General features: G+C 40.3%; 7 protein-coding genes and 7 long non-coding RNA genes across 29 annotated transcripts in view; 3 read left to right on the top strand and 11 right to left on the bottom strand.

Annotated features, from left to right (window-relative positions):
• Positions 1-10,024, bottom strand: part of LOC111267983 (uncharacterized) — a 49,213-nt gene extending 39,189 nt beyond the window's left edge. Inside the window, exon 1 of the long non-coding RNA XR_002684938.2 lies at positions 9,705-10,024. This is a non-coding gene — a long non-coding RNA (uncharacterized LOC111267983). The remainder of the gene's footprint in view (positions 1-9,704) is intronic.
• Positions 10,025-11,060: 1,036 nt separating this feature from the next.
• Positions 11,061-12,407, bottom strand: LOC111267985 (uncharacterized). The gene is made up of 3 exons (XR_002684940.2): positions 12,095-12,407; positions 11,466-11,586; positions 11,061-11,151 (listed from the first exon to the last, which is right to left on the bottom strand). It is a non-coding gene; the product is annotated as an uncharacterized LOC111267985 (long non-coding RNA).
• Positions 12,408-13,114: 707 nt separating this feature from the next.
• Positions 13,115-21,988, bottom strand: LOC111267982 (glutathione S-transferase 1-1). Its single transcript, XM_086971521.1, has 5 exons — positions 21,842-21,988; positions 21,200-21,319; positions 20,246-20,326; positions 15,616-15,749; positions 13,115-14,569 (listed from the first exon to the last, which is right to left on the bottom strand). Exons 1-5 carry the CDS (start codon positions 21,986-21,988, stop codon positions 14,419-14,421), a joined length of 633 nt encoding a protein of 210 aa, XP_086827647.1. The 3' UTR covers positions 13,115-14,418.
• LOC147752454 (uncharacterized) lies at positions 18,761-19,855 on the bottom strand. Its single transcript, XR_015314027.1, has 3 exons — positions 19,489-19,855; positions 19,107-19,215; positions 18,761-18,838 (listed from the first exon to the last, which is right to left on the bottom strand). It is a non-coding gene; the product is annotated as an uncharacterized LOC147752454 (long non-coding RNA).
• Positions 21,989-27,850: 5,862 nt separating the features above from the next.
• LOC147752455 (uncharacterized) lies at positions 27,851-30,472 on the bottom strand. Its single transcript, XR_015314030.1, has 2 exons — positions 30,141-30,472; positions 27,851-28,202 (listed from the first exon to the last, which is right to left on the bottom strand). It is a non-coding gene; the product is annotated as an uncharacterized LOC147752455 (long non-coding RNA).
• An 8,490-nt stretch (positions 30,473-38,962) lies between these two features.
• Positions 38,963-50,973, bottom strand: LOC111267988 (uncharacterized). 4 transcript variants are annotated; one of them, XM_022846628.2, is made up of 9 exons: positions 50,752-50,973; positions 46,363-46,432; positions 46,072-46,206; positions 43,768-43,892; positions 43,408-43,480; positions 42,579-42,874; positions 41,845-42,117; positions 41,383-41,594; positions 38,963-41,153 (listed from the first exon to the last, which is right to left on the bottom strand). In XM_022846628.2, exons 3-9 carry the CDS (start codon positions 46,199-46,201, stop codon positions 40,892-40,894), a joined length of 1,371 nt encoding a protein of 456 aa, XP_022702363.1. In that variant the 5' UTR covers positions 46,202-46,206; positions 46,363-46,432; positions 50,752-50,973; the 3' UTR covers positions 38,963-40,891. The 4 variants fall into 4 exon arrangements, with proteins under 4 accessions (XP_022702363.1, XP_022702364.1, XP_022702365.1 ...); XM_022846629.2 differs by lacking the exon at positions 46,363-46,432; XM_022846630.2 differs by having other exon boundaries at positions 43,768-43,880; positions 46,072-46,432.
• Positions 48,097-50,550, bottom strand: Pus10 (Pseudouridine synthase 10). Its single transcript, XM_086971522.1, has one exon. It carries the CDS (start codon positions 49,868-49,870, stop codon positions 48,365-48,367), a length of 1,506 nt encoding a protein of 501 aa, XP_086827648.1. The 5' UTR covers positions 49,871-50,550; the 3' UTR covers positions 48,097-48,364.
• Positions 50,974-51,310: 337 nt separating the features above from the next.
• Polr1A (RNA polymerase I subunit RpI1) lies at positions 51,311-73,583 on the top strand. 4 transcript variants are annotated; one of them, XM_086971525.1, is made up of 21 exons: positions 51,311-51,768; positions 52,623-52,831; positions 53,114-53,487; positions 53,915-54,215; positions 54,585-54,764; positions 55,841-55,984; positions 56,359-57,507; positions 57,769-57,983; positions 58,552-58,887; positions 59,198-59,444; positions 59,669-59,869; positions 60,368-60,451; positions 61,036-61,203; positions 61,934-62,143; positions 62,537-62,833; positions 63,423-63,591; positions 63,921-64,084; positions 64,441-64,643; positions 64,828-64,984; positions 67,255-67,300; positions 69,463-69,590. In XM_086971525.1, the coding sequence occupies exons 1-20, from the start codon at positions 51,600-51,602 to the stop codon at positions 67,264-67,266; spliced, it is 4,989 nt and encodes a 1,662-aa protein (XP_086827651.1). In that variant the 5' UTR covers positions 51,311-51,599; the 3' UTR covers positions 67,267-67,300; positions 69,463-69,590. The 4 variants fall into 4 exon arrangements, with proteins under 4 accessions (XP_086827651.1, XP_086827650.1, XP_022702360.1 ...); XM_022846625.2 differs by lacking the exon at positions 67,255-67,300 and adding an exon at positions 73,260-73,583 and having other exon boundaries at positions 51,321-51,768; positions 69,463-69,655; XM_086971523.1 differs by lacking the exon at positions 67,255-67,300 and adding an exon at positions 73,260-73,583 and having other exon boundaries at positions 51,321-51,768; positions 52,632-52,831; positions 69,463-69,655.
• On the bottom strand, positions 57,852-62,606 carry LOC111267994 (uncharacterized). The gene is made up of 3 exons (XR_002684946.1): positions 62,520-62,606; positions 60,020-60,096; positions 57,852-57,937 (listed from the first exon to the last, which is right to left on the bottom strand). It is a non-coding gene; the product is annotated as an uncharacterized LOC111267994 (long non-coding RNA).
• Positions 73,584-77,754: 4,171 nt separating the features above from the next.
• On the top strand, positions 77,755-106,699 carry LOC111267989 (uncharacterized). 3 transcript variants are annotated; one of them, XM_086971527.1, is made up of 6 exons: positions 77,755-77,922; positions 78,555-78,814; positions 80,234-80,437; positions 103,700-103,889; positions 104,490-104,605; positions 104,751-106,699. In XM_086971527.1, exons 4-6 carry the CDS (start codon positions 103,740-103,742, stop codon positions 104,977-104,979), a joined length of 495 nt encoding a protein of 164 aa, XP_086827653.1. In that variant the 5' UTR covers positions 77,755-77,922; positions 78,555-78,814; positions 80,234-80,437; positions 103,700-103,739; the 3' UTR covers positions 104,980-106,699. The 3 variants fall into 3 exon arrangements, with proteins under 3 accessions (XP_086827653.1, XP_022702366.1, XP_086827652.1); XM_022846631.2 differs by lacking the exons at positions 77,755-77,922; positions 78,555-78,814; positions 80,234-80,437 and adding an exon at positions 96,501-96,634; XM_086971526.1 differs by lacking the exons at positions 77,755-77,922; positions 78,555-78,814; positions 80,234-80,437 and adding an exon at positions 99,667-99,800.
• cold (coiled) lies at positions 90,810-94,418 on the bottom strand. Of its 3 annotated transcripts, none has more exons than XR_015314029.1 (2): positions 93,599-94,418; positions 90,810-92,435 (listed from the first exon to the last, which is right to left on the bottom strand). XR_015314029.1 is itself a non-coding variant. In XM_086971528.1 (1 exon), exon 1 carries the CDS (start codon positions 94,416-94,418, stop codon positions 93,936-93,938), a length of 483 nt encoding a protein of 160 aa, XP_086827654.1. In that variant the 3' UTR covers positions 90,810-93,935. The 3 variants fall into 3 exon arrangements, 1 of the variants encoding a protein (XP_086827654.1); XR_015314028.1 differs by having other exon boundaries at positions 90,810-93,266; XM_086971528.1 differs by having other exon boundaries at positions 90,810-94,418.
• LOC111267992 (uncharacterized) lies at positions 90,810-99,633 on the bottom strand. Its single transcript, XR_002684942.2, has 2 exons — positions 98,531-99,633; positions 90,810-93,707 (listed from the first exon to the last, which is right to left on the bottom strand). It is a non-coding gene; the product is annotated as an uncharacterized LOC111267992 (long non-coding RNA).
• Positions 106,700-109,355: 2,656 nt separating the features above from the next.
• On the bottom strand, positions 109,356-112,870 carry LOC111267995 (uncharacterized). Of its 6 annotated transcripts, none has more exons than XM_022846637.2 (5): positions 112,718-112,870; positions 112,177-112,263; positions 111,711-111,894; positions 110,908-111,052; positions 109,356-109,664 (listed from the first exon to the last, which is right to left on the bottom strand). In XM_022846637.2, exons 1-5 carry the CDS (start codon positions 112,756-112,758, stop codon positions 109,639-109,641), a joined length of 483 nt encoding a protein of 160 aa, XP_022702372.1. In that variant the 5' UTR covers positions 112,759-112,870; the 3' UTR covers positions 109,356-109,638. The 6 variants fall into 6 exon arrangements, with proteins under 6 accessions (XP_022702372.1, XP_022702371.1, XP_022702370.1 ...); XM_022846636.2 differs by having other exon boundaries at positions 110,908-111,024; positions 112,177-112,260; positions 112,718-112,863; XM_022846635.2 differs by having other exon boundaries at positions 110,908-111,024; positions 112,718-112,863.
• A 286-nt stretch (positions 112,871-113,156) lies between these two features.
• On the top strand, positions 113,157-113,906 carry LOC111267984 (uncharacterized). Its single transcript, XR_002684939.2, has 2 exons — positions 113,157-113,247; positions 113,689-113,906. It is a non-coding gene; the product is annotated as an uncharacterized LOC111267984 (long non-coding RNA).
• The last annotated feature ends 29,817 nt before the right edge of the window (positions 113,907-143,723 follow it).

The raw sequence follows: 143,723 nt of genomic DNA on the forward strand, positions 1-143,723 counted from the left end.
TCGAGATTTGAACCAACGTTCAACGGAGAATGCTCGTACTTGTTATACCAATACACCCAAAAAGGCAGGTGCACAGTATTTAGTAAAAGTTATCACACGATGCGACTCGAAAGAGTGTGCAAACAGCAACAGGAACGTAAACAAAAATGCATCGCATCAAACCACTGGCCATGTCCTACAACAAAGTTGGCCTGGGTGATTCCGGTCTGCTATTTGCTAACCTACAATGGTCAATAGTAAAGTAGCTTCCGACTTTTAAGCAATACTGCTTTGAATATGACGTGACGGGAATTACTGATAGCAAACAATCGTTCATAGCCTCTGTGTTTCGAATCTGGTATTGCCGTGAAGCATTCTATCATACGGCTGCGAGATTAGCGGGCGAATACGGGGAACGATGTTATCACGAGGACAAGCTTTCGTAGCCTATCGTTAGGGGTCTATACGCGATCAGAAACAACTAGTACGTACAAATATCGTCGTTTGTTTTTAGGTAAAATCCGTATCAATCTTTTGCAGCAGCCAGCGATCAGAATCTGTTTGTATTGGCTACTGGCATTTTTGTCGGCGCAAGAAAAATAAACGCGACGTTCGTTAAAACGCGTTTGCTGCGAAATGATATTTTTGAGAGGCTGTGTTAGGACACGTAGGCCGACGCGTCATATAATACATAATTAGTCATGTGACGCTGCTGTACGCTTGCGAGCCGAAACTAATGTAGAACATAAATGATGACAGTAACAATGAAAAATTGTATACCCGTTACAGCTGCAGGGTTACGAACAGAGTAGGACTATGCAAGCGTTAATAAACTTCCCTAACTTCATACTGTCCCAGTAAAATGATAGACCAACTGTAGAGCTGCTTCGAATACGCAATGTACGATAAGACATTTTGCAAGTAATGCGACATTGAGCGTACGAAGTGTTTTTGTCTTTTCGACCTTTACTATTCGGGATAGAAGTTTATATATAGAATAGAAAGTTATGCTGTAAGAAATCTTGTCTATCCTATTCCTATTCCTAACCTATCATAATGAACGCACTTTGTTACCATATTCGGGAAGCCGTTGGAACACACCAACTTTAGCCGGGACATTTTTGAACGATCTTCTCAATGACAGATAGAAAAAAAAAATATGCAGGATCGTAAATAGACAAAAAGACGAGGTTTCATGGACCAATAGAAGATTTCGCGCTAATAAAAAACCATAAATAGCATCCATCTGTGTAAATATTTGAGTCAGAAATTCTAAAGCGTAAGTGAGCAATACATACGAGATATGCAACAGTGGGCTATCTTATGTGAAGTAGCTCGTAATATTAGTGATCTCCTCGCGAAAGTTTGTAATAGAAAAAAAGTGCAAGAAGACTTGTTTCATTTAAAGAAACAGTGGACCATTTACAATGCCCTAGTGCGGTGCAGAGCGAAGAAAAGACTAGGGGATAAGGGTAAAGGGGAGGGCATATAGAGAAGTTTACAATTTTCCATTTACGACGCATCCCGGCGTTCATTTTATTTTGGTTAGCTATAGACCAAAGGAGGTTCCTCACGGCCCCCAGGCAGGTAATGCAGTCCTCTCCAGGTTTTGATTAGGTGGACGCCAAGCTCCCTAGACCTGACAGAGGACCAGATACTTCTCGGTTGCAAGGCTTCCTTTGATATACGTATTGGCAAATAACACACAAATACCTACCTGCTTTTACTAATTTAGCTACTCTTCCGCTGCTGCTGCTGCTGCTGCTGCTGGCTAACGCGCAGCTGCACGCTATCTCTGCATTTACGTGCGGAAACCAATTTCAACTCGTGACATTATGCATGAATGCGAATGTCATAACCCGCGATCTTCGATGGTTTCGTTCTTTTTTTCTTTCCCTTATTTTCTATAAGGTAGATACGTGGCATTGTAGCATCCATATGGTGGGGAGCCCATTCACCCTCTGTGTCTGTCTTACCTAGTCAGTCGTTGAGTTACCGTTGCTTGCTGGTTGTCGTCCGGCGCAAACGGAGTAGCGGATTGCCAAGTGCTTCGGCTATACAATAGACCGTTATACGCATGATATTAAAGGTAACACGAGGATCTCAGTCAAATAGGGGATCACATAGACGCTTGAATAGGAACAATCCCTGGGGCAGTTTGAACGATCATAGGGGAAAACAGAGGTGGAATAGTAATATCTGTAGATAGGGCACTGCTTTTTACGGCACAGATAGAAGTGGCACTTAAGCAGCGAGTGGATAACTGTTAAATGTAATGGATGAGCTTAGAGTAACCGTTAAAAAGTAAACAATGGTTTACAGCATCTGAATGGCTAAAGCCTGGTCAAATTCGATAGTTCGCACTTCCATAATTATAAACGTGTTTTGCATATACCCAATCAGATTCTATATGTAGTTGTTATTAACAATTATATTATCTATAACTTAAGCCACCGTTATACGTTTCGTGGAACAGGCTTCACATGTTGATAGATTTTCTACCTTGAAACAAAAACAAGATTTGCAGTAAAATTTGAAAAACATTCAACTCATACCTTTATGAACCCCTATCTACCCCCTTAACAACTTTAAATAATTAAATTAAAAAGCATTTTTAAGTGCACGGACAAACGTTATTCACCAAAATAGGATTAGTACACACCACCATTCAAGCAAATGGTGACTTGTCCTAACACTCGGCGCTACCTTAATACTTCTGCGTTAGCCATCAACAACAGCAAGCACGCCCCATAGCCTTAACACTAACACGTCAAATTTTCATCCCCTGTAGAACAAAACCCCTTTTAGTTTTCGTATTTAGCACTCAATGCTAAATAGGCAATAGTATAGCGATATTGTCACTGCCTTGTGGGACGCAAATGGGATACGTAAGCGTCGCACAGACATCGTCATGTCAAACGAAAATACGTAAATATCAGCACAAAAGTGTTGTTTCAGTAGAAGGGTGAAGGGATCAATGAAAATCACACGTTGAATTAAATGTATGTGTTCTTCTTTTTTTTTTTTTATCTATCTTCCTTGATCTACCTGTTTATCTGGGTAAGGCGGCAATCGTGTAAACGTATTGTATGGCTCAATGAAAACCTAAGGTAAGGGAAGAACTGTGAAAAATAATGAACAGTAAACTCTAGTCTCTTCAGTAATATCTTAAAGGAAAATTTCGAGTTTCTGCGCTCGTTACTGCCTACGCTACCAGCGCACCTGGGGCAACATCTTGATCATAGTATACGTCATTTCGAGACTAAGACGAGTTTAATCAAAGCTGTATGATAAAATACTGGCTAAAGGTTTTCAGGGGGTGTTCAATCAAACCCTTCTGTTACCACTGGCTATCACTGAAACAGAACTTGTCACTGCAGTAATCATAAAACGTTCGCCATTATATGGTGACCTTTTAAAGCAGTTATTGGTCTTCTAGTGTATAGAACCGAACGTTCTATTATTAATTGAACCGTTCCCTACGCTAACGAAATATTTGCCATTCATGGCCCAATAACCCTGTTGTATACGATCGTTATTTCTTCTAGCCCAGTTTGATATTCGCCGATACGCATGATCTCGGGCTGAACAATTCATAACCTCAAAATTACTAGTGGGTCTGATTTTCCCCCCGCCCATTGCCATACATTTCTGATAAAGTTCATACGCAAGTATATCAACTGCAAATGAGAGTGGATGAATATTTCGAAAGTCTAAAAAAGTACATTTTTACGCGACATTTATACCTCATCATCATGGCATATGAATATTGTCAATCATATCAATCCAGCTATTTTAACACATTATATGTTCACTAGGACACGAACGATACGATGCGAACAGAACTGTGAATAATATTACCTATGGGGGAAATTAAGACATAACCTAGATTTTGTTAGGCCGTGGCCTCGGTTAAGTGTGCAAATGCAAGATTTCTACCATTAAACTTCGTAACTTAAGATTATGGAACGAATGTTATACTAATAAAGTCTTCGTTATCGTGTGTTCAGTTTTCTCGCGTGGCCTCGTTCTAGAAGCCTTCATATAGGTTGGCCCCCAGAAACCTGTTGTCCAAAAGAACCGGTCTACCATATAATGATTCCTCCTCGGTGACACCATTTATTGAAATATCGTTTTCAGCAGCATTTGAGAAATTTCATTCAACCCAAGATACCTTGAATTTTTTTGACTCAACGAAAACATCATTTGCTCAATCGATTTTCACACTTTCGGATTCCTGCAACGAATGAAGTTAGACTGTTGTCCTTCTGACGAAAATATGGATTTACGCACTTAACAGAGAGAAGTTACCAGTATATTACATGCTATGTCGCTTAGCGCACGTCAGTGCTTCTTTGCCAGATAATTTGTACCGCTTGATTCTCTCCCTCTTCCCTGTTTCCTTCACCCGTCTCTGTCTCGTTACAGCTGTCTTCCTTTTTGCTATGTTATTCTCTGATCAGACGGGTTGGAACTCAAAAAACCGAAACTAGTAATGAGCCTAAGCGCTCACCCCGCTCGTATTGCATGCTTATTCATGTCCGTAACACTGCCGTCTATGGCGCTTAAAGCTACGAGCGGCCGCGTTAATCTATATAATTAGGATGCTCACACTAGAATTCGCAATACAATGTCCCTTAGAGAAGAAGCAGTCTGACTGAATCAGAAATCTACTATCGGACGAGTCGCAGTCTAGGCTCGGACGAGGGTTCACGCCACCAGTGTCGCTCTCGCGTTCCTGGATAGTACTCTTTCCCAGGACCGAACTTCGTCGCATTGAAAAAACGAGACTTGGTTTGACCAAGCCACGTTAAACCCACTAGCCAAGCAAGTGCTTTTTTCTTTCCACATTTGTTGGTTCACAAGTCCGCTTAAGACTAGTCCTTAGTAGGGCTGCGGTATCTCGACAGAACGCCTGCCATGGCCAGAATACGACGTGCCGTGTGACCATCGAAAGCTGCATTTCCCGCAAAAATGTAGGTACTAATGTACTCTGTCTTTCTTACAGATATACGTAATATGAGTGGAAGAAATTCAAACACGTAGAATCTTTGTCTGTAGAACTAATTAGTCAGTAAGTATTAATGGAATGATATATGTATATATATATATATATATATATATATATATATATATTTCGAGCAGAACCCGTTTAGCTTTGCAACATTTCAAACAGCAAATAATGATTGATAGTCTATAAAATCGATACATGCAGTTCTGCAAATGGGCTTTGAACAAACTAATTATATCTTCGTAAGAAAATTCCTTTTTCACACCCAGCTTAGTTTGCCATTGCTTTTTCAGCAGCCGTTGCTTTGAACAGATGTGGACCAGCTGTTGATTGGAGGTAGGCATAACTATTTACTCAGATTACGCCTGGAGTCAAGAAAGATCCTGACAAACCTGAACTGGGGATTCTTATTGTGGAAAATAATTGATTACCTGACGTTTTTTTAATCACCGGTGTTGTCTCGTCGACAAAATCAGGAACCTAGTTGATTAAATAGTACCAGGATGAAATTAAATGTATAAGGCTATCAGCCACTATGACGCATCGTACCATAAGCACTCCAATCAAGTTTACGCTGTAGACGGCTATATAGAATGTCTTGCCATGATATTCCGTATACGCGTCCAGCAGTACATCTTCAGTCATAAATATGATTCAACCAAAATTCAGTAGGCGACCGGTGAGGTGGTAGGGCAGGTTATTCTTAGCGGCCGATATCAGATACACGAATTTCACATTTACATTTTTCTTTTAATTTACCTACTTAGCCAGTTATTATAGTGCATTAGGCCAATAACGACGGCCACTATAAGTGTCTAATTTAGTTGTAGTAAAAAAGCATTATTTAATACTTCCTGCGTTTTTTTTTTAGCTCCAACCACTTCAGATCTGAATTTTTATAATGCGCTTATTTCTGTCATTGAAATTAAACATGAAAACGTAAGTAACGCGATATCAGACAATATCTGATAAAGATTCACAAATAAAACTCTAATGGAGGAACCGCTTTCACACATTATAACTGCACCTTATAATATAAATAGGACAGCATCGAATCACTCGAAGGACCCAATAAATATCCCTTACGGCATTAGCTCGACTTCTCTCAATCCTGAAAAAGACACGTAAGTTTTTAAATGTTAGCTAGATCTAGGTTTCGAGTCATGGCGCAATGCTTACATGTAAGCCTGTCAACCCCCTGGGGACCATGCTGATCTAGTTTCGAAATACTGGGCATACAGTCTTATGGGCGTAAGTTCAAAAGAACCACCGCTAACGATCTTTTAGAGTCAGTCTATTTAGCAGGTGGAGGCAGTAATAGAAACGATGCTCGTAAGACATCATTCATTTGAAAAAACAAGCCGGTTCGGACGGCAGTACAAAATAAAGCATTTCTAGCATACAGCTACACAAGAAAGCTTTTTGCCGCTTCGGATAGCGCTTGGTCAGCAGCCTCTGCGAATTCGCACTTTTATCAATAACACCGTTGACACAATACCGTTGATCGTACCCCCAAATGTTTGTTCGGACAATATTTTGACAGCTGCTTCTTTTTCCTTCCACGACCTTCCGTGGCCTTTCTGCAATATGGCCTTAACAGTAGAACATATTTAAGACTGTCTGCCTGTCCCTCAACTACAACAGTTTACCGTTTTAAAAAAGAATTACTCTCAGCCACCGTATCATTCACCAATATTCGGTCATCTGCCTGCTACTGTTACTTAAATAGCTCGATGTCAGTCTATATTGCTAAAAGGCAAAGGGCATTTTACGCCCAAATACCCTTTATAATTGAAGTTAGGTTTCCGCGGGTATCCAAAGGTCGAAAAAACTTTACAGGTTAGACCAAAAAGCATTCATCAAACTGTTGCGATGCGCATCCCCGTTTTTGCAGCAAGGTTCCATTAATTTACACTAATGTTTAACAAATGCATCGACTTTTTCCAGGAACAGCATAGTCGTAAACGGTATAGTGATAACCAGTCTACAATTATTCTTATAGGCTGATATCGATGAGGGCATGTAAACGGGCAAGCGGACCGAAAACTGTGGCCAACAGTTTTCTTCCGATGACGCCCTTTTCTCGTAACAAATCGCTATATTCCGCAAAAAAGTTGCACAACAATGAAGCCCCTAGAAAAGAAAGGTGCATGTATGAATGCTAAGAATGGTAACATAGTCACAAGAACCAACACGTAAAAAAATTCTGAATAGAATCATTTCCAGAGATCCGATATATATATATATATAATGTATATATATATCATTCTCGTCCCTGCCACTCATTCCTTTCGCACACACCGCGCTTTTACCGATTTGACCATATTTTCTTTCTGCGCCCCTTCAAGTTTAGGCAGTATTCAAACAATGACCATGTAATTATAATGATGTGCTACTTCTCTCAAATTTTACGTCTGGGGTTCCTGTCAAGCATTGCTTCAGTCGGCTGGCCGCTTCAAGCTGAAAACGAAATGTGTGTATACATGGTTTTGAGCCTAGGCAACTTCGTCTGATGCGTCTACTTATTGCACTCTTCATATAGCTCTATCAGGAGCCTTTCAGGTGATTGCCTGCTATAAATAAGCGTTTGTTTTTAATCTGTATACAGACACCTTGTCAGGCTGCTGCGTAACGCTGGCGTGTTTATGTCAACCGATGTCCTTTCAGATTATTTTGATTTTTTCTCAGAAAAATAAAAAGAATTTGGTTCTTAGCACTGAATTGTAACAACAGGTTGGCCATGAAACTTTGTCGTTCTTCCGATCTGGGCTAGATATAGCTTATAGTCTTATATAGTTTGATATAGCTTAGTTAACTGTTTTAATATAGCTCAAGATTCCACTAGCGATGCACACCGCATACGACCCCACTTTCCCTTGCTTACAGTTCAATCCTTAGCTTAAACTTTGTACCCTGGCCTAATTCATACCATTATAGTAGGTCAGCTATGTAATACGAAGATCAACTTTACCAACAATGAGAAGCTACACAGAGCATACACTGATGGCTGATCAGAAAAGTGCTCAGCAGGAGATTCTAGTTATGTTGTATTACAGCGTCTCATACATACAACATACATACAATTCAGCAAACTCAATGGCTTGCCCATGGCCTCGATTAGATGCCTAGAGGCGTTTGTTCTGCTTGTAGTCCTACGGAACAAGTCCAAAAAGAGGAAAAAGATTCTCAACTGAAAACTAACGTTCCAGTCTGCTTGTCTACGCAACTTCGCACTGAGCTCGAGGGGCAACGGGATGTCCCTCAGTGAATGGGATGGCTCCTCAACGACCCACATTGCGTGATCAGTCTGGTCGGAAGCAGCCAGTGCAAGGGTGCTGGAAGTAAAACTGTGCCTGAGTTTCTGCGGCAACCCAGATACCAAATGTTCACGCGCCTGTCTACAGACGCTCGTTGTGTTCGCGTTCGACGTAGGTGATTCATGCAGAGCAACACAAACAGGTCGTCTGCGTCGCTACTAGTTGAAATGGCTGGACAGGGCGACGAGGGAAAGTAAGCATACCTTGGCAGCAGAACTGGCCCAAGTGAAAAGGGAGCGCATCTGTTCCCTTTTGCCAATTCTCGAATGACTGTCTACTTCGCCCTATATAGTGCTAATGTATCGCTGCGATCGCAGACAGTGAGGGAGGGCGAACAAGCCCGAAGGCACTGTAAGTGTGCTGCGAAAGGAAATCTATCGCGAGTGCTGTGACTTTCAGCGGGGTATACTGGCATTATTCGGTTTACGCGAACTGGAGAAATATAGGTATATAAGATTAATATATCTGAAGTTCTTTGGGGGGTTTGTGTATGATACAAAAGAAGCCACCTGGACAGCTGAAACTTACTAATAGCGAGTTAAACTGAGGGTTATAAAAGCAGAATAAGGCGTACAAGTGCATCGTCCGATGCTATTCGTAAAACATTTATTGGGTATTCATATGACTACAAAGCACGACATTCTCTTTAACACCCACCTTTGTTGATTTTCTATAATTTAGTTTTTTGCAGCATATATCAGCAACGCTGCTTCGATATATAAAGGACGCATTATCTAATACTGTTTTCCATGAGACTTACCTCGGGGATGCCTACCGAATGAAAGGAGATGCTAAGACATCAAGCGAAAACACGTGACTCGTGGAAAATGAATGGATACATTGTTTTCAAATTTTTTTTTTAAAACGAGAAAAGCGCATTTACGTCTCTAAGATAATATATAGATTCAATTTGCTTCGACCGAAAAACAACCGCACATTGGTAAAGCAACCCTTTATGTGCGCCGGGAAAAAAAAAGTTCTGTCTATAATACAGAATTACATAGAGAAAAAGAGCCCAAGTGGCGCGTTCTCATTAATTATCGTTAGCAAACTATCACGTTTAACGATTACTGCACTAGAGTAACTGTCCGGGCTTCTAAAAACCAAGGTACTATGGCTTAACAATGGTACAGAGCTATGAACGCGCACAAACGTTTAGATTCAAAGGGCACCGACGAATGAGACGCCACCAAGAATATACGCAATCTCTGTTGGGGCTTCGCGGATTGTCTACGCTTTGTTATTATTTAATACGCAAAATTCTATCTGTTGCTTCATTAAGTTCTAAAATTTGTTTTTGTTATACTTATTGTTGCTGTCGACAGCCCTTTAAGGAGAAATCTTTGGGATATTGCTACATCTGTGTCATTTTCCTCCAGCTCGATAGGCACACGTACTTCGCAACCATAACACTTCCCTTAGCAAGGCCATAGATGGGCTCCGACCCAACTGCTGATGCACGTTACGCCAGCCTCGACATATAACAATAAACGAGTAGACCACTTAACAGGATCGAATTGGCGACTGGCGTTAGGCACGTGGAGTTTGTCCTGTTGTCTCACAAATGGTTAGACAATTAACGAACACAGGCCAAAGGCATCATATAGCTCTCTTCGATTAATCGCTTGTTTTCGTGTTTCGTACGTATTTCCTTCATTACTATTACTGCTCTTGTGGTTGGTGTTGTTTTCACCGCTATTGTTGCAACAGTAACAATTACTGTAACAGTAAACAAAGCAGACGACTGAGGTCGGATATATGAATCTAGTTCTGGCGCTAGCGGGCAGCGTAACAACACTAGTTTGATTCAAAACGCATATCAAACATTGTTAAGACGATCGGATAGAAACGTGGGGCTGTTGGACGTGGGCCATTGGAGTGAAAGAGGGAGTTCTGAAAATCAAGGGGATCGACAGCTTCTTTACTTATTGATATTCATAGATTGATAGGCCAGAATCATTACCAATTACTGGTTAGATCGTTCGTATATAGCCTCACACAGATGTTTGCATGCAGGATAGTTTTGTCAGTTTACCTAATTCGAATCGATAGGCTTTCAAGTCTAAGCCGTGTTTCTTAACTCTAAGGGAGACACCTTAAATAACATGTCGGACTGATAGTCCGCGTTGATTGGAATCAGAAGCTTCACAAATGTTGGTAATAGCGACAATTTACGTTTCTAGTCATGTTGTTTTGAATCTCGCTAGCAACAATGAAACCGTGTCAAATGCCCTATGATAATGGTAGCCAATTTTAAAGATAACCTCGTTGTTTTGAAGAAGATATACACCTTGTGCTTTTTGATGTGAAGACGGCTACAATTTATATGAAACTTATAGGCAATTTGACATTCTACCTGAAACAATAGTGGTTCCTAACATTTGGAGTACGATACATATGTGTTTTCTGCAGTTTCCGCAGTGAAAAACGCTTTCTTTACCAGACGAGAGCTGAGATATAGGCGCATATTTGAGTTTCTCATTTTGAGGTACTCTCATTTCGGCAATGGCTGACAATAGTGTACTTTCACACATTTTGTAAGCGAGGCTGTTAAAACAGAATCGTTTTTGTCGTCTGTACCCTATGTGGAAGGCAACCCACTTACCACTAATAGTTCATGAAGGGGCTGTAGTTGTAAAAAACAGCTCCTTAATGGAGCATCTGTAAAACACATATATTATACTAGAATTTTGTTAGCTACCTATTAAAACATAATGGGCTGTGTGTTTATCATGCAGTTTATTAGGCCGAAAGAGGTTGATTCTTAGCACGAACAGGTTGTGACCTCAACCTTTTTACGTGGGCCAACGAGTGAAGTTAGGCAGTATCTCAATCCATTCAGTCCTGTATATTTATAAACACTTAATTATTCTGTTCGTTAAGCTTACGAAATCTCGATTTTTCTGAAGTTTACTCCACATCACAAGGACTGAACTTACTTCATTACTTATCCTACTATTTCTACCGATTAGTTGAAGAGCATTTTGTCGACTCGACATTAAAGTGTTTTTTGGAAGCAGAAAGGTAAAATACGGCCCTATGTTCTACCCAAACGAAGTTTTTCGTTCAAAGCCAGTAGTATGCAAACTCTGTGCGCACATCTTGATTGAAGAGCCTAACTTAAAAACAAGAAGAGATCTATATAAAATAACCTATACATACATACACCTTTACATTACATCATTTCAATGTAATGCCCATGCCAATAGCAGCCTCTTTTTATACGAAGTTCACACGTTCCTATTCACATTTGCGTCCGCAGGGATAGCCGCCCATTCACTGAAACGCAGAAGAGGGAACATTCGACGTTTGAGGGTCAAGATACTTTGATATTGATGCCGACCTAATTCACATTCTAACGTTCGCGCCAAAATGAGTTGCCAGCTCAAACATCCCTGTCTCATTTTTCCCTGTAAATCACTAGCAGGCCGGATTTTCCTTCCGACTTCCTACCTTTCTAGGTAACGGCTTCAGCGACTATAACGGCGGTTGGCCTTTTAACCAACCTATCTGAAGCAAGGTTCGGCTTTCCGATGGCATTTACGGTGTTATTAGTTTTCTAAAGCGATTATTATTGTTATTGAATGATTGACAGCTCTCTTGGGGAATTTCATCTCGCTGTCAACCCATACTCAGGCAAAGGAACACGGTTGCTTCATACGGCCATTCATTAGTGGAGCAACAACCGACCGACTGACCGGCCTTCTACCGATGACTGAAACATGGCACGATTTAGCAGTAATGCTTCTGTCCAGCCCGAATTGAAACTCTTTTCCAGCTTACTCACATATGGCCTGGCTTGCACCCAGCCTTGTCGAGCCTGCATCGATGGATGATATCCTAGATTTGGTAGCAACACGAACACGAGTAGCGAGCGTTACTGCGGCAGCATTCGACGGCTATAAAGCTTCACGCTATCTGTTGTATATCTGTTCGACTCGAAATTCTCCGCGGCCAGGCCTCGACAAAGCCTTCCGTTTGCCGTTTCCCCTCACTCCCAAGGGTCCCGTTTATATCGGGGGCGCAATGATGTCTTATCTGTCGAAAACAAACGCCGGGTTGCAGATAGAAATAGACGGCGAGGAGAAGCATGAGATAAAGAGAGAAAATGAGAGCAGACGACATGGAACATGCGAGAAAGGGAGAGGACGCTCGGATCGTCCAAAATACTTGAATCTACTACGTATAAGATCCGCTTAGAAAGCCGGCCCAACCGCCTATTGATTTAGCCGTATGTCTTCGTGTGTGTTGCACGTCTTTTTTTGCAAAAATATATACTCCACACTCTTCGCTTCGTTAACATGTAGGGTGCAGTGGAGTCACCTCAAAATAGTTCGATCCGGTCAAGGCCCATGAATGCCTGTATGGTTACTAAACGAAAGGCGCCTATGATGTATCAGGTGATGCGTGGTAAAGCATTGCATGATCCGTTTACCGCGCTTGCATGTGTCGATAAAGTTTAATAGGGTTTCGTTTATATATATATAGCTCATATGCATTGTACTTATATGAGTTATCTACAATCGTTCAATCATTTCGAGAACCTAGCTAAAAGGAGCATTTTTATTGGCCATATCACTAAATCATGCATATTCGCAGAAGTAGCTTGCCTCTGTTTTATCAACGTATCTCACACAGATGGCCATATTTGGCACCGTCTATTTATACGATCATTATTATCAATATTTATTTATTTTCATAACTTTTTTAGCAGTAACTTACGTTAAAATGCACTGAGCTGCAGATCAAGAGAGGGGTTTTGTGAGCAACGAACTCAACTTTGCATATTTTATTATTTAATGCGGTATATATATATATATATATATATATATATTTGATCGGTGTATATTAGAGCTCGAAATTCGGACACTGATTCTAAATGAATGTGTGTATTTGTATGTGATGCATAAAAGCAGACGCATCTACACTCAGTTCAGCCATTTGTTAGAACCGAAACATACAAGTAGCCCTGTCTTGACTAGTTATTGCTAGATTTCGATAAATCTAGCTGCAGGCGCACTCTAATAATTAACATATCTGACAGACATACGGGGTACGTTGATTCTACACCAGATAGACGTCGCTTAATGTTGATGAGAGGCATCACACTTCACTTCTGTGCAAAAGACACAAAAAACTATTCAAATATATAAATTCTACGAAAACTCTTTGACATTTGTTAGAACCTTAAACGTGTTAGGTTTTAGTACAGCGACAAAACAGGTATGAAACTAATTGCTTTAGAACGATCGTATGAAAGCTAGAAAGAGCAAATTTCTAAACCCCACAGTTAAGTAGGTATCTAGAACTTCTAGAATTGGCTTAAATGAATAATAAACACTGCGTAAGCTCGTAGTTCCTATGCTCCTAAAGGCATGCCAAGTGTCTTAAATTAAAATATAACCGAAGTTGCTTAACACTGCCTATCCTATGATGTCCCTGAAATGCCATACATTTTGCTTTGTACGTCTACTTTTATTGTATAACTGTAACCTAGTGTACCTTTATTGGAATCAGTTATATGATCGTTTATATCAATCCGGTACAGGCTTTCTGATGTATAAATGCATCATTTAAGGAACTGTCGATTTCATCTGCAGACCAGTTATCACTTTTCATCACCATCAACAGGAAATAATGTTGATGGCATGATCGGGTAAGAAAAACTAGTTGGATTCTTTTTCTCATAATAGAAACCGCAAAGTAATGGCTCTTGCCATAAAAAAAGCTACTAGATTGTCTACAGTCGCTGTCAGTTCAATAAGCGGACCATTTAAAATTTGCCATTGTTATCAATCATGATAAGAAACGTAGAGCGCACTAGAACATCTGAAAACTATGAAATCCGAATACATATCATTTTATACACTTGTCGTACCGTATTAATACATTTCTCAGATTGATTATTTAACGTACATTTAAGAACCCTAGAAACATCTGACGTCTTCCACTCCCAACCCTTTCAAACCATTATAGCAGCACCTCATGTAGGATAGAACCCATAGTCGAACTCGGTCTTGTCAAGCCACCTGTTGCGCGAAAGTCTGCTTTGACGCCGTGGACCGGATCAAAGCTACGTTGAAAGGCTCTGCAGAGCTTTCCCTTTGGACTTCACACAATTTCTTCATCCTCGGCATTTTCTGCTTGACAGCCTTCAACTGATGGAGTTTCGAGTCCTGCCCTGACATCAGCTTGTGGAGCCTCTTCCGCATTTTCGGGTGTTGCGTCAGCTTCCCTATTATTCTCGTTCTCATTCTTAGTTCTGTAATGGCAGAAGTCGCAAATTTTGTGCATGAGTGAGTAGAAAAAACTGAGCGAAGAGGAAGACGAATCAGACAAGATTAGCATTTATCAGGCATTTTAGTACTTACTGCTGTAGGATATACAGAACCGTTACAATATGGGCCAAATGTTGCGTAACAGTCGATCGCGTAGGGTTCTGCTTGATGCTGAATTTCTGTTTTATACATCATATATTTCTTTACAAGCACCATTGATTCAAAGTCTTATCTTATATTACATGACAGGTGTGCTTAAGCAACGCAACGTATCTTTTTGTTCACTTCATGCATTCCTCTTGGTAAGACCTCTGACAAATTGTTCTCACGATCCAAAAACTGAGTGACACTTTCAATATTTTATAAGTTACTATACATTGCAGCGTAAGTGGTTTTATACAAAGAATAAATGATATGTCTTCCCTTCTTTGCTTCATCTACTACCTTCGCGCGGGTAGATGAATTACGGCTGCCCCTAGCAGTCGTCAAATGGCGTTGAAGGCCTATGTCGATGCCATCAAGGGGCCAACCACAAAAAATCACAATCGAATCAGCCCTTTCATGAACAGAGAATGTATACTGGGCAACGACAAGCTGCTGTTGATGGCAGAGCTCCCCGACGCTACCCTGGCAGCGTGACAACGCAGCCACCGATAGAGTGGGCGTTCTCGCAGTACCCGAAAAGCGTAAGGGCGTTTCGGTCCGAGGCAAACTGCGACCATTATATTGAGAGCGGGCTGCTTTTCTAATATGGTCCTCCTCGACATTGGTAGTATCAGCCGCTACAGCAAATGCCGCCATTGTCTCCGTCGGACACGCCCAAAATTATTGCCAACTGCCTATTAGATGGGCGGCTGTTCATGTCGCCGTCTGATCTGGCGAGATGACGCCACCTGGAAGATCGTGGGCGATACATTAAACCTAGATTTGGTAGCAAGTTTATCCGAAAGCAAAGGAACGAGATACACGAATAGTTTCAAATAGATATCAGATACCCCCAATATATTAAGTTCTTGTCTAGCATACTTACTCTTGTCGGGGCATTCCTTTTCTGAGGGCATCGATTCCCTCAGCGTTAACTTCATAGAAATAGGGCAAGCTTTTAATTCGTTCCTCATAGAATTTTTCAAGTCGTGGCGCGTCCGGGAAGCCAAACTCGAACGCCTGTTGATACGATTTAATTTATAGATATTAGCTCCTAACAAACTGTTGGTAAAATGGCTGCAATTGTGAATTTTGCAGTTTCTCCAACCTTCTATCGAGACAGAGAATATACATATAATAAAAATATACATAGAAAAGTATAATAGATGTATATTATAAACTCATACTCTGACTTGTGTAACGTGGGAATACCGTCTTACAAAAAATCGTAACTGCCAATAAATCCGTAAAAAATCTACCAAGCGGATACGAAGTATGAGGTGACAGCAAGAAGAGCACTTCGGAAAGTGTCAAATCTTCATAAATTTCCTGTTCTTGATTCAACTAAAAATAAAAAAATAGCTAATGATAGCAGTCCGCTGAGATTCGATTCCAATTAGCCTCAATCGCGCCTTAGTAACCGATATGTTTATAACACTTTCTCCATCTTGAACGGTTAAATAGTGACATGAATTGAAGTTCTATCACAGGCAGCGTACGCCACTTGTATCCCGTCTCAAATATATCGCGCCTCGTCGAAAAGTTCTGGTGTTTTTGTATTGCATCGCTGAAATATCATCTCCTTCCTCTTAGCTGATCTTCACATTATAATCTTTCAAGATGAAGAAAATTAATATTATCGATGCCTCAAAAGCCATGCTTCGAAGTCGTGTAAACGCTTTTAGTTTGCAAAATATTATAGTAAGTAGGACGGATCGGAGAGTGATACGAATTGGCTTGCGTTTTCTTGAGAAATATATCCTTTACTTAATTGTAACAAGGCAATAACGTAATTACTTGCCTCTAATAGTGTTAAACTGGCACCGATGCTGATGTCTGCTATTGTAAATTTATCTCCTGCAAGGGGAATACGGTTTAGTGAGTTTGAGAACGTGTTAAAAGTAGATGAACTCTTAACATGAGATGGTAACAACTGTTATTTTGTCATATCCTTTGATGTCCTTGATCACTGGCAATTCCATAAACTAGTATAATAGATACGAATAAACTGGAATCGAACTGTTGTGACTAATGGTCATTCTGCAAAGTACTTTAAGCTCTCACTATAACGTATAAGTATATCCGACACTGCTAGATTCTTTGTTCAAACCTAGAGCACACCGCCAAATCAGCCTGAGGCTCCGTATAGCTACCAAATTGAGTGGCCTACATTTGCGTTTATGTATTACGCAATCCTAGATCTCTAAGATATTGTCCCCATAATTGTGCCATGGTAACGTGTTTGCTCACTAAACGCAGAAGTAGATAAAGTGGTCTGAGTTCTGAAACCGGACGTCGACACATTCTGTTTAAGAAGCTAGCTGTTAGAAAACAATACAAGACGTAGAGTTTGAAGCGTTTATTTTTAGGTGCTTAACCAGTATAAAACATCCGAAAATTGGTTGACAAATACAATAATCGCTAGAAATCCAGCGTGTCTAAATAATAGACACATGCGCGTAGCCAACGCTATCACTAGGTTCTTGAATAATGGCCATTCGTGCCAACTGCCTGCGACCCTATGTATCGGTACCGGAATTTTTATACAATCATGTTAAAAATTCGGTAGAACGGCACTAATTTGCACCTCTGTCGTTTTTACCTTCGCAAGTTTTGTAGCAGATGGCAGTACAAGTAAACAAGTTTTTAGTTGGACGTCTTGTGGCAGAAAGTTCTACGTTGGCTAAGCACATTGGATCGAATAGCTCTTCCGTCCACTTGAGAAGTTTTTGCTTTACGAGACTCATCATCTTCTGATGCAATAGATTCGCTAGCCGTCACCGGTGTGATCCGATAAAGGAAGCCGACTGTTTTTTTTTCTGCGAACAATACGACGCTGTGGTAGCTCCATTGACTGCTCTGGCTCAGTAAGATTTGGATAATCATGGCATGGTTGTTCGGATTGTCAGTAACGTTGCATTGGCAAATCTGCTAGAACATAGCGATTTGCCAATGTGAAAAGAACGGCGAAATCGCCTCCTCTATGGTGTTTTTCACAGTAAAGCAAATGGTAGAATTTGTAAGCAATGAGATACAGTACTGTACTAATGTTACTAAGTTTTTATGTTTTTGTTTAGATGCCTAGAATCGTATTGCGAAATAATGCTTCCATTGGATCACGGGCAGATATGCGCACACACATAGTGTTCACGTAACATTGGAAACTTGTCCGATACATATTTAAGCGCTGAATTTCGTTCACGATAATCAACTGTGCACTACCCGAAGTTAGAGGAAGGAAGTTACGAGCATGATTTACGCGTACCCATATTATCTGGCAGTGCACAGTTCGCTCTCACAGATTTACTTTAATAATATAAGGAATAGATCCAAGTCCATTCCTTTATGCCTTCTATTGCCACAGTACCGTTTATTAATCTTGATAAGCGGCGAACGTTGCGATAATTTCGCGAAATTAACAAATAGCTGCCATACTCAGTCTTAAGTCTTCGATATAGCCCAATGCGTTTTTGTATTCACCATCAGGGAGAAAACGGTCTTCGTTAAATCCATAAGGTAAATAGGGATTAAAATAGTTACACTTTTGTTACCCTATCAGTAGTTGGCAAACTATTTTTTACATGCGTTTCTTATGGTTTTACATGTGAGCCAACTGTTTTCTAGTTTCATTTTCGCACGGCTGTAGTGTGGTATTGCTGACGACATCAAGGCTGCTTCACTAAATCCTTGTGCATCGCGGCATTTTCTGCGGCTCTCTCAACATTCATCTCTTCATCTTCGGTAGTGATCATTCTTTGAGCATTTTCAAATGATACTAGATCGAGGCAGCATTGCCATCAATACACGTCGCTATCCAGTAGCGCGTCACTAAAAAGAGGGGCTTTAACGTAAGTAGTCGATAGAGCTAAGTCGTTCATGTTCTAGGGAAAAACGGTTCGTAGAACTCGTTTGCTGACCTTTATCTATTGTTACATCTTAAAGACTAATTTTAATAGCGTGACCGCCCTTTTGTGGCGCGAGCACAGTATTTAGAGAACAACATACGAAAAGCAAACTGAAACACAGGCTTAGATCTTCTGAAATTTTTTTTATTTGTTCCTGCCATAGCGTAGTGAAGTCGTGATGTACAGGCGTAATCAGGTTCAATACTGGATGTAGGAACCAGCCGTTCAAAGCAATGCAAAAACGTTTTAGGTCGTTATTAAAGTGTTTAAGTGAAAAATATACCCGTCCTTGTCGTAGGCTACTATTATTATTATTATTATTATTATGACAATAGTCAGTAATACGAATATTGTATACATATAATACCACTATATATCATGATATATAATATTCTTTATATAAAAACAGCATCAACGAGTAAAAGTATTATAGCTGATACTCAAGTTTGATTTGAAATACGGGAAAGATCACCTGTGATGTAGGCATTATCTCCAAGAATGTGCTCATCAAGAAAAACCAGAACCCCTTTTAAGCGCTCCCCCGAGTCTTCAGGAGAAAAAAAGCCAAAAATCGGAGCCAACTGTAAAACACAAGTGACTATCACTTCACTGTAGAATAATATATAATAATATTATAGCTGTTGTAAGTGGACGTGAAGAATTTATCTGTTTTCTTTCTCGTTGTCACGAATCTGTTCAGATGTCTTAAAATAACAATCATTATTAAATATTCAGTAGCCACTATATATGACATCTCCTACAGCACTTCAAATCCTTATAGTAACGCATGTACGTATGAATGATATTGTTGTATTGAGGTAATAGTGATCACTCCTATAGAAGATGAAGCCAACTTTTTTTTTTGATTTCCCGCTTCTACAGTAGAAGTCTATGTAAAAAGGGCAGCACAAAACGATTTCTTCGGCAAGCTACTTCTATCTCACGAGCTTATTAAAAAGTGTTTCCGTTATTCGAGGAGGCCACTTCAAAAGCCGATGTTCTATGACGGTTATGTAAACGCAAAACGGCCTCTGCTCTTAGAGCTATTCTTGACGAGACGAGGGCGCGCATTTTCAAAAGTTCGACCCAGTCCACGCGAACCGATCCCTTTCAACTAGAGAAATAGTAGGGTGGAGTCCAGCCAACGAAAGAGTTCGAAAATAATGAGAGAGGAAGCTCGTACTAGTCAGCAAACCCCTTACATCCCTGAGATCCGCATTTTGGAATAATTTATTTATCGTCTGACTTTGTTTTCTATTATTTTTTCAAAGGTTTCGAAAGATCTATAGATCATTCCGCATCAAAACATGATTCATCTACTTCTCAACAAATCTTAGTGAGAGAACAAAAGGACTCCTGTCTGGCCTACAAAAGATACCACCAAGAGAAAAAAGATCTCGTTCCGTATAGTACGATTCGACGTACACAAGCGATACAAAAGCTATTACAGAAAATGTAGGTCAAGACCCCTCGTATTACAACTATAGGTAGGCTATATGTTGTTTCTGTTGTACCGGACGAGGCGTGGTCGAAATACAGGGCCTCATATATTCGATTGTACGGCTTATAGAAGATCAATACCTATGAACAAGTATCAAGACGAGAACTTACAAAAACGTCCAGCATCGATTTGTACAGCATACCCATATCATAGTAGAGAAGCCGTTCCACCTGAGCACGTGCCTTGATATGCTGGGAGTTCGAGGAAACAGCAAACCAGTTGGGTATTTTTAAATGCTCCGGTCGTTGTGGTTGTTGTTGAGTAATTTGTAAGCATATTATTTTGACTTAGGTAGTGTTAGTTGTGTCCATAACTTATAACATTGCACCTAAGAAAATTTCTACTCAGAAATGAATCATTACCAGGAACAAATGTTAGCTTGGCTTATCTTATATGTCTACTTATTGCTAACACTGGTTCAGTAGAGATAACCGGAAAACTTTACTTCCTGCTTTCGAATTCGATCACACAATGTAATAGGCATTCGAAGCCGATTAGGGTAAAACAAGGGTTATTAAAAAAAAAAACTCCTAATTATTTAAGGGGTGGACGACAGAAGGAATGTAAATGCCGGGCACATTCTTACAAATGCCTATGCAGGGTATAATCGCCACCTAATACTACTATGAAATCAGTAGCTAATAGGACTCAGTAAAGCTCACGTAGTATTACGAGCATCCAAAACAGATCTACGGGTATTTCTGGTCACGATTAAGCGGGTACTTTCGATCCGTCGAGACAAAGGATTACCAATTAAGACTTGACGATTAGGTTAGAAGTGTCAGTTAATATTGCTTAGGAGATTATTTCGTTGTTACATGGTTTCATTGTATTCCCGTTTTGACCTCTCTTAGAAGTACCAAAAAGTACTACATGAGTTCGATAAACATAAAAAAAAATGATGTATATTTACCTACGTCATTATCGAGTTATCCACCGCGTATATCATAACAAACGATTGCTGCAAATATGTTGAACTTGTTGAGTATTAATATTTGCATATACTTTTCAACGTATTTATCTATATGCACGATCATCGCTTTTAAATAGTCTTGAAGCCTTACCTGCGGATAGAGGTCACTCTCGGGGGCGTATTTGTTCATGAGGTAGGTAAGAATGGCTCGACTCTCGGATAGTACAAAGTCGCCATCAACCAGGGTCGGGAGCGTGTGTTGCGGGTTTATCTACAGCCATAGGACATAAAAAATCATTAGACACATTATTCACACAGAGCGAAATATGTTTATTTTGTTATAGATACACGCCACCATAGACACGCGTACGACGACACCGATTTGCAAATACTCGATAATGCTAACACATTTGTGAGAAAAAATGCTAATCAGACGTTTCTATTATTGCACTGTTAAAATAGCAAGGTGCTGAAGCCACTGCCGTAGTTTTTTATTGTTATTTTCTTAAATTAATCATAATCAAATAACAAAATAGATTTAGAAAAAAATAATTTAAAGTTTATGCAACAGAATTCCTATGCTACCCGCTGAATCAATAGATATATTGCAATTAAGAAATAAAGCGATATATATATATATATATATATATATAACACATCTTTATACAAATACAGTTTCCTTACGTATAACAAAAAATGCGTGACAATGACGTAACATATCATAAAAAATTCTGCCTGTAACGTAATTATCTCCTTACCGATGAGACGTCTGTTTACGTCACATCACGCTTACCTCAAGGAAGTCTGGTTTCATGTGGTCGCCTGCGAATACGTCAAGGCACCGTAACTCTAGCTCAACCCCGAGCTCCTTGGCTAACATTCGGACCGCCCGGCAGGGAGCGCTTCCCACAGTGTGATATAATAAACCCCCCTGAATCATATTAGCACTCTGTGCAGATAATCAAAATATTTAATATTATCTCTCTGTAAAAACATATAGTCTTTTATTTTGAAAAATACTACTTGGCGCAAATTGCTTAGCTTGTATTGTTCAGAAATAATGTAATTTATAATTTGTTTCCTGGTTTCTTTTTGTGAACAGGAACGCGGGAGATGAATTTGTTGAACTGCCCTATGTAATCACACTTATTATTTAAAACATATTATTATGGTAAATAAAAAATATATTTTATGTGATTTTACGCAAAAATCGGTTTTAGCTTTTGTGGGACGGAGAGCTAGTTACGCAATAATTTGATGTTTTACCAAAACAAACAATATGTTATTACGAAATCACACACACATAAATAGCTTATAACGCTCAAATAATATTGGTTAGGGAACGCTGCTAATACTTGGTGCTTATATGAAGTTGTGTAACTGCGTACAAAACATGCAGCTTTCCACTGAACCCCCCGCCCCTCAATGCAACTTTCGTGCGAACACACGCATTTGTATTCGAATGATAGATACGTCACGATAGATCACTAAGCGTTGTAAATATCAATAAGCCGATAGAAATCTGTATACGTCCGCTGTCAACAAGTAATCGGACGCTATTCCCGATAAAGATACTAATCCATATACGCAGTAAAGCGGATAATTTGTTGACTGATTAACTACATCATTACCATGTCGAAACCTGGTCTATGTCAGATTGCTCCTAGTACCGCTGTAACCTAGTCAGATCAAGCCCTAAGATGCCACTTGCACCATGGCCCTGAAATATTCGTCTTAGCTTGAAATTAGTTCACAAATACTAAATTTTAAATAGGTACAAACGATGACATCCGAGGTCATCGAATTTATTATTACACATATAGTTGTCGGATATGCTAATGGTTCGCAGTTTATACCAAGTTGTCATTATGGGGGCTCATTTGGACAAACGGTCAGAGACTGTGCATCGTAACGCTTCCTCGTAATAACAGTGAATTTGAACACTGTCCAGCTGTTGAAATGAAGGCAAAATGAAGGTTGCTATACTAGGGTTGAGATCGATACTGTAGATCGCATAGAACGCGGCTTTACAATTGGCGAAGTAAGATGACTAGATGAGAATTATTTGACTCGTACCTAGAAGAATCCCAATACGCTTAAATGCAAGCATATCCGACCTTGACTGAAACACGTCGTAGGCTTGTGGTCGGATTCTTCAATACAAGGTCACGCAAGGTTCAAAAATGTTCTACTGACCTTCAGGCATTTCTATGTGGCTATTGCGGGCTCTCAGTGTGACGAAGCAAGCTTGCTTTGGCAGACTTGTCTTTTCAGAGTGAAAGGTGAAACATCAACTCATTATATACAGAGATCAGAATAGACAGGCGCAAACACTGTTAAACAAACTACGGGCCAATTTAAAGCTTCCTGCGTCACGATCACCTGATAGGGAGAAATGTCTGATTAATGTGTAACTATTAGCACTAAGTCACTGTATAACAGTGTCACTCAAGGATGGTTATTAAAAAAAACTGATCCACCTACAAATGACCTATCGTTTCGTCACGGATAGAAAATAAGGCTGATAGCCATTAGACGAAAAGCTCACATCGCGTTCGTAGAATAATATATATTATTTGATAAAACTAGCATTTTTAGATTCCCTGTTTGCTTGATTTCCTCGTAATGTTTTCGGGGACACATGTTTGGCGTATAGCGAAAACGACTAACAGCTGTTGAATAGAACTTAGAGGGGCAGATCAAAAGTTTAACTATACCCTATCTGTTGCAAATCTCCACGACTAACTGACATCTTGCGATGCAGAACGTTTATAAGCGTTTTTACGGATTCGAAAAACTGTATCGAATTCAGCGCGCACCAGTAAACAATCGCCCCGGGTGGCGCTGAAAAACCTTAGCCGATGCTTACATTTGTTTTCGGCCATCGGTAAGTTAGTACGTAGGCACGTTCAGTTGTGCCTTTGAATCTACGCGAAAGCCGCCGACGCCGCTATGTTAAGCGGGGTTAGTTGCTCCATCAACTTAAACCCGCAATAATTATTCCTAATAATAAACGATTGAGGAACTCTTTTAAAGATTCTAACTAGTAAGATATATTCTTTAGGCTTGGATCCATACGTAATAAGGGATGCGTTCGGGATTCAGTTATGCGCTAGGGGTCAGCCACATATTTATTTTCAAGGTTACCGCCGATTTTTTCTTAACTATAGTCCATTTAGTCAACGGATGACAAAGGTTCCCCTACAGAATTATTCGCCTTTGATTAATTCGACAATTATGAAACGAGCTTCTTTCTAGGACATCGTTACATTGAGACATTGATTCTGATTAACTGGTTTACTAAATTTTATGAGGCAAAAACAGCGCTATGCTACAGGCGTACGACTAGTAATAAATGCTAAACTCGGAACGAAAGTCCACAAAAGGCACAACTAACAAAGAATTTAAAGTTGAATTTTTTTGTTTATCTACAAAAGAGAACTTCGCCAAATGGTTCAGTTGCTTTGATACAATACACAAATACCTAAACAACGCTAATTATAAAAAATAGAGAAAATTTTTGCAAAGATGGCGTCGCTTACCATTATAACGGATTGGGCTCGATAGCGCATACTCTTAGAAACGATAAACGAGGAAAGAAACAGAGAGGATTTGACCAATAAAACAAAGCTTTGAATGCGATCCGTAAAAAATACTGTTCATTCATGTCCTTAGCGTACACTAAAAAAGAGTTTGAAAGAAAAAAATGTGCGAAGGAGTACTTCCATTTCTAGCTGATAGGCATTTACACGTAAATACTCTGTTGACCTCTAAAAATCCGCCAAAAGTTATATTATTTTAGAGAGAAGCACACAATAGTCAAGGAAGGAAGCACTGCTAACATTCTTGATATGCATGTTGCCTCTCTCATTGTTGTTATTGATGTGCTGCGTACCGTGAAAGCTTCCAAATTCTATATGATACGGTCACTTATCACGATATATATATTATCTGTACATGTGGATCTGATATCACAGGACTGTAATAGCTCGCTACTGCACAGTCCCATCTAAACATGCAAGTTATGACTTTTCAGTTATGATACTAGTGGTCATCTTAGCAGATTAACTAGTAAGCCGAACTTCAAACCGCCTGACCCGAAATTCGACTGCTCGCCTCCGTAAGATGGTGCAGTAATAAAGTGCTAAACCTTATCGCAATCGAGCGTAAATATACCAGACCTCGTTTGGTACCGGAAGACAGCCGTCTGAAGCAATAATATTTAACGCCGGCACCGAGCGTAAGACTTGAGACATTTATTTAAACCCAATTGTCGAGTTAATGCGCAATGATCCGTCCGACATTAGTATTGAACTGGAGAGTTGTTAACTAGCTCGAATATGACTGCAAGTCCTATCCGTAAAACATAACTATTCACATGGGCTCTTATCCTGTCCTAACACCGTGTCCGGGTTTTTAACTACAGTAGCGATGTTAACTTGGCCTCGAACCGTAGCTGAGGTACTGGAAACTGAGATACGAAGAATCTGCGAGGCAAATGATAAATTCCTATCTGATGACGATCGCCGGGATTCGGCGCATCCATGATCTTTAGTATGTCATCCATAGTTCAACTAGCAAAAAATCATATTTTTCTCATTTTTTTCACTAATTCACAGAGTGCAGCCTGTGTGCGGTAGATTTTCCAATAACACTGCGAATATAGAGTTACACAGTTTAATGCTACACTGTCAATCATACTTACACCTTTTTTGGAATCCGTATGATAGCCAAGTAAGTTAGCGACCCTTATAAAGCTTACCAGTCAGAACTCATTGTCATGCTAGAATTTATGGATACACTAATTTAACTTGTCAATGTTTTTTCTCCCTGTGACGCTGTATTGGCCTTTTCTTCGCGTCTGTAATTGTCTCCCAGCCTTCAAGCGTCACTCAGTTTTGTGTCGTATTAAGGAGTACGGCACCATGTTTCCAATGATGAACCTATCGAGAAGCCTGCCTTTACGTTACGAATACGCAGACTCTACGTTTCACCTGTGCAATTTGTATCGATATACAAAGAGCACGCTAAACATGACGCGGCCTTGCTATCCTCTAATCAGGACTAACGAATTTACCGCCTAGATTGTTCGCTCCTCCCAGACGCAAAATAGTTCAGCGACAATAAGCCATAATCTGTCCCATCTATCAATCACATAAGATAACAAGCTATTATAAAAGAAATCAAAAAGGTTCGTGCTTATGTAAAGAAACAACCAAGGTACGCCACCAAACCCATGCTGCTTTGATTTATCTTGTTAAACTTACTAGCTGCAACGCTTGCGAATTTTCGACGAGTCGCTGTTTAAACGATTGCTAGCGTGCCGTCTTCTCGGCGTGTCTGGTATGACGAGCACAAGGATGCATTATCGTCCTACAGTGACACATTTATACTCAATGAACATGAAGATTCCGCACAGATCTTTACGACGTTCGTCATAGATATTTCTTGTTGCATTGTGCGTCGTAACTGTCAAATTAGGCCGTACCGTTTGTCCCCTAACTTACCAAAGCAGGTCGAGGACTCGACAATGTTCGATGACGGACACGAATTTGTCTGACGTTAGGGCGATAATCACGTTTAAGGTAGAGGGCAACACCTCGTTTGAACTTCGAATTCAACAGGGGCAAGTGACCAGAATTTAGTCTACTCTGTGATAACTATGAGGCGGGCGCCTCGCGAGGTATAAAACGCTTAAGATGAAGGGAAGTTGAGTGTTCCAATATCAAGTATCGCAGCCGGCGGCGCTCTGAGTGTGTTGAGAAGGGTCCACTCGTAACCATGGCGACATAGTCTCAGAACACTGAAGCTGCTAAGGTGCGAGCATGTAGATTTAAGCCCGTCTCTTCTATGGGACAAAGTATATAAATCTGCTCGTAGTGAATAAGTAGGGTGGTTTACACAAGCGACGAGAAGAGCTCCGCGAAGCTCTTGGCAGTAAAACGCTTATTGGCATAGGTTTATGGTAGTGTCTTATATTAACTGAGTCGTCGGAGGGTATCAGTTCGCAGAAAAACGCTTTCCGCTTATGTAATAATAAAAGTTTAGGTAATATACTTGATATCAAGATCACCTTTTTATTGTAGATGCGAAATATAGTATAATAGAAGTGTCAACCGTCCTTAAAATTAGCTATCCGTGGTCTCGCTATCCTCTAGTAAAGGTCCCTTATTTTCAAGGCACACTCATTTGTTTCGTGCTTGGCTTCTGCAATACTTGCAAGATATTACTTACCGATTACAAACACTTAACCGTTCTTGAACTCTATCAAATAACCATTGCTTTACGGAGCTGAGTTCATCATAACCTCAGTCATCACCGATCAACATCGTTTTGTCATCGATTCCACGTCTGACGAAATGCTACATAGACAGATTGGATTCAATAACTCAGAGGACAACAACTAAATGTTTTTACAAATTTACAACTAAATGTATACCCTTGGATACAACTGGTTGTGGCGCCCAGTTCGAAACAGAAAAGTCACAAGGATAACCTTCTATTGAGAGATGAGTAGTGACGATTTGGTGCCTTAAAACCTGATAATTACCACAGGCTATGACGGACTTTTTACTTTTTTTTAGCAGCAAGCAGATTAGTTTCTGTAAGCTTTTAACTTACAGAAACTAATCTGCTTATGTGATACTCTTGAATATTTAAGTACCACAGAATGTCAATAATTGTTTAGGCGCAAACTCGAACATTTCACTGGTTGACGTGTGATCCTTTATCAATATCAAAATGACCACTGAAATGTCTTTGAGTAATCTAAACAATATTAAAAGCAAGATTACAGACTGTTGGTGAACTTCTTTGCTATGTTGGGTGCGTCTTTATTCCTCCTAAACCCTGCATGCTTTGCGTCCTAGCCATATTCAGCGACACGTGTGTTTCATAAGTCTTAATCTAAATATCTGCTTCTTATCTGATTGCACGACGGTAGCCTTCTCGGCCCTGAGGTGGTTACCGTTGAGTTGGTTATTGATCTCCTCAATTTCACCCTGCGTGCCCAGGCCCGCTGGCGCTGTCGCGGGTGTCGAACTGTTTCTTTGGCTCGTTATTGCCCGCTTTATCATCGGCCTTCTCTTGTTCAGCGGGAAGCGGCTGCGATGACCGGCATCCCAACCTTGCGGCTCTCTGTCCTAGCCACGATGCTTTAAACAGACACAACCCAATCGGAATCAATGATCACGCAATCCACCTATCTCAAATGTGTACCAAATAACGACCAGTTTTTGTTGTGCAATTAGTCGTTGACGTGAAAAAAAGCTTGTATTAAAATAATCAGGATAAAAGTAAACAGACTTATGTAGAGATCGTCCTTAGAATTAAGTGGCTAATCAAAATTAGGTTCAACAAGATGAACGACATTCTGTATATCATACAGATGATTCAAACTGTATAGACAGCTCTGTCACGTGCTGATGTACGAATCCCGTACGTAGTCATCCCTGAATTCATCTGTTTTAACCAAGTTGATTTAGCATACGCAATCCATATTTTTAGAGAATATTAGGTTGATACGAAGTCGATAGAAGTTAGTTTAAGATAGACTGATAAAGATGATTTATGTGAGCAGAGAGGCAAACAGGCACACATTTGATTCTTTATCTGGCACGAGGTTTCGAAAACTCTGTTATTGGACTGCGAAATGTATAGATCATATTGTTTACAGAGATTGACAAAGCTGAAATAATGTACAGTTCGTAAGCCTTTTGAATTTGTCTTGAAAGCTTGTAGAATGAATTTCGCTAGCCCAAATCCACTGTATACCAGTAATGTTAGAAAGTACAACAATGATGTTACATTGCCACTGTGAAAATTACCTCCTTCGTTCTTTCTTATGATCACTATTAACAACTACAGCATCATCTATGTAAATCGTTGAGTGAACCGTGATAGTCGAGGTGTTCTTAAATAACATGCTATTTGGCCTAACGGAGATGGAACGTAAAACATTTGCAAAATCGTGAGTCAGAATATGCTTTAGGACCTAATGATTGTAAACGAACTGATAGCTTAGGCTAGAATAGAAATGAGTAGTAATTATTATTTGAGCATTAATAATTTCTTGTTACAAAAATTTGGGCCAACTGACATTAATATCACTTGACAATTACAAATGCTAGCATAACTTTTTTTTTCCAAGAATTAACTTAATCAGGTCCGTCCTTTACATTCGTCAACTTCAGATATTTTGAAAATCGCAACGATTTTAAAAAGCCTATGCGATCGTTGGGAAGATTGCGAATCAGTCAAGAAAACGTCAGGAATCAGTCGCACTCACCTATGATACAAAAGAACTAATTTTAAAAAATGAAATAAACATGCAAATATAATAGTGTCCTTGTCTCCTCGGGCATCATACTGATGTAAGCCGTCGACTAAGTGAGAACTGTGGAAACATTACCATAAAGTTGTAATTTTGTTATCATCTATTGAGTTGGCTATACCTACGAATGAAAACTTTAAATCTGGACATTTTTAGGACAGTCAGCTGTTCAATCCTGTTGACGTTACGTTCTGTCCAATTTTCTGGCTCTTGTTTGTGTTGTCAATCTTCCAATGATTGTTCGAGTACAAACCATTTAAACATAATAGAGACCTACACCTAACCGTGCGAGATCTGAAAATAGGACACAGCTATCCATGTCGATCCATGCTTATTTGATTAACTATGACATAGACGTTTAAGGAAATGGGTGTTGGGCTATTAGCAATTAACGAGCACGACAAAAACCAAAGCGATGCCTTCTGCGCCGATAACACTTCTAGCGAGGATCAGCTGCGAATTACATCAATGGACAAAATCCCTGTCGCCAAAGGCAGCTTTCTGGGCATAGAGTATACGCAATACTGCAAAAGGAAGTAAATTTCAATACTTTTTTCCTTTTAACTGGCACCGTTCATTTTTTTCCGGTTATTCATCTCGAGAAAATATAGAAATGAAGACCATGTCAATGTGTCACATTCATGCATAACAAACATATGTATATTAGCCACTCCACCTGATCATATATTTTTCGAGATATGTTCGTATTTTATAGCACGCTATAACTTCAACTTCACTCAAATTTTTTTCCATTTCATACCAGTGACCAGGTAGGCGTTGTTTTACAGTTCTTGGAGAAGCAACTTTCTTAAGCGGCCTCCACACATCGCGTCTTCGTTTCATTTGAACTTCGGAGCACAGCACTTCAACTCCTTTTCCAGCTTAATTTTGCTAAAATCCCCACCCCACAGAAAATTCCTGTGAGTCCTTCTCTCTCGTTTTCTTATGCACGCGTATCCCCATGGAGCTACAGCTTTTCATAAAAAATCTCAAAGTAAAACTTTATGCCGCTCACTCAGCATGCTGCGCTACAATAGCAACGTCCTCAGTCGCGCAAACAGAGTTAAATATGTCGCGGCATCAACGACGATGTCGCCTTGTGAGCCGAAGTTTGCTAACTTCGTCTTTCGGCTACAATGACAAGGATACATACTGTTGTTATTTATTCCACTACGATTACTCCTACGACGTCCACGTTCTTGAACGCTGTCATGCTGCTTTACCCATTAGACAACCGACAAGGTGGCATTACTATCTAATAGTTGAAGGCAGGGTCAAACAACCTTTATGCTGTCGATGCCCCCGTTAATGCGCGCGCTTGTACCATTAGTCTGAAATTTGTCGACTGAATGAATTGCTGAACATCGGCCGCAAGGCACGTGATGCCCTGATGGAGTTGCGTTTGCTGACGCCAAAGGCGGCACCTCAAAAGGAATCTAGTACGCGACATGACTCACGGACAACGTGTACAGGTAATAGGCCACGACGGTGTCAGGTCGTGATTTCCTAATACAGTTAGTTCCCGCGAACTTTGCTCACTGTCTGCAGCTAACTTGTCTTCTTCACCTACCCGCCATTTTTGCGTCTTCCAATTCGAAGCCCCGTTTGCTCACATATAATATTGCATCGCGAAGCACCCGCGGAGATAAATCGTCCTGCTATACGACTCCTATTAGCGAAATTTAGTCATTCATTAGTGTTGCTATGCGAACAGACTATGCCATTAGGAATATTGTGTGTGATCCTAAATCCGCGTGGAATAATCCTGCGTGAGTATTAAAGTTCTATCTTGGTGATGATGCATTAAACGTCTGAAATGGTGGACTACTTACGTACAGTGGTCACGCGCCCCAAAAGATATGAACGGGTTTCACGAATGGATTTTTCGGTCACATCGGCGTGCTGTTAAGAAGCCATTATGAGAAACGGCGCCGCTTTACGTTTCTGTGCAACGACTACAAATGAACAACTATGTAATTCAATATAGACCGCTTCATGGCACGATAAACGCAGGTATATCGAGAGCTTATGTTAGGAGTTACGTGCAACACTAATTTTAGGGACACGTTGTGGTCGAGGCTCGAACCCGGGCATAGACAACTTCGTTTCGTGCTGGGAGCCAGCCAGCCAGCCCTCGGATGGAATACCTAACGGCGATACCCGACGTAAAACTCGGAACACAAAGGTATATCAAGAACGTGCAAATATTCATCAAATTTACTGTGCATGAGCCTCAAGGTGCTTTTTGGAACACCTGGCGCGTAGCTTAAATGAAATAATAATCGCTGAAAGCGAGCAAAGGCCACATATTTATTCTATAATTGAAAGTTTATAGTGTAATAGCAACTGTATCAGCCTAGTTATATGTGATCTCGTGGTATATCTAAATCTGTGTTAGAAAACCAAGTATAGAATAGACTTTTTGTTTTTGTGCTCTCAATTGTCCACCCTTATTTTTTAGCCAACCCAGCTAATAACAAGCGCAGCGACAGCTAGTAGGGGCTGGCGTAAACTGGCACGAGTCATGAAACTCATGCTTTGAAGACAAAATGGAATTTTTTATATTTCAAATTACTAAGCTAAATATGTGCCATTTCAATCGATGACCTTCTAAAATTTTTCTGGCAGCACCATAATCCCCTTACTAAGGAAACTTTTTGGTTTCTGGGCAAAAAATTGTTACAAGTGATCCCTTCATTGAAGCCAAATTAACACCTTTACGGAAGTTCTGCAGAGACTTATGTCCAACGGTGCAAGATCCAGGCCATACGGCGCAAGCATAAAGATTATCTATCCAATTTATCCAATCTGAATATTTGCCGAATAGCTAAAAATATGTGTGGTCTAATGCTATCATAGCGAAAAACGACCTCTTTTCTTTCTATTAGTTGAGGTCCTTTTTTTTCAATTGCTTGTTGTAACCTTGTTAGTTGTTAGCAAAAGGCTGAATCGACCGTTCTATTAGCTCCACAACTCACAATCCACGATTCCATCCTAGTCCCACCAAACGTATAGCATCATCCCCTTTGATATCAGTGTAAGCTTTTCCATAGATTGAGGAGCACATAATTGTTATATGTAATCCAGTTTTCGTCAGCTGTGATCAAGCGCTTTAAAAATAGCTTGATTTCGATATCTCAGTATGTTTCAGATGGAAATACGACCGAGTTCTCTTGGGCCACTTCACTTGGCTCTACATAGAGCTCTCCTTTGTACCCAGCTTCTTTAAATAGTTTAAAAGTATTTGATGGTCGATAGTTAGTTCCTTGGCAATATGATAGCTACTCGCACGCTGGTCTCACTCAGCTTCCGCAATAATTTTATCAACTTTTATCGTAACTGGTCGATCACTACGGGGACCATCTGTCATATCGAAAAACAAAAAAAGAGAAAACCATTTTTGGGCCGGGCCATTTTCTTCCCATAATGCATCTTGACCAGAAACAGTGCAGCTTTTTTTAAGAACCTAAGCAGCATTTGTTGGTTTATCGCAATACATTTGTAACGTATAGCGAATATTTGCAGAAATTCATTCTGTCCTAGGTCCGAATGAAAGCATCCTAACAGCTTTAGCACATCTACTACCGTCAAATCCCAGCTTTCAAACGCCACCAACATAACCCCAACTCGAATTACATGAGATGCGGGACTTTAAAGCAATTTTGTGAAAAAATGGTTAGTACTCTTTTTTTTGCAATACAATATATCTACATAGTTCCCCATTATTGAGCCTTATTATAGCCCGCACACAATGGGCTACCGACTTACTACGCGATAATATTGTGTAGTGGGGCAATGATTGGACTCCTATTTTTAACATGCGAAAGTTTCAACATGACTGTGGATCATGCATTGATGCGGTAACAGCTTTTGTTTTGACTGCCACCAAAGTTAGAACATATGCGCCTTCTTTCCGCTACGAATGGAGCTTTGTTTTCGTCGACTCTCTGGGCCGTGTACATAGACTGCAAAATTTAGAAATAAGCGATATAATCTGTCTCTATACTACAGCCAACAAAAACTGGGCGCAGTTCTGCTTTATCCCCCGTTCCGCCTTTGTACTTGAGAACTCGAAGGCTCCGTGTCCAGAGATTGTAGGCATTGTGCTGATGATGGGTGTTCGATAGTATCACAGTTGTACTCATACAGTCAGATAGACATAAGCCAACTGCGAATTGGTACGATGTGTGCCACTTTGAGACTTCAATAGAGTTGGGACTTATAGACAAAGAATAGATAGTCTGTAATTCTAGACCATATGTAAGTATATCACTGAATAAGATGAGAGAGTTGTATGCCTTTATATAAAACGTTCGTTTTTATTCAGTGGGCACACTTTTACAGGAAAGCACTAGACTCCCTGTGAACTCTAATTATTGTGTGTGTGTTATTATAAAAACACAGTATGATATCGTGGCTAAAAGCGTTTAAAGGTTTTAGTAAACTTTCTATATATATATATATATATATATATATATATATATTATTCAATACGAGATGGTACAACAAGGGAATAATCTGCGTTGCTCGTCAACTAGCCACGATAACCTTTTTATTCCTATCGAAAGTCCGGGTCACGTATTACTGAAGTATAATTTACTAATAGGTAAATACTTGCCGCAATACTAGTGCGAGATAGCACTGTTTAAGGTGGACGCATCATATAAATCATGTTTATTTGCATATTTAGGCTTGTAATCACGGATCTGTTTTCTTGTCTATTGCTTTTTCTACTCTTTTCTTTTTATAACTTACACAAAGTAATCACTGTTAATGTGAGTGCCACCTGAGAATCGGCAGTTTTCCGGATCTCGCAATGAACCCATTTAAATGGGTCGATAAGAAATAATTTGTCTTTATGAACTTCAACAGAAACGTGATAGAAAGCAGTTCTCTTATGGACTACTGTAACTATTTTAAAAAATTACTTTTTTCTTTTACTGATTAGGTCAACACTAATTCTACATGAAAATTACAAAACAATTGCATTTGAGCCTGCTTCCCTGACGATACACAGAAACATCCCGTAACAGAGGTAATTTTTGCTTCATTTTTAAAATGATCAATTTTAAAATGTTTTCAAATGATTTAATTTTAAAAACTCCTGCTTTTAATGATGTGTATGTTTGGACGCACGAACAGCAGCTTAAACCCTACCGTGACTTAAGGTAAAGCTCTTATTACTGAAATTTTACACTCTGCCTCCGCAGGAAACGAAAATTGCCTTCAGTCGTAACCAAACAGAGACGCAGCAGTAACAGAGATTGGAGACTGATATACATCATTTGTTGTACTCAACATCACAAAAATTGCTGAACAATTATTATGAGATTACCCTGGTTTACTACGATCTATCACAATGGATTTTGCTTTCAAATAGATTATGGCATTATCAGCTGCCAATCAGACTTCGAACGATACCAACGCAAGGTCCACTCAAACAAACCATAAAATTCTATCCGATCTAAATTCATCTAGCTGGGTCGTTCTCTTCAGGTGACCTGCTTATGGCCGGCCTTGTGTACGTGACTATCCATAAATTACTTCCTGCTTGTTGTGCTTGTGTCCCACTGTAATAACCGCCAGCTAATTATTGACAGAAGGTTGGCTCTCGTCAGCATGAGTTCGGTTTCAGCAGCATAAACAAATCATACCATCAAACAACGTTAACTTGAAGGCTACTATTAGAAGACAGCTAGTCCCTTGTGCACGTTAGCAACAGTTGACAGTAAGCCAAAGCAGGGTTTGTGAAAAGCGCAAACAGAATACTACCCGAGCGCTCTTCACACCTCTTATTCGGCGTATAATGCTTATTTTTCTTATGTACCACATACATAAGCCAACATTAATCATACTGTAATTAGCCTAATGCACAAACAATAGCAACCTAGAGCAGAAGCGTGCCGAACTTGATTCGTAATTCCCAGAGTGTATATCCAGCGGCGCAGATGTAAAAGAGGTCCAAACGAATTATTCGTACATTTATAGAAAGCCTATTATCGACTTCCGGTAGCTATAACCGCCTACAAGTTGGTCCGACAGGTTGAGCTACAGCACGACATTGATGGTGACCGCTGCAGAAGCTAGGCTGTCACACCTCACTCGGCGCTCTCCAACCGGCGAACACCTTACTGCATAGAATTACGGAAGGTAGTCAAGCAGGAGCCCTCAGTCACCAGCCCAGATTCGTTCAGAAAAGCGTACGCACTAAGGGAAATCGAAAGGGCTTTAGTGACGGGGATGAATTAGGGATGGGCGCAAAGGCGGCGAACAATATTATCGATCCTATCGATGCCTTGCTCTTCACCGAAACCCGTTGTCTCTGGGTGGGGTCTAGACAGACCTGCTGGCAAAGTAGAGTTCCGGCCTTTAATTCTCCTTCATCGCTGCGCGTGAATTTTTATGCCTTCGGGCTCTGTGTATCGAAGGTGAATCTGTTTAAGGACAAAAGCAAAGAAACCTAACATGAATGGACATACTTGAAAACACTTTAGAGTAGGAATTTTGCACCGGAGCTGTACTGAACGACCGGATTATGAAAATCGATCCGAGATATTTACCTAATATATATTTTTTCACGTATTCCGATATTTAAAGCACCATTTCAGACGGCTGGCTTTCAACCAGTCACGTGGTTCTTAGTTTACTAAACAAATCCGTCACCACTAGACTATTACAGCCAGACAAAGAATGGACACATAGTATGACGACCATGGCATCTGGCATATGGAGGCAGGCCAATTTAGTGGTATTGTGTGGTATATCTCTCTTTCTTGTCTACTCACATTCTCATCCTAAAAACAGTGACATAGTTTATATAATTTTTATAATGTTATTCACTTGAATCGATGATCGGTAAGTGCAAAATGAGCCAACAAAAACAAAACCGTTTGCTCAAAAAAGGGAAGTACTTAAATTAAAAGGTACTCTACAGAAAAAAAAACATAGACAAACGTTCTATATCAGTACATTTCATATATGTAGCAAATTCATAGTGACTATAGGAAGAATACAAAGTAGAGCTTGTTCGTCGCAATAAACATTTCTCACTGCGTTCTATTTTAAGCTCTTTATTGTGAGATCAATAAAGTGTCACGTTTAAACTTGTGGGTCGTCAAAATATGGGATCGGCAGCAATTACAATCGTTTGGATCCTTCATAGTTCCGGTAATTTTCGACAAAATTTATTCATTGATGCTTAGAAACTACTCCATTGGCTTCATAAAACGACCATTTTAATTTGAAACAAAAATGATATTTAAAAATAGACTGTAAGAAACGGTCCGGCCTGTACCCTCCTATGAGCGTACTTCGTAAGCGAATAAAAAAAAATTCCGAGGTGATTCGCACCTTTTACGAACACATTCACGGATTTCATTCTGAAAAGCGGTACTACAACCGCACAAAATCGTTTACCTACATGTTATTCACTAAAACGTTCTGTATAAACTTTACAATTGAAGTCATTGTACTATCATAATCTACACAAAGAATGGTCCCCATCAAGTTTGCCTTCAGTTCAACCGTTTGTATTAGCCTAATGCAAAGTGTGTATCGGCAACTGCCAAGAAATCTTAATATACAAATAGTGCAAATCTAGCTGTGTTCTAAAACCTCTTCAAATGAGGTGCTTTCGTCAAGAAACCCCATTTCTGGTGTTCACGTTTTTTATCGAATCCACGTCTATTTTTCTGTGCTCAATTCGAAGTTGACGGACAGGAGGCCAAGTCTGCATGCTGTTACCAAAGAGAAATCGAAACGGTCCTAACTAGACTAGATCAAATATAAGAACTATCCCTTAATACGGTGTTCCAACTAGCTTCTTCCAAATCGTCGTGAATTTTTCAGGTAATAACTCAATAAAGTAATAAAAACCATAATCATAGCAGAATCGCACAGTAGGTGCAAGAGCCTTTCAGAATAATACCTATTCTGAGGTTAATTACTTACGTTTATTTTCTACAAAGCTTCCTTAAACTTTTTGATTCCAATGCATATTCGTAGGAGTATTTGTATATGGAGGCAATTACTTTACATTGGTTACTTGACAAGCTGATGCCACATACAAATATTGAAACGAGTACCCCTGTGGCAAACCTTTATCGGATTCGTAATCAGAACCAATCTTTACCCAAATGGATGTTAGAGTAGAGAATGCTTCAGCCATTAACTGATTACCGTACGTTTAGTTTATTTCACGAGTACGGAAATATTCGAGTAATGCCGCAATAGAAAACAAATTACTTCAAACGGTAAGCATACTTACATTGCATTCTCTTATATATATATATATATAGTTATACATGCATGGTAAGCATAGCACCTTGTCACTTTTCTGAGAACTGCTGCAACACCCAAGCTGAACAAGCTCGTCATATAGGTAAATACGAAGCCTAACTATGTAGAGTCGTTAAACGAACACTATGTAGTTTATTGATTTGTGAATTTTCTTTGAACTCATGTGATTGTTATTGGTATAATAGAAATAGGAAACGAGATGCCACTGCTTGAAATAAGCTTACGTTCCCTATTTTTCTCTCTCTTTAAAATAGTAAAACTACGAAAAGTCTGTGATGTACTAATGGCAATTTACTCATGGCATTATCACCTCATGGATTTATCAAACGAGGATATGAACTAATAGAACGTATATTCATTGTCAAAAACCTGAACCTTTAATGTAACAGACAAAGGTTCACCTACCACTTCCGATCGATTAAGTCGTTAATCACTGTTTGTCCACAGTACATAATACGTGCGACGCATGATTTGTTTGGAGAATCTATATCCTTTGGCTAAGCAGCCAATAATTAAGTTATTTGCTCGTCTGGGTTACGAGATAACAACAGATCGACCATCATACCTATGGTAAACAGCAGAAGCCACGCATCATTTGTATCTAACACAAATCACACGAAGAAGAACGCTTGAAATTTTTGAATAACACATCGTACGTAGCATGATTGACCACTTTCGCTATATAAACTGTAGCAAAAGTCTCTCTTCAGTTCAAAAAAATGTTTCTTTGCGGTTTAAATTTAGATTTAAATATATAAATTAAAAATGTTTTCAGTCAAATTATCGTTAAAATATTATTATTAAAAACTCTTCAGACTCTTTCTCACATATTATATTATGATCGTACCTTAGACGATCGTCCGTGGGCTAGCAATAAAAGCACCATTAGACGAACGTCTATAATAACGACACAGTTATTTTTGATGAAGATATGCCGTTTTAATTCTTCAAGAAAACCGCGGATATACTATGTGTTTGCTTTAACAGTTTCTTGTGGTCTAAAAATATCGGCAAAAATCAATATAAATGACTCGTCCAAAGGCCCTATACATTTGCAAAAGAAAACTCTAGACAGACCCCGACTCGCTCAAACTAAAACAAAAATTTTCAAGCGGAAACATAAAAGATTTGCTTTTTGATAAAGATTAAGTTTTACCAGGCGACTTACCCATCATGCACCTATGTGTCAACAGAAAAACACTGAATTACTGTTTTGCCAATAAACCTATTAATTATTTTTTTTTCTATAACCTATACTAACTACATAAACAAAAACACACCAACTTGATATTACTTTGAGGGATGTATTTCGATTGAAGCCTAATGTCGACAGTCAATCAAAAACTGTTGTTCATTCAACATAAAATCCGAAATTGTTGGGCTTTGCCGTTCAAGTCTACTTTATTTTATTTAAAGTAGTTTTATCCGACGCTTTCGTAGCTCCTGTAATCCCCTTACGTTATCCTTGCGTCAAAGATTTTCTTTAATGATAAAATCGTTGTTTATTTCAAACTAGAACTTGGTCTTGTGGTTTTCGGAAAATAAACGAAGTGCAGAGATCTGGAGTCTGTTTCTTATCTAGATAATTAGTGATTCAAATACATGCAATACGGATACCTTAGATGCAATACTTTTTGTTGGTAAAAATTACTCATAAAGCTTTTAAAACAAACTAAATTTATGCGATTAAAAGTAAGACAAAACGTGTAGATAGCCAGTGGATTCCTTTTTTTTTAAATTATATCACGCATCAGTAACGACTCACAAAAAGTAAATTTCAGCTGCTCATCGACGTTAGCTAGGGTACTTTTATCTTACAAATGAAAGCCTCCGTAAAAATTATAGGATAAAGATGGCAACAAATTTAGTTGACGTTGCGATTTAATTTCAAACTTTTACAGTTGAAAGCATAACATCGTAATTTCAAATGATTGAAAGTTAGAAGCTTGGAATCTATAAATCCATCCGATTCAAAGTAATTCGATAAACCAAAATCCCCCATATCTCTCGCTTATTCAATAATTATAGTAGTCTCACAAAATTCAAAATTCAAAGACGTAGCAACACAACAACCGAAATTCTCGTATCGTCAATTTTTTCTTCTGACTCAACGATTTCGAGATCCTCACATTTGACTTGACTCAACGGCTACACTTATTTTTATTCTCTGTTCCATAGCATTGGAACAGAATTATCCCAGTCAATCGTTCCTGGCAACGCTGTTCCTTTTTCGCGAATATGACCCTTTTTTTTACTAGGTAGGTTTATTGTTAGCGTTACCGTCATCATCATCTTATCATGTTTGTACCAGTTTAGTATTGTAAGCGTTGTTAATCATTTACATCGTCGCAATTACTGATCACTAGTAATAATAACAAATAATAATAAAGTCTGTAGCAGTTTTTAAATTACCCACACTAAGGTGTGTGCCCCAACGCTAAATGCTTCTATCTACGTAAATTCATCCTATTTACAGTGTGATATGTACATCGTATTATAGCTTTTCTTATCTCATTTGTTATCGTTCTCACTTATGATCGTTTTCGTTAACCATTTATCGTTCTGATCGCTTCTCTAAACAAGCGAAAAAATGGGAAGAGATTAAGGCGATATCCTTAAGTTTTCGTTTTATCATAGGTCAGACTCATTTATTGTCGGAAGCAGGATACCCTGTGTGAGTATCCCCTTTTTAAGAGGACCCTAGTATACCAACCTCGGCTTATTAATTCTGCTGAATTATAAATGTATTTATCCATATAATTTATACTATATGCATATCTAGACATTAGCTGTAGCCCAGCGCCTGGAACCCCGCCCATCCTCTCTTTGAACGTTATGTACAGAGCGATAAATCATGACCTTCCGTGCTATCTGTGTCAGACAGGGCTACCAACTTTTACCTGGGTGGTTTAAGCATTTCTTTAGTTACAGTTTCTACTAGATACAGCCCGATACGGCTTTCACAAATCTTTTTCTCGTGGTTCGCAGTGAATATTTTCAACTGCGTATGGCATTTTGTGACGAGCGTGAGGCAGCGTCGTATAGCGTTCTTCTGATGTGCGGCTTGATCAATCGTGGAGTTCGCAAAACCAGTTTTTCTTGATCTATAAAAAGACATCGATATGAGTATCGACTATAATCGGATATTCAAGGTGGAGATGCCATAACGTTGAAGGCGATTGATGTGGACTTCTCATGTTCTAGTAACTATATTCACGAATCATCGAAGACAAATTTCTGCTCGTCATTTGTCGTGTAAGTGACTACAGAGGAACCGCCGAGCGTTCCAAGTGTTAGCGCGGGTATAGCGTTCCTGCCCTTGGCTTTGGCATGAGTTAGGATGTGTGATTTAAGATTAGTCGATTGGGCGAATTTCTTGTTACAGTTATCAAATGGACAAACGTATGGCCTATCCCCCGTGTGAATCCGGACGTGTGTTCGAAGATTGAAATCGAGCGAAAATCGTTTTCCACAGCTGAAAGATAAGTAGAAAAAGTAGTACAACACGTTAGCATAATTAATTCACATTACCTTGTGTAGTAACAATGCACATTTTGGTTCAAACGAGATTATCAAAAAAGCTCATTCTGATTAATTTTATTACCTATATGTCATAAATAAAATACCTTCTGGCCAAGTCGTGCGTCATATATAATAGTTTACATATAGAGTACATTTAAAACGCATCTTAACTGTTTTCTTACCCATCGAATGTGCATTGGAATGGCTTTTCTCCAGTGTGGACAAGCTGGTGTCTCTTCAGTTTCGAACTTTCGACAAACGCCTTACCACACTCTGCACAGACATGCACCCTTGGTCCATGCGTGTGGAGATGTTTGCGCATGGCGCCATTATCCCGGAACATCTTGCTGCAGCCCTTGTGAGGGCAAGCAATTGTACGAGCTGCTGCGTCTGCCTGCGGAATCCAGGCAAACAGTCCAAAAACAAAAAAAAATCAGTGATCGTAAAAAGTTATACCATTATTTTTACTTTGCCTCTATGTGGGATTTGCTGTAGAAAATTCGCTGCATCAAAAGATACAGCTATACATACATTTGTCTAGTGAGCAAAAAAGTAATATATACTTATATGTACGTGTAAAGTTGGATAACTCAAATAAGGTACTGATTCTTGATTACTTTGCCAATTATGTTGCTTGCACATACCTGTGGTTTGACACGCTGAATTTTACTCTTAGCCAACTCGGCCAGCTGCTTAGGGTCAGAGAGGTCAACTCCTGTTGCCAATGTTAAACCCAACCCTGACGAAGACGCCTGAATTGGCACATTAGCAGTCAAAATAGTACCTGGGGTGGCTGCTGTTGAACCATGTGAGCTCTGCATGTACTCGCTAAAGTCTGGGTCAACCTCTACACACGACTCTTCGATCACTGAGATATCATCGTTCTCATTGGTTCCACCTGACGCCCACATTGTCACCTGCCCAAAACAGCAAATAAGACAATACATAATTGGGAAATTACCAGAACTGGTTACTAATGAAAAATGACATCGCTCATTATCCATTCTTACTGAATGCGATTAAAAATTACAACACATGCATAATACTCAACATCGACAACACCAGTTTTAGCGTGAAATATCATAGCCATTAATTAATAAAATAATAAATCAAACGATTGCTATTAACTTCAAAATTACTTTAAAATTATCATTTTTATTGAGAACAAAATGCAAAAAGTAACCAAAGAAAGAAAGAAAGAGAGAGAGGGAGCTTAACTTTCAAGCTTGTAAATAATTGTGCATGCGACTTATGCCAAAATCGTTTGTTTCAAAACACCTCTCTTCAACGGAGATGACTTCATACACATGTTTTATATATTACGATACGGAATTTCGAGTGATTGTCCACAATTTGGCTTAACAGACAACGGACCCACCTGGAATTCGCCGTCAAGCGTTTTTATCTGCACCTGTTTTTGCTCCCATTTGCGTGCTTTACCAGGGGGCATTCCGCTAACAGGGACTGTGGTCAAGGCCACTTTTCGCGTACCAGCCGTTTTCCGTGTGCGTCTCACGACGGTGCCGCCGCTAGCGCTTGACGTGTGAACAGCAGAAGCTCCTCCTGCAACCGATGTTACCACTGACGGATGCTCAATCGAAGTGATCAAATTCGCCTCGTCGATGGGTATAGCAATTTCGGCTGTGACATACTCTTCTCCAGTTTCACCATCACCTGAGTTGTGGAACAAGCACATTAATGTTTATATGATTGCTTTGTAGCTCTGGCGTGTAAAGCTTTCATTAACATAAGTCATGTTTTTTATTGTCGTTTTTTTTATTTTTCTGTTAGTTTTATTTAATTTTGTTTAATTCAATATGTGTATTGCAAGTAGTGCAATGGAGTAGGGAAACTCAACGGAATACGTGTACTTAACTGCAGAGGGGCGTAGTTATAAATATGAAATAAATACATAAATAAATAATTTTTGGCAGGCACTTTCACCAAATTATAAATATCAGTTTAGTTGATCTAACGTACTTATGATCATATCTAATGCGCATCTCTTTAAGTGTGATAATCTGGTAACTATGAACATACGGCCATTGCTAGTTCAAATGACAACTATGGAATATTTTCACCATATCGTTTCATATCGTCAAGTTTGTCAAAGAAAATTATGGTAGGTTTAGTAGGACCCGTCTGAAGGAATGCCTAATGCATTAAGTATCGAACGTAAAAAAAGAACATGGAGAATGCATGCTCACCTTCTGCTACACCGCCAATGACCTCTTCCTGAGTCTGAAGAATCATCTCTTGGGGAACATCCTCGGCGAACTCCTGGAAGCAAAAAAAAGCGCTTACACAAGTGAAACTTGTATGCATAAATAGTTCATATTTGTCAAGATAGTTGTGCTATCGAAGTACGACTATTTAAGGGTTCGCAAGCAATTAAGTTAATTAAATTATATTGGATTTTTTTCGGCTTAATTGTAACATTATATCAACAAAATAATATTGTTATTGCTACTTTTGAAATTACCAGTACGTACAAAAAAATAATCATAATAATATATATTTATTAATCGGTTATTTTATAAATCTGTTCAAATTGTGATTATACCAACCTGCAGCTGGATAACCCCCTCTTCTTGCGGGTTTCCTTCATTGTCGATGGTAATCTCAACTTCCTGAGGTTCATCGGTATACACCTCACTTGCTTCAATGATGTTCCCTTCCGCTGTAAAGTAGTCTGTGCTCAATCGAAACAAACCGAGCAATGCAGCGGCGGCACGATTCAACCACCGACAAAATTGACGAGTAAAATCATCGAACGATAACGATACACGGACAGAAAAAACAACGCCAAAAACAAACAACAGGAACAATATCAAAAGGGTTAAGGGGCGCCAGACCACGGGAACCAGCAGAAGGATGAAAGGAAATAAGAGATGCAGCACGAGAAATGAGTCCCCACCAGACGACGGCGCAGCGGCCAATTTTGTCGATACGAGTCAAGCACGACGAGGCGTATTAGCCATTGTTACCATTGAATGGAAGAGCAACACCGAACGACATCACGAGCCAGCAACAATATCAAACAATAATCAATGTTAGCAGCAGTATAACGTATCACGCACGTGCACACTCAGTGATATGGTATTTTGCATGTATAAGAGTAGAGAGAGACAATGGTGTTCCCACGCAAATTACACAACAACAAAGTACCTATCGATATGTCGAATCGTCTGCCCAATGCATATATGTATAACAATAATTTTATGTTGTATGGTGAAAAAGTTACCGAAAAATCCTAGTAGCAAACTACACGGTCTAAAAATTGGCAGTTACTAAATACAGTGTTAGAAGAAAGCAAACAACAAACCCAAAGAGGACTACTGCCATTAAAAATGTACTTGTTTATTTAGCTTGCGTCAACGAATTCTCAAAATGGTATACTTGATACTTTGATATTAAAAATATCATCAAGGTAGATTAGTGCTGACAATATACATGACGCCATTATGAAAATACCGTCTATCAGCCTAACTCTGCATCTGTTTTTGCCTTCATTAGCTAATAACCATTTTATTTACATGGTTATATTCATCCAAATGTATGGTATTCATGTTATCGCCATATATGCTAATTGGTAAATACTATGCATGATATTGTAACTACTATGTGAGGTAATTCACGAAGAAATTGGACCGATAACGACATATTACCTAGTTGGGGACAGCAAGAAAACTTAAACATGAAAATAAAGAACACCACGTCACAACCCTCAATAACTCGCGATAGTTAAGCCCCATAATACTAGTTAATATGATCTGAACTGAATTAATTTGTGAGTTCCAATCGAATTTTGATGCAATCACCGTTGCCTCATAATATTGCATAAAAGTCTGCCTCTAACTGAAACTATTAAACTTGCCCATAAAAAGTAGCCTGTCGAGGAACAACACTAAGTCGGCCCTGTTGACAGTTCATTCTATCAGAACGGCAGAAATCAACCCCGTTTAATTCTAATGGGCGATCATCTAAACAGTTACGCGGCGCAGCAAGAAAATGCAGCGGAAGTCTATTGAAAGGCGACAATTTGCTTTGCTTTTACCATACAAGTATATCTGACAGCGCCGCAGAACGGCCTATGAAAAAAGAGTGCTCTGAAGTGTTGGTTGCAACATTTTTCTTAAACTAGGCCGTTTTTATTAATGATTTAACTATCAGAACTGTTAGTTAATTGAAAAGAGTTCATTTATGGAAATGTCTCGTTTGTCTTATTTCGAACTGAGCAGGATTCACTGGATTTTTATTTCGCCGATATCCATCCCAGTTGTTTATTACGTAATAGGTTTCATGCAGCTAAAGTATTTTAAGTAATCCTGTAACGCACTTAGTGATAACGGTACGTGGGGGCAAGAGTACTTGAACGAACGGTTGATATTTATACGCGAACTACGTGCGGTTTATTACTGACAGAAGTCGGTGGTTAAGAATGAGATTCTAACTTTTGGCTTGGGTTTTTTCTTATATAATGAGTGGTTTTGACAAAGCGAAGTACAACCAATACATTATCTATTATTTATCGAGACTCTCATGAATTAACTGAAAAATCTTAGCAATTTGAAGCAATACTGCTGATTAAGAGTTTTCATTTCTTCTGCACCAGTATTTTACGGCTGCTCGCAGATGCTCAACGGATGTTAAACGCGATAGCATTGTCAGTAACACTAAATTGACTTAACGACCGCCAAAATATGTCGCCAGTTATCCCATTTTTGGTACATAGATTGCTGGAGAGTACAGGTTCAGCTGTTGGTAATAGCTACAGCAACATGAATGCGGCGGCTCCTGGTTCGTGATAATGCGTGTGTTGGTAGGAGGAAATTGTAGGTGATATCATAGCGATTAGTTAGGCTACTCACAAGAGCCACTATCGGCGGTGATGACTCGCTCTCCGTTGGCATTCTCCACGCAAATCACCTCTTCTTCACCACCACAAAATTCACCCGTCACAACAATACATTCTTCGACCGCTTCTGATGACGAAGACATAGCGCCTGTGGGTAGAAAATACAGTTTGTGATGCTCAAGTGGACAACAAGTTGAAGCTGCTCCTCTATCGTTTGTCAGCGAAGTTAACCTTCTGTCTGTAGCAACGATATAAAAAGGGAGTCACCAGGCGAAATTAGGGGTGGGACCAGTTCTCTAGTTACCCCTGTCCTCCGAGGATGTTGTACGATTTCGTCTGCCAACCGGCTAAGACTAGGCTACTGGTGATGAAATCTGTAGAGTAACACAGATACAAAAAAAATCAAATACAAAGAAATACAACAGATATCTATTTTATTAGCGCTATGGTAGTGACAAACACAAAAATTAGGAAAGCAAAGTTACTGGGTAACAGCGCACTAGTAAATGATAAAACAACGAATTAAAAAAGTTCAGCTGTTTCGCAAGTCGGCGGTAAGATTTAATATTTATTTAGTACTATAGTAATATTTATAAGCTCATCATACTGGCTAACACGAATAACGCTGTTAACCTAAAGCCATAAGGGTCTGTCTAACTTGCATTGAGAGAATGTTCCTCTAGGAAAACATCTTTAAAGCCTATTGGTTACTTGAGTATCTGATTGGCATCACATACTGTGATGTTATCAGTCAATAATGCAAATCACAAGCAGCTGTACTGCTTTGTTCAATCGGGTATTTTTAAGATGCTTCAAAACACGAATATTCTGATTTAAACCGAGGCGCTATTCTTTAGTTTAAGACGCGATCTGGCTGACCTAACGGACAGTTAAATCCTTCGAGAACAGCGATAAACACCCCACGAATACTATTCAATAATACGTGTGTTATGGAACAGATAATCGCATTATTCCTGAAACACTTCACATTAGTATTGATAGCAGTACTCTCAGTGTTTAAGCGTCTGTAGGCGTCGATCTGGATGTATTGACAATATTCTAAGGAATTTAATGGATAATTACTTTAATCTACTTGATGTCCTTGCAGCGATTCTACACCCCCCATAAGAACCGAATTGAATTGTTTCTAAAAACAATTATTTACTGATAAGTACTGGTTAGTCAGAATTTGCATATCTTTAGATAACAAATGTGAAAACTCCTATGCTAGTGACTGATGCGAGAATGACTAAATGCAGAAGTTTATCTTATTGGACAACAGGCTACGTCAGTAATTCAATACAACAGACATATGTGAGCTGATCACACAGCGCGAAAACTTGCCAGTATAGTAGTTTTTGCTTAAATTTTTGCCGTATAGCAAATTGTGCATCTCTAAGTAGATTTTTCCGGCTTGATCTTAGTAATTCTCAAAGTGGAATCAAAATCTGACGACAATTTTTGAGACTACGCCTCATTAATACATATAAAAAAAATCTTTCAAATTTACTTGAAAGATACAGTTACGTCTAGTAGACATAACTAGAAAAAATAAGATGTAACCACTCGATTACTCTCAGTCTTGGGAAAGATAGCGCCATCCTGTCTACATTTAGAATATGGAGTGACTTTCTATTATGGATCCCGTAGGAATTTCACGACTATCAGTAACTAAACAAGTTTTTGGGGTTATCTAAAGTTTCAGCTTCCATAACAAACTTGTTTTCCATAACCAGCTAATCCTCGGACACCTATACCCATACGATCGAAATGCTTTCTTGTAAAAAAAATCTGCTTAAATATGTTCTTTACTCGGTTATTCCGATCTGAACAGCTACGTTACTGTACGTAAGACCAGCTTATAGTATGCTGCCACCTCAGCCACCATTGGGACAGGTACCTATATCAATGTCAACTAAGCATAGCAGAATCAAATACAAATGATGTTCCTATTTACGAGGCAAACAGTTGTAAAGTGGATTATCAAATTTCGTTAACCAAAGCTAACGTTTTACCTAGAATGAAAAACATCACGAACTCAAATATTGTATTAAATTAGCCCACTAACAGAACTTTCTTTATTTATAAACATAGATTTCTTAATCTAAATGTGCATATTTACAGAACCGCAAACAAGACATGCGCCGCTTTCCATCCTATTTTCTACTCCATCTAAACAACTATTCATTTTCATCGCGATTCCTTTTCTCTCTGTATTAAACTTCTTTTAGTATACTCAGTTAAAACATTCTAACATATTAGCATATTTGTACACAACAACAAAAAATACGGGGAATATGTTTTAACTAAACGATGTCCCCCTTGGCACTTCGGTCACTGTCATAGGTTAAAACTCCATTTTCAAGGAGCTCCGTAGCTCCTCGCTCTGGCGGCCAATCCAAATCAACTTTTGTTACGTCCAAATTCTCGATGTCCACTGCTTCATCCAAGAGCGTGCAAACATTCGGCAACGTCCTTCCGAGGTCACCATGTACAAATTCTTTGACGTATGTTCCTGCTTGGGTGCAAAGTATCAATTTGAACTTAAAACTGTCAACGATCTCTATTTCAGCCGAGTGGATCGTTCTATCTCGAATCATTGCTGTGCGTCTATGGAGAACACGCATTGGCGTATTCTGTTTGAGGACGAGATTTTTCAACGAGGTTAACTTGCTGAAGTCTATCTCGCTTGTAGGCTTTGCCGTCACACAATAAGCGCAATAAAATTTGCGCTTATGCTCCTCACCATCCTTAAGATCTTTGACTTGTTCCCTTCCAATAAGCTGGAGTCGGTTGACCGCGATATCTTTTGTTGAAGTATTGATTTGTACTTCAATTTGGGCCATTTCTTCGGCTAGCCAGTCAATCCGTTTTGGCCTCCATACCTCGAGAATAAATGGGCGGCCTTCTCCAAGCATTCGAACGTCCACATCTTCTCGGCCTGATGATGAAAACGTTATTCGTTCACATAGGACGGTACGCCTAACTACGTCGGTAATCAGCTCTTCGACAGAGTTTTTCATCTTGCGTTCACCTTCGATCAGCCACGGGGTCTGACTCAATTCACGACTGTATTTGCAGTAGCGGCCTGCTAAATAGATTTGAAGGTGGCCACAGGTGACTTTTGGTGGCTCCGGAGCCTTACACAAGGCTTCCGGTGGAGGAAACTTGAACTCGGCTCGAAAGTTGTCCTCACTTGTTCTCTGAAGAAAGGAGGTTATTGTCTTCGTTGAAAACTCATCGCGTCGCATAGCTTTTCGCGACTTCTTCACAACGGGTTTTGCCAATTTGTTGACTGCATCTTGCTCCACCGGTGTTAGCGCACCAGGTAAAATAATATTAACCTGGAATGACGCTTTTGGACTAAAGAGTACTTTGAATTCATCTTCGAATAGAAAACCGATCACCATCTTCACGCAGTCCTTAACTGTGACTAGGCATTCTTCAGCGAGTTTGTACATTTCAAACTTGTTCTTCACCGTTAAGTACACCAGCCGTTGGCGAAGCAAACACACTGGCGGGATCGCGATCGTTAGTAGAAAGTTATGGAAACGGCACTCCGATATAGCCACTGCTTCGACTACAGCTTCAAATACTTCGAACAAGTAGACAGGCTCAAGAAGACCCAAGCACGCCGGACATATCCCACGCTGAACCCTTTTACACTGAGGTTCGCCAGGAGTTCGCCACTCTTCAAATTGTCTGCAATAAGCATTTGTCTGTCGCTCACCGAGCGCCCGCAAAATACACATGCGGCATAAATCATGATTAAGAAGGAAATTTTTGACGTTTTCGCGAAGTTCGTCTTCCATAATTGGCTAACACGATGACACTTTATAAAGAACCGACACAACAATGTCTGAGCACTTTGTACACGCAGATACTTTGTTGATAAGTCGATATGCTGGTGTGTTGAGGTCCTGCGCCAAGCACGATAAGTATCAAAGTAACTGCATTACACTACACGATCAAGAATAATTACCAATATTCCTACTACTACAGAAGCTGATAATAAAGTGACTGTATTCGCAGATTAAATGGTAACGTTGTTTTTATCTGCCGGAGCGACGACACAAAGAGAGCACGCTAAATAACTACGCTAATTTCGGTTGACTAACTTAAAGGGGTGACTTCTTTTTGTTTACAACGGGTCAATTTTTGTTGCAAGTCGGTGTTAATGGGAATTAAACGTCACCGTCACATAAGGACAGTGTAACAACATATAATAATATAACCAACTTGGGGCTGTCTAGCAGTGAACCGAAACGTGCGTGCGTCCCAACTGGCTGGTACTACTGGTTAGTTACAAAGAACGGGCCGGTTGTGAGTGGCGTTGGTGACAACCCAATGAAATCTACTATGACAGGTTCGCTAGAACTCGCTATGCCTGAAAGGTGGACACGAACTGCTGGTGCTACCAACCAGCCCGAGGGTGGCCTTCTGTACCAATATCAGCGGCCGAAAGGGACGCCATTGCTGGTCGATGGCGGCTTCGTCCACCATTTTTACTATGGCCGTCGCCCGGCTACACAGCAATGGAGGACGGTACCGGCGCAGTCGCGCGAAAACACTCTTACTACTTCGCAGGCCAACGGCATAAAAATTACGAAAATCGGCTCACTTTTGTTGAAAAACCGTGTTGAAACAGTGCCTGAGGAGCTGTAAACGTTAGGCCTAGACGCTAGGAACTTACCGAACAACTACAAGTGCTGATAGGCCGGCCTGAGCCGATATCACGATTGGTCGATGTCGCACAATTTTTATTAGGGACGTCACGGTGGTGACGGGAAACTCGTTCCAATATTTCTGGAGTCGATTATCCTTACAAAAACACGAGCACGGCAATTCGCATTCAGAGAAATAGCCTGGAGTGAGTGAATTGGTACGTTGGGTCGCCGTGGTACGCTTTGTGGTACTGAACACAGTGGACGCATTGATTTGGTGGGTATGCCTGAAATCGTTTCGAGTCCTCGTGCTGTCAGCTTGTTTAGCGGATTTGGGAGGAAGAATGCCATGATTACTCAATTCGCTATCTCGACACAGACAAACATTATTTTTAAATTAATTTTAGTGCCAAATCGACCCAAGATTAAGCTTCAAACATCAAATATAACAAAGTTTTAATTCAGTGTAGCTTCGTCGTCGTGTTCGTTGCCGTACCACAATTTGAATTTGCCGCGCTTCTTTCGCGCTGTTAGCCCTTTCCACAATGACCTTCCAAAAGTTCTTTGAATCGATTTAGTCCCTAGTTAAATTCACGTGGAGGGGCGCGCTCATGTGACGAACACAGACTTTTTCAATTGTTGGTATCTATATATTAATATCAAGACACCAGGTTTGAAACTCGATAGAAGCATATGTACAGGTAAACAACACCCCACTGTTTCAAAAGTGAAAGACAAGCGCATTTTATTATGGTTTCGTTCCCAGACCAGTGTGCAGGTATGGTTCTGACAGGGCTTCTGTAGAAGTGTTGTGATAGTGTGTTCAGCTGTTACTAAGGGATCTGAAATAACACTGTGCTAAAGCGATAGAGACAAAATGGCTGATCTTGATCCGATGGCTGTGTCGAGCGCGGTGAGGAGCCTTTCTTTTACCGTATTATCGACCGACGAAATCAAAAGGCAGAGTGTCATGGAAATTAGCAATATTCAGACGTTTGATCTCATGGGTCACCCGTCGCGCGGAGGATTATATGATGGAAGAATGGGTAAGAATGTAAACTTTATTATGTATATCCAAATAGTTGCAAACTTCTACTTATAGATAGAGGAATTTTGGACACCTGTTAATCTCTGTTCTATCTTCTATATATTATCATAAAACAATAATTATTAAAAAAAATCATTAATAAATCTATTAAACAGAAATTAAATCATGAAGTCTACCGTATTATGTATAAGATGCCGATAGATTTACTTTATTTTAACCTCTTCCTTCAATTTTTGCAATAAAATACACGTGTTTTTTGTGCATTAATATGAAAGTCCATGGATCTTTGTAAGTATTATTGCTAGCATAATCTGACAAAATTTAATTAAGATTCACAATGAAAACTGAAGCTTCAACAACAACAACAAATGTAGTTTCCAAAAACGCGAAGGTGACTAAAATACATCGATGTAAATTGTATTTTTTTTGCCTAGAGGTATACAGTTATTATAAACCCAGATTTTAAGGTTGCAGAATAAACATTCGCATCTATATTTTTATATACGTCATATTAATTATAATTTTATACGTTAATATAATTATATACGTGTGTGCGGAAATCATAAACACGTTGCAAAAATATGTAAAGCTTTCCGATTCGGTAAATATCTTACAGTAAAGAATTCATGATCGACATGTTATATTCTCCCTTACTATGAGCAGGTAATATAATTCGGTAAGCTCGGTGTAATATAATTAATATATTAGATATAATAATTTCTATCACTTGTTCAACATAATATGGATGTTCGAATGTTCGCATAATACCATCTTCGTGAAATTCTAATATTGTTCCTCGTGCTAAATCGCTTCCATTACTCTTGTCATATTTTGTCGTGCTATCTGCTTCAGGTGCTTTAGAGCGCGATGAAGTCTGCGACACATGTTCGCTATCGCAACTTCACTGTCCTGGGCACATTGGCCATATTCCGCTCCCGTTGCCCGCGTTCAATCCTGTCTACTTTCGAGATCTTCACAAACTTCTTCGGGGAAGCTGTTTTTCTTGTCATCGGCTTCTAGCGCCACCAGCTGCGTGTCAAACCATTCTTGCTCAGTTGCAGGTTAGTTTAGAAATAATGGAAGTTCTATTTCTAAAGTGTTTTTTTTTCTTAATTCGAAGGACACCAAGGAAGTCAATCTAGAGGTAAAGAGAATCATGTGTTTGCTGACTAGTTATAATGAAATTGTAGAGTCATGGCGTTCTCATTTGCAGAAAATATAAAACTGACGAGTAAATTATATAAATATAGAATTAATATTAAAAAAATACGTCGAATTTAGAAAGTACCTCGAGGCAAATTTAATGTGATACGTACCTATGATTTATCAAAATTTTCAAACAGGTTTTAGAATATGGGCTCGTGGGTGTGGCTGGCGAAATTGAGGAAATTGCCTCCGAGATTATTAACGTTATGTCACAACAGAAAGCATCATTGCCAGATATCTCCAGCGAAGTTCGTAGAAAAATCGAGGAATTTTTACAAAACCGTCAGCTATCCGGCGATGATCCACGGTACGCGGCCGACGTCAAGAATGTTGTAGAGATGAAGCATACATTGATTAAGAACTTCGTTCAAAAGTACCTCATGAAGCCACGCAAAAAGTGCCTTTTTTGTGGTGAAATCAAAACCACTGTACAGGTTCAGGAAATGGCCAGATTTATCTTTACCACTGGTAAGGCCACAAACCGATCTGTAAACCTCGACAACGTGGAAAGGTATGTTAGAGTTTCGAGACTGTAGTGCTTTTTGGATATTATTGAAAATATCCATTCAAATCAGTATAATATTCAGCGCAATGTACAGTTTCAAATAAGACGCTTATCGTTCGAGATTCTGGCATTATCCGGAGAACTTCTTGTAAGATGCGACCTAAATAAATGTTTCGAGTAAGTCCGGTATTGTCGGTATCAGATGGCTGGTTCCAAAGGCAAAAGTGTGTTAATGTTTGGTTTCGAACGTAAAATACCCGGCTGTACTAAGTAATAATAACTAATAACCTACCACATCTATTCACATCTACCGCTGCACTATTTCTGGGGAACACGGTAAAGCGTAACTCATGCCTTAGACTAAAGTTAACTAAGTTGGAAAATTGTATTCTTGCCTATATACTCAGATTACTTTATTTTTCTCGTACGACAGGGTTTTGGAAAGAAGCCTCTACGGCAATAAAAGCTTCGTTGATGACGATGACGAGATGCTCGCTCTTAACGAAAACGCAGAAAAAAATTTTTTAAGAGAAGAGTACTCTGAGGGTACAGCCCAAACCTTTTTTACGGCAGTGCAAGCTAAAAAGCATCTTCGCGATTTGTGGATCCTGGAGCATGTTGTTATGGGTTATCTGTTCGGATCATTAAGAGAAGCCCAGTCCAGAGGAATGGAGCATCCTACTGATTTGTTCTTCATGGATATTTTGGCTGTCAGCCCGCCAAAATTCCGCCCGGTTTGTGTCATGCCTTGTATAACAGAACTTTGCGGTATATCCGATAATTTAAGGTTCTTTATGGTTATCATCATTGAGATATGTAACAGAAGAATCCGTAATAATGGCTGTATTAAATTATACTCATTAGTACCCGCCGGCCCATAGCCAGTATTTCCCGTCATTCAAGCGGCATTTTCTTTTTTCAACGATGTCCCTGTACAATTAAAGTTGCAAGGAAGGGTTTTACAGTACAATCGCATTTAGTTATTCAATAGTGTATTTTATTTCGTAAACTGCATACATTCTACGACAAATGTACGAACTGTTAATGGAGTCTTTGCTTTCTTTAGCTGAGGCCGATGTTTCACACTCTCTTTTCAATTTCAGTGTAACTTCATGAACGGCAAGAAGTATGAACACCAGTTAACAGCGTGTCTTAATCGCATTCTTCGGACAGCTCATGACTTGCAAGACATTATAGTCGTTATGAAACATAAAGAGCAACAACACGACACCAGTACACAGGATGCATCTTCGGTAAAGGACCAAAAAATGGAGATGCTCACGGTACGCTTAGCTCACTATCAGTTCCTTAGATGACCGTTCACTATATCGTATCTAGCCCATTTAGATGAAATAACGACGATCTTATATTAGCCACAGAGTGAAAATATATATACATGGTGGGGCATTCAATATCGAAATTTCTGTATGAGTTCTTTCTAGAATTTTATCTGAAAATAAGCAAATGTTTCATGGACATTTTTATGTATGCTACAGATATCCTTTCTGACGACCAAGTAGCTTTTTAATAGCAACCATACATTAAGCAATGTTGGTAGGTATGGAATCGTGAAATTGTCGTGAAAATACATCACATATAAAAAAAATTCCAGTATAATTAAATTTTGGGTTGATAGAAGACCGAAGTTGCAGAAATACAAGGCCTAAAAGAGCATACAAGGCCTCAAAAGAATTAACCGTTGGAATATATCTAAATGATCCAATTAAAAATTGGAATTCTGCTCTTCAAAGCGGCTTCTGATTTTTATATAACAGATCCAGGCATACTGACTCGTTAGGTCGTTGATTTTGAGTTTTTGAGCCCTCGAAATTGATCTTTACTGAGGATATTCTGGTTTGTTTCTTGAAAATATCTATTGGCTTTTTTTATAAGCTGCATGAAAACCGACAATAATGAAGACTGTCGATTTTTAGCAAAAGATGTTTTTTTGTGGGGCTTGTCCTGCATGAACACATTAATTTTCGCCCAAATTTTGAAAACAACGCACTATTTTTCACCAGGATGCTGCTTTGTTCCACTAAAGATCGTTTTTCCAATTTTAAGAATACAAAGTGAACGGAAAACTGCCATAAATTGTTTGGTTTAAAACGAAATGTTTGGTTTTCAGCGCCCCACTCATATACATATATATATGATCTCGAGAATCATCGGCCTCTTTTTTGTATATCTGACCGATTTGATTTACAGGGGAAACACATTAGAATCAGAGTATGTGAGCTCTTTCATGTAAGATAATATGTCGCCTGCAATCAGGTGCCATTTTGTAAAACAAGTACAGATCATGTAAGATTTGTATTACTCGAAATAATGACTATTGTTATAAACATCGCTATTTTAGATGAACGTTAACGCACTGGAGCCGGCGGGAACAAACCTCAATTTAAAAATGCACCATTACTGGAAATTGCTGCAGATGCGAATCAATGTCCTTTACGATTCAGATCTCGATCGAAACACTAAAGAACGCGCTGGTGTCAAGCAGGTATTATACAACTGTATTCTCTAACTACACGGGTTCGATAAATCTTCACATATTCGCTTCATTCGAACGCATTCATACCATATATTTCGTCCATTTATGTACTGAAACAACTCTTATACTAATGAAATCAATGACTCAAGTTTTTTTGTGATAAAGCATTTTACGCTACTTTTTTGATGTCTAAAAGTAATAATTTCTTTACGATATAGAAATTATTTCATGCCCAAAATTAGCTTAATCTTTGTGCTGTAAATATGGATAAATAGAACCGTGTAAGTAAACGGATATTAGCCACTAAAGCTAAAAAGTTCAAAAAAAGTGGCTCAAAAAAAACAATTTTTTGTTTACTCGTTTTTTGGTTGTCTCGAATATAGGTGTTAGAGAAGAAGGCAGGATTAGTGCGAAAACACATGATGGGCAAGCGTGTGAATTTTGCCGCACGTTCAGTCATCTCGCCAGACCCATACATAAACGTAGACGAAATTGGTGTTCCGATGGTGTTTGCGACACGCCTTTCGTATCCCGTTCCAGTGACTCCACGTAACGTTGAACAGCTCCGACAAGCCGTCATTAATGGACCTGACATTTACCCCGGTGCTCTTCTGGTAGAGTTTGAAGACGGACGAAAAATGCGGTTAGATACATCTTCACGAACGAAACGTGAAGCTGTAGCCAAAACGCTATTGACTCCGAATCCTGATGGAACATTAAGAAATGCTACCAAGATTGTTCATCGGCATCTGCAAAGTGGCGATCCTTTGTTGGTCAACCGACAACCGACCCTGCACAAACCTTCGATTATGGCGCACAAAGCAAGAATACTCCGGGATGAAAAAACTTTACGATTGCACTATGCTAACTGTAAGTCATATAACGCCGATTTTGACGGCGATGAAATGAATGCTCATCTTCCGCAGAGCGAATTGGGCAGATCCGAGGCCTGTCACATTGCCAGTGTTAACCAGCAGTACCTTGTGCCGAAAAACGGTGCTCCTCTGTCGGGTTTAATCCAGGATCATGTCATAGGTGGAACATTGCTAACGATGCAGGACAAGTTTTTTACGCGTAATGATTACCAGAGCCTCGTTTTCAATGCACTTACTTTCCTCAATCGGAAGATCGAGGTTCTTTCGCCTACTATTCTGAAGCCGGTGATGCTATGGACTGGCAAGCAGGTTGTGTCCACCGTGATTTTGAATTGCTGTCCATTAAATGCCCCGCCCCCGACAGTTTATGGAAAAACGACAGTACCAGTTAAGGCGTGGCCCCGAACGGGTAAGATTCTCGACCCGACGCTAACCGAAGATCTGGTGTTGATCCGCGATGGCGAGTTATTATCAGGTATTTTGGACAAGGCTCATTACGGTCCTAGCCAATACGGACTTGTGCACATCTGCTACGAACTCTATGGAGGCGAAACGTCTTCGCTTCTTTTGAGCGGTTTCGCCAGACTGTTCACACATTACCTACAGGCATTTCACGGATTTACTCTTGGTATTCATGACATCTTGGTTACAGAGGAGGTGGGTACGCATCGCACACATTGCCGACTATAATTAGTCCATCATTTATAAAGAAAAAGAAGGCGCTGGTGTCATGTGGGGTTTTGATAGAAAATCCGTATTTGAACACAGTTTATTTTTCTGCAGGGGCATTTCTATTTTACATTCTTAGTTTTTCCTCAGTTCACGAATTATTGTATGCTTCAGAACTTAAATACCCCCATATTTTGATAAATATTTTTAGCGCTTGGTTATTTTTCATTAACTATTGAACTCTCACAGGCCGACCGTAAGCGTCGCAAGATTATGCGGAGAGGTCGTCGGGGGGGTGATAAAGTTGTCCTAGAAGCTTTAAACGCCCAGGATGAAGAACTAACCGATGAAGAAAGAACAGCCAAGATGCGGGCCGGCCACTTGGCGAGAGAAGATCGTTTTCTCAAGAACTGGGACACTGTAATGAAAAATCACACAGACTCAATCAACAACGAAATAAACAAGTGTGTACAAGCTTCGAGAAGCAACAATTAGAAACTTTTAAGGCCCTATTTACCTTTATACTGCTCTGTTGTTCATTTGCACGTCAAGCGATTACTATTATTATCATTTACTAAAGGACTTTGATAAATGCGTAGATCCATTACACTGCAAAAGCAAGGGTTTTAGTCGTAGTCGTACTAATACCGATTGTTTAGTGCCACGTGAGTTTCCTTTAAAGGCAGAATTATAATGTTCTTTAATCTAAACATGTTTTCCATTATACCTTTTTTTGGTTATGCTCATGATAGTCGACCTTTAACATTTCAGACCGATTTCTCCTACAACAAAAAATTTTGTTTGTAGTCAAATTTGATTCCATTCTATGTAAAGTATTTGTTTCCGTCAAACTGAGACCGAAGACAAGTTCAATGTGGCACCCACAGGGCTGACACAGAACGACAGAAATTGCTACTGGTATGTATGCTAAAAAATCTAGTAAATGTAGGTTATTGTCGAAGAAACAGAAGTGAAGAAAAAAAAGGAAAAAAAAATAAAGTTTACTATTTGAGATAAAATTGATTGTTACAGGGCCTGTATGCCTGCTGGCTTGCAACAAGCATTCCCTGCTAACAACCTCCAATTAATGGTCCAGTCCGGGGCCAAAGGTGGCATGGTGAACTGCATGCAAATCTCGTGCCTGCTTGGCCAGATCGAACTTGAAGGTCGGAGAGTGCCATTAAATATAGCAGGACGCTCACTCCCGTCATTTCGGCCGTATGATCCAGCTCCCCGTGCAGGCGGTTTTATCGACGGACGCTTCTTAACGGGAATCCGTCCGCAGGAATTCTTTTTCCATTGTATGGCTGGTCGCGAAGGATTAGTTGACACAGCTGTCAAGACTAGTCGATCGGGATATTTGCAAAGGTTGCATGAGCTGAATTATAAGATACAAACCTCGTTTTTTTTTTCATTTTTACTGGACATACATGGACACTAGTCATATTTTCAACATTTGTATGTGTAAATAATACCGTAGAAATGGTATACATTTTTCACAGACTGAGTGTTCCGAAGAAAACTAGTTTGGCTTTTCCAACATAATAGTTACATGGTGTGCTAATGACTAGAGTACTCTGAGAGTTGTAATCAGTTGTTTGGCACATTTGAGGTTGATGTAACGATATAACGAAATCATTGCTTAATTAAAGGTACTTTTCATTTGTTTTGTGTTTAGATGCCTCATTAAACATCTAGAAGGTCTGATGGTGAACTACGATCAGACGGTTAGAGACTCCGATGGTTCCGTAATCCAGTTCCAATATGGCGAGGATGGTCTCGATATTCTCAAAATGCAGATGATACAGAGCCCAAAGCAGTTCTCAACTTTGATACGAAATGCTCCAATTTTGACGGATATGGACCACATTGAACAGACGAAAAGTGTTACGAACCTTGAGCTTCTTGGAAAGATGAATGCTAGAGTATGGCGTTTTTCATGCTTCTTTTCCTTTTTTTCTAATCGTGCTTAAAGGAGTACGAACATAAAACTCTAAAAAAAGATTACTCTTCCTATTTCTCAAAATGGATATGATTAATTTTTTTACGAAAGATGATATTGTAAAATCTAAATCTACTATGATTTAAATGTATAATTATTTCACTGATTTTGCTTACACGGATTTGGATATAATCTGAATATTTTAAGGTAGCTCGCTTCCATAGAAAGATTGCAAAAGGTCGACGACGTGAGAGCGAATTCACGATATTTTGTCAGCAAAACGAGGCAGAATATAAAGCTGCCTATCCGGATACCAATCCGGGAAGTCGGCAGCCGGCTTATAAAGCGCGGCTAATCAAAGCTTTCTACGAGCTCAATGAGCGCGATAGGCGCCGGCTGCGCAAACAGGTTTGTGGGACTTTGATCGAAGTGCAGCTTTTTCAAAATAGTTTTGTTATAGAATAACAAATTATCTTTCTATCGTTAATTACGAGTTTAGTCTCCTTCTATTTAAATGCTTTTATTAGTATCTAGATTTTATCATCATTAGGCACGAACCTGCTTTTGCGTGTCAAATTCCTAGTTTGTTCCAGCGCGTGCTGCACTTGGGTAGTATCAAATGCACCGCCTGCTGACTGACAAAAATCATTACATGTTAAATGTAGGTCGCCCTTCTTCTAAGTAGTATGCGTTTTACTTTACTAAATGGTTCCGCTATTTTGAAAACATTTTCAGGTTATGCATGATTCTTGTTATCGGGTCTGTCTTTTTCTGGATTTTTTTATGTCTTCTCAAATTGCCTCGGTAATTTTGATTAGAGGAAAGGTCACTTTCCTTAAAACACGTGAATAATACTGGTTTGCATATGTCTATATGATTTTCCAATTTGGATTTTCTATCAATTAGGTGATACTTTCCGCCGACACTGTGACGAGCAAGCTACGTCCCGATTTGCATCTCGGCGCCATCGGAGAAAAGCTAAGCTCAGAGGTACTCGAAGCTTTATTATGTGGAATACTTTATTGACTTCTGTTTTTATGTCTGTAAATCTTATTGTATACTTACTGACATTTACTCGTACACATTATCTCACAATGATACCGCAGTGTTTTTATACATAAAGATATAGACGGGAATTGACGAAAAAAAAGTGATGAAAAATCCGCGGAATGGCGTGTTCTATTTAGACATTACGTATTTGATAAGTATCTCAAGACAATTTGGTGTAAATCCGAAACAAAGATAGTTTTTTCCTGTTATTTGTGCACGTCTTTTTAAAAATGGAACTAAATTTTTTTTAATTCCCTATTAATCATTTACCTAACCCTCTTCTGTACATGTCCAAACAGATCGTCCAGCCACGGATTTATAGATGGATTAATGTAAACTGACGAATAGATAGTAGTCAGAATAATAGCTAATATGATTGATGTCTCGGTAATCGAGTTACAGATTGATTTGTGCCTTAACATAGCATATACACTTCGGCTGTGTGTAATTATACGAATATTTTGTCTGGTTTTAAATGCAATTAATGAAATTTGTGATTTTTTCTATATTGCGCATGACAATAGATCGATCGGTACGTCGAAGCGAATCCTGACAGACTCATTCTGTCGTCCGGATGTGACCTTAATGAGAAAAAGGTTGTGAGTCCCGAGGATTTTAGAGACATGATGCATTTGATTTATCAAAAGTCACTAGCTTGCGCCGGTGAACCAGTTGGGCTTCTAGCTGCTCAGGTAAACCGTGGCATCCACTAGTAAACATATCATTATTTCACTTATACGGGAGATCATTTCTTATAAACGTAATATTGATATACATAAGATTATGTGAGTAATTAATATACTTTTGTTAATATAAATTACTCTCAAAACAACTTAGCTTTATTCCTACTAAAAATGTGGTGGTCACATGATTGGTGTCGATATCGATTTAAATCTCCTATTACTCGTTAATGCTATTGAAATATCGATTATACGTTCTTTTCTATGAAGCGATCCAAGATACTTGCCGTGGCTAAGCAAGCATCGGCCCGGCACCACTGTGGTGTCGCACATTAAACTGAGCTCTGATGACCGAATCAAGAAAAAACATTGCTGATTCGGACAGATACGGTTTGAACAATTGCAATGTCGTATGCTTTCACTTCATTTTGCTTTCTCTAATTTAAATTTGTATTGTATAAGCCTCAAGTTTTTACCTACTGCTTATCATCCTGTGTGGTATTCAGTCTAGCCTTGTCAGTGGTTAGACCGCAGCTTCAAGGGTTGGCAAGGTAGTGATTATACTGGAATTGTTTGCTGCGAACCCTTAACATGTTAACTTTTTCTATGTACATGCGATTATGATATATATACTGCCTAGCTTAAGCCTGATGTTCAACTAGCGTGCATACATAGCTCGTGCCGTCAGTATTATATTTGATAGAATTACCGATAATATACGAAATTTACAATTCATTTACAGAGTATAGGTGAGCCTTCGACCCAGATGACGCTGAATACGTTTCACTTTGCTGGTCGTGGTGAAATGAACGTCACACTAGGAATTCCGCGTTTGAGAGAAATTTTAATGGTCGCCTCAAAGAACATTGCGACCCCGTCAATGAACCTGCCACTTAAGAAAGTGCCGCTTGTCGAATCCCGAGCAGAAAAACTCCGGCTAGGCATTTCTCAGGTTGGGTTGATGCTATATCTAGTTTGTAACTTGTGCGTTTCTCCGGAAGTCCATATTTTAGCGTATGTGTGATGTATTTATCAGTTAATTATAATTATTATTTTTTTATCTTATTATTTTAGATAATCTTACAGCAATGCACGTGCTACTATTCCCCATTGTTAAGATGGTTAGAGTTTGTGTTTTGGATCAAGATTATGATGCGTAATCAGATCAGAATGATCACTAAGTCCCGTTATAAGAAAAATGTTGCATAATCCCACTGTAAAAATTTTGACTTCTTTGAGAGCTGCTTCGACTGTCGTATTATAGTACATATGCTATGTGTTTTTAACTTTGATTACAAGCCTGGTCATTGGTCTTAATTTATATCTACCTTGCTTTAATTTGTAGGTGAATTTAGCTCAAGTAATTGAGTCGGTGGTGGTCACTGATCGGCTGAATGTTTCGGCGTCCGGGCGACCCTTTCGCGTATATCAAATACGCTTCAATTTTTTGCCGTATCGTACCTACAAAAAGACGCTTTACACGAATCCGTCAAAAATACTGCGTTTCATGGAGACGAAGTTCCTGAAAAGGTTTATTGAAAGTGTTAGAAAAAAAATTACCCTGGTTAAAGGAGCTCGCATGGTTGAAATCGGATCAAGGTCCACCCGTGGGAATACTACAATGGACGATAATCAAGATGAGGTAATGTCATATTCTGTACCTAACCACGACGTATTTATTCGTTTCAACCAAGTTTCAACGAAAAAAAAGATAAATTTGTTACGTTTAAATAATATGCGTTTAAAAAATTTAACCGCCTTGCGCCCGTAGCAGCCTTTTTACAAAAATTTAGGGTAATGTGCGTATTTGTTAACATATATTTTTCACACATAACCTTCTTAAATGACAAATGCTGAACGCAGTGGTTCATCGTTGTGAGTTTGGCTACATTGACGCTACAAGCTAATCGTCATGATCTTGGGAATGTGACAGTAGCCTGTCTCATTCGTCTGTTTAGAGAGGACTATATATGTTTATATACCTAGTAGGCACACTGTCTGCACGATTCAATAAGCAAGCCACGCGCAGACGGCGTAACTGCGAGGCCCAGCGCGCGCACCCCGCGGCTTGTGGAGCCTAGAGAGACTCCAGAATCAAAGGTTGTGAGGCACTCGATGCTGAGAAACGGCCAAAAAATATTTAAAACCACTTGAAGGAGTTTAGACGTACGCGAAACTTGTTCGTTGTTGTTGTCTTGTAAATTTACACTGAGGTTCCGTTTGTATTGTAGGGTAGCAGCCGTATAAACCTAAACGAAGAAGATGACGGCGACTCTTCTGGTGATGACGAAGGTGGTGAGGGCGAGACTAACATCGAATTTCAACGGGAGAAACACGAAGACGATCGAGACTACGACGAGCCTGAAATCGAAGAGTATCAAAAATCAGATGATGAAGATGGTGAGTATTAGAAGCTGCTGGCGCGAGCGACATTTTTTGAAGTCAGTTATTTACAAGAACCGGCTCCATTGTCTGGCAAACTGATGAATGATCTAATTCGCAATAGCAAAATGCATTGAATTTTTGATGAGGTTAGGGGCGCAAACGCGATGGTAATTACATTGAGTCCGGTAACTACGAATACATGTCGACACATGTGCGGATAATATCAAAAAAGTTCGAATCGATTTGGCGGCGAAGATGAGAAATCGAAATTAAAATAATTTTGTTGTCTGATAGCTTCATGATAACGCTGTTTTTTTACATCTTGTCTAATATCTGCAATACAGATAATGGCGAAATTGATGAGGAACAGTTTGCCCCAACGGCGGAAGAACTGCGTCCTCGCGATCCGCAAACATCTGAGAGCGAGATGGACACGACGAGAGCTCAAGAGTTAGCGAAAAGAATCAAAACGAAGGAGCTGAAAGCTCAAAAGAAATTGCGTGCTAACGTATGTCTTCGTTTTCTAAATGCTTCTTCTATGAATGATGATTTTTGTCGAAATTAATAGACTACATAGGAAACTTCGCATTTAAAAGACCTGTAATGCGACACAATCCTGATAAACGGATGTTGATTAGCGAGAATCCGGTGAAGGTGCTCGTGTTGAACGAACTTGATGAAACTGGAGTGATTGAGCTAAGGAAATGTATCTGCGCACCTGAGATTAGTAGCCTACAACCTGGTTCATGCAACTATTGGGCCTGGAACTACAATAACATTTAGTAATCTTCTAGTGCGAACTTCACTTTTTCTGTGGTCACCCAGCCTTAGCTCCATTGACATGTTTCATTTTTTAAATTCCAGAACGTAATCAATTACCACACGTGGGTAACAAATTACGACTTCGACACGGAGCGTGAAGAATGGTGTGAGTTGACCTTCCAACTGGAACTACAATATTCGAAGTTTGATATGGCTAGTTTGGTTGAAGAGGAGGCCAGAGCGACGGTGCTACATTCGGTAAAGGGTATTCAGAGAGCTTTCCTCGTGAAGGACAATGATGACAGGTTGGTTCTGATACAAAGACTGTTGGTAGCTTATGCATCTAAGAAAACCCTGTATGTAATGAAATTAATGTTAGCTGAATAAACACAAATTGAAGGTGTAGATTACCAATTGTATTCACTTTCACTTTCGAGCTATTCTTAACACTTTGTTTTTTTTATTGCTTCTTTATTACTAATACTCCAGATCGGGTTGCGGCAAAATGCTCCAGACGGAAGGTGTCAACTTCGAAGAGATGTTCAAGTATGATGATATAATCGACATGAAACGCATTAGCTCGAACGACATCTACGCAATATCACAAGTGTTTGGGATTGAGGCTGCGACAAAAGCAATCGTTCGGGTGAGTAGAAGCAAATTTAATTGTTATTAACACTTTGGTCTATGCGACTTTTCTTTTTCTTTTTTTTTCGTTAAATACGCATTTTTACGATAGATCGTTTTTTTGTTACCAATGGTGCGTGTATGAGGTAGACTAGGATTATTTTGGGTCGCAGTAAATTTTTCGTGTCTTCTCTTTTAAATGGAAAATTGTAATAAATTGAATAATTCAACTTATTCAATTTAGTAGTAGTACAAACCGAAATGACTTCGACTTCAAAAATATAAAGGAAAGCATATATATATTTATATATATACGTATGTATGTCGACTTTGAGACCGACAAAGGTGCGCCTTAAAGCTCCCGCCTTTAATCAAACAACTGCTTCCCCAAATGAATGTCAGTTTATCCAGATTGTAAATAGCTCTCACTACTAGTAGGTTGTTCAGATGGTGCGCCAGCCTGGGTATGCATGTGTCCCCATATTACCTTATATGTCCGTGTATTCGAGGGTGTGTTCGAAAAAAAAGCCCCTGCACTTTGAAGGGAAACATCCTCGCGGGTTATTTCGCCTTGGCCGAACCATACAGACGAAGCGTGACGGCACATTTTCTCCGGTGATCCACTGGCCTGTGAAGCCAAAGATGTTCCCTCTCGTTGGGTCTTCATTTTTCCTGAAAAACGAGAAATGTGGATACTTTTTCAATCCAGTTCGGTAAACAGCCGACGAGGTAAGGGGCGTAGTAAGGGTAGAGATGAAAAAGCGCAGGGGGCGATGTTTCGAAAAAACTTGGAAGAGGTCATCTACTCTAAAATGATGTGGTGGTAATACAAGTAAAGTAGGAGCTACGTTTGCTATGCTCAGATTGTCGCGTAGAACTCGTTGGGGTTAAGGGAAAGCGTGCACACGCACTACGCCGCGCTTTTAACTAAATGGTGCTGCCCTCTCGATAGAATATCGTGCTAGTGGATTTTAGGGTGTATATGGAGAAAAGGGATGAAGACTTGGGACTTGTAACGCCCGGGTCTTAAAAATAATACACCACAAGTGTTTCTCGTGAACTAATCTGGCCAACTTATTCAGACAATGTACTTTTCCGTTCTCAGCTGTTTGCATAAAAGATACCAACCTTGCTTGCTTCGCTAAAAGCAAAAGTATGCCGACCAGCGATGCTGGGAAGTAAAGAACGTATTTTCTGGATGCGACTGTTTGTCAGAGTATTCATCGCATTGTTTTCATAGTACTGCTAACATATGCCGAGTACAATCATTAGTATATTTCTTGTTCCTATTATGTGGCGTCTCGTGCGACTCCCGTAGAGCCTATTAGCTCTTCGGCCGACTAACAAACTTGTTCACAACCCAAGATTCTCAACGTTATATGTAGAGTCATTTAAATTGAATAATTAACCCTTTTTGTGCAGATTCTTATTAAGTGGTATTTAAATAAACTAGGAATGCACCCTATCCATATGCTAAGTAAATAGTGATTCGTGACCTTTATCCAAACTTGAATAAAAGAAATTAACTCTCTGAAGCTGATCTTAGTTTAGGTTTCGCTTTCAGATCTCTATGTATTGATTAAAAGTGTGCTAAGACAGCAAACGGAACTGAGTAATCCCATATTGCTGTACAAAACAGGTTTTAAAGAACGAAAAAACTTTGCAAGGGTAAACTTAGGCTTGTTGCCATTGGCCAAGAAAGTTAACAAATCGATTTGTTACCAGATGCTCTGTACAGTGCCAAAAAGATTACAATTTTTTTTTTTATATAACCCGTACTTTTTACTAATGTTGTGCTTGCGAATTGTATTCAAATTATTTGAAAGAGGTCTAACCAAAATGTTTAGCAAATAAGTCTTGTAAGCGCTCGTAACGGATGCACAATACTGTACCAACCATTTAGTTCTCCTTTCTAATCTCGACATTCGACACAGCCATAGGAACTATAGAAATAATCCTGTATGTTAATAGTTGTTTTGGTTGTGACTGATTGCTTCTACGGCCCTCGTTTAAGGCGTCTGTCTTGTGATGATAGCACAATATGGAAAAGGGATGAAGTATACGTGAAGCTTGGTCGGCGTCTAAGTCTCCATACCCCATGTTTCCTTTGTTGGAAATTGTAAAGCTATGCTAATCCCTACAATTGCTTGGTTAGTCACGTTTTCTACAATGACTTCGTCCGCTGTTGTTGTTGATCTTGATGTTGTTCCTGCGGAGGGAGTAGAGGGAACAGAGAAGGTTCGTCATTGTAATGGTTTCACTTTAACTAATATTGACTTTTGCAACAAGGTGGAGCAGTGAGACGACGGACCCAGTGTGGCGAACAGCACAATGTGTATGTATCATTGCAACCTTCGTTGTACAGTAATTAGTTATTTTTCGAAAATAAGGTAGCTTGGAGAATACATGAACTGGACAGTTTGTCTCATCGGTTTACTTTTATAATATAACTACATATAATTTACTTCTTACCTAGTGTATTGATCTGCTATAAGAACAGCGGAAAAACACATTAATGCCTGGAGAGCTTAAAAAAGAATTCAGGCTTTTCTTTACTATATTGAATTATACCTGATTTATTGCGTGTACGTAAATGGTTAAATCGCTATCCAAGAGACTTGATCACGTAGCAACAAAAACTGACAGAATTGTATACCAGATATGAACACTGATTAGACAGTATAAATTAACAGCAACTTGAACGTGTGATCTTTTTAAGTGGATAAAGTGCGATTCATTTGTAAAAGCCACTAGACTTTTTTTTATAGGTGGACTTTCTTGCAGCAGTTTTTTTTTGTAGATTTCATTAGAGTCGTTGTATCGTAGGGAAACATGTTTATCTCGTTGGCTTTCATTTGAACGCCCTCTTTTGCCATTAGAAGGGCTTTGTACGATTTATGCGCGCAGTTGATCTTATGCGCATATACATATATAATCATGCGATTACAATAAAACATGGTTAGTTGTGTATTTATAAATGATCGCCGGCGTGCGCGTTCTGCTCTTCATCCCCTCTGGCTAACTGTAACTGAGGTGTATAACTTTAAATGAAATGCTAGCGAAAACGGTCAAACGGCAGATTTTGTTAGCTTGATAAACTTGTTGAGGATCGGCCAGTCTCATTGGGAATAGCAACGAAGCAATGCATGGCAGGGCAATGCTAGGGTCGCTCGCAGACCACGGATTACTGAACAAGTTTGCATATTATTAATGGTCGATAATCAAGGCGGCCTTCCCTTAGCAGAAAAGTCCGCCTCGTTGGCTAAACCCCCGGAAACCGGCCTGGATTATGAGAAGACAAAAAGGATTTCGGGAAGCTAGAAAAGTCGCTTAAAGGGGCCTTTCTTGAGGCTGATTTCATAGCAGCGTTCGAACGGCAGCAGACGGCTGGTGCATTTACAGACACTAGAATGTGAGCTTTCCTCAACTGGTTTGGCTTACCGATCACTGAAGAGGCCATAAGGTCGAAAGATGAAAAACCAGGGAGAGGGTGAATCTAGTAAGAACGTTTTTCTTCAAAAGGAGCTTTTTTGTCCTTAGTGTATGTTATAACGAACAGAGTGATAAATAAGCGGTCACTGTTTGCTAAGGATGAGGCGTTAAAGGCCGGGTAGCGGTGCGAAAAGAGAGAGTTACTGCGGAAAAAAATTTTTGTAGATTTAAATCGGTAACAGTACCATAGTGAGTTACCGTGATAGGTTATGCCCTTGGGAAGATTCCTGCTAGCAGACATTAGGTAAGTTTGGAAAGTCTTTGAGAAAAGTTCAACAAGTATTGTATAGGGCTTTAGCGGATTCTCTATCTGAGGTCAAAGACTCAAATGTTGTCTCATGCTCGAAATTGTTATTTGCATCCCAAAACTCAGAATTGTCTTTTAAATGAAAATACATATATTCTTGAGCACTCAAAGTGTGTCGTCTTGTATCGATGGGTTCACCCAGGAATGTTTAAAGAGAGCTAATGAAATATTTTGATATTATGTTCGATATTTAAGTGGTCAGGCCTTGCTTCATACAAGTGACTGCTAGCACGAAACAAAGCATATCTACGCGAAGATTCGAACCTAGACCACCTCTCCTGTCCCTAAATTTAGTAGAGAACACATTATCGTCGCGCTACCACGAGAATATTAAAGGAAGATAACCTATGGATAAACAAAGTATTTTCTATCAAGATATTCAGTTTTTCTGTAAGAATTTACGTCTCTTGTTGAAGTGGTGCCCTTAAGCTAGTAAAAATAAAAGTAAAATCGCTTTCTGCGAAGTATTCTCGTCTTAAGTACTCCTAATTGTAAATAATTTGGCTTTTCCTATATATTCCATAAATCCCAAAGTTCTTACAGAAAACGTTATTACTGACCATGCCTTTTTTCCTTAATTAAAGCCTAAACATGCAAAATCGACACTAAGCACGAAGATTCGCAACAATTTGGAAAGCACTGTTAAATCTAACCCACTTAACCCAATGTGCCAATATCGTACTTTTGGTTTTGTGTAGGAGGTGACATCCGTGTTCGCCGTGTACGGCATCAAAGTGGATCCAAGACATCTAAGTCTGGTAGGGGACTACATGACTTTCGACGGAGCTTACCGCGCCTTCAACAGAATCCACATGGCAAACAATGCATCGCCACTCCAGCAGATGAGCTTTGAAACGACGTGCACATTTATGAAAAACGCTGCTTTATTTGGTACGAAATCCCCTAAGACAGATACGAAGACAATCTTTGCCATGCTAATAGTGTTTCTGTTTTTAGTGCCTGGTACGATCATTAATTACGGCGTTGAAAGTAACTCCAAACAGCGACCCTATATGTCTTCATACAAGAGACTTAGTTCTAGGAAAGCAAATACATAGCAAACGCGTTATACCATTGTACATCGCTGCGTGTTGGGCGGTGCTTATTCAGTAAGCATTCTTCGGTGATAAGCGATGTTTGTTAGGTGTTATTATCATCATTTAAGAACATAAACTTTTGTGAAGTTTCGATTTAATTTCATTTTTTACCCGTGTCAAGAGCTCAACATAAATCACAGCAATTAGTGGTATGATTGTTAGTTACTACCAACTAGTTGTATGGTACTTGGTTGGAGCTCGTGAGGCACGCTGATTTACCATACGAGAGGTAAACCCAAGTAAACTTTTCTAATTTGATGCGGCGGTGTTCCTACTCAGTACTCGGTACTAAGTTACTTAGCTGCGCTATGCTTCTCTGTGATTTTCCCGCTCGAGTATGTTGATTCGCTTGAGGTTGCAAGGACTGAGAAAGAAAAAGGGATCTGTTATATCATCCGTGTCACCCAAGTGGCCTTGTTTGTGTGCGCGCAGTATTTTCGTGCCAATTCCCCATAAGGACACACTAACCATTAGTAGTTTTCTGCTACTCAGTAACGTCGCTTAATAACAGGCCAGAGCGGTCTTAGCAAATGCTACCCTTGAGGTGTACAATATTGCATGGTCATTACAAAGCCGGATAACCTTGAATGGATGCGCATCTTTGGCGTTAATGAGTTAGACAGGCCATTATAAATCAGGGGCGTACATGAATACTTGCACGGGAGGTACGAATTCCATGAATATATAACGTACAGCTTGTTCCCTCACGAGGACAGACGGCTCTCGTGTTGACAGTCTCATCGCGGTAAATGACGACCATTGAACTGTTTACTACGCAGTGCTATACGGAATACATTTTTTGATAACGGTACGCGATTATCAGATGTCGATCCTATTTTACCCTTCGTCGCAAAACATATTGAAAGAAATGTATGAACCGCATCTGCGCTACTTACGAGCTCATTTGCCTTATTATTTTAATATTGTTCTTTTTGTTACTATTAGGTACTGTTCTTACTGTTATTATTAATAGGATCTGAGGTTGTCAATTAGCTTAACAGGAGCGGTCCACTAAATGATGTCTATTTTCGTAACGCACAAGAAACTCGTTAACTTCAAAGAATCGGTATGAGACAAAATCATGTTTTGCTCCCGAACTGGTTATTGAGACTTCGGCGTTTAATCTCGCAATACTTCTATGTAGTAATGGTCGTCATAATTCTCGGATATAATTATTACGACTATTATTATACATATGCACACACATCTATTTACGTCTGTATGAGAACGTAGTGCGTAATCTTTATACCGGATAATACCGTAGATTAGACGTGAAATAAAATAACCAATTTCAACATGCTCCATACGGACGTGCATGATAACTAATGTTGAGTGGACATCGCACCGATTATGCATCCAACGATGTCTACTCCAGTTAGACAACCTTTGGATAGGGAAATTGCGGAGTGGCCTTAAAAGGACAGGCCCAGCCAAGGAAAGAAGCGGCCCATGTATGGTCCGCAGATGGTTTCTGCCATCATCAAGTTATGGGTTGTTGCAGTCGCCGCAGTCGAGTGAGGTCGGGTCCCAGTTTGCGACAAAAAGTTAGGCCGAAAGAAGCCTCTGACCACCTGCTGCATGCCCTTCTAGGCTACAGGTTTTTTCGTCTTATGTGATTGGTAGACGTCCTTATAGCTTTTTTTACCCGACCTACTAATCCTTGTGACCTTTAGTTCGCTGCTGCACTGTATAGGTTGTGATCCATTGTTTTCTTTTGCTAACGATGGGTCAACCTAAGGCGCGCCTGGGTGGTTGCACGGCTGCCGTCAGGCGAAGGCAATGGCGCAGACGGTTTTCGTTTTCACAGGCTGATCTTGTTGTACCGGTGATCCCTAATCGGTTGCCTGGGTAGGTAAAATTCTAACGCTGGATGATAATACGCATAAAAAACGGTACGGTGAAATTATTACGATATGATTAGGTTTTTAAGAATAGTATTTGATTATTAAGTATTTAGTGTTCCTCGGTCGGTGAGAAATACTAAATACAGATATTCTAGAGTAGTTTGTAGTAGAGATGTTTGTCGATTGTGAGAACACTAACAATAACAGAATAGCTTGAACCTTTTTACCCAGTTCCGCAGAGCTATATAATACTACGGATTGATAGCGTTATTAACTGGCGATATTACGGGGCATTCGTTTGTCAGCTAGCGTCCATACTCAAATTAAACTAATTAGTGGTCAAAGATTTCAAGTACCAAATTTCCACAGGCACTAAAATGGATTTACGCACAACCGAAGTGCTGCGTCACCAAGCCATTTCCGCTCCTTAGGCATCCCAGAAGCTTTTAACATATCTGAATCAGTTCCATGAAATGAGAAGAGGCTGCTGAGGGCAAAAACGAGGTAGCGGGTCATGATTGCTATCTCGTGCTGTCGCCATTGAGCATAGTATATTGTAGTTTCTCCCTGACATCTGTAAAAGCTGGATGTCCAGTCGATACAGTGGCCTTAACCATCCGACGCTCGGTGGTCGCCTTACTGGACTATATTATTAATGAATCGTTGAATCATTAGTACACACCGCTTGCTTAGTCGTCCAGATAAAGACGCTGTGGCCACCATCGTTGCTCAGCTATGTCTCATGCTAACGATTTGACGAGCTCAGGCCTCATTCTTTCATGAGCTACCGTTCTTGTAAGTACCCACTAAATGAGTGACTTCCGCTTTTACCACTGTCATGATCAATCGATGATGTTCGTGAGTGGTTACCAGACGCCGATTTCCTCAGCCAACTTGTCCCGTAATATGGGGGGCAAGATGTAGTAGGCACCACGATGATATCTGTTTGGAGAAGTGGACGATTCGATTTTCGGCTTCGTACGAGGCAAGGTAATGTTAAACAGGCCTTTTGTCAATCGAGTCGCCAGAGCAGTGTGTCCAGCTGTTGACGATATGAAGACAATCTTTTTCGATAAGCAACTGTGCTAGCAGTGTATAATGCTAGAGTGCACCAAATGAAAGTTCGAGCGTACTGATAGGCATTGGGTAATAGCCTGAAGAGAAAGACGCAGAATAAGCGCTTGGCGGACTAAGAGAAGCCATTCGACTAGATGCTACGTTTTGTCTTTGTTTTTCTGTTTTGGCTAAATTGTTGCTATTGCTGTTAGTTTATGCATAACAGCGGCAGACCTTTTCTCGAATAAGACCGATAATGAGCGTTCGATTGAAGCTGGATTTGCTTCGCTATTCAGGGTTATGGAGAGAGACGGATTTCAACGTGGACTCACATCGAACAGCTACCATGTTGCTTGAATAAAGCTGACTCTGTAAATCGATATTTATTAATAATTTTAATAATCAATATATAAGATATAATTAATAATGAATATAAACCTATTTTTATACAAGATTCAATGTAATGAAATATGTGCTTCTGTATTTTACATTTTGCAGGTTTCTCGGACCGACTCAATTCACCATCCGCTCGACTAGTAATGGGTCAGCTCGTTGGGGCGGGCACCGGAATTTGCGATATGTTGGGAAATATACCGAAGCGGGGAAATAACAAATATGCGATTTAGAATATAAGTAGCATATCATGTCTATTTTCGATTAGCAACAAAAATCAGGGCGGATCAGATTGTCTATTGAATACATTGGTTGAAAAGCATCACGCAAGAAACGTTAGGCTTACTATTGACTTTTTCAGAGTGTTAGCTGAGTCTTCGTAGGTAAAAAAAAAAAGAAAATAAAAAACATTTTGGTACGTATTACTAGCATGGTGAGTGTTGAATGCGGGCTCGGAAGCCGCCAAAGACTAGCACAACGTCAACATAAATGTTTTCAGGACGTGTGAGATGTATAATACAGATCTGAGGCGAACCTGAGACATAATGTGGCTTCCGCGAGATGTTTCCTTCTATGACTTAAAGCTATTATGCCCCCTTCGTCGTTCTGTTCGGTTTGCAGTGAAGGTGAGTAAAGTCTCCTTTACTCTGAACTAGTTCCAGGCTTACGCTGGAAGCAGCCGATTTCTAGTGATCGAGAACTTTACCCTTTTCTACTCTAAGGGATATTAACCGATCTAATAGTGAAGCCCTTATATTCGAGCCCTATTTACCGCTTGGTTGTCCTGGCCACAAGCAAACACCATCATGTGTGAATCAGCATGATCGAACATTAAGAAACAATGAATATATATACAGCAGGTTTTATGGAGACCGAAAAAGGTACATTGGGGCCACGCATTGTCTTAGGCTTTTCATTTATTTTCTCTTTCTTGTTCATACATGTCTTTCGACCGTACTAAAGCTAAAATTTGGAGAAATAAAAAGAGGACTTGTGCACCTATATCGACTTGCACCCATTGAATCCCAACCCCGAAAGATGTTAGTTTCCCTATTGGCCAACAGAGGGGAAAACATTTCGTGAGAGCAGTAGCCTGCACAAGTAGTAATACTACTAGATACCTAGGAGCGCGCTGGCTATGTCGACTGAAGAAACTTCACGGCCATCGATCGGTACATGACCAGCACGCGGCGTCGAGGAAATGGAGAAAAAGTCGAGGGCTAGGTGGGTTGCGGTGGAAAACCCGCAAGTGTATATATACCTTCAATATATCTCATCACAGTTTTATAGCTGTGAGCCGCTGCCGCAGCCGCTCCTCGTCTCAGTGGAAGAACAACCCACTATACTTTGACAAACTCTGTCAACACGCAAAGTAAAACCAAGCAGCCAGCCAGCCAGTTCGTGCGAAGTCAACTCACATACGATAGACTCAATGCGCGGTAATAGCAATGCCAATAATTATAACATGAATCCTGCGATACCGAAATACTCTTTTCGGCACACAGTCACACAAATCGACAAACAGACGCACTGATATAGCATACTTAGACACACACTCAGACATAAAGCTAGCTCATCGCCGTACTCTCAGGAACTTAGGATACACATTCCATCCATTGGGCTGGTTTATGGCCGTCTAAATCTCCATGGCAGCGGCCATCCCGATCTGATGGACAGGCCTAAGGCAGGAAAGCAGCCGTGCACGATATGGCCTAGTCCTTCAGTAGCGCTGGTATTTTTAGCAGAAGTTGTGATGTGAAGTCGTTGTGATTACCGTTGTCTCTTTAACAGTAGGAGATGTAGCAGCAGCAGCAGCAGCAGATGAACCGGCCAAAGGAACCGCGTCACATAGAACGATACTGCAGGGTTGGCTTTGCGCGAAAAAAACTTTCTTGATGTGGACCCCGGTAGGTTACAATTGGCCTAGTTGAGTCTACAGGATGTAGTATAGTCGATCAGCCAATCGTCCGGGCGGATTAGGTTGCTCGTGTCGCTGCAGAAGCCTACTAACTATAGGACATAGTCAGCTGGTACTGACAAGCAGCTGTCTTCCGGTACAAAGTGCCTAAGAGTAATATTGAGATATGCGGCATAGCATTTATCTACGGCGCGGGCCCTTCGCTCTTCGGGCTGTATCGTGGTATCGTGCTTCGTTGCTACTTCGCAGCTTTTAAAGCAAAGCAGAGCAACAGGACTGCAGTTGGGCAGATACAGAGATGTAGAATAGATAAGAAGAGGGTTGATACTATCAAGAGGCGTCCCAAGACATAAAATGGCCTTGTAGCTAAGCTGGGATGGGCGACGAAGCACAAAGCTGACAGTTTCTTTATCGCTGTCCTTCTCTTCGTCCTGCTTTTGCTATTTCTTGCCGCGAACCGAGCACCAAGCTATTCGCTGTATTTTCGATGTTAAATGGCTAGTTCGCGACACGTCCCTGTCCTGCGGTTTACGTATCTTATATAACACCTACGCTACACGAGCCCAGCAAAAACGTAGTATAAAGGTAAAACAGTGCAATAAGGGGTATACTAAAATGGATAGCTGTCCCCATCGGTGTAACGACGTTTTGGTGCGTGTGTATGTATCTCGAGAATGGGGTGGGCTTTTTCTGATCCCTAGTCTTTCGTAATACCTGTAAACTATTGTATACATTCACAAATTCGACTTTTGCTGAGATTTTATTCTATGGTGTACATGCACCAAAGTGTAACCCAAGTAGTACACTGCAGAATTATACTGCTGTGAATAGAATATAAGGCAAATTGTCATTGGCAACGTGAATTCTTATGTGGCCTATGCTCGTCGCTTTACTTTAAACGACTTTTTATTGTGTTTACGTACGTATATTCCGATAGGCATAATGTAGCGTGCCATAAAAGCACCGTTAAGTCGAGGTGTTCTGTTCCATGCATTAATTATAATCTTTCCATGGATTTCAAGCGGGAGGCTTACTTGTGCTTTTGCTATACGATTTTTTTGTTCGTTTGCGACGTCCAGGGCTTCTTCAAAATTTGACGGCCGAACCAACTTATTGTCGGTCACCCAATCGTTGAATCGTCGGTGAAGTATGATATTCATGTATCGTATCTCGAACGGGGTACGGAGGCGCAATTTTGGCATAGAGCTAGCTGACTCTCGATATCTGGTGTAAACGACGAAGTTAATATCAGCCCATGTTGTTTATTGGTTACCCAACGCAACTACTATTGAATAGATGAACACAGGTATATTACAAACAAAGTCAAACAAACGAACGAACTCTGGATATCACACTCGAATAATTGACAAAATAGTCAAAATGCCTATGAGTATCCTGATCAATCGTCAACCATCCTGGATCGCTAATAAGGTAATTCAATAAGGGATCAAGTGAGCTCGTAAAATATCTCTGTCCGATCATTGTGAAGCACTACCTAATTTGTTTTGTTTTAATATCAGAGCTCGAGTATTAAGGGAACAGGAGAATAGGGAAGTTTATGGTAGAATTGCTAGTGAACCTAAGGTGCGTTTCTAGAAGACGCTTGATAAATCTCGGATATGCGCTTTTTGTGCATCGGGAAGGCCTTGGGTTATTCGACACGTAACAGTTCGAATGCCTGTTCGCGGGTACGGATTTGCATCCTTTTACGTGGGGATTAGCTATTAGTTAGGCCCCAACACAGGGAAATTAGATTTTTAATCAACCTTTTTTTTGTTTCAGATGTCGTCAAGAGCATCAAAACTAGGTGCAGCACAAACATAGTTCTATATACGGAAAGGAGTAAAGTTCACTGCAGAGTTAATACTTATTTTACGTATCACTCTCTTGCTGGTTCTTGCTAGGATTGTCGAAAAGAAATCAATCATTCTCACACCAAAATTGAAACAAATCATTTTCATATCTAAAACTAAATATATTTTGCATTTTTTCTAACTAAAACAAATATGCATCGTTCTAATCGCGACATTATGCCATTTTTTTTTTTACTAATCCCGTAATCTTATCACTCTTCGCACAAGACCTTTTCGGTTTTAGATCGAAAACAGCGACAAGTGATTTTGAAACTAATTTAATACCATGAAGAGAATTCTGTAGCGGCTGACAGAAATAATAATGCAACATCCGGATTAAGAGGCAGAAACATCATAATTTTCCATTCAGTATTCATATTTGTGTGTCTGTCAGAATACAGTAGCTATATTTTGCAAAAATTTACTCAAAAACGTTTTATCTCACATCTGAATAATGGCATTGTAATAATTTCATAACATCTACTATTGCCAAACCTCAAACTTTAACTAACACCACCGCCGACCCTTCGCGACCCGTATTGACTGAAACATGTGATGTTAGAGCCAACTAGCTAGAAAAAAGGGTCAACACTTTTTCGACAAGCTAATATATACATACATTGTCCAAAGTTGACTTAGGTCAGTTTGCACGAAATCCTTTACTACTTCAACATATGAGGTACTGCGAGACTACGCGAACAGCAGGCATTTTTTGGTCGTCACAACTGCCGACATAACAATAGCTTCCGCAGTTGAGCGTTATGCATGATTCCTCATGGCCTACCCGTCTGCTGTGGTGTTGCCTACAATAACTCCTTTTCATTGATTGACCCGTTCTCCCGATACCATCAACTAGGCTTCGGGGCTGATCACAGCCGGACGCCAGCAGAAGGACGGCCGGCGATGGAACGTATTCCGACTTCAAAGTATTGTTTGCGGTCATATACGAATTATCGATTGAAACGTAACCGGATGAATGACGAGAAGGACGTAGAAGGTGAAATTGGCCATTCAATGTTTTGTTATGCTTTGCTATCGTTGGCCGACCAGTGACGTGGTTGCTGCCTAGTTTTTGAGGGTTGAATATAGTTATGGTAGCAGTAGGACTGCTTGTGCACCTGTACGTGCGTGGGATTATGATATTATTATTTTATGCTTAATCGCCAGGAGTGTGTGGCTGCCACCCGGTGTAACGTAAGCCTCTTTCTCCGGCTTTTATGTGTCGTGGGTTGCAGAAGTGGGATAGATCAGCCGTTTGAATAACGGGAGGCCACGTACAGATTTCTATACTAAACCTCAGCACATATTATTCCCCCTGGCAGTATCAATCGCAACTGATCGCGTACACCTCTATTTGCTTCTTTCGCGTTCGGATACATTCCAGTGCTGGCACACTCCCTACTGACCCTTCGTAAAACCTCATACTGTGATATTGTTTTTCTGATCGCCCCCACATTATTGTGGGGTATCTCGTAGCACTGCCAGTGGTTACATGAATATTAGGTAGGTTAGGTTAAGTTGGGCCAGTGTTTGTTTGCTGGTCCAGTACACTAAAAATAGACAGACATTCTTGAAATAATTTTTTGATGCTGTATGTATACGTTTGTCTGCTGCGTGTCTGTTCCGCAGAACGTGTCCTTCTGCAGGCGCACATTGGCCGACAAAGCCGACGGCACATGCAGAGACGATGCCGCTCAGGCCTGCTGATTCTTCCTTTTTTTACGATCGGCTAGTTGAAGCTGTGCTAGGATTTCGCTGTCGCGCTGCTATAGGTCATATGGGCTTAGTAATGCCGTCACTCGCGCCAAGCGTGCCTTACTTCGTCTCGCCCAGTTCACTCGGAGTCGTTTCTGCCTCAGCCGCACCTTTGGCCGACTCACCCTTACCACGCAAGTATTCCATATTATTGGAGTAATTAGGTTGTCACCCCCTATAGATTAGGCACTCTAGTCCTGTATAACTCCCGACATGCTGTTCTTTTAGCAGTTCCTTCGTTGCTTTCATGGTTGTGGTTGTCTTTGTACTTGTCTATATAACAAGCTAACGTATCTTTTGAGGTTTCACGCCTCTGTTACCTCAAGCTTCATTGCTCCAGCTTATAATACACTGGCCATATACTCTCATGATGCTCATGAGAGTCGACAACACAGTATACAACATAGTGGGTAAAGCATAGCGCTAAACGATTTAGATCTGAAGATTTACTCTACTAAATTATATTACCACTACCCTGCACCTCCTAATGAACTATGTTAGCGATGTCCATTTAATCGTTACGGCTCCTGATGCTGGAATTTACTGGTTCCCCCAAGCCCCGGTCTATGTATTGATATACTGACTCCACGGTTGATTGTATTCAAAAAAAAAGACGTCTTGATTTCGATCGCAAGAAAAGGACGTCATATCTATGAGGCATGTTGTGACTAGCAAACGCTCCTTAATTCATATAAATTGCTTAGCCATGTTCTATTTGGTATCTTCCCCTGACTTCTCCATGTGCGTATATCTGTGTACGTGCAACTTGTGGGTTTTGGCCAGGTTCTACTCTAGTTCGACAGCTGTATAATTGCATGAAATCTGTATAATTCATTTGAAATTTTTCACTGTATATATTGCATAGACAGTTCCCAGATGGGCGTCGCGCCATACACATCCTGCTAGTGCATTCCCGTGTACCCCATCATTACTCGTTCCGTCATCAACGCCAGTTAACTAGCTGCCCAATATAACTGTCTTTGCTATCCGCCATCCACGTATCAGCCTTTACTCTCAACGGTAATCACGGTTAGTTGCTTTCCTCTTCTGGCCGCTAGCCTAGCGGGCTTTTTCTGAGAGGTCTCACAACGACGACAGCGCAGAGCCACACCGACTTTTTTGTAATACCGTTTTGTCAATTCATTTTGTTAAAGGGTTTCTCCTTTCACAGGAGCGACAATTGTCGCCGAAGGACGTCCTTGTAATCAGCAGTCTTCGGTACCAGCCTACACGTTTTTCACTCTTTCTCGCTCTTTCTAATTCAGGACCGGACGGCACTCAGGCGAGGGGGAATTAGCACTGAGTGTGTTTAGCCATCTCAATCTGGGCATAAAATTCCAGAATCAGTCTTCCCTGAGTTCCTACCCCCGGAAGCTCTTTCGATCTCTCTGGTGGTCACTACGTGCCACGTATATACCATTTCGCCCTAGTGAGTGTATTTAAGTCGAAAGTCAAAAAAAGGCCAGCAGTTGTCGTATGGCCACTTGTCTGGCTGAATACTATTATTAGCTTGTTCCGGAAATAATGTTGGCGGCATGAAATTTTTATAACAGAGTCATGAAGCTGTGTCGAAGCTGACGTTTATCCCAACGACCTTGGAATCGGCGACTGTACGCGTATCCGTGTGTAGCCCAGTGCCGCTGCAAGCACACATTTCCGAGGATTTGCACAGGGAGTTTCTCCTGCGGAGGTTTCTAACAAGAACGCAAGATGTAAAGTCTTCAGAACGGAGTGCAGCGACACACAGAGGCAGCCAGGTAAGGCAGGCTGAAAGTCATGTCCGTCCTTCCATCTTCTGCTCCAAGTGGGCGGCTCGTGTTGCTTCGCGCATGCTTCCTGTCATGCGCACTCTAGACGCAGTTCGCATACAATGTACATGCATATACAAATGTATTCCCTGTTTATTTTATCCTTATCGAGTGTATTCTCGTACGCCACCAGTCTGGGCGCAGCTTGCCGTACCATCAGACGGCTTACATATGTAATTGAGATATACGACTGATGTAAGTTGAGTTGCCAAGAAGGAAGGCGTTTGTTGTGCTAGTGTTCTTGTACTCTCCCCTCTCTCTCTCTCTCTCTCTCTCTCTCTCTCTCTCTCTCTCTCTCTCTCTCTCTCTCTCTCTCTCTCTCTCCCTCTATAGATATATATATCTCGTTTTTCTCGCAGTGATGTGGTATAATACGCGCGGTTCGTGCGAACTGAACGCCACCAGATATGCCACCAAGTTAGATGCTCATACGAAGCAGTGCTCGTCCAAGCCGGTTGCAGCGAAGGCTCTACTCCATTTCAACAGCGGTAATGACGCTACTGGCGAATTGTGACTTGGACGACACGTGTAACCAGGGGCTTTCCAATATGCCTCTAGCCCACCTGTCTAAATAGATAGATATACATTTTGGTCAGGTTGCGCAACAAACACAAAATACATACAATTGGGTTTCCTCTTCGCTCTGGATGGCTTGAATGGAACAGGGAAAGATAGACTCCATCATGTTGAAATTTGTTATGTATGGCGACGACAGCGGGGAAACGGGATACAAAGCTTCACCCATAGCAAAGTAAGGGCACCAAAGCCTTGGACGGTGCCATTATCTTGGTAAAAATAATATGTTGCTAACATGTTAAAATGGTTGTGCATATGTTGTCAGTTGGTAATTACTTACGTTTTCTATTTCGCATTAGTTGACGTGACAACCGTGACAAAAACAGCATTGCGGTAATTGACGAAGTATTCCATATACGTAAGCGGAAGCTTGCTTTTTTGGACTTGTGAAATTACCCCATTCGGCGGCTCGATAATGATAACGGTTATTAAAACAGTGTTCGTTCAGTTTATAAAAGTGCAATAAAACGAAAGGTTTATTAGACTGAAAAATCGTACGGACAAAAGTTAACACAAAGAGTATTTGTATAAAATTGTTCTCCTTTATGTATTTTCTGGCGTCCTTTTTTGTATTTCTCGATCTCCTCCTCTATCTATATAATATACCACCATGAGAGTAATAACCTTTTCACAAAAAACGCGGCCTGCTTGATTTCATATGGATCGCGTAAAATGTACGTTTTCTTGACGATCTTTTGTAAATGTTATTATTTTTAGGTGACAAGTCTTTCTTGTGCGTAGAATCCAGTGGGCCAGTTTAAAGAGATGGATGAGTAGACCAGTTATCCGTTAGAATCGGTCCCCTGGGTCTGCATAGGTTCTGTCAGGCATATTTGATTAATCACCCAATTTCTACATTAAAAGTGAATGAAATATAGGAACTTGTGATTCTCTTATACAACGTGTACTTCAATCGGTTACGATCAGTTATTCATCATAATTCACGAGAATGGGCCTAGTAATATCATACAGTGACTCTGACTTCATTCCCTACACCGTCTTTGACTTCAATCAGACTAATCATACACTTCATTGAATCTGAATGGATTATTCAGGGTTCTCTGAAAGCTTGGCTTTTTCCATATTGATCACAGTGGATCGTTGCAAGCTTTCCGAATTGTTCTTTTTACAAACGAAAACGAACAATGCCAAATCTAACCAGAAATGCTGCAACACTTAACTGTACGTTACAATTTAGCCCTAGATTGATCGTTAGTAGCAAGAAGCTTTGCTTTACGAAAAACATGTTCCGTGAAGCCTTATGAACAGTCCATCTCCGAGTGACTTCGAGGTTTCATCGACTTCGCTCCTTTAGTGATCGGAAAACCTACTCACACCCGCCTCATCGGCGGCCATCTTCGTTCGTAAAACAATCACTATCATGGGTTGTTACCCGCACTAAAAAGTGTGTTTCACAGCGTAAAGGAGCAATTCGTGCTATGCCTGCGTAAAGATGTACTTTACTGGAATACCCATCAGCTCAGCATTTCTTCTAATACTCGAACCTCTTTCCTGCTATGATCTATAATGCCGAGCGTTATAATATATGATCTATTATTGTTAATGTTCTTATTATATAGAAGACAAGTCTTCTTTTCGTGGGAGCCAATGTTTGTTCTCCCCGATGACAAAACTGAATTATTGTACGGTTTGCGACAAAGTTTGTCGAATGTGCTGTTGGATTTAGAAGGGCCGAATGCTGGTCAGTCATATTGGGTTAAAGGAAGATTAAACAGACATCTAATGAAATTTCTGAGAACGCTGCTTTTAATTGTAGTATTATCGTAGTACGAACATGAATAATAATAACAGTAGATTTAAGTTTGCATATTTTATAATGAAGACGTTTAAAAAATGGTTTTCGATATATTTCTTGGACTGTCGTTCTCTGATGTTTTGTCAAACTTATGTTCTAAATCTAGCATCGTTCTTAACACACCATTTGACAATCAAACCACTCCTTTGCTGTAGCGTAATATATTTCTATAATTACCATGGCCGGATTTCCGCCTGACTCGTTCGATTTTCACCGCTCGTTGTCGGCTTTGAAAACTTGACTTGAAAGGGCGGCTTGCGCAGACGACTCTGTTTAATGCTTAGTGTATATGCTTAATAGTGAAATAAAATTTGTATTCGATGCAGAGAGGGAAATGAGGTAGAGCAGATGAGGACAGTACGATGGCACGATTGTGCGATCCGGACACTGCGAAGACCCTCGGAAGGCAAGGGTTCCGCAGACCGCGGCCTCCATCCTACTACTCCTTATAACCAATCATTCCTTACAGGCGACCCCCCTTTGCAGGCCATCCCAACCCATGGCTGTCGTCGATTAGGTGTTGTCGGTGGTGCTGTTCACTTACTTCCTGTCAGTTTGGCGTGTTTGTGCGAGACGCGCCTTTAACGGGATGCGCCTTTATCGCAGGCGCGCTGTTACGCAGGGACAAACGCAGGAGCAAACGGATAGGTCATCATGGAACGGGTATAGAGAGTGCGATTTGATGTGACTTGGTCTAAGGCAATCCCACGAAGACCTCAAAAGCTCGCTGGGCCCTTTCTGTCCCGCAATGGCCGACGCCATGAAAGTCTCCTCGAATAAGCTGACCGAACAAGAGACATCGGGGTTTGTTTCTCGCATATAGTGTACGACTCCAATGTGGGGTTTCTTCAACACTGGTCCTGCAGAAGGGCACCATCGTGGTACACCATGGCATGAAATGCACGACACCGAGAGTCGACATAGTTTGACCAGGCTGAATTCATCACTCAATGTGTCCCTAGTATCCCTAGTCCACATCGCATTTGCCCCCAGTAGTACGGTACACTGCACAGTGGAGATGACGAGAGGGAAACCGAGCGGGTATTTTTCCCCCAGTGGAACGATACACATGTAAAAATAGGTAGGCAGAATAGACCCCAGATCGTGCTAAGTGCTCGCTGTCCCTATATGTATACTCGCGGATGAGCACCGTAACGTAAGCTATCACAAGGCAGTGCCAGCCCTGCTTGCGTGGTGTTCTCGGCTTCGTTTCTGTTGCAACCACGAAACTGCTGCACAATCAAAACTTTACTCTGTATGCCATTCGCAAGTTACACCAGCTAACTGACACATCGGAAGCCAGCTGACTGAAAAAGAAAACAGGTCGCAGGCGACCGGCGAACAGCGATAGTGGCTGGCTGACGCCAACTCTGCTCAGCCAATAAGTTCAATCCGATGTATACTCTTACTATTCGTTAGTACGCGTTATGTAGATCACAAAGTCCTGCACATTCTATCTCTTGATCTTTGAGACTCTCGTTCTATTTCGCTGGATATTACTCATTTTCTTTCGGAAAGTCAGTGATACCAACATGGCGTCGCTCTTGGCTACATTCCTAAGAGACGCCTGCCCTCATTCCTAACCATTTCGAGATCTCCCCCTCAAATGTCACCATTGTCACGAACTTTCTCCATCGCGTGGTCTGGAGGCTGCCGAAGGGGACATTTAGTATTGTTGCGGTCTGTTTCAGTTTGCTGGTGATCTGTCGTGTAGCCAGTTACTTCGACTGATGTCCCCACCGGCGCTATCGCTATTCAACCATTAGTACAAATTTATTCATTATACACACATAGGCAGAGTCAGTCAGGGGTGGGCAAGGCAGCCGATCCTGATTAATTCTCGCTTTTCCTCTTTTTCTGGAACAAGGCGCTTCGACGAGCCCACGAGTCGTTGCATAGTATAGAAGCACAACGCCCACGGTTGTGCCGGCTCAGGATCTGCGGAGTATTTTCTTTGGAAAGCCCTGAACGCACCTAGGAAGGGCAGCAGGGGTGTCTGGGTGAACAGGGCGCCGCCGGCGGAAAGAGAATAATCGAGAGAACACCGCTAAATTAGAAAAAGCCACGAGGAAACGCGATGAACGAACAAACGCTAAGGGGACAGTAAGCTAGCGGACGAATGCGACACTACGAAAAATTAAATTAACATTTGGAACGTTTGGCTTTTTGGATCAGAAGACAGGGACCTGCCTGCGGACATTGCTGCCTGAGCATGCATTTACAATCGAGCTGCTCTATGCACCACTGCCAAGATTACAGAAAGCCTTTAGGGCTTAGCGAGGATCTTGTGCAGGTGGCGTGTATTCGTATGCATAACATAGTTCTAACATAAGCGGTGTGAAAGGGGTTTTTAGCAGATAAAGCGTACGAGTAATAGTTTCAATCAGACTATGCTAGTCGTACGAGGAGGAGAATTGTGCTGATGTCTCTGCTGCTCGGTCGCATTTAAATAGTTTCAGTACTTGAAGTCTTTTTCTACCCGGGCAATATTTCTTCTTCCTGGGAAGTTAAACGTATTGTTAGGGGTGTTGAAGTATTGGATCACCCAGCATTGTGGGATTAGTACATATCAAAGCCAACAAGCGTAGATACATGATCGATCATATTTGTTTTTTTTTTTTTTATTGCTAACTTCATAGTAATTTGTCGTAGTAAATTCAATTCTGTGAGGATCTTAAGGTCGAATATAGCGGTCCAAAGCCGAAAATTTCTACCTGCTTAAGTATCTTCAACTTTCAAGTGAATGAAATTCTGCTCGTGGCAGATATTGAACTATCGGCAAATGCTTGGTCTGCGTCAAGTAATCACTATGGTAAACAATCACTTATTCATTAAGTCGCTTGGTCGACCTTTAAAATCTATTGTTTCTGTTCACTAGTATTTCATATATATTGGTCAATGCAAATAGTTATTACTATATTGCTTATCTATGTATAGTCGCTTGCTTCAGCAGTGGGTAAACGAAACGAACCGCTAAATGTTTGAAAAATTTTTTCTTGACAACTATTCTCTAGTAAGGGGTCCATGTATATAACTTATCCATGTATACGCATTAATATAGGTACACATGGTTTCCATACATACTGCTAAGAGAAGTACATAACTTCGCGTCCCTTGGCCGGTTCCGTATTTCTACTATTGCTCCGGTTTATTTCAGCGAAAAAACATTAGTTCTCTTCTCACATGTTAGGTTTGCCGCCGCCAAAGCATTGGACTCCACTAGCGATCCCAATTTCACTCATTAAATTCTCGTTAGGTCGACTCGCCTGTTTCTAGCCTGGTCCTGAATTAGGCACTATTCAACACAAAATATCATCTAATTACGAAATTGCATAAAGGAAACGGGGAGCACAGGCAAACGCTGTTCGTAAAAGGAATGAGACGCCGGGGGCAGTCAGCTAATGCGGCAGGTCAGCTCTACGATAGGGTCAAAGGGCCGTCCTACGAGTCGGCGAGTCAGGTTGCTCCGCATCAGGCGAAGTAACAAGACGTAACGTGTTGCCCGATCGTTGCTCGTTTACTCGAGCCAGCATGTGAGAGGAGCAGGTTGTCCAGGTGGTGCGCGCATATCACTTTTCAGGTCGCAAAAACCTCTATGAAGCTACAGGCCGGCCACAGCGTAGAAAAGATGTATACTGCGAATTGAATTGTATACCAGAGACGTACAACTAAAAAACGAGGTTATATTCGTTATACCGAGTCGGCAATGAAATTCCAAAAAAAACATTGGAGAAATTGCTATACACAATCCTAAGGAAAAGGCTGGAATCTACAATAACAGACAAGTGATCCATAAAAACTTAGTAGGGCAACGAGGATAACACCCGCGTTTGTACTGGCTTCTTTCTGAATACAATCGGCGCCCTGCAAGCGGGACAAGCGTTACTTACGAAAATAACTGGAAATAATATAATCGACAGATTCTTCCGAACTTCGTTAGCACAAAAATGATGCTTAACCCTAACTGTAAAGCGGGATGCAGACTGCTTATGATGATCCCTCTGATGAAATCAACGTTGACAATGTACACAGTGTGGTTCTCGGAAGCGGAAATGAAGTTTAATTGCTCGGTCATGATAAACACGTGAGACAACTTCCGAAGTTTTTACGGAACAAAAGCGCTTCATTGGTTTAGAACTTACTCTGGGTTTCTATAAAGGCCGTCCATGTTTTGTTGTACCTGGGATTTTCAATTATTTGGTGAATGGTCCATTTTCAGAACAATTTGAATAAGTTTCAGTTCCACCTTCTTCTCGGAACCTAGATCACCTGAACGCATCATTCGATTCTAGTTTTTCATTGACTGAATTTTCAATGATTATTATTATTATCACAATTATCATCGTCATGGTCGTCATTACAACAAAATTCTACTCACGCCTTTCCTCGTGCTCATTTGATTGTTTGAAACTTATAGGTTTTACTATTTCCCGCTGACGGAACATATCTCCTGCCATCGGGTATTTTTGGTTTTGCTTCGTCCCGGCCAAAGGTCACTGGCGCTGAAGTTAGCTAATAAACGAATATCCTACTGCAGAGCAGACTCCTTCTCACTACAAGCAGCCCCAGTTACCGAATTGTACACAGTAAAACAGTAGATAGCTAGAATGTCTTCGGTGAAGCTTGATTCAAGGAATGTTTTTTTCGTGTCTGAGTAAACTCGATTACCCCCTTTGGAAGAGAAGCGAATGCAATCTCATTAAATTTCGTTATTATTAATCGTGGGTGAGATGGATGCGATTTGATTCGTTGGCGGAACACAAAGATGACGAGGCCTTTGAGCTGACCTTCGTCGTCACTCCAGCCTGGTTCATTCGCCTTCCACAGTACAGGATGCGAGCTGAAATCTATGTTTTGTACGTACGCACTGCACCGCATCATTTCTGTGCTCCTATTTCGTCATCCTCTGATCCACACAGAAAAGCGGCCCGTAGAAAAAGGCAAGTTCTCAATGCAAAGATGATTACATGTGAAACACGCCTATGATTGCATTGAAGTGGAGTCGGGCAGAAGTGCAAACGTTATCGCGTAATAACTTTTATAGTTTACTTAACAAAAGAGACAAAAATTCACTGAACTGAGTATAGCGATGGTGGAAACAAATCATCGAAAGAACCAGATAGAAACGAAACGAAGGAAATAAAACGGGTTCGAAAGTAATAAGTAACTACAAGTATATGTTTTTTGACTGATTTCTTCATTCAGAAAGTTCATTTTGGAAGATTTTAAGTAAAGATCTGTGAATAAGGTATATAGCAGTAGGTAATCATACTGCAACTTTACTAAAGCATAAAAGGCTAAGCAGGCAGCTCACATCTGTGAAATTTCTAAACAGAGCAAACTTCCTAGTCCGCTCGGAATGCCATGATAGGTATTTCTAGCTTTTCGGGATATTAAACTAATCATGTCATACTTGACCGAGATCGGCACTGATAGCAAAAATAGCACGCAAAGCTTCGTTCTATAGGATCTGCAACCATAGAACCTGTAGAAGAATCAGGCCCTGAAGTCGAAATTATAACGTCGTAAAGTGTGATAGAGAGAAATTCAAGACTTTTAGGCAGGAAAAACATTGGTATGTGATATAGTATTGGCAAATATTTAACGGTCAAAGGAATCAAAAGCCTTTGCAATATCGAGAAATATACCGACCTACGCACCGCCATCTAGTATAAACGATCTGATATAGTCAAAGATGGACGCAAAGTTGTCTCTATCAAGTATCTTGAACGAAACGGGTACAGATTAGATGAAATAAACATTTATCTGACTCAAGCAGTGGTTACAAAAAAATTGGCTTGTCGAAAAAGGCTGAACTCGAAGGATGCCATCACGATTGGACCGAGGGGGTGTAAATCAATTTGAAGACGTTACTTTGGTCGACGTGGGCTTCAAGAGACAGGATTCAAATCGAGAACGAAGAGTGCAAGCGAAAATTACCGTGTAAAGCGCTGCACTCCCAGACGTACTGTTTTTAACGGTTCGTCGACGGTTAGATAGGACGGATCTAAGAACTCTTCTGTTCTGGTGAGTTCATAGTTCTAAACGAGAACCAAGAGGAACTAAGCTCAAAATGGCACTCAGCATGCCTGTCAAGCAATTGTTGAAAATACGCCCGTTTTGACACCAATTGGCTTAGTACTAAAGAAATGTTTTTATCTGTTTGGTTATTCTCATCAATCGGGCGGTGTTTATTTAACCGAGGCATGGCTGTCGAAGTAGGCATTTTGATTTTAAGAAATAAAATGCAATTCATTACGGTAGAAAAAGGCACGGGCAGGGCTGCAGTCCATTAACGCAACAGTTTTGTACTTGGTAAGAGCTTGTACGTTCAATATTTTCTTGCCCAAGGTAACTTACTATACTCAAATAAGAGGAACAGTGCTAACATATTTGTCTTACGAATTAAGAACATCGCGAGACACCTATTGAACTGTTGCATTTTATATTCTCAGTTGGCGGCTTCAATTTAAATATAGTAAGTCCATAAAGACATTACGATAGCAAAAATTCTCTAACCAACCGAAACTTACCCTTTCACATACGTTCACAGAAAAATTACACAACTTGCGCCTAAAACCTACCCTGATCGTGTTTGAGCTCGAAGATATGATTCTCTCGCTAAAGTGAGTATTTATTACATCTAGCTAGTTAGCGTATTACAGTGCTATCGCTGTATATATGTTCCTTAACATGGAATTTGAGGTATCAGTACTTTCTAATACGTCCCCAATTCATAGATAACGTTAGAATACATGTCATAACTTATCACATTCAATAAAAATTTCGGACAGATTTGCATTTATATGCACCCATGATGATGCAGTAGTAACGTGCTTGTCTGCGGAACTTAGAAACCTCATGCGCGGTCTAGATTCAAAATTGTCAACACTATTGACAACATGACACTGTCGCAAATCGTTTATTATAGCATATTGTTAGCATGCCCTTTTATAGGTTCTTTGCAAAAGGTACAGCAGGGCATACAGGTCGGAAATATGGCATATAGTAGTTAACATTAGCGTTGACACTCCGTAATGTAAGTGTGTTGTTCCTGGCTCTTGGCGAGACACTGAGATGGATCCAATTATCTCATAATCTCTCTTTTGCACGACCGCCTCACGACTCAGATTCAAAGTGATTCAATATACAGAGTAAAAATTGGCGGCGGGGTTAAAAGGCTGGAAACCGGGCGTAGACACATGTCGTTTCGTACTGGTGGAAGTCAGCCGTTTGAAGCAATGCTAAACCAGAGCAGCAGAACTGGATGTAACATTTATTTTGACAGATCTGGATAATTCTACCACACTAAATCGAAAAACCTATGCCTTTTTCTTTACGCAGATTAGTCATTTGCCCTAAGCATCTTTTCTGGATCCTCATGCTCCTCCTGTAAAATATAAGCTTCTATGATGGATTTAGGACCTTGAGACTGATTTTGTGTAGAACTTAAACCACCTTTTACAACTTATGTTCAATATATGACATTTTTTAAATAAAATCTGACAAGCATTATGTATGGCATTTACGGTTGTGGAATCAAAAAGCTACGGATGTTCGCATTATATCCACATTTGAACTTGGTAACAATTCGGTAGCTAGAATCTGATTCTTGGGCCTTGTAACAGGCCGAATGCAATTTTGTTGTGCTAATAATACCATAATGGATACATCGTTCCGCCTGAGATTATAACATGTTTTGCCAAACACTTCGGCCGCTTCTACCACCAGACCCACCGCGTTTCGCCCCATAATGAATCTCGCTTTCTTTGTTTTTAGTATCACCGCTTTTTAACTAGTTAGTCAATGTGCCTTACGTGGATTACAAATGTTGTATCCTATCGGTCTATGGTAATTAAGAACCGGTTATTAGACCCTGCCAATTTAAACTCATGCGATTTCATACCTAAAAAAAGGATAGGCTTAATGTTTGTTTTTATTTATTTGATGCACATATATTTTATTAGTAAATTCAGTTCATCATCTTATGAGTGGAACTTTTCAACGATTAATATACAGTGATACAATTGGTTGTTTCCAATCACTAATTGTAGAAATAGACTTGCCTACGTATTATCTGGAAAATACAGATGTGTAAACATGAAGTGATTTTTCAGTTTCCTAGTCACCTAATAAAAACCGTCCAGATAATCTGTGTGTTTCTATAGCATAGTTCTGTGTGTTTACCTAAGCATTTATATTCCTTCCTGGCCCGTAGTCATTTGTGTAGGATTTTTTCATGGATTTGTCGTTGGAAACTGATCACCGTTAAACAGATCACAAATTCAATACGTTATACATAACCTAATCAAAAAGTTTCTCGATAGTCTTAAAAAAACCTCTAAAGGGTTGGCTAGAAACTTCAATTTTCCAAGTATCCGGAACCCTTCTTGAAATTGTCCAGAGACTTATGCGCCATCTTGTGCAATAACGGTGATAACAAACACTGCCGTAGAAAAAAAACAGCTGAAAAATTAAAAATCTTAACGACGTATCCATTCGGGCTCAACAGAACTGGTTGCTATTTAGGTGGTATCTTTTTTTGAAGAACTCTGATGTGTATGCGCAACTACACACGCATTCCAATCACTAACTGAGCTGTTTTGTTGACACTTTGCTATACACACGGTTGGATTTTACATTCACGTTATTTTACGCATGCAACAGTTCACTTCGTTGGAGTGTTCGTTAGTTTACTGCTTCATTGTACACATTGCTATTGATTTGTAATATGTCAGTCTGTCGGTGAAGTCTAGTAATATATATATATATATATATATTATATATATATATAGAATGGTGCTTCAATAATGCATTAGTATTGCGGCACGAAGGAGTTGAATGACAATGTCATCCAACTCAAATTAATCATCAGGAGAGGTTATGACTGAAGTTCAAAGTTTTATACGTGTCGTACATTGGTACCGCCATAGAGGAAAGCGTCCATTTGAATTTTTGACTTTCTATGCAAATGTATGCAACTATGATATATCATACATTTATAGATATCGTTTCGTCATTAACGAGACATAACTATCCCTGTTGATGTGGCTATTATGGCTATAAGTTACACAAAATAGAACATGCGGATATACTCTGGCTTATTTACAACCTTGTTCCTTTTCAGTAGGTGCGTTTCATATAGAGAGAGGCCACACAGGTGTGAGAAGCAACGGCGGAATTGTGCGATCTCTGTTTCATCGAATAACGCTCCCTTTACACAGTGTTGTAAAAAAAATATTAATTTTTTTTAGGGGTGGGGAAGGCGCAGCAAGTTTTTCTTAGCCGTATTTGAACCATGTTCCGCGGAATAGCGCCAAAGGAACTATCAAATCTCTAGGCGCACTTTTTACTGTTAGAAAAACAATGACCCCTATGCAAATCCGAGCCTCCAGCTTGGTTCTTCGTCGCACGGCGACGCGTCGCCGGTGCCGCTTTCAGCACAGTTCGGCATTGTCATAAGAAAAATAAAGATTTGTCATGAAGAACATGGGGGAATGAGAGATATAATGTCTGCGCCTCCTGAAGCGCTCATTTCAGCCACCTGGAAGAAAGCTAAAGGCGAACTTCGTTGTCAAACGCATATACACATGTAGACACAAAATCACAGAGAAAGACAGTGGTCTTAAAACGGACTCAATCTAGAACGAGACCAAAAACCTGTGTTGCCAGATGACATATTTGATATTGGGTGCGAATCTCTCTAAATGTTTTCCATTCTATTAGTTTCGTTTGCGAATTCACGAGAGCATAACCCCCGGCAATTGCAACATGGCTGAAGTTACCCGTATTCAGGCTTTCTTATACCGCTGCCTTCGTACACGGCCATAAGAGTTACGAAAAGTGAGTAGGCCCAACTTTAATCAGCTGGACTGCTACGGTCGATTTCAACGTAAATCGCTGTGGTAGCATGATTCGATAAACGGATGTAAGGTTGGCCTGTTTTACTAAAAATATGGATTAGTTTGTGCTAAAATATACTACTAAACATTGATTTTCATATAGCACATTTCGCATACTACACAGGACGCTCAATTCAGTTTTATTCAATTTTGCTCCCTTTCCTAGGTAATACGTCTTTATTTTTTTCGAATATAGCATACTCGCCGGATACTCTATTTTCGAAAATATTCCCGCTGCTTTCTAGCCCGTGTAATTGTTCGTAACTGTAGGAGACTCATTAAATTATTCCTTCTTCGTGCGTCGTTCACTGCAGAAGATAACATTATCATGTTTACTGTCCCTCTTCATAAACGAAACGGATGCACTCAGGTTCATCCGATGACAAACACTGCTCGAACAACGATGCTCGGCTCTATACATGCCTATACCAACGTTCTCATTCTGCCATCCATCACGTTCTGCGTTAACTACCATTATATTCTTCTGTTCAGTGTAATGATTTTTGCATTAAAAAAATACAGAAAGCACGCTTAGTACTTTGTTAGGTACACGTGTATAAACGTATCTTTGATCAGGTATTCATCGAGTAAATATGACTGAACCCTTCAGAATAGAATAGTTCAGGGCTATCGTGAAAATTGGCTTTCATAGCACTCGGCAGCAGCCATTGTTAGGGTCTCAATATACCTAATGCTACGTATGCTTCATATTAATATTTTTGCATTTTGTCATGGCATATAGATATTCCTTCGTCGAGAAACATCTCCATATGCATTCCTATATCGAACATATATTTTGAAATATAAGCCAGGCACCTTATTTCACAGAGGCCGTGTCCTTAACATCGAAAACTTGCACGAGTCCTTATACTGCTGTACTCACGCCGTTCGCTCGCATATTTTCCGACACCATTTCTCGACGGTTCTGTAATGGCATATGCATCTAGTTTTTACTCACACGCTTATTTCATATCTATTTATTGGTTGTTTTTTGGACCAACAGGAGATCGTTCGATTGGATGAACGCGACAAGGATGCTTGCGTGTTTCATTTTATCCACCTGTCTGTATCAACATCCTAATATAACGGTGATCGCTTGTCAGCTAAGCTGTCGTGAAAGCAACAGGAACTACGACAAAAAACACATGGCCATCTAGAAGATGTGGGCCACTGGAACAGAGGCTTGAATTCGTGAGACGAAAAACGCCAAGGCTATCACTAAGGCTAGAGATGATTTTACACTGGACGCATCTAATGTAACATAGTAATTGCAACGGTCACCTGTGCAACACTCCGAACATTCCCAGTCGTTATACCAAATTCGATCGCAGCGTTTCGATTGTTGTCGAGTCGTATAGTCGCAGACAGTCTGATTCGAGCACCACTTCGAAATATAAAATTGCTTTTCGCCAGTGGGCGCCCAATAGGGCGTTGACCCCCAACGGACCTCGGTCATACATCGGTCCTGGTGGGGCTCGCAAAGTTGGATTGTCGACGTACATTTCGAATTGTTCTCGTCCTGATTCGTGCAGATGTAACACTCCAGTGAAAGGACGCCGGTTGGACATACTACGAGTAAATAAAGAGCAGCGACTACGAATAGTTGTTCGTGAGATGGGGTTTGATCCGACGGCATTTTTTCGTGTTTTTCTTAATTGGTGGTTTTTTGCTTATCGGTCGATGGAAGGTATTAGCTGTAGTCGCTCAAAAACGGGTAATAATTTATGTGGAGAAAGTGGACTATATATATAGCGATTCGTTTGCTGTTCTGGAGGATCTGAGAGCACCGTTGTTTTGCGCTCGTTAGAGCTTGCAAGGACGAAGTTCGTATTGCACTGCCTGGCAAGATCCGTGGTCCAGTTAGTCAGCGATGACACCTATAGCGAACAGAGAGCGACCAGAAGGTCTCTAACGATTGATCTGTTTATCAGTGTTTTCCGACTCCATTAAAATAGACACATTCACTGTAGTCACAATAGATTCAACTAGTCACATTTCCCGTTAGTATGCTCCAGAGTTTAATTTACTGCAAAAAAGCTTAGAAATGCTAAATACTCCTGTTGAATACTGTTTCAATCGGTCTTGTAGAAATCGCCTTACCCTTATATCCTCAGCATTTCTATTTGGCGCAAGTTCATGCATAAAACCAATCGGCACAGAAATTCCAGCAAATTTGCTGAATCACATGGGACAAAACAATTCTCCACAATGTAAGATAGTTGCCAGGCTGCCACCGTTAAAAAAATTCTACATCGTCAGTCAGCTTCACTGTTGATCCGTGATTACTGGTTGTATAGTGCTTTACACAGCTAAACACTGGTTACTTCGTTGTCAAAGTCCGTAAGGTATCAGCGCGACCAGAAGACGGCGTTCGACGCTCAGTACTTAGCTAAGCATTGGTGTTCCTGTTTCTATTGCTATCAGTTTTGTTTATGATATTCGACGATGATGGCGGCTGCTGGTGCATTCGGGCATAGATTGTCGTCTATGGATCGGCACATGGACGCGGTGCGAGCCAAGGGAGGCCCAGCATTTATTCTCGTTGCCATGGCACCAGCCACCGAAACAGTGCAGTAACGTCCGTCGGCGCTAGGCTATCAACGAACGATTTGGCGTCAACAGCGTTACGTTTAGCTGTTCCCCCATCGTTCCTTTGTATCTGTCTATCCATTATTCTGCCGTCGCCGGAAGCAGGCACTCAGTCCCCGATGACGCGGCCAGTAGAGAGTTCTCTGGCGCTACAGAGCTGCTGCTGATGACGCTCTTATCCCATGTGTTGTTTGTGTGGCGCGCCATCGCTGCAGCGACATCTACGACGGCACCGTCGACGGTTGCGACGTTGCGTTTATGCAAAAAAAATTGTATAAAAAGTGATCGCCAGATAGATGAGCGTCTTTAACGTAGTGGAAACCGACTTTAACTCCCGACTGATGTACCTTTGTGCTCGTTCTGTGAAGGCTTAGAAAGCGACCTGACTTAAAATTTAGATACTACGGCAGGTAATTGTGATTAATCGAACACACGGCTTACGAGTTCCAATTGTTTCGTTCCGTTCGTTTCTGTTGTCTAGCGGCTTTAGCCGTTGTTCTAGCAGCGACAATAATAGAAGACTCTCGGGCCGCCCTGTAATAAATTACATTTTCTGACTTCACTTTCGGACATTGGACCGTTCCTGTCGCATTATTGGGGAAGCACTTTTGTCGGAAATCGTGTCATACGAACTATACTACAAGATCTGCCAGTAAGTGCCGAACTGTGTGCTTCGACAGTTTAGCTAATCGTGGATGAAAACGGGACTCATCGACCTCACTGTTTCGTCTTAACAACAGAAGCAAAGCACCGGAGCGAGTGCTCGTGAGTTAAGCGCTGAGACGTGTGGCCATTCGCTTTTACTAAAACTGCCTAAAACAAAGAGAGGTCACACGTAAAAAGTACTAAGCAATTTATATCGTAGGCACCGTTACAATGTAATATTAAGCCACTGGACATTAGATTTTTTAGTTCGGCCTGCCCTGCTTAGCTAGGACAGATATCGTTGTTTGCTAAATCTGTTCGGAAGATATTGGTAAACATTTTGATAGGATTTCACCAACAACAGAAGGGGGGGGCCAAGCAGGCGTTCCCATTTTCGTCAGCTAAACCGACCTAACTCGTGTAACATTCTGCGCAGTGCCCCGCTTGCGTACGTGAGAAGTATATGTGTGCGGACTTGAAGGGTCTTCGGAGGACGTAGAGGTTTAAAGGGCGCTTTTGAAAGATTTGTCAATACCGAAGTGACTAAGGAGAGTACAAACGTTTATTGAACGGCGATTATATAATGGAGCTCTACATATTCTGTCTCGTATGCGTCATGTAAGTGGATATTTGTCATTTGGTGACGGCTATAGCGAGATAATAGCTGTCTTTTCTTTTTTCCTAGTTTTATGATGAAAATTGAAAATGCTTTGCACGTAATATATGATTATACGCTTTAATTGAAAACTTTGTGACAATGGTGCACGTATGCATTAAACAAGCATGTTACTATTTTTACTTGTTGCATCAAACTACCCACCCCGCGCGCGAGAGGCTTTCCATGAGACTATATCATTTACGCACCGCTATTCGGCCATTTAGGTGAACTTATGGCATGAGACTTAAAACTTATTCCGGTCGTATCGAAACTCACCGTTTCCGAAGTTTATCAACGTTATTCAATCTATAGAGAATTAATGGGAATTCTTCTTGTCCTTATATCGGACTTTACTTCGACACTTTAGTTTACTTCGACAATCCATTGTACCTTTACGTTTTTTAAACTTGTATATCATACGAACACTGTGTATATCATGCGCGGCCCAACATATGTTTTGAATAGCTTAATATACAACATTTGGCCTTTTAGGACGATTGAACATAACATCCAATTAGAGTGCTGTGTTATGCGTAGAATTATATCTGTTACGTATTTTCTGTGTTTTAGGGTGACCGCTGTGACACTCCGATATTGTGGCTTAGTTTGAGCCCGCCAAACGAATACGTATGATTGTGATTTCTGTGCCCGATGTGTAGAACGACACATCATTTTCGAACGATGATTTTAAATCTAATTTATTTACCCATTTTAGGTACTTGTTTACAGTAACCTGTAACAACCCTACCTGTATCTTCACGAACGAAGCCGGTACAGAAATGTCTTGAGAAGTCTGAAATAAGTGACTCGTTTGAACACTGTTTAAGGTTGCAAGATACTGCGGCGCCAAACTTAGATATATTAATTAACTTTGCCTATTTGAATTGTGTTTCGGATAGCTGCATATTGGTGCCTCTTTTCGGTCTGTAGGTGATTCTAAGAATTAAATATTATATTAATATGGATGTGTATATATATATATATAGAGATAGATATGAACTTTGGCTTTGAACAGTTGGCATGCTGTTACACTTGATGATACTAGGCTTTTATTGATAGACTCAACCTTAAATCCTTTACATCGGACGCCTTATGGTCGTTTGCAGTATGTCTGAGACCAGAGCACTCTTAACAGTTAGCCTAAAAATTCTCGGCAGGGAGATACAGATTGAGAGTTCATATCTTAAATACGTATGACAGAAGCTTACCTGAGGCATTACCTGAATATGTTTTTTTGGCATATATTGGGTAATGTTTTAAGAAACATTGAAAGATCGAATTGGTTACGTAAAGCGTAGAGTAGTTCTGTTTCTTTGCAATTATACCTCGGCAGTGTATCGCTTAGGCGCCGAATAGAGTCTAGCGCTTCTGTATGATTACGAATCGCTTTTAAGGCAGTGCTTTGCAGAATGGTATGGTACACGATTCTCCAGTTAGTCGTTGTCTTTTGATCGCTTCATCAGCCAGTATGGTCCAGTCTGCTCGGTGCAGGTATACTTCTATTGAAGCATAATTTCTTTTCGCGTAGTCTTTCTCCTCAATTATATGGTCGAAAACGTGGAATTTTATTACCATGGCCACCAATACCTACTAAATGCCTATTGGAGCTTTAGTGGGTGACTTCAAACGTTGACGCAACAGACACGAAATACCAGACAGGCGCCAAAAACAGTGAGGAAAACAGATGAAGCCGGAGTCGCGGTGAAACTGAAGTTACCGTCACGAGCATCCACCAAAGCAATTTCATAACGCCGTTAATATGAATGCATACAAATGCAGCAGTTTTCCATACTATGTTTCAGTTCAATGGTACATACATAATAGCTTAGTTCTAGGCAGGTAGCAAAGGAACTTACCGGTTCTGTCAAATGGCTTTCTTCGGCGCTGAAGATTTGCTTTAACTTTTAGCTATCGTGGCTCTGTACCTGTAATCGTTCTCCATTTTTATCCGGTAAATCTGCTACCATTCGGCCTCTACCCGTACGCGTTTACCGATTACGTTGTAGCGTAAGATGCATTTGAAGTTGATTTTTAGGGCACGTGCATCCGAGTATTTTTCTAAAAACAAATGCAAAGGTGGAAAGCCGGTGAATTGGCAATTAACGAATAGAGAACCCTTTTTTACTTGGTTTATTTTCTCCAACAGTTGTAATAAAATAGTAAGACAAAATTCACGAGCGATACTAATTACATTAATCAACAATCTTTTTCACAATTAAATAAACCGGTCCAATAAAGGTGACAACTCCGCTTCGAAGTCCTTATAATTGAGCTGCTTCATTGAATGAATCACATCACCTCCAATTTCGTGCACGCGTACAGTCATATCTAGCCGATCCTCAACGCATTCAAAGTACATATTTAGCCATAAATACCCACACACATTGAGGGTGGTACTACCCTTCCGTTCGAGAACAAATTCAGCCAGCCAAGCGCACCGCTAAGTACAACAGCTGCCGCCGAATTCGAACGTTACCGCGAGAATGAAGTCAAGAGAAAAAGGCAGCAACGTCTATTGGCCATAACTAATCGGGTTAAAGTCCTGCATCCTATTTTATCCGCACGCTAGCAGAACTGGCCCTAGCGGGTATATTACTCCCGTATCTTATACAGTCATGTCTCCCGAATTATGCCCCTGCTACAGCAGATGGCCTACTCGCACCCGCAAAATATCTGCGTGAAAACTGAATGCGTTAGTAAATGGCGTTGGCAAATGCCAGGGCAGATAGGTACTAGATGAAGTTCTATTTTTACGCGTTTGTCGTTTTCTAGATAGAGGATCTCTGTCTCAATCTAACTGTTTTTGTTACGTCAAAGAGTAAACACGCTCGTTAAATTTTGACATCAATAGTTGATACTATTATATATCATAGAACGTATAGTTGATATTTGTACTTAGCTATGTAAGGAGGGTGAAAAGCTAAGGTCTAATATTGCGCCTTGTACCCTATACAGATTCAGCTGATTGACTTTTCCGTTGAAAGAGCGCGTTTACAGCGGACGTGACTACACCGATTTTTCATGGACATCTGGCGAAGATAGGCAAGACTGACTGCATAAGATCTTCCTATTCTAGGTTTTCGTCATGGCTAAAAACTGACACCGTTTCGAGCATAAAATAAAGCCGTAAGCACACTATCTTTTATTTGTTTCCGCGTGGTACCTAGGCCGTTTGGCATTACTTTAGATGTATGCTTTCTATTACGAAATTTGATGTACAGAAGATAAACGAAAGTTATATATTTCAACTTTTGCTTTTTTTTTTCGTAGATCAGGTAGTATTAATCAGTCAGATTCAGTTAGATGATTAGGGTCTCCGACGGGTTACATGGAGTTCGTCATAAAATTTATTTCTGTCACTAGGGTCATATTATTACGGAGCGATTTGATCGAAATGGGACCATAATGCAAATATCAAACAAACGAGGCTACATTTTCTCTTTATAAAATAAGATGCGATAGATTAGTTAGCATTTTAGAACATAATACTGGCCATTTGACTCCAGACAAAACAAAGAAATGAGAAAAAAATGTTCTTTAATTCTACCTGCTGTCAATTGGCAGTCGTTAATCCCAGGATGTCCGCGAGCTTGAAACACATCAGAGTAAGGAACGAATTTCTTGACGAACTCGTAAAAAAAAATGTAGACAGAGAACATAAAGAGTGAAGGATTTTGATAGGCCCTAGAAAAATCATTTTTGCACACAGCCGAGTGCTTTAGACAATTGAGCTCTTCCAGTAATAAACAAGTTATGTCTACGCTCGGCTTCGAACCTGGAACGTCACGCAACAGAGTTTATCGTAACCAAACAAACCAGATGTACCCAGGCCAACATTCTCCTCAACATTCAACACTCCTCCAGCAGCATTATCCCTAAAAGGTCTCCTAAAAAACCGTTGCTATTCGCGTACAACGGCAGTATCGTGTCGGAGAGCAATGGAGCAATATGATAGACCGCCTGTAGAATGAGGCCTAGCACTTTGTTTCGCGTGCTCGTAAATTACATGCGCAAGAAAGGATGGCGCCTAACGCGATTGGCGTTGCATGTCTCCGTTTCAAACCCTCGCGCCTCCGCTTAGCACAGTTTGCTAATATTGTGTAAGCGTGCGTCCGTCGTAGACAATAATTGCAGAACAGGAAAAAATGATAAAGACACTTATACCCTACGACGCCTCCAAGCGCGCTCCTGTGCCTTTGCTAGCTTGGTCTGTTCCTTAGTTTTTTTTCTCAAGGCATCCCTGTTGGGGCGTCTTTGAGGCGCCACGGAATCGTTGGTATCCGCCGCGAAATGGTGCGGTGTTTTCAATTTTGCCATCGCGGCGGCAGGCAGCACAATGTGGGCGGACGAACAGTGGGTAGGTCGGTGGGTCGCTTATTTGTTATGGCCGCATCATGCAAGGCGACAATGCTTCTGGCCGCTCATTGGTCCTTTGTTTGCTGACTGGGATAAAGTGCGTGGTTTTCTGCACCCGCTGGATTCGTGTTCCAACTATTTCTACTGATAGTCAGCAATTGCCATCAGTGCATCGTGCACAATTGTTGCTGTACATGTGACGCTACGATGGTCATCAAACTCCACATGCGTTTCTTCGCATGCAGCAAGCAAAAGAGAAAAAGACGGTGACGAGAAAGTAGGCAAAGAGGGAAGACGGTGAAAGGTCCCGTGTTTGAAATTTCCGTCTTTACTTCCACCAAATATTATAGTGAGTAGAGGCGCAAAAGCGATGTTTTGTGAGTGGTTGGCGATCCGGGGTGGCGACTAGGGCGACGCACGAGGGCGAAGCCGCAGTGCTACAAATGGAAAATTTCGAAATGAGAACAAACAAAGCAAAAATAGCAGTCACTTATTCATTGAAATAGTGGTAAAAATGAAGTAGCAGCGATGCTTACATGCGCCTTTTTTTAGCAGTTCAAGCTTTTCCAGCTAGACGAGACTTTTTTGCTTTTCTCCGAATGTCCTAAACTCGATCTCGTGTAAAGTACGCGTACATGTGCGTGCGTGCGTATGGCATCAAAAGGTGCGTTTAAAAAAAGTATGCATGCCGAGGTCCGTGAGAAGTGCTTTAACTTTGTAAAGCTGTCAATAATGCTAAGTGCCATTGTAGTCGAAGGTAGATGAAATGTAGCCGGTGCATCCGCGCATAAAGTACAAAACAAAATAAGAGGGTGTATCCATAACTATTTTGAATGAAATACGGATCGACTAACATCAATACAGATTCTCTGTACTCATATTCGACTTTCGAAATGCTCAAAGAAGAGTTCGCTCAGGTCCGTTGTAGTCATAACCGATCAATAGGATTTCCAAAAATTAGCAGTACTTAGCACCGGCGGTGCAATTTTACGAAATGTTTTAGGAATAATGTTTGGTACTATTTTTAAAATGGTTTAATTCAACAGTCGGCTGCAAGCATGTCACATAAATGCATAGTGTATTTCATACTAACTTTCCTGTGAAATGGTCCATTTTTGCTAGTGAAAATCGTACTTACAGGTTTGCTGAATAGTGCTAGTTACTTGAAAGTTTTTCGTACTCTTTACTAGATTTTCAAAGTTTTCTAAAAAAACAAACCCAAGGAGCAGCTTTGAAGACTGCGGATCTGCGCCGTCTGTTTTTGTTTCCTTGTCAGATTCAAACTTGCCTATTTCGCAAGTTCATCACTTCAGCGAGAGTCTTCATTCTACAGAGAATTTATATGCCTTATAGCATCAATTCTAACCATCGTACGGCCATGTCGGTGATAAAATAAGTAACGATGGATGTAATTTTCTTTATTGCACGTGAAAAGACGTAATTGAGAACGGGATTCTGAGATAGGCTCGAAGGCACACAGCCTACGGTTCGCGAGCTCCATAATGCAGATACTGTCTGGATACGTTTGCCACCTGGCGCGCTCTTTTCTTTACGCCTGCTAATGCGAAACGCGCCCGCATTTAATTCGCCTTTGCGTTCTTAGCGGTTCTGCAGAAATCGGGGCAGAGTTTTTGAGTAAAAAAAGAATATAAACCTCCACGACAAACAGCAGAGTTGATTGTGGACCCGTAGTAAAGGGATCACAAATGTGCGAGAAGGGCATAGAAGAACCAGGAACTAAGAGGGAGAAAACAAGCCTGAAAGAATATGGTGAGAGCTGCAAGCTAAACTCATTGCGCCAGAGACTAACTCCCTTAACTCTGCGGACTCCTCGTGTAAACTAATCTCACAGGCTCTGGTCCGTACTTTTGGCAGCCTGCTAGGCCCGCAAAAACATGGGCAATAATTAATAGCCGGTGTGTTCAGGGAGCGGCTAGGGAATACCTCGAAACAGGGGAGGTGTACGAAGTAGGCTCCGCTGCAGTAAAATTTTGTCATAGTCGTTTGTTCATCCGATTACGATAGCAAGGCAAAACCAGAAAAGGTAATTTTTTCGAACGTATGTGTTTTTGTGTGGGTATATAAATGTTTGTGTATGTCTTGATAAAAAAAAGCACGAAAGGAAAGCAGCACAGAGCAAAATTTATTGATGTATGCGAATTAGGTACGGCAATGAAAAGTGATAGAATGTAACGCATCCGTGATACTGCTGCTGTTATTGTGACGACTGTGCCGTCAAACAAACGATGTCGTGAAGTGAAAATAACGGACGTATGGTACATCGATACATCTAAGCCCCAAATGAGTAAGGACCTAAGCTCTGATTAGATTGCTATCGGTATTGGATTGTGAATCAAAACTGTACATAATCTAAATGGAAGGTGTGTACATTTCAATTGGTTGTCGTTAATCTATAGCTTCTATATATATATATATAAGACTTATGATCTGCTTTGAATCTGTTCCTTACCATGAGGCCTCAGTTTGTCAAGGTAATATGGTTTCTAGTAGTTTCATTTACTGATAGAAAATAGGCAAAAACACTAGTGAACGTTTCCAGTATTTGAACGGCAAACACAGTCGTTGATAATATATGGCAGCAATTACAGATTCAAAAAGATAATAAGATAATTTTGGTCTACACTTGTTGAATCTGTGGACATTTGCAGGATACTTGGAATCATTATAATCAATGGTATATATTGCTTTATGTATTTATCGTACCCGCTACCAGGAGGGGTGGATCCCTGTCCACCATTATCGCGTTTTCGAAAGAAGGCTCGTAGAAGGCCGCATACAAGAACTCGTTCCCCTGTGAGGTCTCCCGCACAACGACAGGATTCCGCTGCTGAAGTTATGGTTTGTATGATAATGTTTTTTCATAAAGTACATTTATTTGGCAAAAACTTGTATCTAAGTCCCAGTCCTTTCATGTCAGATAAAGCCAGCCGCCTGAAGCAGTAATATCGAACATACAATTTGAAACATTTGTTCGAATGGGGCAAATAAAATATAATTTAATTACTATCGTGAACGTTTTAATTGTTTGTGCTCGTCATATATTCTACCTGGTCACGGAATGAGCAGTAGGTTTGTAACGAGCGTATTTGACCTAATAGGTTTTTAAGAATAGGGGTTTCTTTATTTTAGTGTTTAAGGACTATGAAAATTTGCATTTTGAAGATCACAACTAGAATGACCAGCAGGTGCAGGGTGCCTCGTATTTTGCTAGAAAAATGTACGCAAATGATCGAGCTTATATGTTTTCGCCATCGAAACCAATTATATGAAGTATATGTCTTTCTTTAAGGACATTTTCTACATTCTTAACACGTGATGATCGAATTCAGTATTGCGTAACACACGAAACCTTTGAATAAGGTTATTCTAATTTAACCTTTAAGCAATACTGCCGAATAATCTCTTTTCCTCGCTAATTTTTACTTTATTTGCGTCAAGATACCAATGAGTCAGTATGAAGACCAGGTTGATATTCGACTTCAGCAAAGCGTCGTGTCGCCTCCCCGTCGATCACAACTTCAGCAGAGCACCCCGCACAGGAAGTTGTCCGATAGGTTTGTCAATAACTTTTGTTCTCAATAATGTTTTTTGTTTTTTGCTTTTGATACAAGACGTTATTTCATTGAACACCTCTTCAGGAATTGGAATGCGTGCACGTATACTAGCCTGGAGTTTAACGTGACGCTGTTGCTTAATCAGGTTAGATAAAGGACTGCATCGAGTTACCTCATCGAGAGCTGGCACCTCTTCTTCAGGAATTGGTACCCCTCTACACTCGGGCCGATCGATAACCCCTGTATCGCATCGAAGTATTAACATTTCCGTCGTTTCTATTACTCCGCCTCTCGCTAGGTCTAACACGCCCACAAGACCCCCAATCGCTGGAACGTCATCTTCTAGAATGAAGTATGGTCAAACCGAAATCTAGTAAGAGTATCTGTGCTGGATCTACATACCGAATGGCACAAGAGAAGTTCATATTGTTATAAGGTGCCGTCCGCAGTATCTTTATTTTGCTTTCGTACCTGCTGTCTAGGTGCACATAACGATGAACTGATTCTAAGAAAAAGAAAAGATATTCCCTTTGAATGGAAAGTAATTACGTTACGAATATACCTGTACCTATAAGAGTTAAGGGTGGAGATGGGCGCGACTTCCTTGCAGGCCTTCGCTGCTTCCGTCAAGCGAAGCTGACATGAATGTACAATTTTAGCGTGAATCACCAGTCAAAACCACTATTAAATGGGCGCCCATTGGCAATGTAAATCAACTCTAACGGACCTAACTGTTCAAAGTTTTTTTGTCGATAACATTTTTTTGCCCTGTATCTCTATAGCAAAAAAAGCGAAGAAAGGGTATGCTAAACAGCAATGGAAATAACAGCACGTCAGAAACATATGTGCCGCTCGTTCCTAAACGTTTCCTACATTCAGTAGATACGTAATGGATAGCGCCGGGCATAATCCGGACGTCAATTACTTCAGAAAAAAAAAAGCTGAACATCCATTGACATCAGAACGTTAGTAATTCATTAGTGAGGTCCAGCCCTACGAGGTCTTCGGTATTTCGAACAATTCGATATAATTTTCTTGTTTTAAATGGACAGGTCAAAGACCTGATAGCACCACCTTGTCAGGCTGCCTATCCGGCAGTTCCCCAGTATGGAACTCCATCGAGCAATACCTCTATGCAATATGTAAAGATTAATAAATATATTCTTAAATATATATAACACATAAACAAAATATGATAGCGTTAAGGTACTCTGAACTATACGAAGCTATCCCTCCATAAAATATACGTCCTTCCGTCAATAACTCGCACAAGCTGACGTATAGAGTGAAAGCCGCATTGCATATGGCATCCGGATCAATAGTACTGGACTAAGGTAATAGGGAGAAGTTGCTTATTTTCTTGATATGCGTAACGGATTTTTATACAAGAAAACGAGCGCACATTTGTCTTTCGCAGTTAGCTTGCTCTTCGGTACGGAAATGGAGGCGCATACACAGGAAAATAAAAAGATCGAACAAATTCGAAAACAAGTGGATTATGACGACTCAATAAAATGACTGTAGTTCAACTACGTAAGTATGTACGTATGCCGCTTGAGAGGAAGTAAAAGAAAAATAAACGAATCCTCATGATTCATAATATAGATTATATACATATATATGAGTGTGCATGGAGTGCCATGCTGAACAGAAAAGTCTGTACCAAAGGCGATATGAGCCCCACCTGCAAGCTTCTTTCTGTTCAAGTTCCAAGAAATTGCCAGCCCGGAAACCTGCTAATAATATATATACTTGTTAGCATCTTATGTAGGTCTAGTGAAGCGCACATTGGTATTTATTATTATTATTACTATTGTTATATACAAAAAGCGAAGGTTTCAAAAGGTTTAGATGATTCATGCGTTTGCGCCAGTCACATTTCAATGAAAAGAAAGCATGCCTTTATATAGATGAATTTTGTACGAATTTTAGACAAACTTCTAAGAGAAATTAGTGTAGTATGCGATGTGTACATATTTTTAGACAAAAACAAAAATGGCTAAAACAAGCTAAATCTTTACGCTTGTCATATTTCATACGATAAACAGATAATTAATAAACTATTTCTTAACTTCATACTTTACATAACTCAAAGATTCTATCATTTCTTCCGACGCACTGATAGTATGATGGTTCACTTCCGTTAATAACGAATATACTATTGCAATTGCTGTACACGTATATGTCTATATATTAATAGTTATCAGTAGATCAGTATTGCCAGATCAAACTTAGGACAAACCCAGTGCTTGCCTTTAATGGAAATCACATCATTTTGTAATAGAAAATTACAAGAAGAACTACTTGGCATTAGAAGATTATCCCTTAAAGCCGTTGTGCCTCTCCATCCCAGTTTACCATTTCGCTAATTCTTTGGTGATAATCTCATTTGATGTCTATTGGTCTCGTATAATCTGTTCTGCCTGTAAGTAATGACCAGTTGGATATGTTATCTGATCCAGCGAACAGAATACCTAAGTGAACAAAGGGATCTGGGACGTTTAAACATGAACTGCTTGAACAAATGTCCTTAAATCGATTAGTTGTTTAGATTACTAGATTAGAAATTAGAAGTTTAATGGTTACTGGATACTTTTGCACTCCGTAAGCTAAGACCCGGCTGCATGATACAATCGAAACTCGGAGGAATTTACTCATTATCGTACATACCCTTCTGCTATTTAAAATTATTATTATTGTGTGACACGTTCGTGTGTCTTTATGTACGCCGCCTTCTTATCAACAGATGCGAGAGCTGTCAAACAGCGGCTACTACGCCGCCGTGAGCGTTTTAGAATACGCACAACGCATTTTCACTCCTTTTGGCCGGTTTCCCCAACTAATTCTAAAGCTTTCGTTCTTGCCATCATTCTGCGCTTTTTCGCCAGAGTCTGCCTTTTGCAATACCAAAGTGATACGTTTCAGCTGCAAGCATGGGGGAGGCTCTGCCATCCGAATTGCCTGTATTTGTTTACTAGTTGGTATGACTCGAAAGAAAGGAAAAGAGGGTTGCATGTATGGGCATGTTGAAACAGTTAACCGCCAGCAGTCCGTCAGGATTAACAAATTCAGCGCGAAACCATTTTCAATGGCCAGCGACCACTCCCCCGGGCCGAGAAGGCTGAACAGAAAAATCCAAGAAACACCAGCTAAAAGACAGTCGCTTGCATTTCCAGGCTACAACTTATTTTGAAAGCAACCACAGCAAGCAGCAAGATGCATGTCTGTGTTGACCGACAAGAAGCGACGATTTCTTAATTATCAAAAGTAACCATCTTAGCGCGTCAGTAAAGCGATAACACACAGTAGGGACTTGTAACTCGAGCAGTTGAGCTGCTGTTGCAACAACAGCAACAGAATCAGCAATAGAAAGAGCACAAGAAGCGAAGGATGAGCAGAGAACAACACATCCCACAGAGCTCAAGGTTTGAAGGCAGCACCACATTTGCATTGGTTCCAACTTATCTTCCCCTCTTAAACGCCCAGCTGCTTCGAATTGCGTTCCGTCTATCGGTGAAGTTCTTGCTTTGCGGGACAATGCCTCGAAACGACAGCGGCGCATGGTACAGGACGACTTGAAATTCTCCTATGACCATTTGCCGCACACAGGCAGGTGCTTATATACCGATAGAGTTCGTAAATACAAAAAAGCGACGAGAAAAAGAAACAGTAAAAGAGGAGCGTAACTAGATACGACAGAACTGCTCGTTCTTGTTGTTAGCGACTTAACCTCGAATCTGTAAGCTGGAAGCGGGTGGCGGCAACTGCTACCAGAAATTGGCCAAACCGAACAAATGTATACGCTTCCTTTTCGTCGTTCTCCTTCTTTGGCCGGACAGATAGTAGCGCGAGAATTCAAACGTGAAGTGCCGTTTTTCCATGACTAACTTAGTCATAGACAGAACAGCGAGTATAGGATTAGTCAATAGGACAACGACTACAGCTCGGAAAAGTAGAAGACGAATTAGGCAGAAATTCTGGGCATGAAAACTAGCTTTGGTACGAAAAGGACTCTTCCCTTCGGTTACTTTTCAATCATCATTCACGCAGCGGCAGTAGGGTTGAAACGAGCAGAGTTCACACCGCGCGATAAATAAACGCTTTTATTTTTTATTTTCTTTTATTTGGTATTTTGAGGAGCTTAGCTAAATAGGGTCTACCCCGCGGACTTGGTGCTATTCGACACGTCAGGAGGTGACGCCGATAGTAAGTTAATGTTTGATTTTTCTAAAGCTGAAGAGCTAGCAGTATGTTTAAGATTATTACAGAAATGAAGAAATGAAGAAGACGTCTGCTGGATTGAAAAAACGCAAAGTGAATCTGGTTACGGATTTGTTGCCTATATAAGGATAACATTAATCAGGTGTATGGATTTAAAAAGATAAAAGCACGAAAAATTTCCGATCTTTCTAAGTTTTGCGTTAATAAAATGTAATTAACCAAGATGATCAAATGGACCCCCAGGCTATATGAAGGACGGGTTGTACAGCAACGCGCAAATAAATAGCCTACTTCAGGAATATTTCGATTTTAATATATATACTTAAATATTTTAAAAGATTTTAATATAAAGTAGCAATAGAACCCCAAAGGTAATAATCAAACAACAGCAAGCAGGCAACACTATTTAAAAGCGATATCATTTAATGGCATCGCTGACAAAGTGAACGATACGGCCTTCGCTGTTAGCAGTAACCAGCAAACAGAATACGGTTGACTCATTAGTTAATAAATAACGACATTCAATAGGTACTATCACTGCAAAATGTGCAGATAACGCATTTATTACAAATGATATAATAGGCTTGCAGCATTTGTCCCATGTATATACAGAATATTTATACATGGGTAATGTATTATTATAACAAAGAGGCCACACGGCGAGATCACGAAATGGCAACAGGCTTATACCACGGGGTCCCTCATGATTGTCACAGATTACTTAGGTTCTTTGGACTACCTTTTGGTCAAGCTACACCATAATGATTTCTCTACGAGGTGACACAGTCTCTTTAACCATGAGCTCCCAGTCCTTAGCAGCGATTATGGCAGGGAAGTCCTGTCGAGATATTATGAGAACACAATACGCAATTAGTTGGTTCACGACTTACGACTCCAGTGTTTTAGATCCATGAATCAACTAAACGAAACTTTGCCACCTGAGCAAATAAAATAATGTCAGAAGCAGATATGAGTTATTTAAATGTAAACGTATTGAATTCCTTATGTATATATTATGCTGAGTAAAAAGTTCCCGCTGGAGCTGACAGATGGCGCTAGCGTTAGATCGGTTGATCGTGTCTAACCGAAACGTCCAATATGATTATTTTGACTGTTGAATGTTCGCCCTGTTGTCGTTAGAAGCGGAAGTTCGGTGCATTTAGTCATGAAGCTCCAGAAGATGAATAATCGGCATTGAGTTCGTCAGTACTTTTTGTATTGGAAAGAAATGCTGTCGAGACGATTGCGAAGCCAAGGGCGAGGGTCGAGTGAGCGTTATTACCTGCCAGGTGTGACTTCGTCGCTTCAAAAACGGAAATTTCAACTTAAATGTAAAATTGTTCATGGTTAAATGCTTCATGTTTGTAAATGGTGGGATGAAAAGGGAGTGCTGTTGCACATAGTACACCGAGTTCCTAGTCAAACGCTAGGAAACGAGGGAAGAGACGATTACACAGATTAACACATCCGTATGAGCTATGAAAATGACAAACTGGTAACGAGCAACGTAAAGTAAAACTACTGCATGGCAACGTTACACCGCACACGTCTTTGATGATCCAGCGAACGCTAACGGGCATTCAATGCGAAGCTGACAATCCGGGCATCGTTATATCTGATCATTCCTGGTTTCGGTCATCGCTGGACAGCCAGTAGGCCTGACGCTTTAGAATAGAGGCCAAAGTCCGCAAATGGTTTGACAAATGAATCGCTTCCAAAGACGAAACCCTTTTACTTTGCGGCATACAAACGTCAAGAGAATGATGGGCGCAAGTCGTAGTAAACGAATAATACTATCTTGAACTGGATGTATTAATGAATTAACCAAGAAAAAAAAAGCTAAAAAACAACAGGAATTTTCTATTCAACTTAATATTATGGTTTTGCTAAACGTTCTTTTCACTCTTTTTCGATAATCTGTTCGATTTCTTTTTGCCCGATTGCATATCCAGGCCCAGTTAGAGACTTGCGCTGTCATAGGAAGTAAAAAAATTTGAGGTCCATCTATTTATGAAATTGCTGCTAATAGAAAATTTATGTCCTAATATTATCGACCGCAATAGCGACGTTAACCTACATACCCGGGTGAAGCGATGAGTAACTGCGCACAGAATTTCGTGAGTCTCCCCAGCATGTTCCATGGGAAGATGCGCCAGGTGCGCGTATATAGCCGAGCCTCGGATGTCGACGATTTTTACCTGTGTTCGAACGCACTTGGTGCATTAGCTACTCGATAAAGAAGGCAAACGAATAAAAATATTATCTTTTTAGTCGAGATCGTTTTATGCGCATTATGTGTAATACTGTGGTGGCAAGGCCGGGTGTTGAGTCTTTGTAGAGCTGTAAAAAACAACGCGTAACGGAAAAAGAATGAAAACAACAACATGTTTTACCTGCAAGGTACTCAACAACCTGCACCATTTATAACTTAATAATTGGCAGTAAAAATTAAATCGTTCAAAGCGACTGACATATGTTGTTTTCCCATAACATACTACCGTTTCATCATGTTTGATTTAACACAAAATACTGGAATATAATAAAACTCAATGAAAAAGCATTTCCCTTTTATTATATAACTAGAGATAGTCCACTAGCAGTAGAAAACTGACTACTGATTTCTGATGGATATTCAATAGAAAAATCAAACCATGATGCAAGAAAGAGTTCGTTTGTACATGGTACACTATGCACGGATTCGATGCTAGTTCCGAAGCGACCTTACAAACTAACTAAATGTTTCAAGTTTTAGGTCCAATACTGTCCTAGTTAAGCATTGCTGAATACAGGTGGTCTTCCCCAATAAACTACGTTAAGTTTCAAACCTAGAGCACCTCACGTGCCTCTAGGTTCAATTGGCAAACACAGGAGCAATTTCACAAACCTGAACTTCATCATCGAGCCTTTCGAGAAGTTCAGGCGGTACCATTGAGCGGCCAAGAACTGTCAGTTGATTCGATGATTGCATTCCTTCGAATGTTACAGAACCAATTGAGAAGTCCCGGATAACAGTCATCGTGACGAGGTTGAAAGCCGAAGAGCACCAGATAAAAGCCACAGAAACGTGACTAAATACCGAAAACTTTTTAGGACCTATAAATCGAAAATCTTCAATATATGTAACTGCAGTTCACTAAACTATTAGAGATACTATTTTCACTAATTAAAAATATTCTACATCTTTCCCTCATGACGACTATTTGTCCTCAATCCCACTAATATGACAAATAACTAAGTTTTAGTTCTGGCTGATTACTTGTTCATTTAATTAACTTACTCAGCCGAATGCTTCATTTAATCGAAACAAGACCTATATATATATATATATATATATCTGGAAGGATTTATACCTTGCAGGGCAACGTAAGATTGATAGTACGACAATCATACGATGTACGGTTTTCTCCCATAATGTTCGAAAGCCATGTACTGATCTTCTTTGGAAGAAAAAGAGCAAAATGTAAGCAACGACTTACGGTCATTCGCATCATTATGTTTATAGTAAGCTGCAGACATGTCATAAACGATAAGCAATGCCATTCCTTTAATGCCTTCCTCCAAAGTAAGGACAAGATTTTATTTGCGATATAATTATAATATCCTTCACCTTTTAGACTATTAGCAGTTTTACAAGGTCCCACAATAGAATGATGAACAGCACATTGTCAAAATGTTCACTCATTACGTATTTTAAGCGATCAGCATTCAAATAAAAATTTTTCTAAGTAAAAATTTTAGTAAATTAGCGCTTCTACTTAAATACGATTTATTTTATTTTACGCCGCACGGATCAACAGGTGGTTCAAACCATGGTTACTGCCTGCATTATGATAAGAATAATGAAGCACGGTACCTTGACGGGATCTCGACTCAGTATAGGTTTCACCTTACCTGTCGTTAACTAAACAACAAAAACTGAGAACCGCTCTCATCGATTATCATTTTTCGTGCGAGACTCGACATCAACACATACGCCGTCGCAAACGCACAGAAAATTTAATGTTCTAACAAAATACCCAACGAGCTTACATCTATTTATACTTTTAGCTGATCGGGCGCAGCGCACCGACATCGTCTGCTATAAATGTAAACCGCGCATAATTTTTTCGTATGAACGAAAAGGTTAGCCAAAGAGCTGGTTACAGAGGACGAAAAACTAGAGTAAGTTATAGAAGACAATTATTGAGATTCTAGTAGATCAGTTCAGTTTCCGAAAAATAACGTGTAAAACAAAAAAAAACAATAATGAAAATATACAATATTTATGTTCGATGAGATTGAACGCACAAGAAAGGAACTAATGTTAGCTTGCTCGCAATCCATCTTTTGTCCTGTTTTGTTTATGAATCGAGTTCTTTTCGTACATCTCTAACAAGCCCTTGCTGACTAACGTCGATCCGTAACGATTGCTCGGTCATTATGTGAGTGAGGAATTGCCATCATTGCAAATTAATATTCCTTTGACTTAAAGCATCGATCGCGGATTTTGAATAAACAGTAGTTATTATTTAAAGACATCCGATAACTATTATCAGATTGAGGAAGATTATAAAATTACAACATTACGTACATGACTAACCATGTGGTGAACTGATCCCGAAATTCTATTGACATTTATATCTTTTTGTTATGGCAGATTAATAAAAGTAACGAAGTCTCCTGTACGCATAAATAGCAAGGCCAACTCCCGCTGCTTATATCTCATACGTCTAATTACCGCACCTATACGACGTTGTATGTTAGCGGATGTTGGGTGTTTGTTGTCCGATTTAGTGAAATGATAAAAGCGTACTAATTGCACTCGTACATTCAATGCATTTTCCAGTGAATCTCTCAATAACGTTAAGGACCCTCCTTTTCAGTACCTTAATTAATGATTTCGTGACAATGAAGCGTGATGGGACAACGAATTAAAGCTTATTAGGCAGAAGCTGCGTTTGCGACTCGCAGCAGAAAAGGCTACCGCACAGCGCTCTACGGAGAAATAGAGAAGAGCTCATGGATATATTTGATATATATTGCCTATGTCTGTCGTTTCAGTTTATTTGCTGCAAATTTTGTTAAAGATAATTTAATCATAGTAGAACTGTTTTTATTTTAGATTGAAAAAAGCTCGAAAAAGTCTTTTTACTGGACTCGAATTTTGTGTGTCCTTCAGAACACGTTAGATAAATCCTACAGTATAAAATTGGGCCGCTGTTATCGCAATCGACCTTTGTGTAAACTCCTATATGGCTGTACCATATGGTGCAACAATACTGCACATAGGTTGGATGCTCCAATACAGTTGAGAATTTCTCTTACACGCTTTGCTGGCAAAGGGCTCAATGAAACGTCCTCAAGGAGTGTAGCAACATCAGTTTAGTTCTTTATGTATAAGCGTATATTATGACCGCTTTCAGAAATACCACACTTTTTAAGCCTGGACTTAGGTGGTCCAGGCGCGTCCGTTCTAGAATCTCTAAGAAGCTTTAAATTACCTTGCTGCTCCTCTAAGCGTCCATTTTTGTGTGAGCACCAACTCTTACCAACTCTGTTCAGCACTCAGCCCGTGACTTTCGCCCTTCTAGGTATACAGGTCTTTTATATGATACATTTGTATATGCCCTATGCTGAACATATGCAGTTTTAATAAATAACAAAAGTATTACTCTTTTTGCGTCAGTACTTCCATGGAACGTCCTTTCGTCAATCACCCTGCATCAAGAGGACTAATATTTCCTGTTGGACTGCTTTCGAATTCACTCGAATATTCATCACGCCTAGTTTTGTCGGAAATCCGGGTCGTCCCCCAAAATCGTATAAAGCCTTCAGGGCTTTTGCTAGTGAATGATACCCTTCAACAGCTTGTATGGATAGTGTCTGTTACAGGATTTCCTTTTCTGTCGTATCACTTCGACGAGGCCGTTCCGAATAGACGGAACACTGTTTTGGCGTACGGCCTTTCTTAAGATAGGGGCTTACGAAGGCTACTTTTAAAGTTTGCATTTTTCCCAGCAGTGAGTAAAAATATACAGAAAATTAAAGAACGCTATTTGCAAGGAACTTCTTGGAAACACAAGGAAACACTGTTCAGTTAGCTCATGCTTGCGGTAATCTGATGTATAAGGCTATCGTGTAAGTTCTGTTTCTGAAATGCATTATGCGAACGCCGTATGCCATATCTTGCTTCTCTGTTAAATATAAACGTTCCCTGTTTGCGTATATTTTAACTAAACGCCCTAAAAAAACTAAAAATTAAAAAATAAAAATTATATATAGTAACAATGATAATAGTGATAATGATAAATTATAGTAATATATATATATAAGCCCTAAATAACCGCTCAGGCCAATTACCTGAAATGCAGTACGTGCGAGCTGTTCGTGCATATATTTGTTTCTTTCTCATGTCCTTATTCTGTAAGTTTTCCCACTTTTCCGTTTCTATTGTCGTACAAAATTTCAGTTATTTCTTGCGCGAGCTTGCACGCTTATCTTTAGTACATACTATCTGGCAATCATTAATAATACATTATACTCGCTTCATGTTGTCTATCGGCATGACGAGTCAATAAATTTTTTGTTCAAGCAGAGGTTTTGTTTTCCTGGACAGCACCATGTTCGCTATTATACGATGTGGAAACCTCGCGCTAGGGGCTATCGTAGCTAAACGGTCCATTGAATTGAAAAAGCTCATGTAATTATTAGATGAAGCTGAAAATATGGCGTATATAAACAATGGTTGTGCAGACGCCAAGGTTGAGAAAGGGTTCCCACAGAGTCTGGATGACGACAGCTAGCGTTAAGTCAGACACATTGGCCACCAAAAATGGCCTCGCAATCATTCGCAGTGATGACGGCCTTTTGGTGGTAAATAATTAGATCTTATGCGAGGGCGTCGAATTTAGTGAGTTTAGCAGCTTGTTAAGAGGATTCTGGATTAAATTCCGAGCGGCTCGTCTGTCTAATGATATCCGACAGACACCGTACGCACCGCTGCGAAAAGAATAAAGGGAAAAAAGAATAAAAAAAATATCTTAAATTAAGAAAAAAAAAGTTGAGTCAATTTGCGCAATGGGATAAATAGCTAGTTTGCCATTTTAAAGACAGGACTAACTACTATTGAAACTTCTCAGACCGTTACGGGTTTTGTATGAGGAAATGCATAAAACATATATTTACCTGTCCAAAGTGGACGTACGATGTACTTAAATCTATCGGACCCATCACTGAAATCTATTGGTCGACAGGTGATCGTAAATGATGATCTATTAATAGTGTGCCATAGGAATTTTCTCAGTGACCTCGATGTGAGTACATATAAAAAATAACCCGTAACAGGTAAGACTACGATGCTAGTGGAACGCCTATTGATTTGCATTTGTTTTCTACAAGAATTACAAGAATTTTAGTTGTAAATAGAGAGTATATTTAGAAATAGCTTTGGTAGTTGCTACGTTTATTGGACTGAAAATTTAAGCTGACTTATATGTCATGCGCATTAGCTATTATTTGGTACTATCATTTGTGTCCGCATTTGTTTTGTTAAAAAGAAGATATTAATAACAGCCATGTGAAAAAAATTTGCTGACTTAGCAATAACTCTAACTAGCAAAAGACTCAATAGTTTTTTTTAATAAAATATTTTTAAATACGAAACTATAAATAATTCAATTTTGATTATATGAATAATACAAAAATCAAATGAAATAAAATCAGGTTGTATTCTTCAATTAAAAGAGTTAAAATTGAACTTTCATGTTGAGTACTTCTGAGTAAATGACCAGAGTAAAAAATAAAATAATAACTAAAGGAATATTAAAAATATTTCGTAAAACGACAGCACTGAAATATCGTGTAAACGCAACAGAGTCGGCCTTCGTAAAGTTCAAAAGTTAAATAAAACATAATGCAAATGAGAGGTAAGCCGCTTGAATTACCCTAAAATTATCTCGGCCAGTTGGTTGATGCTTCGGAAGCTAGAAAAACACTTTTATTGTCCGACGAAGAAAATTTGGTGGCAAAAATTACAGATGTGTCATTGGCGTTGCCAATAGAAAACAATGATCCAATGGTATCTAGGTGTACGTCTATCAGTACAAAGCTATACGTAAGAAACGATTCAGAAAGTAGAGAGATACAGGAAAACAAAGAGCACATCGGCGCCCGTTCACTTCCGGCCAGCCCTAGTCCAAGAATCTTTATAGTGTAACACACTATTCGTAAACGGAACAAACCATAATTGATGAATTTTGTTGGGACGCAAGCGCTTTGATCACGATGGTCAGACTGTCGCCGGCACATACGCACAAACCATTGGTACAATGCATCTACGTACTGCATTTGCTGTAAGCGCGAAGAACCTATCTAGGTTTATTTTTATGCGACTGCTGGAGATGTTTGTGTTTGAAAAATAAATGAAGCTAGAGTTAGCGTAAATTGGTAAATTGGCTTCCTGCTCCGTTTACAAACAGTACATTATGAGGAAGTATCGTGGAATAATTCCGATGCGTAGAGCGATATCCCTCGTGTTTTTCTTGATTTTAGTGGCTTCAAGTTTACTTACATTCTACATTAGGTAAAAGTCCAGAAACAGCATACTTTTGACCTACTCTAAGTAGGTCAAAGGTATACTTCACGCAGCGATTTAAAGTTAGCCTTCATCAGAAAATGTGACACCTTCCGATACTGGATTATTTTGTATACATCATTATAGTTTAGTAAAAAAAAATAAGAATAATATTATAATAATAATGACAACAATTGTCCGCCATATGGTACATACAATCTGGGTTTGGATGCTGATACTTGCCTGTGCGGTTTTCTTAAGGACAACGCCGAAGTGGGCCCAAGGTAGCCTTTTTCCATGGTCAACAAAACGCATTTGTGTAGGATCGAAACAAAAATAAAGAACTCTTCCTTTTAAAGCGCACTGTTACATGGAAACACAATACATTTGTTCAAATTCACTCTACGCAAAACGAGAAGGCACGGATCGCTAAGCCGGGTCCCACTCACAAGGTTCAATAAAGAATAATAAAGATAAGAATAAAATGTAAGTTTAATGAAGTACCTAACTGAAATTCGTAAGCTGAATCTATCCTGGAAGCTTTGCTAGCAAAAAAATATTGATCATTGATATTCGTAGTTAAAAAAAATTAAATGTATGTAGACGCGCTGAGTAAGACTTTGACACCGACAAAAACTCACATGCCTTACTTTATGTACGAAATTATCCGATATCTTTTTGGCCTGATTCTATACGAAGTTTAAATATACTTTTAATGTTAGTGTGTAGATCTATTTACGAGAAACACTTCTCATTGTGGTAAAAGCGATACGTGTTTCCGACTATATATATTTTGTGTGTCATACAAGTAGTCGATAATTTGTTATTTTCCGAATACAGCCTTTGATATATGTATAAATATGATATATATAGAAAGAAACAGCGTTCGTGTTAATTAAATAGTTACCCTTATTGAGTTCCCAATCTGTTGTTCTGTAAAATAAGATTCGGGTCATTTGTGTATTGGACAATATTGTTCGAAAAAATCGTGTGTTAGAATTTTTTTGATTCCCGAGTAACCGACATTATAGAAAACTGATGTCTCTTATAAAAAAAAAAAACATTCCTTTATGTGGCACAATTGTTTTCTTATAAAAAAAAAATTCAGCCTATGTTAGCTTGTTCCCAATTGGCGTAAAATATTGACCTAATCACATTATTGGCATAGGCCATTGGCCTCTTGTCCTGCCATTCGCCTTTCTTCTTATAATAATTATAACCTGCTGACCGTTTAAAACCAAATTCCAGTTAATTTACGCTAATTAACACCACAGAGCTACTGCTTATCTACCCACCACCCTGTAGCAAGCTTCCGAAAGGTAGAATAATTTCAAATATAGAATAATTCAACCACCGCAACATCACGCAAAGCGAGAGCAACAGCGGCTACGACCATAGCGGCAATGACAAGCTAATTGGGAGGCAACGGTGTTTTGTCTACTCTCACTTCGGGGCCCGTGTATGTACCCCTTTATGGGTCGCGTAGTTTATTCCATTCCACCTGCCAGCGTTGCAGTTATCTAGTCGTGTACGAGCTTGTAAGAAGAACATGTTGCACGCTACGGCCTATCGTCCGACCAGAGTCAGCAAAGAGCTGAACATAGGGCATGAAATTGCCAATTAGCCAAGAACTAATAATTAAAATGTCGAAATTCAACCCTTTCCTACGATTCCAGCGCTGGGCGAAGCGTGACTTCTGAGCCGCTATTTCCAATCACGGGCGGGGGGCAGGCTGCCAAGCATTTACCCCAACAACATTTCAACCGAAATCTAGTAGCGGATCAATTTGCTGTAATGTTTTCAGAAGTTTCTCTTTGCGTCTTCTTTTAACAGGACATGCGTTCCCTTGTATAAAATATATATCTATTATTAATAGTTACAATTGTGTACGGAATTTTGCGTCCTCTGCTTCCAAGAGGTCACCACGTAAAGCTTAGCATGACTTCAGATGCTAACAGATGTGAGAGACCTTCTCGGGAATCTCCAGTGCAAGCAAGATTATATACGCGCCGAGGCAAAGAACGAGGCTATTCTGGCCTGAATTTCTAATCGCTCTTTTAAACTCTCACAGAAAATAGTTGAGGGCTGCCCTCGAGCCATTGGTACTTCTAACATTAGCGGATCACCAGACCATCAGAAGCCCAGCCAACAGCCGTTGTATATATCCTATTCCCCCTTTATTCTTCCCTTACAATACAAAACCCTAGATCCGAACTGTGCGACGTCAGACATGTCGATAACGCAAATTGTATCAGAGAAGCTAGCGACCGACCGCAAGCTAATTAGTTGGCTGTCCAGGGGACGACTAACAAATAGTACTACTATTATAGAATCCCATCTTTGAGTTATACTTGCACTCGCGTAGAGAGAGAGAACTAACATACAATAGCGAACAGAAGCTGTGCAGAGGTGGACGCGGAAAGGAACACGAAGATTGCGAATAGAGTAGGCGAGTCAGCCGAGTAACTGGTTTGCAGGGTTTCCTAAGGGGAAGTGAAAGAGCGTCCTACAGGAGTAACTGGTGAGGGGAATAGAATAACGGGATGGATTGGGTTGTTGACACCATTCGTTGGACCCTGCACAGCGCACCACAAGGCGTTGACGTTCGACGTACAGACTGCTGAGTAATTTAAGCGTCACTCTGGGGTGCATTGTATTAAGGGTTGAAAGGCACTATTGTTTGGTATGGTCTAGCTTCGTTGTGTATGCAGCTTGCTGCTTCGCCACTCATAATGGCGACGTTAGCCAGTGTGGGGGTGGACTTGCCGGAAAATGTTGAAAGCACAACGTTGCTCACCGAGCCGAGCTAAGCTAAACAAACGACGCGACAAGCCTAGTAACTGGCCAACTGGATAGATGGGAAAGATGCATACAAGGAGTATTTTCCTTCCTCGCGGCAACGGTTCGCTGTGTTGCATTGGCTAATTGTTGGCCCGCTGCCTTAGGCAAAACATTATTAAGTCGCAACCTCAATACAATAAGAGAGCGAGGGGAAGTTATGCTAGGCTAGGGGTGACTTTGAATGTTGCTTATAGCTTTCTACTCTTAAACCTACTTAAACAGATATGGAAGGTTTCCAGCCCTATAGTTCTCCTTTGTGCTCTGGGCTGGGAAATTGACGAGCAACACGGGCCGGGAATTTTCCCTCTGGAAGAGGTATTACCTACAATTTGTATAATAGGAGGAGACTGTATGTGTCGCAGTCTAAATACAATGACACATGGGCGATCAAAGTCGATTTCCCTCTTTGCCAGAGGGCACTATTGTGCTATAGCGATGCAAATATACATTTATATTCTATGGGGAAATAGTACATTTTTAGTAACTTCGCCAATTTAGATTTACGCCTAGCCTTATTTATGATGCATGAACCTCGGTGTATCGCTTAGACTTATGCTGCTTACCTTGTTCATAATTGATACCTTGAGCCTCGTAAAGGTCGCCCATTAGGGACGTCCTTTGCTGGGTGTCGTAAGGTTGAAACCGGAGCTCGATACAGCGAGAACTGAGAATGTCGCAGTCATCTTCGATTCATACATATCATCACCCTAAAGACAGTTGCCTTAGCGTATCGGAGAAAATGCCACAAAATTGCGTCAACATTATTGTTGTTATATCTTCATCCGAAACCCCAGCCTTAGCAGAAGTGCTTTGCCGTAACGTAATGGGTTTCTATTTGATTTCCACGAATCCAGTAAAAAGTCGGCGATGCGCATCGAACACGTTATATCGTCACTGGTTTTTAGTGGGCTGAATGAATAATTAGCGTGACGACTTACATTCACGTAAAGCCGGCACGCAAAGAGCGTCTCAGGGTCGGTCGGTGTTGCAAGCCCTAGTAAGCACACTCAGTATATTCATGTTTAAGATTTAACTGATTTTGAGCGCATTGGTTAGAAGCTTAGATGATAATACGCATTCAGCTTCGCGGTTTACCGGCATACTGCCCTTCCTTCTTTTTCTAGGCTAAACAATGCAGCTAAATAGTCCATAAGCCATTCGAAAGCTTTAGTGAACTCTCAATAGATTATTCATACACATATTTGCTATTGTTTTTAATATATTTTTCTACTTATTACGCATTACTGTTTCATATTACGTAGGCGTTCTTAGCATGTTTTCATTTTCAAGATAGAAACCGTTCGGAAAATTATAAAAGCCCCTTCTGAGTCTGTTAACGGCACAGATATCGGCCGAACCCCATATTGTGCCTTTCTAAAAATTACTAAGGTTTCAGGCCGCAACTTCCGAATTGAGTTTCACCCTCGCAGTGCTTGCCTCGCTATTTACAGCTCAGATAAGCACTGCGTCAACGTACAGACGCATGCTTAAGGATTATTTAAATTAAATTGAACACCATTATAGCTAATAGATACAAGCTTTCTCGTTCAGTTTGAGATACGACTAACTAGTGTAAATCCACTACATAGCTTTTCGTCGCTCGCCCCCGGGCCGGTTTTTTCAACGGTTTTGCAGGTTCTTCGGGCAAATGATATCAGCTTGACTGTGAAGATTTTTTTGCCCTAAATTTGTATTTTTCAACCTGTTTTTACTTTTCCTTTTTTTTCCCTAGTATCCAAAGCCCGTTCCCTACCCCACCAAAGATCTCCTTCCCTTCAGCAAGTCGATCCTCCATTTTGTTGACGTTCGAAATGTCGTGCGTCGACGAATGCTTGAAAAGACGCCGATTGACAGATGATTTCATCTGGCTTAATGTACTTGATAGAACACGTTAGTGGAAATGGACTGATACGCACCGAACTGCGAGTGTACATGCAACCGTGTCGCGTTTGGGGTATGTTTTTCTTTTAGATTCTGTAAATATCGTCTACTATAATTTGACGCATGTAAAAACATAGCTTACTGCTAGACAGATTATAGTGATCTGATATCCTGGACAGTTGAATGGCATCGGGCAGGCATTAGCAAACGATGAACAAGGTCTCTGTGCCATATTGAGCCTCACTGATGGAACCACACTGCACCGATTTTGCCTCGTCCAGCAAATGATAGAGCTCCATTGTTATTTCAAAAACAATGTCTGATCATTAAATAACAATACCCATTCGACCAGCAGAAGCAGCGAGCTTCTAATGCAGAAATTCCGCTACAGCGGGTCCACTATGCAAGGTCTTCTAGCGAATGAAATACACGGTGGCTGCATACAACATTTGTAAGCACTATCTATTCATTAGATTTTCCTTGAAAAAATTAGATGATTTTTTGTTTTTAACTTGTGTTTTAATTAGGGCTGTGTGTGTGTTCACTCATTTTACCTTTAATTCAATCCAATTATTTTTACAAGTACCATTATACAACATCAGTAACAAAGGTTAAGCATACTATCTAAAAGCATATCAAGTTCATGCAATTGAGTTTTTCCGTTTACATCCTTTGTCAATGTGTGGCTTCACTGTTGTCGTTGACGTTGGCGTTGGCGTTGGCGTTGGCGTCAACAATAGTTAAAAAAAAAAAAGCGGCAAATGAAAAAATAGATAAGCCCTTCATTGGTCGTCCCTGTCTCCTCCTACCGTTTCAACGTGGATTGTCGATAACCGATTACGATTTTTTTTCTTTCGAGTTGTGGCTCAAGCTGTAGCTGATATCCGGTCCTTCAAAGCGAGTTCCCATACATGAGCGCAAAGACGAAGCGCTCAGATCCGGGGGCTAAGTGGAGTGGATAGCTTTAGATATTGAAACAATAGTAGTTAAGTCTATCTGTATAAGGGCATAAGCAGACATCTAAGAATTTTCTCCTCCACTAGCCTTAGCCACCTCATATATATTTCAGGTTGTTTACGCGAGTCACGTAACTGGTCAGCTCAATATTGCTATGACCACAGGCGACCTTTAACGAGTTCCTGTGTGAATCCTATCGATTCAAAACGATTGCGAAATGGACAACGGCGGACTATATAACTATTTGTTCCGCTGTTACCGAAAGAAGATCTAATAAAAAGCATCCAGTTTCCTATGTCGAACTTAACAAATAAACTTGAATAGGTCCCATATAAGGGAATATGCAAAATACAGAGATGGTCAAAACCCGAAGGAATTGCCTTATTAAACGTATATATATATATATATATATATATATATATATATATATATATATGCGAAGTGTATGTATATATGCACTTTGCTTACAAAAACATTGAAGGCATATAATGTTTTCGAAGGCAAAGACGTTGAACCAAGTGAGACTTACTGTTAAAGATTACTTTTTTTTCCATGTTCATTAAACGTCTTGCCTCCTATTTAAAGCGCATTTCGAGCTGGTTCCTGAGTGGCCATATTCGTCTGAAAGAGGCATGTAAGCACGGCAGGATTAGCTCTAGACGCGAAATTAAATATTTTTATTTGCATGTTTCTTCAACAAACAATAACCTGGCATGCCGACCATAGGTTGAAGTTAAATAGGATACGCGATAATAGATAAGCGATAACTTCTTGCTGGCCCATTCCCGTTGTCCGAATGAACCCAGCGCCACGGATTTACACGTCGGTTTTCTCTAGAGAGGCCCCAATTCAGTCAAAAACTGGTTTAGCTGATTTCTGCATATTGTTTACCTCGAAGAAACGACTAATCTGATTATGGAATGGCCACAGGAAATAAAACGATGAAAAAAATAAACAAACGGAAATTTCAATAAGTTTTATACCTAAGCTAATATTGGTGGATAGTAACGAAGTCAGGTTGATATGCACTAATATTTTTGACAATAAAATCGATGCAGCGTTCTTTAAAATCCTAATCCAGTTACGCCCATTTATAGATGAAAATAATTAGCACAGTCTCACGTATGTGGGTTCTGTTAGAAAAATCTCCTACTGGGACCCGTTGCTGTCGCCGCCCAGAACACCTTTCTAGCAAACAAAGAAATCACGCTAACTAGCGTTTAAACTGAAGGAATATCAGACTGGAATCGGTCCCGATTGAACTTTGGATTGGAAAAACCGGTATATACCGTTATCAATTAAGTCGATCTGGCTGCGTTAATGGAACAAAAATGTTGCCGATATTATAGTTAGCGGTGGTGCTGTTTCCCTTATATGATATGACATTATTTAGCAGTATAATATTAAAGTCGACCAGCGATTCTTGGTTTGCTGGGCTGAATCTACTGAAGTTTATCACCTGACGGCGTGGTTTGCTCGTCAGGACTCCGATAAAAAGGCCGAATCTGTACAGCCTCAGGCTTCGTTAACGGCGCGCAGTTACGCGGAATACATTAGGGTGGTGTTGTTTCAAAGTATTTATTGTTTCGTGGTGATTTCTCAAAGTAGAGAAATTCAGTACCGTAGCATAGCGTGCGTTGGTGGTGTATATAATGGTTTTAGCAAATTTCTAATTCAGCCCCTCTACTTAAGGTATACAAATGAGGTGTTAGAGAAAAGTCGAACCAGTTACCAAAATGAATACTTCACGTTGACGTATCACCTCAGAATTTTTCAGAACAACTTCAGTCATCGATATGTACACTTTGCCAAGGTATGCTCTGGTAAAAAAAAAATGAAATAAACCAGTTAATTGTATATCGTTGCCCCTGACGAACTGCTGAACGATACGGTATGCTATCTACAGTACTCCGGATGTGACGATTCAAGTAAATTATATGGAACAAGACGCTCTTTTTTTAGCTCTTACTTAATTTAATTAGGAACCTTGATTATAGAACGGGTAACAACTGCAACTTGAATGCGATATTTGGGCAATGTTAGGCAGGGCAAAGCCGGTGCCTCTAGAATGTATTTTTCCATGGACAAATTAATTATTTTTGCTACAATGCTGTGCTGGTCGTTATCATTTATTATTAACTATTGTGAAACAGCCGTGAACAGGGGCATGGCGGTGTTCTATCGTAAGTAAATACTGTTCATGAATTTTCTGTCCAGCGTGAACCATTTCGAGCTGATCACTGGCATTACATCACGTAACGACAGTCTCAACCGTGATACGTATACGTATGGCTGATTATATGTATAATATACTGGGTACTATAACATTTGTAGTCATCAAACGTTTCACTAATTACAAACGATACCAATTAACTATCTATTTCGTCGAGCGGAAGCTACACAGAATCGTATAAATAAGACAAAATTAAATTACTGCCCGCGTATGTAAATAAGCTATATACAGCATCAGAACGCCCAGTAACAAGCGCCAATTGATTCTTCAGGTATCTAGTCCTTAACGAGGACATGGAAACAATCACGCCACTTACCTATGGCTGTGTATGGAAATGCATTTTCTGAAATGTTTATTTTTACGTCATACACACACTGGGTGACTGGTTAGTGACTTCGAATGATTATCTCTTTATGGGCATTATTGCGTCTCAGTTCTGTACGCTCGAAGTTACTCAAATAGATTGTGCCAGAATCGCTTTTCTACCAGCCTGTGACATCGTACGTATCGCTAGACCATTTTTCACGCCTCAGTGCCTGACGTCGGCTGAAGTGGCGAGGTTTCATTTTGAGCGTTTCGTGTCCTTCCCTACAACGGCAACAGGGAAGGCAGGCGTAATCGAAGATGAATGAACGAGTAAAAAGTGACCAATACACCTCAAGGATTTCTGTCTAGACTAACTTGCCAAGTTGTACAGACAGATTTAATCTCTGTTAAGTTCGATTGTACCGTTATAGAATCTAATTATATATTGCAAATGGGTAGAGCTTGAATGTGCTATCCTGCGTCAAACATCCGGTCAGGAGTGTCACGCTGCCTTAATAACTGCATGCGTTTTAGAAGCTCTCATTGATCACTAGGAGTTTCAACTGGTTTGTCGATAAGATCGGCTATAAGTGAATGGAAATTCCGAGGATAGATTGCTCCGTTGGCTTAGAAGGAGGCGCGACAAGCCTGTTATCTGAAAACCCACAAAGTATCTATCGCAAAATGCACGAATGAATATCAAACAAAACCATCTAAAGGTTGGAGGTTCTTATGAACGCAAAAGAGTGTATATTGAAATTGTCTGCTAAAGAGATTTGATTGCACTCGCAGTTTTTGACTGCTGTTTTCCATTATCATCGTCTGCTTAAAGTAGTGGGACGTCATCTTATTATTTATGAGCTAGTTAGGCTAAACCTATTGCACAACCCGCATACGCTAAGATTTTTCTCGCAGCGATTCGTTTATAATTTTTGGCAGTTTAACCTAGCTTCATTTGAGACAAAGGCGATATGGTAATAAACACTTGACAATGCTATCCGTAAAAACGATTTCAGTAAGTTATCCATATTTTCCTATCCCCCGTTATGTTTTCGATAATCCGTAAAATATCTTGAAACTCGATTAGAAGTGACAAATCTATCTTAAGCTGATGAACATCTAAAGTTCTGTAAACCGAACTTAACTCGTGCTATCCATAGGACGCAAAGTGCCTTCATCATTCTCGTAGAATCTATTGGTACGATGTGTTCGAATGCTATCAGAAAAAGTAAATATATTAAATCTAATTTGAATTATTTCATAGATAGCTAAACACTACACGTTAATTTTTCCCCACTTATTATTTAAATTGGAAATAAGGATCAAAAGGCTTGAATATTGAAAACAGCTACTGCTCTCGCTTAAGCCTTTATCCTCTAGCGATGCATTGATGTAGACAGCTGCGACCGGTGTCACAGCTTTCGGAGCGTCTGGCTTTCCGCCATTCCTTTCTAGCGTATATCTATAATAAAGCTGAGACCTGCTTAGCTTCTGCTGTAATTATTGTCACTTGAATCTTCCGTGTCGCGAAAGTTTTCCTGTTATGTTTGTATAGAATTTTTGACTTGCAACCGTTTGGTCAGATACGGAATAACATAAAACTTGTTGTGGGTACAATCTTGTCAAGCTTAGGTTCACTCAGCAGCGGAAAAACTTCGTCCCAGCGAAAACAACCTTGAAATAACTTGAATCTATATTTTTGAATCAACAAATAAATGGCGGTCTGGTTATGCATTTGGGAATGAAAATGTACCAAATACTTTTTGAAGTTATTTAGCTTCAACTCCTGTACGACCATAGATGGTGACCATAAGGTACTGTTACAGGGGAAAAACGTTCAGAGAAATAATGAGCCGAAGTTCAACATATGGTAATATTGAGTCTAAGCCCAGAACTCTTTTAAGGAGATTTGCTCCTCTGACGACTGCTATTTAACCGAGAAGCACTACCTGAAGATGAGCCCCACTCTTGTAAGTCCTAGTCGACAACGAACATCAAAAAGGCACCGCAGGGAACAATTTCTCTATAAGGACATCAGTTATGGCCCATGCATTATGTGAACTCACGAACCTCTATGTTTCGCCGGGCCAAGACTTTGAAGGAAAAAGTGCCAGTTAGCCTTTTGCTATAATATTTATAATTTATCATCAAAGGACAGGTAAAGTTTTTTTTTGAAGCGGTTCTTGTTTATCTAAAGGCCGTTCCGTTTTCGATTCGGATTTGGAAACCCGATGCTTAGAGACATGTCCGCGACCTATTTTCTGCCCTCGGACGAAAGTGATTGTGAGGAGCGGCGAATTCGCGTGGATTCATTTTTTTTACTTCTTTTTAAGAATGGATATGAAACTTGTGCGATACAAATAAGCAATATCTCCGGAGCGTCGAAATGCCGCACACGACAGTCAGCTGATTAAAGAGATAGTGTGGCTAGGCGTCAAACTTGCGCACGGTATCAATCTACTGCATGAAATCCCATTGTTTTTTTCGAGGTTCTCCTAATCGGCAATACCTAGTCAATATAGTTTCAACTATAAAGCTGCCCCACCTCTTTGTGTTATAAATCGAAAAATACTTGGGGTGTCTACAGTGTCTGCTATTAAATTAACTACTATGTGCCGAACTGCAATTTTGGCTTCTGCCAAAGGGAAAATATTTGTTGCTGATGTGTAAAGTAAAAAAAGCAAGATCGTGCGCCTCCCAGCGTATGCCCCGGGAAGAACTTCAAAAACCTGAGTAGTTTTATAGGTTACTTAATGAATAACATTTTCGAAACAGTGACTTGTTGAACTGATCTTGTCGAGAAGCAGCAATGGCGAAAATAAGGTGCCTCGTCGATGGGCGATGCACCTATTTTCGCCAATGGCACGATTTTCTTTTATTTTTCCTTTTAGGAACCGTTTGAATGAACTAGTGGATTGAGACCACCTTCCGACCACGGGAATATATAAAAGAAACTCTAAGAGGCAGCCGTTTAGGGAAATTTTAGTCACTGACAGATCTTTGTCCTCTGACAGTTGTTTTCAAAAGATCGCCTAAAGAGCAAGCAAATATTGTACAGTAGATTTAAGCAACTTGCAAATCGCTTATTGAGATTCGTTAAGAAATTACAATTGTGTTAAAAAAAGCAATCGCTTTAATCAGCGCAAAGTCAGATGAAATCTAAGGAGAAAAATAACGTGATGCATCTCCTCAGCAAAATTCGGATTTTTTAAGGCCATGCTGCATGTCCACTCTTCTAGACGATTCACGCGAATACGATTTCAGCGAGCGAGGTCCTAGTTGATGAAGTACCACTTCATAGCGGACATTGATAGTGAATATTCGTGCCTATACTGTACCTAGAATACACTGCCTAGTTTGTCCTCTTACTAAAATCTTTAATTGTTTGCATGTAATATTGTAAATTATCATAAAACCATGCCATTTATTTTTCCTAAGAATTTATCTTACTAGCCGGGTGAGGCTGCGCTCATTTATTTACCAACCAATTTATGAAGCAATTGAAAGTGTGAAACCATAGCTTCAGAGGTTGGTGCTCGTACGTATGACTGATCGGGAAAATTAGATACATGTTAGCTAACAGGTTAAAGATTCATTTCAAGCTCACTTATGGTTTTAACTCATTAAAAAATAAGCTTATTCTCTTAGTTTTCATATAAAAACGTTGACTCTCTTGACTTAACCTAAATGGACTTCTAGGCTTTTTGGTAAGGAAGCCCCTTAACTAGTTTTTACAAGACCACTCATGATTGTTCAAAGGAACTCTCTTAGCGAAGAAAGTGTGAAACTGCGTTCTTTAATCCCGTACTCCGTAAAACTCAGATAAACCCTCAGTCAGGCGAAGGACTTGGACAAAGGCATCAAGATCGCTGTAAACTTCAGAGTCACGGACAATGCTTTTCGGTGTGAAATCTCTCCTCCTATAGGATCCCTTTCCGCATGACATCGCAGCTTGCGCCATCTTAACGATAGAGCTTGTAGTGCTTGTGGTCCAACCAGTCTATAAAGCGCTGTTTTTTATTGCTGGTATCTGAATATTGAAGTTAGATCTGAGACAAAGTTATCCTTCGTCTTCCGCGTGACAACCTGAGGTGTTTCGCTCATTGCCTTAGAAAAATCAGATCAGGTTCTTTATTAGAAGCAAACGAGTTTATGGTGTTTATTTTTTTGAAGCAAACCGTAGTTCGTTAGGATGAAGACTTTCGTTGGCGTTTTTGCACTTTTCATTGTCGCGGCTGATGTTGGGGCCGAGGATGATATGCATGGCGCAGGTAAGTTGAGCAATTAAGTTAGCGGGACGCTAGTATTGTAGGCGCGAATATATTAAGCGGGTTTTTTCCATTTGAAGTACTTCAAATCGCTCAGTCTAAACGAACGCTTTCATTGACCTACAAGTGTAAAAAATGCCCGGTATGTTACAAACGATACGCGTCTAGTTATTGCTTCCTATTAGCATGTAGAATATATATAGCATATATAGCTTATAGAAACGTAATCTATCAATAAATGTCTGTGAGCAGCTCTTGATCTAAAACCGCTAGCAATGCTAATCTATTGCATGGCTAATTCATTTATTGCATCTCTTCTATTCACCAATCTCGAGATCTCCGAGTATATTGGAAGTAGTCCTCTATCATGACAGAGAGTAAACTTAAAAACGATCGTTATAATACTTTGGTCTCCACACCGGTTGTAGTACATGAGAAACCTATCGATCTGAAGACACATACGTCTTGCAACAACACGACATTTGCATTTTTCTTATTTTTTCGTTTCAATTTCCCCAAATCTAGCGTCTGCCGTTCGTTAGGGCCTGTTCTTTGTACTGCTGTTCGTTTCAAAAGAAAACAAAGTTGGCCTTGTTCAAGGCCAGCACGTACGATTCGTGTCTCCTTCTTTACGTAGATGGGTTAGATGGCCTGCGGCCGATCTTCTTCTTGTATCTAAATAGCTACATTCTCGTCTGCCCCACTGGCCGTCAGGCAGATAACTTCCAATCAGATCCTCGATACCCTATCGTGTCCTGCTGATCTTAGCCATAGAACGATCAGCTTTTGGGCGTATGCCGTATATTATCTGATGTCCCTGCAGGCTACCCTGGTAGCCAGTTTGAATCAAGGATTTCGCCTTGCTGTCCTCCTCCGACTCAACAGTCAAGCAGAGAGACTATCGCGAGAAAAAGCAAGGCCTACGGTCTAGCCTTATGCTTCCTGCCTTGTCGGTGTTTCGCTACTATTGCGGTCATTCTGTTGATCCGCCTTGTAGGACCAACCCTGGACGCGATGTGGCCCGCTTCACTAAGCCTATTTATGTGTGTGCACGTACATAGATCAGAATGAAAAGCGCACCCAGCCCTTAGCCGCCGCGAGGGCTTTCGTGTGGTGCAAGCATGATGACGATGGCCACCAGTCAGTAACGGGGCAGTAACGAAAATCAGCGGGCTGGAGGAAAAGGACAATTTATTGCACACGAAGCGTAGATTACCCATTATAGGAAATCTGACGGGAAGACTATTGTTGCAGGGAGATGATATTAATGGCAAAAATCAATCACGAAGGCTGTCCGTTTCGAGGTAGGTAAACGATGTTGCCTAAAAGTCGCGAGCTCTTCTGGACCGCCAAGTCGGCCTTAGTTTTAGATTTAGACACAGAGTCGCTGGTGAGAAGATTCGTATATTGTCTATATGTGTAAAAGGCACAGCCTGGACAGTAATAAAACATCAACGAGAAGAATCTACGATGATAGAAAGCTCTTTATATCGATCGTCAATCAGCTACATCGTGTTAAGGAGCGATGGCTGGATATAAGTCGATCGAGATCATTGTATAATGTAACGCCTAACGAGCCCGGATCGAAGTGATACTGCAGTAATAAGCTTAGATTTTAGGAAATACTAGGCAGAGTTCTGGAATAGAGGCATATCTGACGAACTTGATAACGCAATATACCAAATGCATTATCGACTTATATCAAGACCGTCTTGAGATGGCCTGTAGACAGCTTATTGGATTCGACCAAGATACATATAAATTTTGAATGGCTATTCAACACGCACGCCATATTGTTTTACCCAAAAGAAGGCTGAGGGCTGGTTAATTTCGCTTTATAGGGGTCACTGGATTTTTAGGACCAAATAATAAGTGGAGCTACTCATCCATTAGCCTGCACTGTGAAAGTTCTATAATAATGCCGGAGAAAATTTTGGATAATCAATGCAAGAGCATGTACAATTAAGGAGGCGTTTGCAACACATGTCCGAGTTGTTGCAGCAGCGCTAAAAATTATATCACTCATTTTCGTCGTTATGATAGCGCATAGAAAAATACTTTTAAAATCAAAAGCTTTAATTTGTGTTGTCCTAGACCAGGGTGCCTGGCTCAATAACGTTTCGATTTGCATTAACCAAATATGATGTTCTTGTTGTTTTCGATAGCTGATCTACAGATATAAGGAACTACACAATAGAAACACGGGAGAAAGATTACCTCAGCATCATTATTGCGGCGCAGGTTGGTTCCTTCTCCTTTGTTTAAACCAATCTCCTTTGTTTTTAAATAATCGTTCGAGTTAACTTGACAAGCCCTTGTGTCTCACGCAATACAAAAGATAGTCTCTAATAATATCCGTACTACTTCGAGGTGGCACGGTGATCCATTATGAAGGCGGAGATTCAAATCAAATTGGTTTCGAGTGGAAATTTTCTCTAATCGTAGCAAAGACCATTATTTACGTGGCTTTTTCCACTTGGTTCGCATGTCTGTGAGCTTTACGAGGACAGTGATACTTCAGGCTGGAAGAAATAGATTAATAACGTCACGTGAAACTTGTCTCAGTCTAAGGAAAAATCCTATGAGATCACGCGAGATCGTCAAGCGTCTCTGGCGTCGCATGCGTGCGGCCCTTACCACACTTGTCCAGCTATGCTGAAGCAGCTGTGGTAGCAACCGGCACGTCAGGCTTTCTAGTGAGCTCAAATCTTTACATGCGACTTTCTCGTGATATGTAGTATACCACAAAAAGCAGACAACATGGGATTAATTCTGCTAAAAAGTCTACACCCTCAATAGGTGATTTAGCCATAAACAACTGAAGAGAGCACGAATGATATCACAACGAACCTATTGACAGAGACAAACATACACGTAACGTATTCGTATAGCGCAGACATAGTGATATGTATAGCTAGTTATTAGGACATTAATAGGAAGCACAGGGATAAGACCACCATTTCCAGTCCTTGGCTTGTTACGTACAGGCGCGTCGTTAGCAACGGGTCCATATTATGGTTCGTGCTCGTGCTGTTCGTTCCTCGTCTTTAAGACAGACATAATGTAGGTTCAATGGTAATACAAACAGGATGCACGTGTGCATTTTAGGCCACTTGTTGTTTCCATGCCTGTAATGTAAACGCATTTCAAATAAATGACTTTTCTCTCAATCGGACAAAATTGCTATTGTCGTATTGCTGAGCCATCTGCAATAGCCGTGTTCCATAAATATGTACAAAAATAAAAAATACGAACAAACATTTTCAACCGCTATTCAACCTGATCTCGAAGTCCACAACGCCTCGAAACATTTAGAAAAACATTCTCGTTGCCTTAAATCTATTAGGGGCTAGATGGCTTAACCTTCATTCCTTGTTCAACAATTCGATAATTAGTGCCCCTAATAATTTGCTAACCCTGAAACCACCGGCTGACATCTGTTGATTTTGGAACCCCACCGGGCATACTCAGACCGTCACCCGTGACGTATTCATTATGATCTCAGAATTTCCATTTTTTTCCTTCAACTGCCCCCTGCCGCTATTCTACATCCAATACTTGCCCCTCGTCTTTGACACTCGAATAGAACTGCTCTAATGACCTCTATGAATTCGTGTTCATTGCAGCTGCTTCGTGTTTTTTATTCGTGCTGTTCCACTTGCAATTCAAATCCACATTTCGTTTCTTTCAATGGTTTCCCCTTTTACCTCCTGTTCCGAAGTCATTCCCTCTCCCTGTCTCCCTCGGTTTATTTCACTTATTCTCGCCGATCTTGCTCGTTACACACCGTCACTGGGACAGTGTACGAATCTTTAACTTCGGAGCATTCGCCCTCGAGCTCCTAACGATCGAGTTAAATTGGCGTTCGCCGCTAGGGTAACAGCCGCAGCTTTTACAGTCGCGAGCATCGCTGTTCATTCGAGGGAGTGCCGCTTTGCCAGTCGTCCAGAAGGTCGTTCTGCGCCGTAGTTACTGAGCCTACCGTGCATTTTTTCAGAGCAAACCGGACCGTAAGGTTAGCTGGAGAACGGTTAGGTGCGTGTTTGTCTTACCCTAACAACGACGACAAATTTCCGTTAGGATTTATCCTCTTGTTCTGCTTGTAGTTCTAGGCGTTCTGCCCTAACGGGCTTTGCCGCCGCTTCTTCTGTCGTGCTTCTTTTCCTCGCAATTTTCTCTTGTAATACCACCATAGTTGGGCCCCCCAGGCGGGACAAGGCTTTATAGTTATCAGCTTGCGAAGAGCCATAGTAGTTGCAGCTGTGAGTAGGCCCGTATTTGAGGCGTCATTGAGCACTCGAGTAAAGCTAATAACTGCTCAGAGTCGTTTGTTATTGTTTGTTTTCCAGTAGCATCAATAACGAGTCATCTTAATCATTACCGGTAGTAGCAAGAACTCAACAAGTAGAGAAGCAACGAGAACGGCGGCAGAATCTTATATGTTTGCAGCACGCTGACGCATGGCGCATTGCTGTAGGAATGCGAAGGCATGGCCGGTCAACAACGCGTAAAAGCTTAGACATCATCATATGCTCACAATTCGGTGCCGCCTGCAGACAGTCAAACTTCTGCGGCGAGCCTTCTCTGTTCGTTGGTCAGCTTATTCGTTACCATTCGGTACACAGCGTTCGAGAGAAATGCATGCTATCAACAGGCTGAAGCTAAGCAGATTCAGGCTCACACCGATATACAGATTGAAAGAGAGCTTCACACGAATACCTTTTGGCAAAACTACCTAGTTTTACCAAAAGAAAGAAGTAGAACAAGACAAGACATGGAGATTTACGCAAACCGGGCGATTCGTGAAGGAAAGCCTGACAGAATCCCTAAAGCTTCTAGAAAGCTTCTAGTGTGCACACAGAAATAGCTTCTTACATGCCCGTATACGTTCATATATACACTTCTTGAGGGGGGAAGGGTACTTCGTCAAGGATATCTCTCCAATACTATCAGAAGCTTCGAAGAAGACAGCGGATCCGGCGTCGTTTCTTGTGCTTCTGTCTGAGGTACACTGGCTTTTGCTGTGGATATTTGTTCAATGTTATGCTTGACACTGTCGTAATACGCAGCTCTCATATTGTGCGAGCTGGTAAGGCAGGGTCGCCCGTTCTGTTCTCGCCTATTTGCGCTCAGTGTTCGACCCGTTGGCACTCACCCTCTCGGTAGGCCTATACACGTTTTCACGGCGTGTGTGCGATGACTAAAGAAACCTACTTTTGATCGCCACGAACTCTATCTGTGAGAAGTGCGGGCCTATGGGAGGAAGGCGGAAATAACATAGAACAGGAGAAGCCCGTTGAAACTGTGCCGTTAGATGCTGGCCACTAAACGCGCTGACAGTTTGCGTTTGTTTTCCGCTTGTCGTTGGAACATCGGCATACCAGCGTGGGTAGAACAATTCCGAATTTGCTTATATACATACATACATATATATATATATATATATATATATATGCGATGCGCTTGGTGACTTTTTATACTATAGCCGCTGAGATCACCGCAAACTTCGCCTGTTACATGGCCGACTTCAAAGCGTCCAGGGAGGAGCGTAGGTGTTGCATTGTTTTGGGTGGGTTACAGAATCATTGTTCTCCTACCTCACGGTGTAAAAGTCTTGTGTGTCATAGCTCGGGTATATTCGGCTCAACTTCTTTCTACTACTTTCCGTCGCTTTTAACCCGTTTGAGGTGTATATACACTGCAGATAGTCTCTTCATCATCCCGACGATTTTACCTAAACCTAGTGCACAGGAAACTTCATAGAGAACCTCCAATGTATTCGGATGTGAACAAGTTCAACTTGCCTGGTAAGAGACTCTGCTATGAGACTTAGTGCCGTTGCAATAGCTGGACTTTACCAGCTGTTTACCATCACCATTCCGGACATCCATTTTAGAGAGTTTGTAAAGCAGGCCGTTGTTGTTGTTGTTATCGCGAACACTGTTATTGTAGTTGCTGGACCAGCGAATAAGATGTACATGCGGCTGTTACTATAGCTTTCACGTGAGTTCGTTCTATGTGCACTGTTTAATATAGCATGCATATGCCATGTTATATCAGAGGATAGTCTGGCCGTTGTTTGTATGTCTGCGTTCTCAAGCCTATGCTCCGCTGCTTCATTGTTTCTCCGTTGTCCCATACTCCCGTGCTCAGTGATGTTGTAACTTATCTTCTTCCTTCAAGACAAACGAATGCTGAGTCCTTTAGCAAGCCTGGGGCTTGGACCCAGGGACGTGGGCTCTTTTAAGAAGGGGTCCAGAAGGCTTGGGCTCTTTTAGAAAGAGACGTGGGTTAGTATCGCTCTTGTATCGGACTGGTCCAGGCCAGTCCCGTCTCGTTTTCCAAATTGTACCAACTATAGGGGGGGACAGCGATGCGGTTAAATCTAGCGTAAGACGGCTGTCCAAACTGGCAGCATTGGTGCTGCTGGAGAAAGCTTGCCGGCGCGTGAGACCATTGAACGAAAACCATTGTGCCCATGTCACAGACTGGGTAAGCGATCCCAGAGACATGCTAATGTTCGCCTTCCAAAGGCGCCGTGCAAACGTCCTGTGTCGCGCTTTACAGAAGGTAGGAGTGTATCGCTATTCCCTTCGTTGCTGGCTAAAGCTTACTATAGTGGTTTTGTGCCTGTGTTTCGGCATTGGCTTATCACTGTGTGAGTTCCATTGAAATTGAATAGTCCTTCAATTCAGTTCAAGTGCGACGTCAGTTAACGTCAATTTGTCTTCACGCTCACGGGGTTTGCTACGTAAGAGAATTACTTTACACAACTATAATTAACAGGAAGCAAATTAATACTCAGGCTACCAGGGAGTAGTAATCAGAATAAGTATAGCTCTACAGATTAGTAGAATTTTGTTTATGTTTCTTAAAATTACTGCTTTCTCACCATGATATATCAAAGTTAATAAATTGATAAAATTGCGTTTTCGACACCTTTTAGAGAAATAATCAAAACGTACTTAAACGAGATAACTTATTAATTTCTAACTTATTCATACTTATTTAAACTTAAGTTATCAGATCGTAGAAATGTGAAGAGGACGCGCTCATAAGAATATACTATGAATCTATATAAGAGTTTGGTTCCACTCTTTATTTGACCAACACTTACCTATGTGTGGTGCATTCGGAGAATCTGTATGATACTGCCTTCTGTGCCCCTTTGGTCGAAGTCACTTTTTTAGAAAGTCGCCTGCGATGTTTGTGCCCCAAATATTTTCCATGCACGTCTCCTTGGTGAACATTTCCATGCAGTTTAGCACGACGTGGAGCCAACTGAAACGCCGTAGGCAAATCACGTCTTTCTCCTTCGTTCATCACACGAAACGGTCCTACTGTAACAGACGCGTTTTTTTTTCTCTACACATGCAGGCAGGCAAACTAATGCATGTGTTTTTGCCTAAGACAACAAGTGAGCCCTTACGCTTGGAACTCCAGCCTGTCAAACGTGTTCTGGAACAAGTACTTGTGGAAATCACCAAAAAGATCGTTGCCGTTTGCTGTGCGTCGAAGATAGTGTTGTTCTGGGATTCGATAGTAATGTTTGACCCAATAAATAGGGATAAGGCTTTAAACATTGCTCACAAACGCAAATTTAAGTAACTTTCTTCTTTAAGAAGCTTCGCAGATCATCTCAAAAACAGATGTAGTAGATAGAAATCTATTGGATGCCTTCAACATTTGCTGATCGATAATGCAATCACAGCCTTCGATAATCTTAACTATAGCTTCAAAAGCAGATCTAACAGTATCCAGTTCTATGAGCCACTAGATGCTAGCTTTTACAGCATAACATTGCATATTCCTATTTGAACTACAATAGCGAAATGAAATTGCATGGAACATATAGATGCATGCGATTATACATCGCTGGACCAGGCCAATTATATGCAGTTAACCAATTCAGTGACCTTGCGCCCGACCGAAGCCTTTTTCAGCCTCGTGTTACCTACCCTTATTTGTGCACTGCTTTTATACTAACATTAAACCTATGAACCATATCTCTAACGCGATTTTTCAGACTAATTATTCTGATCGGTCACTGGTCGAACAGCCATGTACGAATTGATGCAACGATAACACTGTATAGCAAAAAAAGATATGGTGTGCATATATTCCCAGCGCCGTTTGTGCACAATGAACGTCTATCATCTGTTTTAATACTTTTCTAGAATGTAATAATAATAATAATAACCGAAATTAAATTACACATATGGTATAACAACTGGAGCGTAAGTTATAGATATTATTATAGATAACAATGTAGTAGTATGTTTTTTATACGTTAGAAAAATAGATAATTATATTACGGGTGGTTGCGAAACGTGTTCAGTCCACTGAGGTGCAAGCCTTTGGTATACAAATGATTTAACAGAGAATTCTGTCGATTAGTTCGCATAAGCTGTTACACATAGCATGATTTATTCGGCCCCTTATACACAGATTTCAGATATAGAAATTATGATATTAGGAGCGTTCACAGCGCGTATCTCTGCATTCGCCCGCACTACTGGGTCCGCTCCCGGTCAGCTGACGACCGCAAGGCGTCGCAACGCAAAAAAGCGATTTATTCGGGATACTACCCGGATCGCAACCCGCTCTACGCTCTTGTCAACGCAAGGCTCCAACCACAACGGGGCCTATCGGCTGTCACAATCCAAGACCATAACAGAGAATGTCGTATGCTACTTTATGAAGACGAGATTGCAGACGGAGACGGACATAGCGTGACCAGGCTGAAAGCATTGCGGCCCCCGCAGAAAGGAGGCTCGAACGGGCCGTCCCCTGCACTAGTCCCTGTCTGACTGACGCCGAGACTACGTCCTACTTTTCCGAAACGCGAGTACTGCGCCACGGTCACGTAGTTCATTAAGTTACCACAAACGCACGATTCTCTGAAATTGTCTAGAAGCGCTTTGAACGGATCCCGGCACGTTTCAACAGAAACCACTTTTCCTGGGTGAACGCCTACTGGTCCATACCCCTTTGGGTAGCGTTTAATAAGCTCCTGCGAAAAATTGTGCCCCGTATGAAAATGGCACAAACGAACGAACCTTAAACTCGTCCCACGTCTTGAGACAGGCCCTAACGCCACTACCCGTAGATACCTACTTCTGTCGTCCACAAGCCATTTCCACCGTCTCTTTCACACGCTTCACTATAAACTGTAGCTTTGGGGCTGGGCCACTTCGTCCATTCTCTATTTAACTAATCTTTTGACAATTCGTCTTCGCTCGCTTCTTTCTACTACCCAATTGTATTGACGACCCACTGTTACCGTCACCAATTCAATCCATTATTCTGTACCTCGCCTTTACATAGTAATAATACGTTGGACTTATAATACGTCTCAGCTGTTTAACACTTCAGCCTTTAACATATATGGGCCTGTGGTGCTAAGTCAACCAGTTTCATGCTGCCAGCAGCTAAAACAGATAAAAAGTAGTGCCCTCGTGTATTCACCAACGGGAATGTCAAACATCCAGGCCCAAAATTATCCTTGTCAAGGAAAGTGCGTTTCTGAATCGTTTCATTAGAGAACGCGGCTGCAAGATATCAGATGAAAAGTCTGAAGTGTGGTCCATATTTAATAATTAAGTACCAGAGATTCTGCTGATACAATATCCAGCGTAGCAGGACTGCTCTAACCAAATCTCAATGGGAAATTTATATTATTAACTTATAGTAAATTAATATAAAAATATTTGAAATTAATTAATTAACTGTAGAAGATGACTTGGGCGTTTTTTAATGCATTAGTTCATAAAGTACGGTGCGATATAGACATTTATCATGGTTTGAATACGAAGGAAGGACACGTAGGTAATGAAGCCAGTTAGAACAAGAAAACAGAATTTGTAAATGGACCGCAGAGAACAATTACACAAGATGCGTTTATTTCTTACGAAAGGGGCTGGTAACTGCCCGCTTGCTTACCTTATTGTATACTTATATTTCTGTATACTTATATATAAACGTCAAAAGTTCAATTTTCCGGTAAAAAATGCATATAAAGTATCGAAATATTGGTTGTGCTATAGGATAGGCCGATGCGCGTATTCATCATAAAAAACATTGCCTTCTATTTGACATATCAATTATTGACTGCCCGTTCGTTTTACAGTTATCGACTACATCGCTAGGGTCGGTGAGAAATTGTGTCTGAGCAAGTTCTTCATGATAAGGTCGGTTCTGTTATAAATAAAGGTAATTAGTTATTATTATAATTTAGATAGGATACCTTGCTCGTCGAAATTCATTCAAACTCGCCACGCAGGACAAATAGTTTATAGCATCATATACGGCTACTTCGATTGTCCGCAAACAGGCTAAATTTCCTAAACTTCAAAAAGATTCCAAACCCGTTGCTCTTGTGCAACTTAAAGGGCCTTAATTCGTTCCTTATTGATTCATGTTTTTTGTTTTGCTTGCCTGACTAAAGTCACTATTCCTTATTTATCTCCGGTTTTTGTTCTCCTCGCTTAAACTGCTACTTCTCTGACAGATCCCTAACGATTCGAAGAGATACGTAGATATGAGCGACGATGAACGCGCTGAATTTTGTAAAAAATGGGAAGAGGCAAAAAAAGGCATTGAAAGCAGACTTGGTGCCCGGCGAAAAATCCGATTGGAACAAATTCGTAGAGGTATTCGAGGTGCGTGCTATCAGATGAACCTATAAGTACTTGTACTTTGCGAAACAATAGTATGGAAAGAAGTTTAATTATTTTATTTGTTTTTTATTTTTACATTTGATTAGCTAAAATTGATAAGAGCGCGTCTGGTTCCAGTCACCACTCCATCCGTGTGCAATATTTTTGCCTACTTGCGTTCTGTGTGTTAGGTTTATATAAGTAAGTAAACAATGGAAACGTAAGAACAAAAAACGGCGCTGAGTTATTTACAGACTATTATTTAGTATAGGAGACTACAGGTCTGCTGTACAGGAGCTACGTCTGGCTCTTTAAACGTATTGCGACAATGCCTTTTTGTTTGTAAGTACCGCCAACTTTTCAATAGCTTGAAAGTGTTTAAACTAAAGAAAAGTCCAACGACTAGATATGATGGCTGTCATACTACTAAAGTCGATACGTAATAAAGCCACTTTTTATATTGTACGCACGTTACTAACCTGACCGAAGTTTCATACAACCGATGAAATGTAAATTGAATATCATTAGCACAACTGCCCGTCCCATACCAAATCCGCAAGACAAAGACATGCGTAGACGATGTTATATACAGATGTATCCCATAAAGAATCAACAGCAGTCGAAGAAGTACCATCTCGAGTTGGACTCATTTCATCCGATTGATCACCCATTATTTTGCCATATATCTCCTGTAAATTTACTTGCATCTATCAGTAATTTATCCAAAATTCCCAGTGTCTATAAAGAGTGGTTTTATGATTCTTTTTTTCCCATTCGTGCCACGAGCGCAACTGCTGTGGATGCAGCCGTTGTTACTATCAAAATTTTGCTGGACTACATGACCTATATGGCTCCAGCAGTGCTTCTTGCCTTGCTCAGCAATACCGACATACAGAGCCGTCTGGGGACAAAATGAGTAAAAGATCTTCTCGTTGCCTGCATTAGGCTTTTTTAAAGCCTGGCAAGAAAAAGCTAAAACAAATACTTACCAGCTAACATCCGTCTGTATGACAGCGGCCGGTGAACGGGTCCGTCACTCACTACTGGCCATTGCTCATAGGGTAAAGTAATTCTACATAGCTTTGTAGTTTGCACATTAGTAGCGGCAAACGAGATAGTGAACGTCATCATTGTACGACGGAAAGCGAGTAAATAATTGAACGATGTCTCCCTTAGGATATCTTTTTTCCTTGGTTTTTGTTATCGTTCTTTGTCTCAGCAATACTATTCTCTGTCCAGCTATATCTTCCTCTGGTAGATATTCTTCAGAAGCTTCAGCTTTATGGGCTGGAACATGATGATTTTTTTGCTGATGAGTTGTTGCTTGCTTTTCAGCAAGAGACTGATGATAGCGACCCCGGCGAGTCTGTCGAACGGCGTAGATGATCAGTCTTCATGTCACGCAACTAAAAATCGGCGTTTCTTGACTACATTACTTAAAGAATTTTTTGAGCACGCAAACTTGTCAACGAGGCCGATAGATTAATAAAAAGCAAACGGACGGATGATGACTGAGAGCACTGGATTTTCGAACTCTTGATTTTATCTTCATTTAAAGGGACGAGAAGGACAATATGCGTCGCCTTCTTCTTAGGCATAAATAGACAGTGCTGAATCCTCCTTAACTAGAGAGACGCACGCTTGCCGCAAAACAAGTTCCGTAAAGAGTGTTACGGGTTTAGCCAAACAAAAAAACAAGCTAATAAAAATCATCTTAAATAATATAATAATAAAAAATAACTTCGTTACTTGAGAATTTTTGTACGCCTCGTTTTAAATTAGAAACAGAATCTGGAGCTGTTAGTAGAATCGCGTACGTTATAAACATTAGCCTGACACGACAGCAAGCAACAAAGATGCACGATGCTTCAATACAATGCGAACCTATTAGGCCAATAGATCTCGTGCTCAAGTTTTTTTGTTATTTCTGCTTTCCTACCGAGTCTCGATTATATATACGGCTCGAGTCTTTTTAAATAGGTAGAATTCACCCCATAGCAACTCCAGTTCATAAGAGAAATAGCAAACGCAGCAGCACCGATCATAACAGTACTGATTTCATCAAGTCAACGTTACTGCTTCGGGGGTAAAGTAGGGTATGTAATTTACATGATCCATCGTCAGTATGGATTACAATGCCTGGCCCGAACGGGCCCTGCCGGGTTCCTCCGGGATTTCCGACTTCCCTTCCCATGCTAGTTCTGCACTTGCAACTGACTCTTACTGCCTGAGAGAGGTTGCGAGGCGGAAAACTGCTACCTTCACATCCTAATCCCATTTTAAGAGTAAGTCAGGATACTGATGCGTGCATTTCTTCCCCCGAATCCGGCCGCCTCTGGTTGTTGCTTACGTTGCCAACGTAGGCAGCGGCCAGCTATTGCTCAAATGTTCGATTCCGAGTTATCTAGTCTTTTGCCGTTAGGTTTTCTGATACGAGTTTCACGAGGTTGCGTTCCGTAAATGCTGAAGTCGTCCGGAATCCAGCAAGAGGAAGATTTTTTACTTGCAAAGTGTACGGACTCTGAACCCTATCTTGACTCTGAAGGGCAAGGATTCGTACGGTTATTTGCAAATAGGTAAGTTATTTAACAAAGTCGAATCTATATATATATATATGTTTAAAAAAACCATAAATAGAAAAAATTTTTTAATATTAGTGTGACAAGTAGGCATAAATTTGGAGAGCCGGACGAAAACTAAAATCAGTTATGCCTTGAACAGGTTACATTTGTATTTTAAAAGCTGTTTACGCTAGGATTTTTCAAGCTGAGGAATAAGCTGAACCGGCCATCGTTTACACATTTTATTACAGCGAAAAACAAATTATCAAAATATTCAAAGTCATTCCTTTCAACGGAAGTCCTCATCGTGTACTGCTGTCTTATTTTATAGGCTTTCTCAGTTTGAATTCTGTAATTACTGTTTCTTATAGATTATTCAATTTTTTTTTGCGGGATCTTTGCATAGGAAACGAAGCGTAACTCAGTCTCTATGAAGGGGCTGGAGAACTTTTTAAACCTATGAAATAGCTGTTAGTAGTTCTCTTTATGATAAGGGTTTTGAAGTTATTGACATTCGGGTCTTGAATTCAAAGTTGAAATGCAAATTATGTCGGATATTAAAAGCAGGATAAATATCCTGCACTTTTGTAGATAAAATTCAAACTAACTTTTAAACTAAAAGTTCGAGTTTTCTTCCGACT

Source organism: Varroa jacobsoni, unplaced genomic scaffold (genome assembly GCF_002532875.2).
Source record: "Varroa jacobsoni isolate VJ856 unplaced genomic scaffold, vjacob_1.0 scaffold_1246, whole genome shotgun sequence".
In the NCBI taxonomy this organism is placed as follows: domain Eukaryota; kingdom Metazoa; phylum Arthropoda; class Arachnida; order Mesostigmata; family Varroidae; genus Varroa; species Varroa jacobsoni.

Coding starts and splice junctions, on each gene's coding strand:
- LOC111267982 (XM_086971521.1), bottom strand. CDS start 21,988: ATGATTCAGGGGGGTTTATTATATCACACTGTGGGAAGCGCTCCCTGC. Junction 21,320..21,841: donor TGAAACCAGACTTCCTTGAG/GTAAGCGTGATG, acceptor CTATGGCTGTAG/ATAAACCCGCAACACACGCT. Junction 14,570..15,615: donor AAAGGAATGCCCCGACAAGA/GTAAGTATGCTA, acceptor CTGCCATTACAG/AACTAAGAATGAGAACGAGA.
- LOC111267988 (XM_022846629.2), bottom strand. CDS start 46,201: ATGTCTTCGTCATCAGAAGCGGTCGAAGAATGTATTGTTGTGACGGGT. Junction 42,875..43,407: donor CATTGGCGGTGTAGCAGAAG/GTGAGCATGCAT, acceptor TCCACAACTCAG/GTGATGGTGAAACTGGAGAA. Junction 42,118..42,578: donor CGCTTGACGGCGAATTCCAG/GTGGGTCCGTTG, acceptor TGTTTTGGGCAG/GTGACAATGTGGGCGTCAGG.
- Pus10 (XM_086971522.1), bottom strand. CDS start 49,870: ATGGAAGACGAACTTCGCGAAAACGTCAAAAATTTCCTTCTTAATCAT.
- Polr1A (XM_022846625.2), top strand. CDS start 51,600: ATGGCTGATCTTGATCCGATGGCTGTGTCGAGCGCGGTGAGGAGCCTT. Junction 63,592..63,920: donor AAAATCAGATGATGAAGATG/GTGAGTATTAGA, acceptor TCTGCAATACAG/ATAATGGCGAAATTGATGAG. Junction 64,985..69,462: donor CGACAAAAGCAATCGTTCGG/GTGAGTAGAAGC, acceptor GGTTTTGTGTAG/GAGGTGACATCCGTGTTCGC.
- cold (XM_086971528.1), bottom strand. CDS start 94,418: ATGCCGTCGGATCAAACCCCATCTCACGAACAACTATTCGTAGTCGCT.
- LOC111267989 (XM_022846631.2), top strand. CDS start 96,600: ATGGAGCTCTACATATTCTGTCTCGTATGCGTCAT. Junction 96,635..103,699: donor TTCTGTCTCGTATGCGTCAT/GTAAGTGGATAT, acceptor GGACATTTGCAG/GATACTTGGAATCATTATAA. Junction 103,890..104,489: donor ATTCCGCTGCTGAAGTTATG/GTTTGTATGATA, acceptor ATTTGCGTCAAG/ATACCAATGAGTCAGTATGA.
- LOC111267995 (XM_022846635.2), bottom strand. CDS start 112,758: ATGAGAGCGGTTCTCAGTTTTTGTTGTTTAGTTAACGACAG. Junction 112,264..112,717: donor TGTTGTTTAGTTAACGACAG/GTAAGGTGAAAC, acceptor TTTCTTCCAAAG/AAGATCAGTACATGGCTTTC. Junction 111,025..111,710: donor GGCTCGATGATGAAGTTCAG/GTTTGTGAAATT, acceptor GTTCGAACACAG/GTAAAAATCGTCGACATCCG.